The sequence below is a fragment of the Cervus elaphus genome, chromosome 2 (genome assembly GCF_910594005.1).
Source record: "Cervus elaphus chromosome 2, mCerEla1.1, whole genome shotgun sequence".
Taxonomy (NCBI): Eukaryota; Metazoa; Chordata; class Mammalia; order Artiodactyla; family Cervidae; genus Cervus; species Cervus elaphus.
This window is the reverse complement of record NC_057816.1, coordinates 40,691,232-40,815,796: the sequence shown is the minus strand read 5'-3', so window position 1 is coordinate 40,815,796 and position 124,565 is coordinate 40,691,232. Positions and strand designations below refer to the sequence as shown.

The window sequence follows — 124,565 nt, the reverse complement described above, 5'->3', positions numbered from 1 at the left end:
CCCGGGGATTGAACCCTGGTCTCCAGCATTGCGGGTGGATTCTTTAACATCTGAGCCACCAGGGAAGCCCCATTTCATATATAGTAATGTGTATTTGTTAATCCTAATGTATCACTACTGTGAGTGCTTATTTTTTATGAGGCTGTGACTCATACGCGGCTTCCACAATTTGCCAGTTTAAGAGGTGTCCATGAAAATTATTTCTAGGGAGATAAATTTACACATTTAAAAGTCATTTCCATCTGTGTTATTATATCTGTGGTGATAATACGGATCCAGGAGTTTATTCGGTGAGCGGGGGTTTCTGGAAGCAGAGTGAGAGACCACACATAGGCTTGGGAGGGAAGCAGGCATTCTCAGCCTGGCTGGGTGCCTTTGGGTAAGTCCTCGCACCTAGCCTGGACCTCTCACCCGTAGAAAGAGTCTAGAGGACCTACTGTTACAGTCTTTGAGTCTTCAGCATTGTGATCCTGATGCAAGAATGACCCACATTTTTATCTTACCCCCAGCATGTGGTCCTGGAAGAGCAAAGAATGTGGACTCTGGAGTCAGACTGGTTTGGGCTCAATTTAGAGTCCATTTAGTTGCTGGGTGAGCATGGGCAAGTGATGTGACTTCTGTGCCTTGCTTTTCTGTTCTATACAGTGGGGCTTATTTCAGGCGGTAGTCAGGACTCAGGGGAATAATCAGTACAAAGCAGACAGTGCTGGGCTAGCATAAAATAAATTCTGAATTGATATTACCTGTTGTCATTACTACTACTGCAAATGCTTCATGTTTCAACTTGTTGAATGAGTTGAATGAATCAATCGAACTGTTTAAAAGTTTTTTCCAGGCTTTCCAAGAATAAACCATCTCAGGACATATGTTCAACCCTAAGTCTTTTGTCATAGGTTTGCTTTGTAGGCAGCGAAGAGTTTCCTGGTCCAGTCATCCTAATCCAGTCATCCCTTAGTATCTGTAGAGGGTTGGTTCCAGGACCCCTGCAGATACCAAAGTCCAAGGGTGCTCAAGTTCCTTGTATAAAATGGCATAGTCTTCGCATATAACCTATGAAATCTTCCAACACTTTAAATCATCTCTGAGCATGAGTGCTCAGTTGCTTCTGTCATCTGACTCCTTGTGACCCCATGGACTGTAGCCAGGATCTTCCCGACCCAGGGATGGAAACTGCATCTCCTGCATCTCTTGCATTGCAGGTGGATTCTTTACCTGCTGAACCACCAGGGAAGCCCAGGTTGCTTGTAATACCTAATATAATGTAAATGCTATGTACACAGTTGCTGATATATGGCAAATTCAAGTTTTGCTTCATGGAGCTCTATGGATTTTTTTTTTTTTCAAAACTTTTGGATCCATGGTTAGTTGAATTTTTGGAACCCATGATACGGAGGGCTAACGGTACTGAATTTGGGAAGAGTTACAGGTTCAGATGGGAGCCAGGTTTGTAGTTTTTTTGTCTCCCCTTCCAGTCTCCCCATATGGCACCATCAGTTCATTTATTCAACCAGCATCTTCAACACGAATATTGTCAGGTCTATGAACCTGTCAGTGTTTTAATGGCAAAGCCAGATTTTTCTCTCATGAAGGTTGGATTTAAAATCTTTATGATAAAAAATAAAACCACAACTAGTTCCCATAATTTAAAAAAATGATAACAAAAAGAGCCAATAAAAATAATCTTTACGGCACTTAAAGTAAATGTACTTGTGTAGCACTTAAAACTTTAAAAAAAAAATTCCTGTTTCTGTTAAAAGTATCGATTGTTGTCTTTGTTATTGTTCAGTCACTAAGTCATGTCTGACTCTTTGCAGCCCCAGGGACTGCGGCACACCAGGCTTCCCTGTCCTTCACTATCTCCCAGAGTTTGCTCACACTCATGTCCGTTGAGTCAGTTACTCATTTTAAGTATTAATTCTTGGAAATGTAAGTAATCAGTATACTAGGAATATAAATATGTGAAAGCATGATATATAAAGCCTTAAAATATAAAGTAGCCGTAAGCTAAACTGTCATGTTGGTACATATGGTAGCCTAAAAAGAAAAGAAAAAAAAGCTACACAGCAAAGGAAAGCTTTACTCTAATCCTACTTAAAAGAATATAGCAATCTAAAGCTATTAGAAAGAAAAACAGGCTTTGGCGCTAGCAATTTCCTGTATAATGTGGGCACTATTCAAAACTGAAAAATTAGAAACATTTTGAAATAACTTTGTGCTTCTCATTTTCTCTGGTCAAATTCAGAAAGTCTCTGGAGGCCAGCTCTGGGCTTCTCTGATGTACTCTAACTTGTATACTGGATCTCATGAGCAGGAACAAAAGAGAAAGAAGTGTTTTTTCTTCCTTTAACTCAAGAGAAGCAGCAGAGCTGCTGGCCTTGAAATAGACTGAAACAGCTTTTTGATATTCTCTTTTCAATGGGAATCTTATTAAAATTTCTTTCAAATCTCTATAGCTTTAAAAGGCATTTTTGGAAAATCCTATTGTTTTCAACTCATGTTTGTATTTCAACTTATGTTTGTATTTATCCATGAATATTGGATTCTTTCTTTTTCTGTCTTATAAGGAGTAATCTTTTATGTGGTTAAGTATGGGGTCTGGATATTCAAATTCAGTGTCTTTTCATGAGGTTTCTCCTCATTCCTAGCAAATTCTACTCATCTTTTAAGCTCAAATATCAACTCTACTCTGAAGGCTTCTAAACCCTTCATTGCTAGAATTGTAAATTCCTACTCTGTGTCTTCAGAGAATTGTATTGAAATTATATCTTACATTGTAACTATATATTTACTTGTTCAATCTCAAGCAGTCCAGAGCATCTCATGAGTGGGACCACTGTCTTATTCTTTTAGACCCTACGGTTTTCCTCTATCTTCTAAGAGAGCCTGGCTCAGGATAAAGGCTCAATGAATTTTTACTTAATAAAATGATTGAATGAATGAATAAGTAAAGTTCTAATTAGCTTAAAACATAAGGTCTGAAATAATTTAGTTTGCCATCATAGCCACTAGGAGCAAGGCATACTGTATGTGAAATTTTAACCACTGGGGCTCTAATATTTTCCAGGATGTAAATCCAAATTTCTGTTTGATGCCCATTCACCATTCTTTCCTTTTGGCTCACTTAAGACAACAGATTCAATTTCTGCCTGGTGTGCTGGTTACATTTCAGTGCTCATGCCATGGCGACATGTTGGTCTTCTTAGGCACCATCTGTCTAAGACTTGGGACTGTCCCGCTGACTTTCTGTGGAACCCTTTGGGTTGTGTTCTGCATCACACTGGATGCCCTCAGGACTGTGGAATCTGCTTCTCAAACTGTATTTCCTCCCACATTCTGGAAGATGTTAATAGACATGGGGAAAAAAAGTAATCAAATTATGCATATTAGCATTTCAAATGCTCTGAAAAGTCCTGAGTGAAGAAACCTGCTTAAGCTCCTTTCTCTCTTTACCCCATCTTGTTTGACCGAAACATGTCATAGAGCCTGTAACATGTCATAGAACAGTGGGGTTCTGTAGGATGCGGTTTGATGATAACCGCCCATAAGCTTACCCCACTTCTAAGAGCAAACCACTTCTGTTCTTGACACGTGGTTTGTGCTTTTTTTGCATCATTGCCTTTGCTTATATTTGAAACTCTTTCCTTCATATCCACTTGTCTCAATTCTAATTTTTTTTTAAAAAAATTGAAGTATAGCTGGTTTACAATATTGTGTTTGTTTTAGGTGTACAGTTTAGTGATTCGGAATTTTTGCAGATTATACTCCACTATAGGTTAAACAAGATAATGGGTGTAACCCCTGTGCTACCCAGTAACTCCTCATTGCTTATCTATTTTATGTACAGTAGTTTGTATCTCTTAATCCCTTCACCCTCCCCCTCCCTTTCTCCTTCAGTAACCACTGGTTTGCTTTCTAAATCCACCTCTATACATTTTTAAAAGGCCTAACGCTATGTCACATCCTCTACAACATATTTTCTTTAGTTGGCCTTTGATTTCCCAGGACAATTTGTACAACTCTTTCATGGATCTAATAATTTTATATATTTCATTTTCAGTTTACCTTCCCTCTCCCCTACCATTGCTGAATCTCTGGCCTGCATGTCTTTGGTTGGCTATTTCAGTTGCTGTCTTGACAGAGACCTACTTTGCCCTTGCTTGGTTTGGATGAAGAAATTTTATGGGAGTGCCCACTTCTGGCAGTGAGAACAGGGTGGATGGGCCAAGCCAGGACAGAGCGCACCCAGGGTCTAGCAGCAGGGGGACGCCGTGGCTGTTGTTGGGCCCAAGGGAGAGGAGACCGAGCAGAACCTGGTTGCATGCACGTGTCCTGGAGCCCTGGGTCACTGGGACGGCAGCTGCAAGCCCTGCGGGAATCTGGTTCCTGGGAGGAAGGGAACGAGCAGGAGTGAAACACCCTGACCTCCTCTTTTCCTGCCCTGAGCTCTGGAGCTGCCAAAGTCAGCTCACAAGGGAACCGACCGTGCTGTCTGCAAGGCTTAACCTCCTGGGCACAGGGCAGGGCACCGAAGGGTGGAGATTTGCTGGGAGATTGGCAGAGAATCCCAGGTGCCCAATAGTAAGGAATCTGCCTGCCGTGCCGGAGAAGCAGGTGATACAGGTTCCATCCTTGGGTCGAGAAGATCCCCTGGCATAGGAAATGGCAACCCACTCCAGTCTCGGTGCCTGGAAAATCTGATGGACGGAGGAGCCGGGAGGGCTACCATCCAGGGGGTTACAAAGAGTTGGACACGATTGAGCACACACAAATAAAGACAGAAAATAACCAGAATCTTGGGAGAGCCTAGTTTCCTCATTTGCAAAATAGGGTGGTGACAATACCCTCCTGCCAGGGTTATAGTGAGGATTAATTTAGGAGTTGCATCAAAATACTTCTTAACATATGTGGTGCCTGATTCTTTCTGCTCATTAGCTACAACTTCTTATTTACAATAACAGCTCCTTGGATAGCTCCTGGTGTGTAAAAGCTAATTGAGGAAGGTATCGTGTGTTGGTTTATTTTCAAGCCCTTGCACATCCAGCCCCAAACACTGTTGTAGCAAAGCCCAAAATAGATGGCCTTTTGTAGGCAGTGGGGAGCCCTTTTGAACAGGGGAGACTGGCTGTTTGGGCTGACATCATCAGCCAGTGTGACCTTGAGAACAGACACCAGGGAGCTAAATTTGAGACTTGTTTTCCGTTTTCAGCAGATTTCTTGGGTCACTGTGCAGACACAGTCCGAGGCCCCTAGTTTTCCTTCCACTCGGTAGAGAGGAGACTTGCTGAAGAGCAGACCAGCTCAGCAGGACCAGAGCCCCATAGTCATCCCTGGGAATGGAGGTGGTTTCTCACGTTGTGAAAGCAAAGTTAGGGCGGCCAGCCCTTAACAGAGGAGGGATTGTCTCTGCAGAAGCCGTTCGCTTCCTGCTCTTTGAGAGCAGTAACCTGCTTTATTTCAGACACAGGGTCACCTGGCTCCTGCTGCCTTTGGTACACAGATTAGGGAAACCACAGGCATGGCCATTCATGTTCTTTCCCCTTCAAAGTGCCGCATGCCGTGGAAAGCCAACTGGTTCTCCACCTGATATTGGGAAGGTCCTCGCATAGGCGCAGGGGTGGGGTGGGGTGGGGTGGGACTTACCCTCATGAAGGCAGGTGGATGTTGGAGCCGGGGGCTGCAGCGGGTGCTCTTGGAGGACGGGTGGGTTCGGGGTGGCAGCTCGGGGAGCCTGGCTCCCTGACAAAGCGGTGAAGGTCATGCTGGGAGGAGACTCCAGTACTGAGACCGGCAGCTGGACGCCCTTCAAGGAGGAGTGACTTTATCCGGGTTTCCAGCAAACTAAAATTAGTGGGGAGAGCACTGAGCCCCGAGGTCTTGTGGGATCTGTGAGCAGCTGTTCACGTTATCGTCCTTGTCCCTGAAAAATCAAGACATAAGCCAGAACTGGTAAGGAATGGCTGTCCACCTCTTGCTGTCCTCATGGTCCCAGTATGCATCCTCTGACTTTTCCCAGAGTACACGGATGCTTTATTTTTTTAACTCAAGGCTGACTGAGGCCCTGTTTGGACAAATACATGCAGCCCTTGACACATACACAGTGGGTTCACTCCATCAAACGGGGGTGATAGGTAACAGAGTAGTTTGGGGATTATGCTCTCAATAAAAATTAGCTCCTCCTTTAAAACTTTGCCATCCTCCAGTTGGATTTTGACACACATCTTTAGATCGTTATTCTTTTTTATAAAAATTTTAAGAAAAGTACAGCATTTCCCGGTTGTTGCAATCAACAATATTAAGATGTTGGACATAGTCACGTAGTGAATTGCAAGAAACTGATTTGAAAGTTGTGTGTGTTAGTCCCTCAGTCATGTCTGATTCTTTGAGACCCCATGGACTATAGCACGCTAGGCTCCTCTGTTCATGGATTCTCCAGGCAAGAATCCTGGAGTGGGTTGCCATTCCCTTCTCCAGGGCATCTTCCCGATCCAGGGATCGAACCCAGGTCTCCCGCATTGCAGGCAGATTCTTTAGATCTGAACTACCAGGGAAACCCTGTTTGAAAGTTGACCGGTATTACATATTATTATTTGTAATTCTGGCAAAAATAAGACAAAGCAGAATAAAAACAAAAGATAGCTCCTTCTTGTAATGTGACACCATCCCAAGGTAACATGATATTTTTTGTTTTAATGTTGAAATGAAGAAGGTAGTTGACTTCAAACCAGGAAGGCCCAGAATGGCCCAGTCCTGTGCTTAATGGTTGTGACCTCATGGCTGTGTAAACAGCATCTTGGTAAAGTGAGGTTATCCAAACTATCTTCTCTTTTAGGACAAGAGATGGCAATGTCTCTCTCTTTTTTCCTCTATTTTTTTTTTAACAATGCAATAAATTGAACTATTAAATCCTTAAAACCCTTTCTGCAGGAAAATTAAAAGCAAATAAATGACAAGTCTTTGATTTGTTAGACTGCTCTTTGAAAGGTTGATTGCTGACTTCAAGGCAAATTCCAGTCGTGGTAGCAGCCCTCCAACCTCAGTTCCAGTTGTAGTTTTATTATCAACACTTTCATCCCCTGTTCCATAATCCCAAAGCTTTAGGGAACTGAAGTTCATTCAAAGGTTGAGTATTCTTGATCTGAGCTTGTTAGGAATCACCCTTTGTATTTGCTCTAAGACCTTACTGACTAGAGTAGGGAGCATGAGTGAGCCAATAAAGTTGTTTTGTGTAAATTCATAGTTTTAAAAGTTTTTTTTTCTTGGTAAAAGTATTTATAGTATTGGTATAAAGTTCATCTTTACAATAATGACTATTATCTACCAGGTATCAGACACTTCCCACTACTTACTGCATTGGACTGAATAGCCCTGAGCAGCAGGGACACATATCCCTGTTTTTACTGATAAGAATCCATGGCTCTAAATAGTTGAGTAAAATTCCCAATTTGAAGGGTTGGAGTGGGGATTCAACCACAGGACTCTCTACCCCAAATCCTTATATCATCAAGTTTCCCATATTGTTTCTGTTAGGATGACCTCATGTATTAGTAATGGAAACCCCTGACTTATGCTGGTTTAAATGACAACAAGGAAGTTGAGGACCACACATGTCAAGAAATGGAGGGATAGGGTGGTTTCAGGTGAGGAGCACTGAAGCTCTGCAGTTACCATGAACAGTTAAATCCAGAAAGAAAGAAAAAGAAGAACTTCTCTTCTTGTATCGCCCTCTTAGAAGCAGGACAATGATACTGCTCACCAGACCCCTCTTCATATCACAGTGGTGGAAATTCAATGGTCATAAGTCCTTTACTAAATCTGTCACTGGCAAGGGATGATGTTATCTATTAGCTTAAGGTCAGAAGCACAGAATAATTGAAAGGACTGGGGCTAGGTGTCAGAAACCTTGGGTTTTAGTCCTAGTTCTCTCATCTACTTGGTTATAGAGACTTGCTAGTTGGTTAGCCTCTCAGACCTTACCTCTTCCTTACTGGTAAACAGGGCTGATGGGTCTTGCCCTGCTGATCTCACAGGGTTGTAAACCTGGGATGAAGTAAAGTCTGTAGAAGTATTTTGTGAGCTGTGACACGTGACGTAAATGCATGTTATGGCTTCTGTTAACATGATTCCGAGAGAACTTTTGGTCATAAGATATTTTTTCAGTTATGTGTGGTTTTTGATCATCATCATGGAGATAGTTTACAGTTCCTGGGTTGGGAAGATCCCCTGGAGGAGGGCATGGCAACCCATTCCAGCATTCTTGCCTGGAGAATCCCATGGACAGAGGAGCCTGGAGGACTACACGCCATGGGGTGGCAAAGAGTCGGACACAACTGAGCACACACACGACGATGGTTTAGAATTTTTAACGTTTTGTCAAAACTTTACCTGAATTTTACTTTTGTGTTGGAAAATTAGTAGTGCAAAATTGGGGGAGGGGGAGGTGTGAGATTTAGTACTTAAGAAAGACCATTTCCACGCATCCCTATGTGCTCCTCTAGTGTCTGTTTATATATGGGTAGCTTATTTAGGAATTATTTTTTTATACTTATTCAAAAGCAAGTTTCCTGAGAATCTATTAAACAACCTTTCTCATCCCTCCCTTTATACCAATTCAGTAAACGTATGGGTTATTGCTATGGGGGTAGGGGATGGGATCCACTAATAAGAGAACCAAAAACAGACCCTGTCTGAACCTGCTAGTGATGACCCACTAATTCACCCCAGAACGATCTCTAGAGAGCAGACTGGAGAGAAAAGCATTGGTCGCTTAGTCATATCTGACTCTTTGTGACTCGATAGACTGTAGCCCACCAATCTCCTCTGTCCATGGGCTATTCCAGGCAAGAATACTAGAGTGATTTGCCATTCCCTTCTCCAGGGGATCTTCCTGACCCAGGAATCGAACCTGGGTTGCCTGCATTGCAGGCAGATTCTTTGCCTTCGTAGCCACTAGGGAAGCCCCAGATAGAACATATCCACAAATAGCTGTAACAAAATATAGAAAGATAAGAGGAATTGATCAGTTAAAGTCCTGAGTTGTGAAGAGATAAAGGGCTGTAAGAATTAAGAAGGGTTTCCCTGGTGTCTTAGACGGTAAAGAATTCACCTGCAATGCAGGAGATGCAGGTTTATCCTTGGGTCAGGAAGAGCTTCTGCAGAAGGAAATGGCCACCCGCTCCAGTATCTTTGCCTGGAGAATCCCATGGACAGAGGAGCCTGGTGGGCTACAGTCCATAGGGTCGCAAAAGAGTCAGACACGACTTAGCGACTAAACACAACAACCACAGACATAAGTAAATGTCCACACTCCAACAGATTAATTGAACCCAAGGAGAGGTCCATGGGAACCTCCAGTTTATAGGTAAATTGGACAGAAGTTGTGGGTAACTTGAGGAACTCCTGCTTCCAGCTGACATCTGAAATGGGAGAGCAGTCTTGTGGGACCAAGACCTTGCTCTGTGGAACCTGGCACTATTTCCAGGTAGGTGGTGTCAGAACTGAAGGGCATTGTAGGACCCAGCCAGTGTTGTGGAAAATTCCTTGGTGTGGGGAAAGCTCCTCCACACCGTTGGTGACCAGAAGGGTCAGAAGTGAAGTGTTCTGTGTGAGAGTAAAGGATGGGTGGGGAGGGGTGAAGTCTGTAGGTTTTTTAATTCAGGGGGCAGTGGCGAGTCCGTGAAAGCCGTGGAGCAGCCGACTGAGTGCCTTCATCATATCTGTGCTTTATGAGGATTAAGCGGCAGCTTCTGGGAAGCTTCATAGGAGGGGACAAAATAGAGGCTGAGACGAATCTCAGAGTTTGTAAATTGGAGGCCGTGAGAATCTGAACTGGATTATGGGCACTGGCATGGAGATCAGCCAATGGATACTTTGGACTGAGAAAGCAGAGATCTTGGTGATTGATATAAAGACCAGTTGGGAAACAGGGAGCCAGGAGTTTTTCATTTGTTTTGTTCATTCATTTGTTTTGTGTTTGGGTGGTGTCTCGCATCGTGCGGGGTCTTACTTCCCTGACCGGGGATAGAACTCGTGCTCCCTTCAGGGGACGCCCCGGGTCCTGACCACTGGACCTCCAGGGACGTCCCAGGAGGCTTTCATTTGTAAATAACAAGAGGGCAAGGCAAACGTCTAAATAAAGAAGCGCATTTACCTGCTCCCTTAATTGAGAAGTCCTGAAACAGGTTTAGCTCAGCAGATGTTGGACCCCAGAGCTCGAATGATATCATCGGGGCTTCTCTACCAATTATTTCTTCTTCTGTGCTGGTTGCTAAGGCAACCTTCAGACACTACTAATTTATATTTTCTGAGGATTAAATCCAGTGGATGAGAGAACTTGTCTCCTCCTCGATTCCAACAAAGATCCCAGGTCTGCTTTCCATTGCACATTCCTGAAGCAGTCCCTCTGGTTGCAGGAGATTATGCTGACTGGCTTAGACCTATATGTGGTCTTTTATTTTCTATTATAATTTTGATGATTTGTCCACAAAGGCAACCTAACTTTAAGCCACTAGGAGACATAGTCCTGTGACCAAAATCAGATCTCATTCTGAGGAATTCTAACCAAAAGACAATATTTCAGAACAGCGAAGGCTGCTTCTCATTCCATTTCATCAACTGCAATTACTTTTGAGGCAAGTTTCTTGAGGACCTGGCACATATTTGAACTTACAGAATGGATAAAGCCTAGACCATTTCTAGGGCAGTCTTCACAGTGGGCAGTTCAGTTGCTACGTAAGTGCCCAAAAGATTTCACCTCTGCAAAAAAGGTGAGCATTGTCTGAGAGGGCTCAACAAAGGAGTGACTATTGACCTAGGTGTTGAAGCAAGTATAAGCTTTGCTTCAGTACCATCTAGACAGGACATTGAATACCAACCAGATGTTGACAAATCATTTGAATTCCATTTGAAATGGGGTAATGGCTCTAAAAATAGCATGAGCCATCTGCCTGTGTTGAGCAGTCTTCTCTTTACATAGGATGTGTGATGTCTAACCCATGTTTTTATTTTTTTATTTTTATTTATTTTTTTAAACCATGTTTTTAAATGAAACTTTTGCAAAGTGTTTAAGTACACTAGGAAAGTTAACCCTTTTCAGAGAGCCCAGTGGAAATTCCTTTGGTGAAGAAAAGAATCATTCTGTAAACTGAGTCCGTCCATCTGAAAGTGCTTCTCTTTTCCCTTAATTTGATGGGTATACATCCATTGTCACCTACTGGATCTGTTGTAAAACCAGGTACGTACACCTAAACTGCATTAAGGAAAAATGTTAAACTCCATTATAAGTCTTTTAAATTGGAAATCAGTTTTTTTATGAAGGAGAAAAAACATCAGTTTGCGAAGTGTCAAAGGCGCAATGCAGCCTGAACCAGGTTTTTGCCCTCAGTCACACTGCCAGTAGAACATTTTCAAACGTAATGGCTGAGCTGCTCTTTCAGCTTTCCAGAATGATCTTCACCCCACTAATGCAAATGGCTCTTACATCTAGTTTGGAATGAGATCAAAAGGATGAAAATTAGCAAGTACAATCTGGGTGGAACAGTTGAATTTTGATTCTGCAGAGCAGACCAGAGCACTTGTCTAGCACGAGCTGGCCATCCGGCAGGCAGTCAAGGGACCCTGCCATCCCCAGGCCCTCCGCGCTGAGGGCTACGGCTGGAGTGAGGCAGCTGGCCTTGCAAAGCTCAGCTTTAATGATGGCCTTGGCCCTTATTAAGCTCTTAAGAGTCATCCTGAAGCAAGCCAGGGGCTAGCAGCAATACCGAGAGGAGATCCAGGTTGGGAGAGAATCGCTTTTACCTTAGTTACGCATCTTTCTTCTTCTTCTTCTTTTTTTTAAGATTTTCTTTTTATTTATTTATTACTTATTTAGCTGGGTCAGATCCCAGTTGCAGCCTTCCCTATCTTTCATCGTGGCATACAGGCTCTTTAGTTGCAACCGTCCCTCCCTTGCATGAGTGCTCAGTCATGTCCGACTCTTTGCAACCCCATGGACTGTAGCCCGCCAGGCTCCTCTGTCCATGGGATTCTCCAGGCAAGAACACTGGAGTGGGTTGCCATATTCTTTAGGGGACCTTCCTGACCCAGGGCGCCAACGCACGTCTCCTGCTTTGGCAGGTGGATTCTTTACCACTGCGCCGCCTGGGAAGCCCCGAGCTGCAGCACTGGGCCAGTTGCTCTGTGGCAGGTGGGATGTTATTTCTTGGATCTGCATCCCCTGCAGTGACAAGGTGGACTCTTAACCACTGGACTGTCAGGGAGGTCTCCATATTGCAGCTTTCTAACTGGGGACTGGAAGCCTGGAGGCAGCTGGAGGGGAAAGAAGATAATTTGAGATGTCTATATCCCCTTCTTCTGAGTGCTCCCCACCGCACCCCCAGAAATAAAAGGAAAGGCCAGCGAAGGGAACTTGCACTTGGTGATCTGCACCTAGCTAAGTCCTGACACAGTATACACTCAGCAGTGGCAGTCTGTTGAATAAAAGAGCGGATGAATGGATGATGGGATGAATGATTAGTAGACTAAGAGAAGTCACTTTTCTGGGAGGGGCTACACTTCATTCAGCTTTCCTTAGGAACCAGGATGCAGATTGTCCTTTTGGTTACTGATCGCTGGAGACAAGGAGTTATGCAGAAAAGGAACTCATCTTAAATCTTTATAGAATCTAGACAACTCCTTTCCAAACTTATTTGGAAATGTCTCAAACTCTATTCCCATAGGGGGGGAAAAAAATTCTGGGAGAAGAATTAGAGGCCAAACCCGGGAAACAAAACAAAACAGCCCAGTCCTCTGTTGAATATATAGCACTTGAAAAAAAATTTAAAGTTAGAGAAATTGTCAGTGATTTAACAATAGAAGACTAGAGAAATTGTTTAAGGCCTGATACCAAAATGACTTTCCTTCCCCGCACGACCTCTCTCCCTCTCTGCCATCTGTGTCTATACTTGTTAAAGGTGAGGCTTTGAAGGATGTTAGATGTTGGAGGAAAACTCAACAGCTTGGAATACTCAGGCTGATATCAGACCTCCACAAATCCACGGATGGGTGATCAAGAGATAATCAGAATGAAGCCTTCTCTTCTTTTCCCATCACCAAATTTCTTTATTTTTGTAGAAGTTCAGGCTCATAGCTTCTAGGCTGAACATCAGGAATCAAAAAATTCTGAAGAAAGGAAAAACAGGAGGAAAAAGACAGCGAATGAGTCCAACCCATAGTGAAAGACCTCAATTGAAAGCATGGGAAAGAACATTCCAGAGCAACTCTTGGTACCCAACCAAGAGTTGGGTGTGTGTGAGAAATTGTGATTGAAATTGAAAAAGAATTTCTGAAGGTCTCATCCAGTCTGGTTCAGATAGAGGAGGGACTCCCATTGTTTTGGAAATGGGTGACTCAGTGATTACATCCATGGGACCTCTCTGTCTTTGCTCTGAAACCTCGTTTGCTTTAGCAGCTAATAAACTGGAGGCCTGGACCTGGGATCCATGGACTTCTCTCCCATTGAGTCATCAGGGCCCCTCATCAGGTGTTGGGAGCTTATGAGCTCTGCTCTTCATATCCAACAAGCCAGCTGGTGACTTAGTTGGCCTTCTCCATTTCACTACCCCAGGAGCAATGCCAGCGTCACTTGTCCCCAGCGAGCAATGCTTCCCTTCTCCTGTCCTTGTCATCCTCAAAGATGCACGTGCGAGCTCTTTCCGTTTTAACAGTTTTAGTGCTAAGCAATCCTGCGGTGTTTCTCAGTGTTCAGGAGATCTGCGTAAGAATGATCAGGATTATATGTTTCAGTTCAGTCCAGTCACTCAGTCGTGTTTGACTCTTTGCGACCCCATGAATCGCAGCACGCATATGTTTAAAACTCCCCAAAACTGTTCCACTAATGTTCTGTTTCTTGACCTTGGTGCAGGGTGCATAGATGCCCTCAGTTTGTGAAAATTCAGCAAGCTGTTCACTTACGTACACTTTTCTGGTTGTCCATTATATTCCAGTAAAAATGTTTTTAAGAACCACCTGAACCAAATGAATCAGAATCGCAGGTTTGGGGCCTGAGAATATGCCTGCTTACCAAACTTCTCAAGTAACTTGCCTCAGGGCCTTTATACTAAGCAGGAATAAACAAAAGGTTCTAAATATTCAAAACCATTGTGCCAGTACTTGCGGTGGTATTTGTGGGCCTACTTCATTACTCATTTCGTAAGTGCATTTTTTTAGGCCCAGGATCACAATAGTTTAGTGATGGGCAGTTTAGTCCAGTGGTTAAGACTCCCCTGGTTAGGGAACTAAGATCCCACAGGGTGCATGGCTAAAATATAAGTAAAAAATAAAAATAGGACTTCCCTGGTGATCTAGTGGTTAAAACTCTGCACTCCCAATGCAGGGGGCATGCGTTCAATCACTGGTCAAGGAAGATCTTGCATGTTGTACGGTATGGCCAAATAATTAATTAATTGAAAAATAAAAAACCAGTAGTTCAGTAATGGACCAGGTCCCTGTCCCCCCTGCTACTGAGGGATCACTGATCTCATCTAGACAGCATCCCTGGAGGAGCTCCAGGCCTGGATAATGAGCCCAGAGTTGGGATGCAGGCTGGTTAGTGCTACAAGAGCAGAAAGCATGGGGTGCCTGGGACCTCTCAGAGAGCCACCAACCATAACCTCCTAGTTGGTAGCCATACCCAGGCTTCTGGCTTCTGCTTCCAGTCCTAGGTGGATGCTCCCTGACATACTCCCCTCCCACAGGGCCCTGTGCTTCCCCTGTCCTGGGGGATGGCCCCTCCTCCTGGGACTACAGGCCAGGCAGGGAGGAACAGTAGATGCTAGGAGTGGCCTTGTGCATGGAGTGTAGAGCCAGAGTCCCTTGGTTCAAATCCCAGCCCAGGTGTTTACTAGCTATGGGACTGATTACTGTAGTGCTTCACTAATGCTATCACTTATTGCTAGGTGTGGTTACAGGAGATATTGTAGAGAGTAAATAAATTCGTATCTACGTAGTACTTAGATCAGTGCCTGGTATATAGTTAATGCTGTATGTTGTTCAGTCTGTAAGTCGTGTCTGACTGTGACCCCATGGACTGCAGCACGCTGGGCTTCCCTGTCTTTCACTGTTTCCCAGAGTTTGCTCAAATTCGTGTGCATTGAGTTGGTGATGCCATCCAACCACCTCTTCCTCTGTTGTCCTCTTCTCCTCCTGCCCTCAGTCTTTCTCAGCGTCAGGGTCTTTTCCAGTGAGTCAGCTCTTCACATCAAGTGGCCAAAGTATTTAATGCAGTGTAAGTCTTGACTATTAGGTTGTCATTGTTATTGTTGTTGTTATTTACCCTACCCTTGGATCTCAAGTAGATAAATTACATTGCTGAGAACTTCCAGACAGGCTGCCTTCTGGAATGATCCCCTTGAGGCAGTCCCTCCCAGCCTGGAAAGCAACTAAGTCAAATAGAAAAATACTTAATTCAAGCAAAACAAAAGCACAATGATGATTCAGCATGAGGAGGAAGGGGAAAATACTGGTCACAGCCTTGAGAGGTCCCTTCCCACAGGCTGTATCACCATGCTGGGGTGGGAGCAGCTTTTTCATGCCCATCTATGCAACTGTTAATGTTACTCTGGAAGATATTCATAACAACAAAGCATTGGAATCATGCTGTGTGTTTGCTCCAAGACCTTCAGTGGATTCCCATGAGGACTGTTTTCTCCCTCACACCTGAAGAAAGTTCCTAAAGTACCTTTTAATATTGCCTATATTTCATTGATGGGAAAACTAAGACGTATCCAGAGTCGTTAAGCTGTTGGCTCCAGGTCACACAGGTAGTGAGAGGCTTTGCATTTCTGGCTCCTAACTCCAAGGCAGGTGTGCCCCATGAGAAAACCAGACAAGTAATCTAATCCCTGGCAATGTATGAAACCAGACATGGAGAAGTTCAGGTTAGGGCAGAGCTAAGGACCAAGACTCTCCCTGTAGTGTAGGATACCCAGGTTCAATCCCTGAGTTGGGAAGATCCCCTGGAGAAGGAAATGGCAACCCACTCCAGTATCCTTGCCTGGAAAATCTCACTCCAGTATCCTTGCCTGGAAAATCTCACTCCAGTATCCTTGCCTGGAAAATCTCATGGACAGAGGAGCCTGGTGGGCTGCAGTCCATGGGGTCGCAAAGAGTCGGGCACGACTGAGCGACTAACACTAAGGACCCAGAAGCAACATGGCAATATAACTCAGCAATTAAGAATATCAGCTTGGGAACTGGACAAGTCTGGGTTTGGATCCTGGCTCTATCAGTTTTACAGACTGAATGTTTGTACTCCCCCCAACCCAAGTTCATATGTGGAAGCCCTGAACTCCAATATGGCTTTATTTGGAGATGGGGCCTCTAAGGAAGTAATTAAGGTTAAATGAGATCATAAAGATGGGGCTCTGATCTCATGGGATTAGCATCTTTGGAAGATGAGACACCAGAAAGCTCAGTCTCTGTGTCCATGTGCAGTGACCTGGAGAAAGGCCATGTGGGGTGATAATAAGATGGCAGCTGTCCCCCAGCCCAGAAGAGAGGCCTCACCAGAAACCAAATCAGCTCACCTTGACATTGGACTTCTGGCCCACAGAACTGTGAGAAAATGAATTCAAGTTGACTGTCAAGCCACCCCGTCTATGGTCTTTTGTTGTGGCTGCCCAAGCTGACTAATGCAGCTGGCACTAGCTATGTGTGTGTGCTTGTGTGTGCTCTGTCGTGTCCAACTCTTTGTGACTCCATGGACTGTAGCCTGCCAGGCTTCTCTGTTCATGGAATTTTCCAGGCAAGAACGGCCACTGGAGTGGGTTGCCATTTCCTACCCCAGGGGATCTTCCTGGCCCAGAGATCGAACCCGCATCTCTCGCATCTCCTGCATTGGAGGTGGATTCTTTACCGCTAGTGCCACCTGGGAAGCTTCGATAAAGCTGGTAGTAGTTAGGTAACTGAGCAAATAACTCTCCTGAGCTTCCTTTTCCTTATCTGACACGTGAAAATAATAGTTACCATGCCTCATTAGATTGTTATGGTCATTAAATGAGATACTGTAACGCATTTTAAGAATATAGCCAAAGGACCCACACATAAAAGTTTTAAAAAATCTCATTCACACTGTATACTTAATACATGATGATTGAGTACCTGCTTTCTGCTAGGCATTGTTCCAGGTGCTGGAAATCCAGAAATGACCAAAAGAAATAAAGTCCCTGCATTGCTGAAGCTCACACTCTAGTTGGGGAAACAGATGACAAATGAGGAAACAAATAATGAAGATAGTGGTGGGTTGTAATAAATGTCATGTAGGAATTCAGTAATAAGGAAGTAATCTGAAGAAGCCACCTACCATACAGTTCTCAGGGAAGGTCTCTCTGAGGAAGATTTTTGAGACTGAAAGAGTGAGAATGTGGTAATCAGCTGAGGAGCTGGTGGACAAGCATTGCAAGCAAAGGGAACAAGTGCAAAAGCCAGGAAGTGGAAAGGGCAGAGTGCTCCAAAGAAAGAAAGACAAATAAATAGGCTGTGCTCTGTAATAAAATGCCCTGAGACTGGGGACACGGTCAGAAGCTAGAGTTTGCAGCACTTCATGGCTTTTTCTGTGAGCAATGAACAGCTGATTCAACTGAGGGAATGACATGTTCTGATACAGGTTTTTGGAGTCATCACTGGCTGGTGTGCAGAGAATGGATTGTGAGGGTTATCAGCAGAAGCAGTGAAGCTCGTTAGGGGACTGTTATACCAGTTCAGCGGAGGCATAATAGTGACTTAGGTTAGAGGTGGAGAGGAGAGTTTGGGTGCTAGATGACGACGGAAGAATTGGCAAGCGTTTGTGACGGATTTGAAGTGGGAGAGGGGAACGGGAGGAACCAAGGATGACTGGTAGGTTTTTGCTTATTGTTAGTGGTGGGGGGGAGACTGGGGAAAGAATAGGTTTGGAGTCTCAGCAATAGCCAGCGGTTGGCAGATCACACTTTGAGAACTGCTGATGTGGAGGATGTTGGGGACAACAGGAGTGTAGTCCTTCAAAGGGCCAGGGGGAATGAGGTGGAGCACCCAGGTAAAGGGGTTGAGCAATGACAGGAAAGTGACTGTTGTTTCATTTTCATAATTGAGGAGGAAAGAAGATTTGGTACACATTTTTAAAGTTTTTTTTTAAATTGAAGTATAGTTGACTTGATGCCAATTTTACATTCATTTTTATATTAGTTTCCATTATGGTTTCTCCCAGGATACTGAATATAGTTCCCTGTGCTATACAATAGGATGTTTAATATTTACCAATTCTATATGCAGTAGTTGGTAGCTACTAACCCCAAACTTCCAGTCCATGCCGCCCCCACCCCCTCCCCCTTGGCAACCACAACTCTATGTCCGTGAGTCTGTTTCTTTATGTAGAGAGGGTCATTTGTGCCATGTTTTAGATTCCACATATAAGTGGTGTGTGCCTGCTGAGTCACTTCAGTTGTGTCCGACTCTGTGACCCCATGGACCATGGTCTGCCAGGCTCCTCTGTCCGTGGGATTCTCCAGGCAAGAATACTGGAATGGATTGCCATTTCCTACTATCATATAGTATTTGTTCTTCTCTTTCCAGCTTATTGGGTTGGCCGAAAAGTTTGTTTGGGTTTTCCGTAACATCTTATGGAAAAACTTGAATGAACTTTTTGGCCAACCCAATACTTTACTTAATAGGATAATCCCTAGTTGCATTTATGTTGCTGCAAATGTCATTATTTCATTCTTTTTTATGGCTGAGTGCTATTCCATTGTATATATGTACCACATCTTCTTTATCCATTCCTCTGTTGATGGACATTTAGGCTTTTTCCCTTGTCTTGGCTATTGTGAATGGTGCTGCTCTGGACATAGGGGTGCATATATCTTTTTGAATTAAAGTTTTGTCCGATAAATACCCAGGAGTGGGACTGCTGGATCATATGGTAATTCTGTTTTTAGTGTTCTGCGGAATCTCCATACTGTTTTCCATAGTGACTACCTCAGCTTACATTTCTGCCAACAGTGTAGTTCCCTTGTCTCCACACCCTCTTTAGCATTTATTATTTGTAGACTTTTTAATGATGGTCATTCTGACCAGAGTGAGGTGGTATCTCATTGTAGTTTTGATTCATATTTCTCTTAATGATTAGCTATGTTGAACACTTTTTCATGCGCCTATTGGCCACCCATATGTCTTCTTTGGAAAGATGTCTGTTTAGGTGTTCTCATTTTTTTGATTGGATTGTTTTTTGTTGTTGTTGTTGAACTATTAATATATAAGTTATTTGTATATTGAAAGTTAAGTCCTTGTCAGTTACATCATTTTGCAAATATTTTTTTTCCATTCCATAGATGGTCTTTTTTTAAAAAATGGTTTCAGTATACATTTTATTGAAAGTGATTTGAGGCAGTTCTTCTCTAATAACATGTATTTTCTCAGTGAAGCATAAATCAAGGTCTTCAGTTGAGAGGGGAAAGTGATAAAAGTGGATATGGGAAGTTTAAAGAGAAAGAAAAAGGTATGAGCTAGTTGACTTGAAGAGTGGGAAATGGATTTGCTGGAGAAACCCAGCTCATTTGAGGTTTGTTAACATGAATTTAAAGACAGTTTAAGCTGATTGACTTCGTTTTGTTCTTTTTTTCCCCCAGGAATATTCAACTGCTTGGGCGTGGGCCCAAAAAAGGCAGAGAAGTTGGTTCACTGACCGCTGAGGTTTTTCTAGGTGAGTATGAGAGAGAGGAGGAGCAGAGCTGAGCAAAGACTGTTGCCAGGGAGTGGCTGTTTGAACTGGGTAAGAAGGTGATGGAGAGAAGGCTAGTGGAGAGAAAGTGATGGAGTCTGTAGGCTACACAGGTTTGATAAGGTGGTTGTCAGGGAGTGGGCTGTTTGGAATCAGGGAGGAACTGCCATCATGACAAGGTCTAGGGCGTGACCGGGGGAGTGGATGTTCGTGGTTGAGAAGGTGGACAAAAACAAGACACAGAGAGGCCAGGGATGTGAATAGTCCATTTATAGGCGTGTTGAAGGCATCCAGAAGATAGCAGAAGTAGAGCAGGACCAGAGCCCGTAACCAACGCCTTCAGCTAGGGGAGGGGCTGACAGTTGACAACTACAAGGCAGTCATGGGAGCTGAAGGCCGGAGCTGCAGCTTTTGAGAGAGGGAGTAAGAGAAGTGGGCTGCACTGTGGCATGAGCAGAGATGAGGCTCTCCCCAGCTTCGAGCCTTGAGGTACACTCGGTATGAGAGGCAACAGGGCCTTGAGTGCCTGTGGGGGAAGAAGTGTCTCAGCGAAAAGCCAGGTTTTAACAAAGCCAGGAGAAGAGGGAACCGTCAGAGCCGTGAGGACATGGAGTTCGTTGGTCACAGGTCTCCTCCCAGAGAGCTCTAGAAAAGGGTTTGGGAGGAAAGTGAGGGATGAAGGATTGGGTTAGATGATGAAAAATATGTAGCTTGAGTCTTACACTTTTGTGAGCACTTGAGGTGACCCAAAGACCCTTCTCCCTGTGAACCTCGATGGGGCAGCAAGAGAGAGGGTCACGGAGCACCCCTCTTTCAGGTCAGCCTGGTATTATTAGGTGCAGTTATCATCACCCAGCTCATCTCCCTGCCTCTGGGCATAGCTAAATATAGACTGTCCTACTTTTTGAAGTTCCCCAAGAGAAAGTAATTTTATAATCTCTCTCAGTAAATCGTGCCATGGTTTAACAATCAGTAACAATTACACTGCCTGACACACAGTAGGTGCCCAGTAAATATTGTTTGAATTAACTGAATGAAGTCACAGTATCCAGATTTTCCTTTTACATGCTTTAATTTGTTCACACTGTAGTGCTTGCCCCTTGTACTACTTTGGCAAAATGAATCCACAGTTAATGTTCCCATTTTATAGTTTCCATTGTCGCAAATAAGCTGTTCTCTATCATCTTTCATTTAGATGCTGATCGTATTATTTAGTGGTGCCATATCTGTATCCTGGATCTCCTCAGCTAGTTTTAAATCCACTCAGTATATGTGGACCAGTTTGCTAATTCTCTTCTCCGTAGTATCTACTCCAGTGGAGGAAGAGTCAGTATTTGATAGGTGCTTTTTGAAAAAATGATGCATTCTGTAATTAATTCTTAAAATAATACATCCTAATTTGAAAATTTGCTCATCTTCCTAGATAGCCACTGACATATCCCATGACCTAGCACTTAATGTAGCATTCAGATTGCCTGGGAACAAATTGTAGCTGTGTCTCTTACTAGGTGTGTGACCCTGGGCAAAACGCTTGATATTTCTGTACCTCAGTGTCTTTGTCTATAAAATGAAGACTGTTAAATTATCACATATTTGTTTTGATGAATAAATTAATATGTGTAAAATGCCTAGAGCGATGCCTGGTACTTAGTAAGCACTTAGAAAACGTTGTTATTACTAGGCATGTAGTCCATACACATGGAGTTCTTTCTTTTTAAATATGTATATATTTGTTTATTTGACCCTGTTGGGTCTTAGTTCAGTGTGCATGATCTTCCATCTTCATTGTGGCATGCAGGATCTTTTAGTTGTGGCATGTGGGATCTAGTTCCCTGACCAGCGATCAAATCCCATGCATGTGGGATCTATTCTCTCACCACCGACCAAATCCCATGCACTGGGAATGTGGGATCCTAGCCACAGAACCACAAGGGAAGTCTCTACGTGGAATACTTTAATAAATGGTAAATAATTCAATCTGGATCACCAAAAAACACCAGTTGCTCTCTTCAATAGACTCTATTGTGACTAAACAGTTAGGCACACCCTCTACAAATAAGGTGGGTTTGTCAGTGGCTCAGATGGTAAAGAATCTGCCTGTAATCAGGAGACCTGGGTTCGATCCCTGGGTTGGGAAGATCCCCTGGAGGAGGGCATGGCAGCCCACTCCTGTATTCTTGCCTGGAGAATCCCCATGGACAGAGGAGCCTGGGGGGCTACAGTCCTCAGGGGTGCAGACAGTCAGACACAACTGAGCGACTAACACTACGAATAAAATCTGATTTAATGTTTCCCTTTTCAGGTAATTAAAGCAGGACCATATGAGTGAAGTTAGCTTAGAAAAAGCAATGCTCTCACTTTATGAAAAGGAGAAATGTGGAAAAAAAAAACCAAACTCTAGTAACCTAACTTGTAGTATCCTGAAATAAGGTCGGGGATTGCTGATACAATGGTGGAGTCAGTAGCACAAGCCTGAGGGCTCTGAGAAAAATGTTTGTTTTTTTCGAATTACAGAAACTGAAAATGCTGCACTCAGTCAAGTTCTATAGATGAAGAAGTAGCCAAAATAACGAACACACCATCACACAGGTTATTGTTTGCTTCCGTTCACAAGGACCCAGAGCTGAGGAGTACAAAGAATTATGGGATAATGAAAACACCATCATAACTTTTGATGGAAAGGCTGGAAGCCCTTAGCAAACAGGAACTTTGCAGAATCTGCAGAGCAAGATGCACATTCTCAGAGGTATTAAAAGTGGGTATTTGCATTAATGTGTATAAAGTAAAGAAAAACTATGGTAGCTCTAGAGGTCAGAATCAGAGAGGTGATTTATGAGCTAGGTGGAAGGTAGGTCCTCTTTCATCAAGTAGTAGCACTAATGAAACAGTTATGAAATTTGGAAGATAAACCTAGAGACCTTAAGGAAAAAACAATCAACAGAGTTCAATAAGGTTTCTTTTCTTTTTTGAAAGAAAGTATGTCACACCAAAGAAATCAACTTATTTTATTTTTTTACACTTTGAAAACATCTTATTTAATTTTTTCATGTCAGTTATATATCAGTAAAGTATTATGAGACTAAAATGAAGTAACACATATAAAGTTCTAAAAGGGTCAGGCACATAAAAGAAATTCATTTTAAAATACTAGGTTCCTAAGTAAAGATAGATATTATCATGCATTTCATTTTTATAGTATTAGATACAGAATCTGTAAGCAACAAGGGGTGACAGAGGATGAGATGGTTGGATGGCATCACCAACTCAGTGGACATGAGTTGAAGTAAACTCAGGGAGATAGTGAAGGACAGGGAAGCCCGGCATGCTGCAGCCCACGGGGTCTCAAAGAATCAGACACAACTTCAGTTCAGTCGCTCAGTCGTGTCCGACTCTTTGCGACCCCATGAACTGCAGCACGCCAGGCCTGCCTGTCCATTACCAACTCAGACATGACATGACTAATTGGCTGAAAAACAAGTGACCTTTAGGAACATTTCAATTTAAAAGTAACGTCCTTTGGTTTTCTGGGTGATGAAACTAAATGTGATGTTTAATTCCTTTCTTGACAATTGGTGTGTTATATTTGAAACACTAAAGTAAATAAAAGTTTACTTATACAAAGACATGTTGATTACAAATTGACCAAAAGATCTTAAACAAAAGGGACTGTGAGCTGGTTTGCCTGTGTTGGGGGAGGTGGGAGTCAGAGGCTTCAGGCGCTGGTGTTAGAATCCATTTCATTCCAGAGCTGGGTGTGGGATCTGGAGAAGTCAGAGTGACACCAATGTAATTTGCAGCCGACCCAGCACTGGGGAGGTGCGGCACGTATAATCAAGGCAGAGGAACAACCGAAATCTGACTCAGAGGTGCTAGAAATACTGCCTTGCAGTAATTTTAGAAAAGAGACGACACAACATTTAACTCCTCAGCGCTGACTGGAACTAACTGTAGTGGGTGGAAAGAACCTTAACATGTTCCTGCCCTCAGGAATCCCGAGCTTAAATATAATTGTGTCCCTCGGGGGCTGTGAACTCAAGCATTTCAACTCCCTGGGCTTCAATTTTCTCATGTTTAAAGTTCAGATAATAAAGTGAAAGTCGCTTAGTCATGTCCGACTCTTTGCAACCCCGTGGACTATCCAGTCCACGGAATTCTCCAGGCCAGAATACTGGAGCGGGTAGCCATTCCCTTCTCCAGGGGATCTTCCCAACCCAAGGATCAAACCCAGGTCTACCGCTTTGCAGGCAGATTCTTTACCAGCTGAGCCACAAAACCTTCCTCAAGTTGTTGCTGTGAGTATGAGCTGCTTTCTGCAGGGTTGCAGGGATGTCTGCTGTGATGATGGCAAAGGTGGTATTTATGGAAAACACCATAAGACATCGCAGTAAATTTAAATCAGGCAGACCTGAATTCTCTGAAAGTCACCTCATACTTTTCTTCGTTGCAGCTGTTGGACTTTAGCGTTTGTTTTACTGAGACACCTATAAAAAGAAATACATCTATTTACCTCATAGTGTTCTTGTAAGAATTAAATTCAGTAACTAGTATGCATGGGGCCTGACACAACAAGGTTATGCATTTCTCTGATTTCTCCTTTTGCTGTCTCTCTTCTGCCTGTAGCCAGAGAAAGGTCTCTACTTTTCATGTAATTTAAGTTGGCCCACACAGATAATTCAGGATAATCTATTTGAAGATCCTTAACCTTAACTGTCGGAGAAGGCAGAGGCACCCCACTCCAGTACTCTTGCCTGGAGAATCCCAGGGACAGAGGAGCCTGGTGGGCTGCAGTCCATGGGGTCTCTAAGAGTCGGATGCGACTGAGCGACTTCACTTTCACTTTTCACTGTCATGCATTGGAGAAGGAAATGGCAACCCACTCCAGTGTTCTTGCCTGGAGAATCCCAGGGACGGGGGAGCCTGGTGGGCTGCCGTCTATGGGGTCGCACAGAGTCGGACACGACTGATGAGACTTAGCAGCAGCAGCAACCTTAACTGTGGGCCCTGGTGCCTCAGACGGTAAAGAATTCTCCTGCCACACAGGAAACCTCAGGCTTGATCCCTGGGTCAGGAAGGTCCCCTGGAGAAGGAAATGGCAACTCACTCCAGTATTCTTGCCTGCAGAATTCCATGGAGTCTGGTGGGCTACAGTCCATAGGATGGCAAAGAGTCAGGCACAACTGAAGTGACTTAGCACACATCTGCGTTCAGAGCTCTGTTCCTATAGAGAACATATGTCTAGAAGAAAAAGGGCCCGAGTTGTAGGGCCTTGAGATACGTGGGCTTTTTGTGTGTGTGCAGCAGTGTTCCATGTAGTCATGTGAGGAGAAAATATCTAAAACATAAATTCTCTGTGGAGAATTGGTATTTGGAAAGCGTGGGTTACAAATATTCATGGGTAACAGGAGGCAGATTAAAATTTTAATGGGACATTGAATTGGGTCAAGAAATTGTGTTCTTGGAAGGAATCCAGTGTGGTCTGTCAAGGCACAGTATAGAACTATGACCTTGGACTACATAAAAACACAAACAGTTATTAGGCGGCATTCTGGGAGGTCTCTGGAGGATGTGATGGAGCTGAGGGTCAACCTTAGTTCACTTAATATCTACCCTAGTGATCTTGGAACGTGGGATCTTCATCCTTTTTAATGAAATTCATTGACGATAACAAAATGGCTGGAGTTACAGTCACCAGAAAGGACGGAAGAAATGTTGACAGGAAACATTTCCCATTAAACATGGGGGGAGAGGAGGAAGCAAGGAATGCAAAACATAGATAGTCACTAAGATACGGAGGTCTGGATGCAGCCACCATGATTTAAGAGGCCTGCAATAGACAGAAAGGGCAGAGGGGAAATTATATTGAAAGCGAAATGTGGTTGCTGGCCTGAGCGCTGTTCCCCAGATGTGCAGAATCGCAGATGTCACAGACTTTTGTGCTTTGGGGGCACAGCTGGAGGGAGGACCCAGGTCATACACTGGGCTGGCTTCCTGGGTCCGGGAGCACTCGGAATAGTTTGGGAGATGCCGAGACACAGCGGCAGGGGAGAAGGTGGGGAGGACAGATTAGAGAAGGGATGAATGGGTGTCATGAAGAGCAGCTGCACTTCCTCTTAACTTGCTCGCCCACCCTCTCTTCTGTTAAGTTATTCTGGGCTGGTCCAAAGAGTCAGTGGCCCCTGTGTTTCTCCCCGAAGGCTCTCTCAAGGACCTCCCATATGGTCGTGAAGTCACTGCACAAGGCAGGTTGGTTGGTAATGACTGGGTTACTTGACTCTCTTTCTCCAACCCATGAGCTCCAGTTGAGGAAGGGCACTTGAGGAAAACACAGGTTAGGAGACCATCTGCAGAAATGGCTGGGTTTTTTGTTTTTTTTTTAATTTTTCTTTTTGTGTGTGTGGATCATGGAAAATAATATGAAAATGAAGAGAAGTGTCTTTTAGGAAAACCATTTGATTTCTTGTGACTTGGATAAATGTTCATTTGTTTTTAGAGCGTTTTCCCCAGTTTTATTGAGGAATAATTGACATACATCACTGTATAAGATTGAAGCATAGAGCATGATGGTTTGTGAAATGATTGATCGTGAAATGATTACCACAGTAGGTTTAGCTAAGCACCGCCAAGCTCAGCAAGAGAATGCGTGACCAATGGGCGATGTTTACCAATGGCAGGGGGCACTGAAGTGGCAAGTGGTAAAGATTGGAGAGGAGTCAAGCATTTGCCACTGCTGTACCCAGAGGCTCTTAACCTGGAGGATATAGATCAGGAGATTCCCTGGGGGTTCCAAAGTGACCCAGGGGCCTCTTGAAGCCTCTGGAGTTGTATGCAAATATTTGTCTGATTGTGCATTTTTCTGGAAAGGGAAAAAACATAGCTTTTATCAGGTCTTTAAAGCTATCTAAGACCTCCTGCAGAAGATGAAGATCATTTCTGGGGGATTTCCCTGGCCATCCAGTGGCTGGGACTTTGTCTTCAAGTGCAGGGTGGACAGGTTCGATGCTCAGGGAGCTGGCACATGCCTCACGGCCAAGAAACCGAGATGCATAATTGAAACAATACTGCAACAAATTCAATAAAGACAGACAGACCCCAAACTGTCTTAATCCAGTACTCCCAATTTTTCACCAGTTTTTTTGAATTGGCATCCAAGTTCAGTCCTGGAAGTGAGAAAAGAAGGTAAGGAGAAAGACTCATTGGAGTCTAAGAGGATCGTCTAGGTGGAAGAAATGAGAAAAGGCTTATTAGTAGGATGAGGATGGAGAAAAGAATTATTGGACTAGGCACTTTGATGTTTAGTGACCTAGGAGGGGGAGGTTTAAAGAGGATTGTGGCATTGTAGCCAGATCACGGTGGGCAAAATTGATGGGTTTCTTTGAATATAGTCTAAAGAATACATTCGAATGTATAGGATTGGCCGAAAAGTTCATTCAAGGTTTTTCCACAAGATGTTCGGAAAACCCGAACAAACTTTTCGCCCAGCACAACACTCTAATTGTATTTCCTTGAATGTTTTCTTTTCGTTTCTTATGCTTTGTTTATTTGGCTGCACCAGGTCTTAGGTGCAGCACGGGGCATCCTTAGTTTCGGCCTGTGGGATCCAGTTCCCTAATCAAACCCAGGCCCCCTGCACTGGGAACATGAGGTCGTCATCACTAGACCACCAGGGAAGTCCCCAGATGTTTTCTAAATAATGGTATATGCATAGGGATAGATGTACAAGGATGTTAACTATGGTCTAGTTAAACTAGTAGTAGTACAAATTGGAAACCACCATTAAAGTATTTGGTTAGTTTGATTTAATGAATCCATTTGTGGAATAGTATTATATTAGTAAGGATTCTTTATTTTAAGTAACAGAAACCTGAATCAAACTAGTTCAAAGTTCGAGCAAAGAAAGATATAATGAATTTATTGGCTCATGCAATTGAAGAGTTCAGAAATTGTCTGGCTTTAGGCAGGTCTGGAACCAAATGCTCGTATTTGATGTCCTTTGGTCTTAAGATCTCTCACCCCCTGCTTACCCCGATGTCTCTCTCCTCTCCTCTGGAATGGCTTCATTCTTAGACAGGATCTGTCTCCATGATGGGAAGGACGGCCTCCCTTGGATCCAGCGTTTCTAGAGCTCACCATCTCCATGAGAGAGAAAACTTTCTTGTCCCAGCATCCAGACCAGGCCACTTCCCCCAAGAATCTTACAGGCGCTGTTTACAGCGCTTACCCATCCTTCAGCTGCTGCCCCCAAAGGCGTGGAGTACTGTGATTGGTCTGCCCAGAGCATGGTGCCTTCCATGACAAACCTACCAGAATCATGTGCTGATGGGGAGAAAGGTGACTTCCACAAAGAAGGAAGACGGAATGGACCGAAAAAGAGGTACCGTTATAACTGTGAGTTTGTTTCTTTAAGAGACAGTGAAGATCTCTACTTATGGGCATGGAGACTTTGTGTGATGAGACAAGACTGAGGTCTCATCAGAATGCTGCTGTTCCCTGTGCTGAAATCCCACCAATCACTGTGACCCCTCTCATGTCTTTGGGCTCCTGACTATTTAGGGTGGGCAGAATAATGTCCCCCTCCCCCAGAGAAGTCCACAGGCTAATCCTTAGAGCCTGTGAATATGTTACCTTACATGGCCAAAAGGATCTAGCAGGTGGGGTTAAGAATCTTGAGATGGAGATGATCCTGAATTATCTGGCTAAGCTCAGCGAAAAGACACTCCAAGTACTCTGTGAAATAAGCAAGTCACAGAACACAACATAGAATATGATTTTATCTTTGTTTTAAAATCTGTTTTTTTTTTAACCTTATGTACATACACATATGCATGGAAAGAAGTTTGGAAGTTGTACTCAGGGTAATAATAGAGTCATTGTTGGGGGGTTGTGATAATAGCTTTCTCCCCCCCTACACTTTTTCCTTGTGTGCAGTTTCTAACTATTCTGCTGTGAACGGAGATTCCTGATGTAATCCAAATCTATAAGTGGAAGAGGTGTGGGGAGGAAGCAGCCATTAGAGAGAAGGGTAGGATGGTGTTTTGAGTGAAGCATGTTGAGAAAAAGGATGTTTGTTTTCGTATTTATTTGTGTGGGAAACACTGGAATCTCTTTTTAAGCTGAGGTGATGAGCCTGGGGAGCTGAAGAAGGTGCAGGAACCAGGGGGAAATTCCTGGAGACGATCTCTAGGACTGGTGGGCGGAGGATACCTCATCCAATCCAGGGCGTGGGGGTCCCTGAGGGGCAGAGAAGAGGGAGGAGAGACTCAGAAGAAGCAGTAAGTTTGTGGGGGTTTTTTTGTGTGTAATTTTTGGCTGTGTTGGGTCTTCGTTGCTGCCTGAGTTGCGGAGTGCGGGGTCTGCTCTCTGTTGCGGAACACGGGCTTCTCATTGTGGCGCCTTCTCTTTTTACGGAGCACGGACTCTGAGACACGTGGGCTCAGAGTTGCGGCTTCCAGGCTTTAGAGCTCAGGCTGGGTAGTTGTGGCTCATGGACTTAGTTGCTCTGCAGCACGTAGGATCCTCCCAGGTCAGGGGATTTTTAAATAACTTTATAAATTACTTATTTATGGCTGTGTTGGGTCTCTGTTGCCCCACCAGCTTTTCTCTAGCTTTGGAGAGCGGGGCCACCCTCTGGTTGCGGTATGCTGGCTTCTCATCGCAATGGGCTCCTGGGTTGCAGAGCACAGGCTCTGGGGCACGCGGGCTCGTGAGCACAGGCTCAGCAGACGTGGCCCGCGGGCTTCGCTGGGCTTCCCAGGTGGCTCAGTGGTAAAGAGCCCACCTGCCAGTGCAGGGGCTGCAGGAGATGGGGGGGTCGGTCCCTGGGTTGGCAAGATCCCCTGGAGGAGGAAATGGAGGAGGAAATTTCTAGCATTCTTGCCTGGAGAATCCATGGACAGAGAAGCCTGGTGGGCTATGGTCCAGGTGGTTGCAAAGAGTTGGCGGGCTTAGTCGCTCCGTGGTGGTTGGGATCCTCCCAGATCAGGGATCCAACCCCTGTCTCTTCCATTGATAGGCAGATTCTTTACCACTGAGCCACCAGGCAAGCCCTGAAACAAGGAGGTTTTTCATGGAAGAAGAAGGAAGTCAAGGACCTGTCTTCTAAGCAAAGCAGGAGCTGTGGGCAGAGGGGCTGGAGGGGGTTGGGGGTTTAAGAAAAATGGGAACAGTTGGAAAATGCGCTGGAGGAGTGTGATAGGGAGTCGGCCAGGATCAAGGAGGCTGTCTGAGTGGCACCGAGGCCCCACTGAGATTAGATAATGGGGTCTGTAGTCGTGCTCATCAGAGCCTCGGCCTGACTTCTTCCTCTCCACCTGCAAAGAGAGAACAAGCCAGCAGGGAGGCTGATTATGGGTCCAGGAATCGCCACCGGGCCTCAGGGATTCCCCGCGAGCTGCCTGATTCGGTTCATTGATGAGGAACCCATGCCCCACCACCGGCTTGCCACGCGTCTCTCAGGCCTCGTGGAGGTGAAGCCAGTAACTCCACTGAGAAGGTGTGAGAGGCCAAAACAAGGGCCATGAGAGAGTGACACGGAACCTGAGACAGCAGGATCAGAGAAATAAAGAGAGTGCAGTCGCTAAGTCAGGTTAGCCAGGAGGTTGTTAGAATGAAGAATGATTGAGTGTTCAGTATTCTGAAGATGCCCAATAGGACAGTTTCAAACATCTCACCCACAGGCTTGGCAACGGGGAGGTCCCATGTGACCCTTGCCAAATACATTTTGATGGGCCAGTGGGAATTGAAGGCAGACCACAGAGGACTGAAAAGTAGGGGAGAAAGAGAATCTGAGAACTTTTTCTCAGTAGAGAAGAAAAAAAGGTAAAAGCAAGAACAGATCAGGATTTCAAGGGAGGATATGTGGGTTTAAGGAAGGAAAAGATTCTAACAGAGAGAGTGTAGGGAGGTGTGTGAGAGAGAGGTTCACATTTTAAGAAAGAAAAGAAAAGAAATGGCATAGAGCCTGGGAAATGGGAGGCGGTGGGTTGGGTGGGAGTGGGAAGAAGAGTTGATCTTGTCTAATTGGCTCCGTTTATAAAGCGTGCAGCATGATGATCTGCTGAAAACGAGAAGTGAGAAAAATGCAAGAGTTAGAAAGAGGAGGTCACATGAAAGGGCCGTTGGAGAGGAGCACAGGACCCGTGCAGGCTTCTGAAAGTACACGAGGCAGTGAATGGAAGATGCTCTGCTCAGGGCCTGGCCAGTAAGGGTGTTAGTCACTCAGTCATGTCCGACTCCGTGTGACCCCATGGACTGTAGCCCACCTGGCTCCTCTGTCCATGGAATTCTCTAGGCAGAAATACTGGATTGGGTTGCCATTCCCTTTTCCAGGAGATCTTCCCAACCCAGGGATCAAACCCGTGTCTCCTGCATAGCAGGCGGATTCTTTACCATCTGAGCCACTAGGGCCCTCCACAAATGATGGAAATTATCCATGTTCAAGGTGAATCTTGAAGGAACATATTCAGGGCCTAACTAATCTCAAAGGGACAAAGTTCTGAGTGGGGACAGTGATGGGTCTGAAGGTCAACCACCTATGGGGATCTGAAGGCAAATGTTTAAAGAAAAGATTTTCTTAGTTTTTACATTGCTCTTCCAGGCGGTGCTAGAGGTAAAGAACCTGCCTGCCAGTGCAGGAGAGCTAAGAGATAAGGGTTTGATCCCTAGGTCGGGAAGATCCCGTGGAGAAGAAAATGGCAGTCACTCCAATATTCTTGCCTGGAGAATTCCATGGACAGAGGAGTCTGGTGGGCTACAGTCCATAGGGTTACAAAGACCCGGACACAACTGAAATGACTTAGCACGCACACCAGCTTCTGGGTGTTGAGATTTGGAGAGAAGAACTCATTCTGCAAAGTAAGAAAAACTTGTGAATTCTGGGGCTATGTTATTTATATAATTTCAGAGGCAGAGACTGAGCTATTCTCTGCTATCAGAGACTGAGTCTCTTGTTCTAGTGACTGCAAATTAAGAAAGATTAAACTGATAAAGTGCAGTCTGAGATGATGTGGTTCACAACAACAAAAAAAAGATTCCATGACTGGAATCGCTTGGTTCAATCTTCTTCTCTTTTCTCCATTTTGCTAAATAAGTGTTTATTCAGTACCCTAATAGGCTCACAAAGTCAACAGGAACGAAGTTTGGCACAGATTCTGTTGGCATGCCCCTGATTTTGTTGGTGTGGGCTGTGTGGGCAGCATGTACAAGTTGTGTTTTGCTTTGTTTGCTTGAGGTTGAGGTTAAGAGTACCAGCTTTTCGGTTGCACCAATGGGGTTTGATCCCAGCTTACCCCTGACTTAAAACCATCAGGTTGCTCTCCAAGCCTCAGTTTTCTCATCTGTAAAATGTAGATAATATCAGTATCCATTTCCAAGGGTCCTTGTGAAGATTAAATGAGGTCAGGCATATAGAGCACTTAGCATACAGAATGCCTGACAAGTAGAAAGTGGTCAATAAATGTTCATCCTTCCTATTAATGTTAGCCTGACTTTCCTTATCTCTCACCTGCTAAGCTGCTCCATTGGCCCATGAGCCAGAGTCAGTTGGGGTCCCAGAAGATAAGGCAGTCATGGTGTTTTTACAATATCACAGATTGCCTAACTCTGTGGGATGATGGTTGGAGCCATTCAGACAGAATGCCTTGAGACAAAAACAGCTATGTGGGTCTCAGTTAGTAGCATCTGTATCATAGGAGAAAAAAGCACAGCCCCTTCTGGGTTAGAGGTAAGGGAGGCCACGTGTTACCAGCTGAACCCAACAAAAATCTTCCAAATCCCAAGTCCAAACCAGGCTGCAGGATTACTCTCTGGTAATTCCTGAGTAAGAATATGGCTCATGACATGGACCGGCCTCTGGAAGCAGACAGAAATAACTAACATTCATTCATTCATTTATTTACTCATTTATTTGTTTATTCAGTCATTCACTTTTCAGCACTTATTGGGCATCCACTATGTGGCAGAAACTGCTTTCATGCTGAGGTGCAGAGATAAATCTCATTATTCTGGAGACCCAGCACTTTAGAGCAGTTCTAAAGGCTGCTGCCATTGTGAATAATGTCTGTTTGGGACATTATACTCAGGACCCAACATATTTTATTTCCGTGCCCCTTGCCCTGTAGTCCTTTGCACATGTTGTTCCCTGTTCTCTTTCTGGACTAAACAGGTCTTCAGAACTCAGTTGAGCTGCCATTTATTCCAATAAAACTTCTTTGACCAACTGTACCCCCAAGTCCAAGTTAGGTGTCCTTCTTAAGTGTTTCCCAAGCATGCTGGATGCCTCCAGTGGTCTTCGCATACTATATCAATGAATCATCTCCTTATTGATCTATATCTACCTCTAGTGTGGAAGATCCATGAGGGCAAAGATGTGATCTTTTCCAAAGACCAAATCATTTGTCTGGTCTACCACTGTATTCCACCAGGCTAACTGGCACACAGAAATCTCTCAATAAATATATCTAGAATAAATACATGCTGATACTCACAAATGAATTAACTAAGCATTGTTACTTTTGTTTTACAAATTTGTTGTCAAATAATTTCCCCAAACCTAAACAGCATGATACCGGTAGAGATGGGAACTGAACAAATCCATAGTGTTAACTTCCAGTGAGGTACTCTTAGAAGATTCTGAGACTGCAGCCTGCTGTCTTTGAGTATTGGAGTTTTAGGAGAAAGTAAGAGAGGAGTTAAAAATGTATTAGCTCCAGATTCAGACTTTCCCCTAAAGATTCGGAAAAAAAATTTAACTGGACAGGGACTAACTGTTTAAAAGGTATCAGTGTTATTTAATGCTATACCTTTAAGTCACTTGGGCTGCCCTGGTGGCTCAGAGGGTAAAGTGTCTGCCTGCAATGTGGCAGACCCAGGTTCGATCCCTGGGTCAGGAAGATCCCCTGGAAAAGGCAGTGGCAGCCCACTCTGGTACTCTTGCCTGGAAAATTCCATGGACTGAGGAGCCTTGTAGGCTATAGTCCATGGGGTCGCAAAGAGTCAGACACGACTGAGCTTTCTTTCTCACTTAAGTCACTTACAATCATCTTCCGTGCTACCACTTGTGTATCTTCCATGCTGGTCTAAGGCAGTAGATTTTACTCCCCACTTTGGGGGCCCAGGGATTTTCTGGGGTGAAGAGTGGCTGTGTCAAGATGGGGAAGTAGCTCAGCAGGTGGGGCTCTGAGGCTGCACCCCCAAGTCAGAGCAGCTCTGCTCTTATTCAGGGCTGTGAACATTTCATTTTAAAAGAGCTACACTGCTAGAAAAGAAATACCTTGAAAACCACCAGCCTGCTGAGTAATAGGGTCCACTTGCTATATACCTGCTAGGGGCCAGGTCCTACACATACTTTAGACTTCTCTCTACAAAGTAGCCTTTGTTAATAGATGAGGCAGTTGACAGTCTGAGAGATTCAGAAAACTACCTAAAGTCATCTGGCTCATAAAAGACAGAATTGTCATTCCCACCTAGTCTGTCTGCTCTCTTTTCTGTTTTTATATCCTGCTTTGGAGTCCTTCCCATTCAACATATATTTATTGAGAATCTACTACTTCACAAGGACTTGTTAGGTTCTGAGGCAAGAAACTCACAATCTATTGGAAAAGAAAAGCATGTGAATAAATATCTACAGAGTGTTTTGGAATGCGATGCTCCAGTGAGACATGGGGTAAAGAGTAGTCACTTCTACCTGGTGGAGTGACCATCATTTGGGTTAGTGACCTGGTCATCATTTAGGTTTCTTAACGGTGGCAGAGCTGCAGTATCCGTGACAATAGGAGTGGTGGAGAGATGACATTGGAGAGTTGGGGAGGCCAAATTTTAATGGATTTTTGTGTGTCGTGCATACAAAGGCTCAGAGCCCTGTGTCTGGAAATTTCATCATTTAATTGATGTATAGTCCCCTAATCCTTAGTTGTTTCGAAAATTCCAGTCTTAGCTAAAAAGAAAAAAATCTGTGGATGAGATTTGTTACCATTTTAGAAGGAAAATGGAAAGATAATCTGAGGAAAGAAAAGTATTTGGAGGAGGGGCCCCTCTCCCCCAAGGAGTATGGACTTTAGATACTGGGGATCAGTGAAGGATTACAATGCTTAATGTATCATACTGTGGCTCTGAAGTCAACGAGGGCCTCCTTGACCTACACATCCGGCTAAACTTGCCCTACACTTCCAGTTTCACAGTCTATCTCTCCCAACACTTGTTCCCTGAGGACTTATTCTCTCATGGCCCATTCGTGTCTAGATTTTGTCTTCCTCCAGTCCTGTGTTGCACCAAGGATGACCCCAACCAGGCGTGAAAGTCAACGTGCAAAAGAATTCCCTCACACCAAAGCACACGAGCCTTGCAGATTTGACTAAAGATTTCTTAGAGGAGTTAGAGGAAAAATTTACAGCAGTCACACCAAAGTCCACTTTTAGACATTCCTGTTCTCTCCAAATTCCTCCTGCATGCAGTAACCGGCCTAAGGCACCCGTCCTCACTTCCTGGATCACTTGTTGAAACTTCGAGTTCTTCTATTAAGATGTTCCCTAGGCCCAGGAACAGAACTAGGCTAAGGTCCAGGGATTAAGATAGATTTCAGGCCCCAGGTGTTTAGAACAAGCTTTTCCACCCCATATCCAACAACCTTCAGGCCAAAATACAATGTTCTTCATGAAAGAAATTCTAAAAATCCTAAATATCATATGACATCCCTTATATGGGGAACCTAAAAAGAAATGATACAGATGAACTGGGCTTCCCAGGCGGCTCAATGGTGAAGAGTCCCCATGCCAATGCAGGAGACAGGAAATGCACACTTCTGGCTCGGGAGGATCCCCTGGAGGAGGAAATGGCAAATGAACTTATTTACAAAAGAGAAGGAGACTCACAGACTTAGAGAACAAACTTATGGTTGCAGGGGGAGGCGGGTGAGGATGGGAGAAAGGGATAGTTACGGAGTTTGGGATGGACCTGCACACACTGCTATAGTTAAAATGGATAACCAACAAGGACCGACTGCATAGCATATGGGACTCTGCTCAATGTTATTATGGCAGCCTGGATGGGAGGGGAGTTTGGAGGAGAATGGATACATGTATATGTATGGCTGAGTCCCTTTGCTGTCCACCAGAAACTCACAACATTGTTAATCGGCTATCCTCCGATACAAAATTAAAAAAAAAAAAAGAGGAATCCTAGTGTATAATTTCCCCTGTCTGGTTATAAAAGGATTAAGATAACAATAGACTCTTTGATCTGAAAGGATAAAGCCACACCAGTGTTTGTACTGAGATTGTACTGGGCAATCTCTCTTGAAGAATGAATCATCCTGTCAATCCTGGGCAGAAAATATGTGTCAGAACCAAGCCAAGATAGGTATTGGGAGAGAATCTTTTTTGATCTTGTCAATGGGAAGAGTCAAGATATTTAGGAGAGGATCCTAGGTGGTGGCCAGTATTACCCACGGGCAACAGGTGGGAGCTTTGAAGTGAGGGCTTAGGCAGAGGATCTGGGAAGGGATGTCAGCCCTTTGGATGGCTAGCTCACTGACATTCACGGAGCTTGTATGAAACAGGAAGAGGTGAAATCCCTGAGAACAATCCAGTTCAAGTGGAATCAGAGCCTGTGCTTTGAAAATTGCATCATTTACTTAGTTGATACTCTTGTGTTTTTCTTTTGCTCTTCCCTAACACTCGGTTGTTTTTGAAAGTCCATTTTAGCTGAAGAATCTGTGAAACTGACTTGTTGCCATTTTAAGAGGAAAGTAGAAAGATTTGAAGAAAGAAAGAAAGATGTTGGGGGAGCATCATTCTGTTGAGAGGGTTGGAGAGCTATTGGAGAACGGGGAAAGTGAACAAGTTGAGAAAATCTAAAGGGGAAGAGAATACTTAAAACCTAGAGGAACAGAAGAAGAGTTTCTAGGTCCAACTCCTATCCTCCCCCTCGAGGTACTCCTTCCAGGCCAAATTTTGAGGATATGAGTTTTCTTTTATTGGGAGAAGGTAACAGTAGATTTCTTTATCAAAATATGGTGCTAAGCTGGGCCACTCTACCTCCTGTTTCTGACCCATAGTAAAGATATACCTTTGTCAGTAAGGTTCCTGAAACTTGTGTACCCAACACCTACTTTCAACCCCAACCACATACCTGCTCCCTCAAGGTTTACTTGAGGATGGGGATGGGAGAGAGATGTTGAGATGTGTCCTCTAGCTCACAGACTAGAGCTAATAATTGTTGCTAGCATTGGAATTCTTTCCTGAGTGAAATTGTAATTGCAAGCCACAAATATAGTGCAGACAAAATTAGATTGCTCTGGTTGAATTGCAGCAGGGGATCGGGAGCCCATCTTTCTTGCTCCCCCACTCCCACCCACCCCATGCCAAGACTCCAAGTTTCCTCCTGGGAACTCTAGAGATGGAAGGAGTTCTTCATGAAGGCCACCCCACTAGATAGTTATCCCCAAAGCCCTCACCTCATGAGTCTGGCTATTGCATGGGGGTAAAAGTTCATCTCAGTTCGTTTGAACATGCCCACTTTTCCCTGGAGACCCTTGTACATGCTAGGGGAGGCACAGAGTGCCTTTGATCTGTGAGGTTACATGCCTGTGCTGACATCTGCTGAGATGTCCAACAGCTCTTCAGGTCCTCAGTCATCTATCCATCCAGGTTGCCTTTGAATCATACTTCATTCGCATCTGAGAGCTTCTTTTGTGTCTTTTGGCCTCTCGGGAATGATTCTGCATCTCCAGTGTCTCACAATGACACAGGAAACTAAGTCTCTCTACAACTTCCAAAGTCACTGCAGGTGGTGATTGCAGCCATGAAATTAAAAGACACTTGCTCCTTGGACGGGAAGCTATGACAAATCTAGACAACGTATTAAAAGACAGAGACATCACTTTGCCAACAAAATTCTGTATAGTCAAAGCTATGGTTTTCCCAGTAGTCATGTATGGATGTGAGAGTTGGACCATAAAGAAGGCTGAGAGCTGAAGAATTGATGCTTTCAAATTATGATGCTGGAGAAGACTTTTGGACAGCAAGGAGATCAAACCAGTCAATCCTAAAGGAAATCAACCCTGAACATTCGTTGGAAGAACTGATGCTCAAGCTGAAGCTCCAATACTTTGGCCACCTGATGGGAAGAGCCGACTCACTTGAAAAGACCCTGATGCTAGAAAATATTGAGGGCAGGAGGAGAAGGGGACGACAGAAGATGAAATTATTAGATAGCATCACTGACTCAATGGACTTGAGTTTGAGCAAACTCCGGGAGATGGTGAAGGACAGGGAAACCTGGCAAGCTGCAGTCCATGGGGTGGAAAAGAGTCAGACATGACTTTAGCAACTGAACAACAACATAACCTGCATATAACAGGCAATCATTTCTTCTCATACATCTTTCGAGGTTTCTGGCACAAGTTTTCTTTATTCCTGAAGCCTGCAAGCATTCTATTAGGGTGTTTGAGGCTTCAAAACAGAATACCCAACAGAGAGTAACTTAAAGCATAAGACGATATATTGTTTATTGGAACAAGAAGTCTGGAAGTGATGGGGAGTAAGAAGATTGACTTTTTCAGTAATGTAATGATGTCATCAAGGACCCAGGTGCTTTCCACATCCCCCCCACTGTGCCCCCCACCCCTCCATCCTCAGGCTTGTTCCATAGTTGGAGGTGGCAGTCACTGTCTCAGACATCACCTCCTTACACAACAATTCCAAAGACAGGAAAAAAGCCTCCCATATCTTTATTTTTTAAATTGGAAAGTGTAACAGACAGAACAGAGTGTCAAGTAAGGAGATGATTTTTTTCAAGCTATTGCAATAGGAAGAATGTTCATGAATGAGAAAGTTCTCTAAGAAAGGAAAAGGGAGCCTGGGATTTTAATGAGGGTAGGTCAGCAAAGGGGTCATCCACAGTCTTAAAAGAGTCATGAAGAAGACTAGAGATGGGTCTTCTTGCAGTGCATGGGAGAGCATTGCTGAAGCTATTTCTTGGAACACAAAAGAGAAGAGAGATTTCAGAGGACAAATGTGTGGGGGAATTTCTTAGCCAGCTCCGTTTTCTGAGAGCACAGGGCTCAGGTAAAGTTCAACACTGCCTGCCCTTTTGTTGAAAAATGAATGACTATCACTTGTCACTGAACAACTCAGAAGTAATTTATAAACCCCTGAACGGAGTGAAGCAGAGTCTGAGAAATAGTCTCTTGAGGACTTTTTGTTGCTTCTGTTCTTGCAAAACCAGTTCAACCATCTATGGAGAAGTGGTGGCAAAGGTAGGTTATTTTAGGGTCCTGGGGATCAGGCGTCTTAAAAGAAGTATGTTTAAAGGGCTTCCCCTGTGGCTCAGCTGATAAAGAATCCACCTGCACTGCAGGAGACCTGGGTTCAATCCCTGGGTTGGGAAGACCTCCTGGAGAAGGGAAAGGCTATCCACTCCAGTATTCTGACCTGGAGAATTCCATGGACTATACAGTCCATAGGGTTGTGAAGAGTCGGACATGACTGAGTGACTTTCACTTTAAAGTGAAAAAGGGAAAGAGTGATATAAAAGTTTGTATTAAAGAACCAGGAGTTGCACTCTAAGTGTAACCAGTCCAGTGGATTCCAACAGTCCAGTGGAGGAATACATCCAGTTATGCAGCACAGCTCCTTGAGTTTCTTGAAGTTCTTGAGCTAGAATGTCAGTGGTCTTGGTGAAATTGCTGTCCACAGTCAAGGTTACCTCTCATATGAGGGCATGCATGACCCAAGCATTTCACCAGCCTCCCTTAGTAGTCCAGAGAGTGGCTTGTCAAGAGAGAGTTCCAGCTCACACATGCTCTACCATGATGGATAGTGCTTCAGGCTTTATATCAAGCAATAGAGCTCTGGCTTCCAGGCCTTCTTTAGGTCCTGGGGCAAATGGCCAGCTGCAAGTCAACCAAGAGTCCCAGAAAGAATATGGACAGTCAAGCTACTGTTCTTAGGGATGCCACCAGGCAGAAGGCAGATAAATTGGAAAAGTTAGTTTGGAAGGTTATAGCTAGATATTGAAGGAATCTGGAAGAACTGAAAATTGGGGGAAAACTGACTATTTGGGTAAGGTAACAGGATCTGGTTCAATTTGCAGGTACCCAGGTACCAAAACTGGTTTTTCCACGGGGAAGAAGGAAGTCAGTTAATCTCTGCCTGACAGTCTTGTCAGGCATATCCATTGTCTGCAGTTTATAAAGAGGTATAAAATAGCTCAAATACAATGAAAATCTCATAAATAGACCCATTAAATGTAGCCAGCTCTGACTACAATTAAATCCCCTTTCAGGAACCTTCTACAACTTTCTATATCCATTGCACATCCTTTATTATAACTTCTCAAAGTGGCAAAACATAAACACATTTATTAACAGACCCAAATAGCATATAAAAATAAGAAGCAAATGTATACAATCTAAATTATACTTAGTGACACCATTTCCGTATTCTGTCTTTTCAGAAATGATCTTAGTATCTAATAAATATCTATTAATGAAGTCAACTTACTATCTGTCCAAGATTTTGAGAGTTGCCTAATGATCTGGGAAATTATCTTCAAGCTAACATACTAGAAAACATAATTACTATTGAAATAAAGTTGGTCAGAATAATGATTTGGTATGATTAAACATATTTGAATTTAAAAAATCTAAAATTCTATATATTTAGTAGAAGTAATGCTAACTTAGAGCTTCCTTAATGGCTCAGTGGTAAAGAATCCGCCAGCAAATGCAGGAGACTTGGGTTTGATCCCTCGGTTGGTAAGATTCCCTGGGAAAGGAAATGGCAACCCACTCCAGTGTTCTTGCCTGGGAAATCCCACGGACAGAAGAGCCTGGCGGGCTACAGTCCATGGGGTCTCAAAAGAGTCAGGCACTACTTAGTCAGTAAACAACAACAACAATGCTAACTTACCCTATCAGTAAATCTGGATAAGTTTAGGAAGAAGATATTCATGTAGAGTAAAAACATATTTGTATCATGCACAACTATAATTCAGAAAGCAGCTGTTTTATTAAACTGAAATTATTGAACTAGTCTTGTTTGCCAGACATTTACTTGCATCCTGAGTACTTGAATTTTAAAAAACTTTCTAAGTTTGTTTCTGTAAGAATATCTTTTTTTTTTTTTTTTACATTGAAAGTATTCCAGGCCCAATTTCCTTTATTTCTGGGATTTTTTTTAGGAACATTAGATTTATATATGAGGTTTTTTGTCTCTAAGCCAGTCAGAATACAAAGAGTTCCTTTAAGATATTTAATAATGTAATTTGGGCATGCCACCCAGAGATGGGAGAATACTACTCACTCAGATAATGAGAGGTTTTCTGAGGTCTTTCTGAATTACAGACATGTAAGCATGCATAGGGGCTTCCCTGGTACTCCGTGGTGAAGAATCCATCCCTGGGTTGGTAGGATCCCCCGGAGGAGGAAATGGCAACCCACTGCAGTATTTTTGCCTGGGAAACCCCGTGGACAGAGGAGCCTGGTGGGACTACAGACCACAGGGTACAGAAGAGTTGGACACGCCTGAGCAACTCAACAATAGCAACAAGAACAAGCATACAGAAAGGGAGCCACTTCCAACTTCAGTTCTCAATTTCAGCCGTGGGCTAAACGGGTCCTCCTTTTTATTCTCAGTCTTCTTTCTCATATTTGCACTTTGAAATCCTCCCTTTCCTCAAAGCTGATTCTAATGTGTCTTTCCCACAAAGCCTTGCCTGAGCCCGCTGCAGGGGGTAATTTCTTACATACCCTTATTCCTCTCTAACCACTTGAATCAGTCAACCTGGATACGGTTATCTATACATATTCCTCATTTTCTCTCTAAATCCAAACTCAGGGATGGCAGAGACCAGGTTATCTTTCCTTCAACAAGCACCCATTTTACCCCCGCTGTGTTTCAGGCACTGTACTAGGTACCTTTTAAACAGCAAGTTTCCAAAAGGTAGGGTCCCTGCTTTCATGGGGCTTCCAGTTTGGAACTGGATATACATTTGCGTTCTCTGCAACATTTGCAGTGGTTTGTGGAATACATTAATAAAGGAATAGCTTCAGGCTTCGATTCACCCTGGTTCTTGAAAGGGAAGTAACTTTTTTTTTTTTTTTATAGGACCCATTATGTACCCTGAGCTCGTGGGCACTTTGAATAAATCATTTACTTTGACCCTACTGATATCCAGAGTCTGAGCTGAGTGCTTTGTATACATATTTCTAATCTTTACAACAACCTTGTAAGGTAGATGGTTTTTTCAGTTTTGTATTTATTTGGCTGTGCTGGGTCTTCGTTTCTGCGAACGGGCTCTGCATTCCTTCTCTTGTTGTGAATTGTTGTGAAGCACAGGCTCTAGACACACGGCCTCCAGTAGTTGTGGCTTGGGGCTCCAGAGCGCGGGCTTCGATGTTGGGGCACATGGGCTTAGCTGTCTGAGGCATGTGGGATCTTCCCGGACCAGGGAATGACCCGGACCTGTGCCCCCTGCATTGGCAGGTGGATTCTCAACTATTGGACCACCAGGGAAGTCCCAGGTAGATGATTTTTGCAGAGGAAACAACTAAGGAAATACTAGTGAGGTTATCCCCCTTGCCCTGAGTCGTGATGATTGTAGGTGTCAGTATGGAATTGGAACCCATGTCTGTCTGACTCCAAAGCTCCGAGTCAGACTACTGAGCTTAGTTTATTGAACTGCCTTGAAGAAAGCTCAGGTTGTGTGTCCCAGAAGACAAGTCACAGGTTAAGTCCTGACTTAGGGAGCCTGTGCACATCAGGCCCTTAACGACAGGCTGGACCACACCAGTGACCGAGGGGCCTTCCAACCTTCAATCAGGTGAGTGCTGGTGGGCGCCTTGGCCGGCAAGTGGTGACGTGCTCTGTGCAGCTGAGGCTGAGGTTCCTGGGGGCGCGGAGGGCTCTCTCACCTGGAACTGTGCCCCACCAGGCAGTCAGGAGCCAGGAGCTACTGAGGAACAAGAGCTGTTCATGCCAGAAGCACACTCCTCCCACTGAGACCATGCATCACACTCCTTGTTTTCAGATGAGTGCTCCGAGCTGGCTTTTCATGGAAGAGATGCTGCCTGCAAATAAGCTCAGTGATAACCAGTACCAAATGCGTTGTCACCCCTCAGGTTCACAACAAGTGGCTGCAGTCAGTGATGTTGGGAAGGAGTGGGATAAGTGTTGGTGCCTTGACCTGAAGGATGAAGTAGCTGTCTCACTTCCTGCAGAAAACTAGGACCAGTAGTAAGAGCAAAGAGCTTTTAGGACACATTTCCTATGAGTTAGGGGCTTTACGGGCTTCCCAGGTGGCATAGTGGTAAAGAATCCGCCTACCAATGCAGGAGATGCATGCCTGGGTTGGGAAGATCCCCTGGAGAAAGAAACGGCAACCCACTCCAGTATTCTTGTCTGGAAAATTCCATGGACAGAGGAGCCTGGTGGGCTACAGTCCGTGTGGTGTCAGCCGAACACGACCGAGCACACTACACAGGGCTTTACAGATATAATCGTATTTATTCCCCACAGTCAACCTCATGAGGAGGGCACTGTTATTATCCTTCCCAAATTACCAATGAGGAATCAGGCACAGAGAGATTTAAGTCTCCTGTCCCATGTTACAAGTCAACAGAAGCAGCAGGATTTGAAACCAGATTGTTTGAATCCAAAGACTGTGCCCTTAACCACTACATTATATGGCACCTCCAGGCAAAAATAACACAGTCGATTATTACAATAATAGCCACACATGCACCACACCTCATGTGTCCACACCCCTTTGCAGTCTGTCATTACTAGCTCTTATCAGGAAGTGGAATCTCTTGCTCCACCCTCTTTTTTTTTCTTTTTCTATCTGACCTGGGCTAATCCCATGACTTGCTTTGACTAATAGTTATGGTTGAAGTGACACCATGGGAGTTCCAGAGCCTAGACCTCAGGAGGCTATGCAACGCTACTCTTACCTTCTTGGAATTTTGAGGCCATCATGTTAGGAGGAAGTCCAGGCTATCCCCCTGGAGGAAGAGAGGTCACCTGGAGAGGATGAAGGCTCTCCAGCCCACAGCCAGCACCAATTTGCAATTGAGTAAGACCCTTTTGGAAGTTCCAGCTACAGCTGACTCCCCTTGTCTGCAGCCATACCTGTGAGCCCAGGAGAGACCAGTGCAACCTTCCAGTCAATCCACTGAATCAGAAATAGTAAGCCGCCGTCTTAAGCCATTAAATTTTGAGGTGATTTGTAATGTAGCAATCGATAACTACAATACATAGGTTTTAAATTCATTGTCTATCTTGGGCTAGCTGCTTTTTAGTAAGGGTTACATGATAGAGAATTATATGGGTAGTTTGAGCTAGAGGAACAAAGACAGCATGTAATTAAACCCTTTTTATTTTATAGAGGAAGAAACCCAGCCCAGAGTGGAGAAGCGACTTGTCCCAAACCACAGTTTTTATAGCCTGAGTCAAGACTGAACCCGTCTTCAGAGTTCCTTGTCTAGAATTCTCTTTGCTACATGACGCTGCCCAACTACACTGTATTAAGTGAGTAAAAGAGCAATTTCCAACTAATTTTAAGAATAAACATGAAAAGCTGTTTATAGTACATAGCCTTAAATTTATAGTCTTAAACTGGGACATCCATGCAAAGAGATCCATATGCCAAGGACCCATAAGATGCCAGGAAAGAAGCAATGACTGGAAACAAGGCTGTGAATTCTCATAATTGAATGTATATATATTGTCTCTGGCAGGATCTGTGCCTTTACGGATATGCCAGCTTCTTGGTAGACCAGTTGTTCTCACCTTGGCTGCACATTGGGATCATCTGAGGAGTTTTAAAGATTGTCTGAGGCTGACCCAGACATCAAGAGTTTGAAAATTGGTTCTGTTGACTGAATCTGTTGAGCACCTGTGGCTGTGAACCCCTGCTCTGGATTGTGAATTCCTGGAGGGGCAAGATTTTTATCTTTGCACCCCCTGGAGTGCCATGCCAGAGAACAATTGTTGATTGAAACTGGGGACACAGTGCTGAAAGTCCCTACAGAGAGCAGCTATGGCAGAGTGGAAAGTACATGGGCTTTGACGTAAAAAAAAAATCTGTCTTTGCCTCTCAATTTTGCCTATTTAGTAGCTGTGTAACCTTGGATACAACAGGCTGTTTGAGGCATCTATAAAATGGATATAAAGATGATACTAACTTCCCAGGGATTTTATAAATTCCACTGAGGTTATTTAGCTTTCAAAAAGCTCCTTGATAACAATAAAGACCTTGTCAAGTATTGCTATTTCTATTCAGAAAGGAAATAGAGAAACTTTTTAAAGAAAATAAAATGGTAAAAGCAATGAAAGATGATTATAACAATTTAAGCAATACAGAGAGTTATTTTAAAAAATCAAATACAAATTACCTATAATTCCTCCATGAAAAGTGAAAGTGTGAGTCACTCAGTGTGTCTGACTCTTTGTGACCCACAGAGACTACAGCCCACCAGGCTCCTCTGTTCATGGGATTTTCCCAGCAAGAATAGTGGCGTGGGTTGCCATTCCCTTCTGCAGGGGATCTTCCTGACCCAGGGATTTGAACCTTTGTCTCCTGCTTTGCAGGCAGATTCTTTACCATCTTCCACCAGTAGCTTCATAATTCTTCCATAAGTACATGTAAACATTTTGTTATTTCACCTTTTAGGTGTTTTCATTGCCTGCACACACTCAAACACATCCACAAAAACATGATTGGAAAAAGACAAGAAGACATGGTGTTCATTTTCCTTGTTAATAACTTGAGTTCCTCATATCCATGAATAGTAGTTTTTTGTGATGTATTTCTAACCTAGTGATTTGATGAGCAAGTGATGGAGGTAATATGGTTATGATGAAATGGAAACAAGAGCAAAGCCAGGGTAAATTTGCAGAAAAATCACACATTTGGGGTGCCTAATGATTGTTGAAAATAATTTCCAAGGTTCCATTGTGGCTTACCCATTTTCTCCTCTGAAAAGACTGAGAAGTGTTTTAGTTGCTCAGTCGTGACTCTGTGTGACCCCGTGGACTGTAGCCCACCAGGCTCCTCTGTCCATGGAGTTATTCAAGTAAGAATACCAGAGTGGATTGCCATTGCTTTCCCCAGGAGATCTTCCTGACCCAAGGATTAACCCGTGTCTCTGCATTGCAGGCAGGTTCTTGACCATCTGAACCACTGGGCAAACCCTAAAAAGACTGATGCTTCCTACAAAAGCTTGGTAATTGGCATAAATAGTCTTTACCCAGGAGCCTGCCCTCTCTAGAAAGACCTGAGTCACAGCCTCCAGATCCTTTCGGCCAGCAACCTTTATTTACACATGGCTTCAAAGGTAGTGAGGAAAGGAATGGTAGGAAGAGCAGAAAGTGCTTATTCAAGTAACTATGAATTTGAGGAAAGCAAGTTTCATACCCGAGCCAACCTAAAGTTGATCCAAAAGTCAACAGCTAAAAGAGCCAGAACAAACACACAGGTCAAATCTCTGAGGGCTATACTGTCTAGCAAGAGATCCAGCTTCAGGAACGACACGAAGATGACTGACCCCTTTGTGGCTCAAGCCTCCTTTTTTTCTGGATGTAATTCCTAATAACATCAGAGCCTCTATGCGTCTGTCGGCTGGCAGCCTTGTCCATAAGGAGGCTGTGTTTACAGGATCAATGAGGAACAGAGGAAGGGCATCTGGGTATCTAAACAAGGGGCCTCTGTTAAGGATGCTCCATCATAGGCATGTAGTGTGAGTGGCTCCATCAAAATAAGGCTTTCGCCAGAGCAATGCCTTGTTCTGCCCAGGAACCGCTGCTCAGAACAGCCTTGGAATTTTTCTTTGCAAATTTTCTTTGGAGGCCCACAAGAAAAACCTATTTCTTTTTTTATTTTTTTGTACCCTCTGATTTTTTTTTTTTATGTGGATCTTGTTTAGAATAAAAGGAACTAAACTTGGAGTTGGAGAAACCTATGTGTTAGTTCCAATTAATCTACTAACTGGCTGAGTGTCCTTAGATAATCACATATCCTCTGTGTTTCTTAGTTTCCTTATCCATAATGAGAGGAGCATGATCATTACCTACTTCCCATCACTTATCACAAGGGAAGTTACCGTGAGGCAATGGTAGCCTCTAAGGTCACTATCAGGCAAACTGGTACACCCTACCCGAGATCATGGAACAAAATGGCTCACTAACCAAATTGGGTTTCAATCACGTGGATTATAGAATCAACGTAAAACACATAGTGGAAGCAAGAAGAAAGAGATGAGCACTCGGGTAGGGTGTGATCAGGGTGGAAGGACCACACCGCCGAACCCTGGGCGGGGGCAGTGTTCATCTGCCTTACCTCCCTTACCTCTCCCTCTGCTGCATCAACCTTCCCCCTCGGGGATCTTCCCCGCTGATGGTTGGGTTACAGGATGAGAGTTGGGGTTTGAGCTAAGGGGCTCACCAGTGGAAAGTGCCCTGCCCAAGAACACACAGACTGTTGGAGAGACACACAGGGTACGGCAGCCTAATAGCTGTAGCTTGCAGTTCACCTGCTGAGCAGGCCTGAGTTTCAGCCGTGAGGTTTTGCAGGGGACACACAAGTCAGAATGGGTGTCAATCCCTGTGTGGCTGAATTACGGCCTCATGGATATTGATTGCTCTTGTCTATGTAGCACACCCAGAATATTAGTACCTCACAGGACTCATGCATATTTATGTGTCACTCATATTTAATGCACGGGTGCCTCAAGAATATTTACTGCCTCCTAAAAAGTAGATATCTTTTTACCTATCTCTTTCTATCTATGGTTAAATATACACATGTCATAGTTTCTGTAATAACATATTTTATGAATTTCATTTGTCTAGTTTTTTCCATTTCTGTTTCAGAATTGAGTATTTTCAAACCAAACAATGAACATACATGTTGCAACGTTCTATCAGAGGGCTCAAGTGAGAAAGCAACTTGTTAACTGTAAAGTCCTCCATCGTTTTAAAGGATTATTATTCTTCCTGTTATTTTGATTATGGCCATTTATAAACATCAATTTTATCTTCAAAGGGTGAAGAGGAGGCAGTTTAACCCGTGAACTCTTCCAATAATTGGCTTTAATAGTTTTGGGGAAATCGTGTAACCTCCCTGAGATGGTTTTCTCATCTGTGAAATGGGAATAACAGTAGCAACTTCATAATGCTCTAGTGAAGATCCAATGAGATAATGTGTGGAAAGCACTTAGGAAATGGCTTGACCCACAGGAATGATGATGTTGTCTAACCTCTATTGAATCCTGACTCTATGCCAAACCCTCACTGATTACATGATTCTATAGGTATAATTATCATGCCCACCTTACAGATGAGGATTTTAAGATAGAAACAGAATCCGCATCCAGGCAATCTGACTACAAGCCCATGCCCTTGACCATTTTGTAACACTGATGCTACCACAACAAATATTCAATGCATGTTTTGTCATCACGTTAGTAATATTTCTCACTAGAGCAAATACTCAATATCACATGCCACTGGTGTTGATATTTTGAACTGACTCTCTCAACCACAATTCTACCTTCCATCTGGTTAGAGAAGTTGTCAAAGGATACATGACATTTTCCAGAATCCTTGGCATCTAGGATTATAATGTAAATTCTGCTTTGAGAGTAAATGCATTGGTGAGTAACATGAGAGGCAAAAGTGAGGTGAAGCCATCCTCCTGCGGCTAAGGCTGCTGGCAAACGAGGTGTGGTGGACAGACTCAGATGGCCCCGAGATTCTCCCTGCTGACATTCACACCCTTGTGAAATCCTTTCCCCTGAAATATGGCTGGTAGGACCTGTGACTTCCAGCAGCCCCAGGAATGGGTTTCATAGAAGACAATTTTTCTACAAACTAGAGTGGGGATGGTTTTGGGATGATTCAAGCTTATTACATTTATTGTACATTTTATTTCTATTATTACATCAGCTCCACCTCAGATCATCAAGCATTAGATCCCAGATGTCGGGGACCCCTGTAATAACCCATGGGATGTGGCATGGTGATAGATTACATGTACATGGTTATGTTGTATGAGACCGCATTGTCCATCTTGCTAGGAGATGCTCTTTCTCTTACTGGTTTTTGGGAAGCTAGTAACCATGTGGCAAGAGGTTGAGGATGCCCTCTGCTTAATAATAATTGGTAAGAAACCAAAGCCCTTTTCTGACAGCCTGCAGGAAGCTGAATGCCACCAACAGCCATGTGAGCTTGGAAGCAGTTCCTTCCCCGGGCAGAACTCAGATGAGACTGCAGCCCCAGTTGACACCGTGATGGCAGCTTCACGAGACGCTGAGTCAGAGGATCCGTGTAAGCTATGCCTGTGTTCCTGACCACAGTAACTATGAGATAGTAATGTGTGTTGCTTGCAGCCCCTAGGCTTATGGTGAAATTGTCATGTGGCAATAGAATACTAATGTGTGTGCGTGCTAAGTCACTTCTGTTGTGTCTGACTCTTTGTGACCCCATGGACTGTAGCCCACCAGGCTCCTCTGTCCTTGGGATTCTCCAGGCAAGAAAACTGGAGTGGGTTGCCATGCCCTCCTCCAGGGGATCTTCCCAACCCAGGGATGGAACCCACGTCTCTTATGTCTCCTGCACTGGCAGGCGGGTTCTTTACCACTCGCCCTGCCTGGGAAGCCCTAGATAACTAACATGTGAGGTTATAGCTGGGAGATGATTTGGCTGTTGTGTCAGCAACAGAGCCTCCTGAAGTGGGCAGGGCAGCTACCATGGTCTGGATGTACTTGAACTTGATAGTCCAGTGCTGGGCCAGTGAGGTCCATTCTTCCAGCTCCTTTGGCAATTTTACTCCCCTAATATTCCCACGTCTGGAGAAGGAAATGGCAACCCGCTCCAATGTTCTTGCCTGGAGAACCCCAGGGACGGCGGAGCCTGGTGGGCCGCCGTCTATGGGGTCGCACAGAGTCGGACACGACTGAAGCGACTTAGCAGCAGCAGCAGCAATATCCACGTTAAATCACTTTCTTCTTGAATTACTCAAAGTGGGTTCCATTTCCTATACTGAATCTTAGTTCCTGTCATCTCCTTGCTTCAAGATCATGGCCTGTGTGTCCCAATATTTTATTCTTTGGTGATCCAAAAACATTTTAGGAGAGAACAGAGTAGTTTGCTTTCAAAATGTCAAGGAAGAAAGGAAATAATCATTGTTGAGCAAGTCTAATCTACGCACAGCCACAGCAACCCTTTCTTAAAGAAAGGTAATATTTAAGTTCTTTAATTTTTATTATTCCTTTTTCTTAAGTTGGGTTACATTTCCTTTTATTTATTTTTTAAATTGGAGTATAACTGCTTTGCAGCACTTTGTTAGTTTCAGCTGTAGGACAAAGTGAATTAGCAATATATGTATACATGTGTCCCCTTCCTGTTGAGCACGCCTCCCCCATTCCACCGCGCTAGGTCATCCCAGAGCTGAGCTCCCTGTGTTACGCAGCTAAGGAAGGTAATATTAATCTCAATTTTTAGAGGAAAAAACTGAAGTTCAGACCCAAAATGACTACCTTTTAAGGAGAGCATCCGTGGGATATAATTCGAGGTCAAAGAGACACCCGATTGCACATTCTTTTCACTGACCCGTGTTGTTAAGAATATCCTGGGTCCCCGTGTATCCCTGCACTCATCCTGCGGAGCTCACGGTCCACTGGGACAGGTCGCTGGGAAAACAGACCACTGCAGAGCAGTGCATCCCGTCCCGTGACGGAGCCTCGCACAAAATGTGGCGAGGAGAGTGGGGAGGGGCGTCAAGTGACCTGCCTCGGGGGTCGGGAGGAGGGGCTCCCGGTGGCCTGGAATAGCCTTCGGCGCCGGGACCTCACGGATCGCTGACTCGAAGCTGTGGGAACTCCGCAGAGTGGTGCCGGGCAGGGACATGGGCGGAAAGGCTTCGGTGACTCGGGGAGACCTGGGGTGGCCTTGACCGGCCGGGCGCTGGGCCCGTCCACGTTCCTGAGCGCAGCGCGCTGCCCCTGGAGATGGTTTAAGCCCCAGCCTCGTTCTGCAAGGCTGACCGGCTGTCAAGCTCCAGCAGGCCACGGGCTTGTTTTCCTTAGTTGCTTGCTCTTTGGCACAAATGTATTTTCCACTAATTGCGGTTTGCAAAAATTAAGTTTAAAGCCTTTGATTGAGTCTAAAGATAGATCTGGCTCACTTTCATCAGAACTTACCCAGCTCTCCTGTCAGGAGAGAAAACAAAGTTTGCGAGTTTAAATCTCAGACAGCTTAGGTTAGTTCGGATGCCAAAACATCTCAGCTCTAAGAGCCCATGGGTGATTTTTTTTGAACTCTTCTGAGCTTCCTTTTCCGTATCAGAAGAACGGGTGAAGAGGGACTCGGGTTTGAGCATCTGACTCTTTCTGTGAGGATGGAAGGAAGGCCAGCGTCGCTGCCCCTGGCGTGCTGGCCCTTGCCGAGGTCTCTCGTGCCCCCCTGCCTGGCTCTGCCTGCTGCGGGCGGCCCCTGCATTTCCCACGTCCCGTGTCAGCTGGCTTCTCTCTGGGTGTAGTCAATCCGAGGTGCTGATGGGAGGTTGTAAGGTGGGGGCGAGGGAGACGAGGGGGTACTCCTCCTCGTCCATCTGTGGGTGAGACCTCCAGAGCAGCTGCAGCTTCTTGGCACCAGTCTCCTGCAGGCACACCCTCCGTGGTCGGGGTCGGCAGGGGAGCCCAGCACCTCGGCTCGGGGACAAGACTGCCCCCCTCCTCCTTTTCGTCGGAGACCCCCGGGCGTCACCTGCTGTGGTCTTCCTTCTTCTCCATGGCCGTCTCCTGGTATCAGATTCCCTGTTTCCTTTTTTAATGTTTTAATTGGAGGATAGTTGCTTCACAATGTTGTGTTGGATTCTGTTGTACAACAACATGAATCAGTCATAACTATATATATATAATAAGAATTATATATAAAGCATCAGCGTACCCACATGCCCAGGGTGGTCCCTGGCACACTAGGAATGATGAGATACAAGCACAGTCCTGAGATGCCGGCTCTGAAGTAAGTCTCCCTCTCTGGTACCCTAATGCCACTAACTACATATATATACACACACACACACGTATATCCCGTCCCTCTTGAGCCTCCCTCCCTTCCCCCATCCCACCCCGCTAGGTCATCACGGAGCCCCAGGCTGAGCTCCCTGTGTTATACGCAGCTTCCCACTAACTCTGCATCATACGCATGGTGCTGTATATATGTCGATGCCACGTCCTCTGTTTTAATACTTAGGAAGGTTCTGTTTTCTGCCTGAATTCCGACGGCTGCAGGGAGTGGCGTGCACTTGCCCGATGGGGTCTGTTTTCTCAATGAATGATTAGCCGAGATACCAGGTGAGAGGAGGGCAAGCAAAGCCTAAAGCACAGAGAAGACTGGTTATAGATGTTGGGGTGTCTTCACTCACCCTCTGGTGAGCAGGTGTTCGATGTATGTGGCTGTGGTAGGAGGATCGTTCCCTTTCTGCCTGTGGAGGGTACCGTGAGAAACATGCCTTTGAGCAGAATGGAAGGGTTGGGAGAGCTGCCACTTCTGTTGGCTGTTCACAGCCCCCCACCCTCCCCGGTCTGTGTCCTGGGGTCTGGTTCCCTGTGCTGGTGAGAGCTGGCCTGGCTTCTCAGCACCCAGGCTGTCACCACGGGGTTACTTGGAAGAACTGCTCCCCCTTACGAAGAACGGATTTTTCCAGCCCCACAATCTGGGGCAAGAGCTCCTCTTACCCTAAGAACAGACCGAGAATGTCTGAATATTTGCCTGAATGTCTGAATGTCAAGAATATTTGCCACAGCTATTCAATCAAGATCTTATTTTCACATTCCTGCTGCTGGCTTCCCAGCACCACACCAATCTGTTGTTTACATCCCAGAGCCATTTTATTTTCATTCCCAGCACAGCACGAGTCAGAGGCATCCAGAATGGGCCCCACCCAGAGTCAGGAAGAGTCCAACATAGGCTGTGCCGCTGGGAAGGAGATGGGACGGTCACTGGACTGAGCCCACTGGAGGGGGCACAGGGGGTGAACTCCCTGAATCAGAGCAACTACGTGCCCAGGATGGTGCCTGGCACACTGGGGATGACGGGCTGCAAGCACAGTCCTGAGATGCCGGCTCTGAAACCAGCCTCCCTCGCTGGAACCCTAATGCCACTAACTGCCCGAGCCCCTCTGTGCCGGGTTCTCATCCGCACCGCCGCTCATGCTCACAAGAACCCTGTGAGGCAGTTACCAAGTCCGGTTTGCACACGATGTCATCAAGGCTCAGAGAGGTTAAGCGATTTGTGCAATGCTGCACAGCTGGTCAGTGTCAGAACTGGGATTCAGAGCCACACCTTTCAGGTTCCAAACTCGTCATTATTTCAACAGTTTTATGCTGCCTTCCTGACATCTTCATGGTGGATGTAGATAGACCTAGAGACTGTCACACAGACTGAAGTAAGTCAGAAAGAGAAAAACAAATATCACATACTAACGTATATATGTGGAATCTAGAAAAGTGGTACAGATGCGTCTTATTTGCAAGGCAGGAATAGAGACTCAGAGAGAGAGAACAGACATGTGGAATGGGAAGGGAACTGGGAGGTGGGGATTGACATATACACTGCCACATGTAAAACAGACAGCTGGTGGGAACCTGCTGTGTGGCACAGGGGACTCAGCTCCATGATCTGGGATGACCTAGGGGGGGAGGGGGATGGGTGGGAGGGAGGTCCAAGAGGGAGGGGCTATATTTATACACAGAGCTGATTCACTCTATTGTGCACCAGAAACCAACATGCTTTTGTAAAACAACTATATCCCCATTAGGGAAAAAAAAAAAAGAATACTCTGTGCAACCACACCACATATTTTGCAGCTGCCCTCACCAAAAGCCTGGGTGGACCCCAGTTGGCAAAACATGAGGGAGAATGCCTGTGAACCCAGTGGAATCCACTGCAATCAGTCCCCAGGGTCTCTCCTTCAACTCTGAGGCTAAATAGCAGCTGTTACCTGGGAAACCGAAGCCATGTGCAGAGGGCAGCGGGTGTGGAGGGAAGGCTCACTTGGATACACCCCCCATCACCCTGAGATTAAAGGACATAAAAAGAGATGGTGGATGAGCTGCCCAGTGGCCGGCGTGAGAAGCAGGCTGTCGTTTGGGAGAGCAGTTTCCATTGTAGGGAGTAACCACTAAACCAAAAGGAGCCTAAACAACAAAGCAACAGCCAGAGATTACCTATTTGATGAGCGTTGTTCCCAATCTTATAGGTCTGTGATCTGAACATCCCAGGTATTACCAAGGCAATCACATTTACGTGAGGAACCTAAGTCTCTAGGTCACTGAGGCTCTACCTGTTTGAAGGTCGGAAGACCAGCCTTTGACAGAAACCCCTCCGAAACGTTTCTGAGAAGCCCCGGGCGTGCTCGGTGTATCCACGAATCCGCGTTGGGCGCTGCTTGCCGCGCCCTGCAGCCGCCGCCACCCTCGTGAGCTAGCCCTTCCCCCTTCGAGGTGCCCCATCCCATCCTGCCTGGTGGAGGATTCCACCTGTTCTTTCGAGTCCTCGCTTCCAAGTCTGCCTCCGAAACGTTTTCCAGGACTTTTCTAATCCTCTCAGTCACTCTGTGGCCTTGCATCCCCTCACCTGAGCACGTCTTGTTTTTGCTGTTTGTGTGTGGATGGCTGGCTTCCCAGGTGGTGCGCTGGCTGATGCAGAAGACCAAGGAGACTCAGGTTGGACCCCCGGGTCAGGAAGACCACCTGGAGGAGGAAATGGCAATCCACTCCAGTATTATTTGCCTGGAAAATCCCATGGAAAATCCCAATGGGGAGCCTGGCGGGCTGCAGTCCCTGTGAGGTTGTGTGAAGAGGTGGACACGACTTAGTGGCTGAGCATGCGCACACGTGTGGATGGCCAAGTTGTGTCTCACATAATATGGGGTGCAGGCTCTACACGGAGGTTCTTGATGAATGAGTGTGTCCAGATACGCATGACACAAACTCCAGAAATGTTCAATGTCGACCTATGTGCTGTTCAGCCTTGTATTTATCTAGAACCGCTCCCCAAGCACTTTTTGCCAGGCCCTGCAGATATAAAATGGACTGAATGGGGCCCTTGTCTCAAGACTTTGTGTGTTCCAGCTGGTTTAGATCCTTCCAGCTATTTGATTTTTTTTGAGGGGTGGGGGAATGAGGGGATATATTGGCACAGTGTTCATTTTTTTTTTTTTTTTGCCCCCAAGTAAATGATAAAGAGTTATCTAACTTTGTAAGCAAATAGCAAATTTCTGAGGAAGCGAAATCATCAATGAAACACAAATCCTTAGTAAACAGTACAATATTTATCCAATTATAGAGCACTTACTACACTCTGACGCTTCCCTAGTGGCTCAGCTGGTAGTAAAGAATCTGCCTGCAGTGCAAGAGATGCAGGTTCGATCCCTGGGTTGGTAAGATCCCCTGGAGAAGGGAATGGCAACCCATTCCAGAATCCTTGCCTGGAGAATTCATGGACAGAGGAGCCTGGTGGGCTACAGTCCATGGGATTTCAAAGAGTCGAACGCAACTGATCTTTCACTTCAGTTCACTTACTACACTCTGGGTCATTTAGAGCTTTCACTTCAATTCACTTCCTGCACTCTGGGCCATTTAGAAACAGCATCTCTCTTATTCCTCCATGCATCTCTTCAAGTGCATTATCATTTCTGCTTTAATGATGGAAAAAGAAAATGAAGCAAGTTCCTTGCTCCAGATCCTATCAGATATGATACAAGGTTTCAGCCAGGTTTGTGTAATAGGTCAGGCTATGTCCTCAGCTGCTGTTCTGTGTCACCATCCTGTCACCCGACGGTCCTTCTGTGTCCAGGGTCAGATAATGAAATGAACAGTGATGAGTCACCGAGGGCAGGCAGCAAACGTGAGAAGATGGATGAACTTGTTTTCAGTAAGTGAAGTCAGAGATCACAGAACAATTTTAGAATCTAATGCACAACACCCCAGGCTCCCAGAGAACCATGCTGAAAGCCAAGGTGTGTAATCGTCCTCAGGGGGGCTTTGGTGTCTGAACCTGCCTTCCCACCCATGTATTCTGGGGCTTTCTCTCCTTCAAGGGTGGTTCTCTAGAGGCAGTCTGGAGAATTCAGATTTAAAAATATTGTCTCCAGGGCTCCTCTGCCTGACTCATTGTGTGGTCTCTCACTGATGAGTCACCAATCTATGACTCAGTTTTCACGTCCTACTCAGGGCTCAGAGTTTGGCTGTTGGGCTCCTGGGGTTGGGTTTATGTGGAGGTGACATAAGGTTGGTGATGTGCTGGTAATCCAGGGATCCTGGGCTGTACTGCTTTCCTTTTGCTCGGGGGAGCATCTTCTAACTTGTCAGAGGTGTTCATGGATGGGCCAAGACCAAGGGTGCTGAAGTGGCCTCGCCAGTGAGGTCAGCCTCTGTTTCTGCTGCCGCTGTGTAGACGCTGACTGTATCCTCCACTCCATGGGTGGCCTTCTGTGGCCACAGTCTGTCAGAGGAAGACAACACCCTGTAGAGGAAGAAATCTCTGTGCGAAGAAACATGGATTCACTTCAACCCTGTCCTTTCTTAACTACGCTGCTCAGAAAACTTCAGTGTGTAGCTTCCTGTTCTAAATCCAGGCCACAACCCCACCCCAAAGTCCTCCATGTAATCTCTGGGATGGAAAAAACTCACCTGGGTTGTAAGTAAGGAAATCAGCCAATGGAGAGCATCTTGAAAGTAACTGGGCCTTTGAGAGGTCCCCTACTTCTGCATCCAAGCAGACCATTGCTTGGCTGAGCATCCTGGGAGATGCCATGTCCGGATGGGCTGCTGCAGTGATGGGACATTAACAAGATGCTGAAATGGGATTCTTGCCACTAGTTCATCTGAGACTTCATAAGATGAAATCAGGATCCAACAATGAGTTTGACAGCACACCCCAGGATGCAGATTTTCAAAGGGAAGGGCTCGTGTGTCTTCATTCTTCATCCACATAAAGGATAGGGGAAAGGGTCAGAGAGGGTGGAGAGGGGAGAGGGTGAGAGAAGAGACTCCTCTGGCTCAAGGAGTTTGCTTGAGCAAACCTTTCAGGGGAGGGTGCAGATGCTACTGGAGAATGCAGAGAGCTCTTCTTTGCAGTAGGGAGACACAGAGCACTGGGGCCCTAGCCAACCGTGACTAGCACCCGGCTTCTCCCAAGAAGTAGAGGATGGGAGAGGGGTGACTTGCGATGTAGATGCAAGAGCCAAGACAGAGTTCTGGGGGAGCTTAGACTGCACCCCCAGAGCTTTTCAGGGTAAGGGATGCAACTGTTTCCTGCACATGAGATGTGGGTCATGCCAAAAAATAAGCCTGTGGTTAGCTCCTCTTAGGTCTTGTCTGAGAGTGCCTGAGGGAGGAGGGAATAGGGCAGGAAGATGAGATGTGCGGCTCCCAGTGCCTCAAGTGGCTCCAGGAATGGAGTCACATTTGTCAAAGTCAAGGAAACTGTAGGACGGAGGCCTCCAAAAGGGATCTTGGGAGCATCCATGCCATGACCCCAAGAGACGAGTCCTGCCCTGGTCCAACCAGGGATTCTTCCTTTGGCCAAATCAAAGCTGTTCTATGTCTTTACCTTTCCTCTTGCTCATGGCTTTGACTTCAAACAGCAGAGCGAGAGAGAAAAAGAGAGAGAGAGGAATGGGGAAAAACCAGGACAGGAGGAGTCAGCCAAAAAGTTGCATTTCTAACGTGCTACAAGTCATGTTTGTCCAACAGACTAGTTACACAAACCATACTAGTTCAGTTCAGTTCAGCTCAGTCGCTCAGTCGTGTCCGACTCTTTGCGACCCCATGGACTGCAGCATGCCAGGCCTCCCTGCCCATCACCAACTCCCGGAGTTTACTCAAACTCATGTCCATTGAGTCCGTGATGCCATCCAACCACCTCATCCTCTGTCCTCCCCTTCTCCTCCCGCCTTTAATCTTTCCCAGCATCAGGGTCTTTTCCAATAAGTCAGCTCTTCCCATCAGGTGGCCAAAGTATTGGAGTTTCAGCTTCAACATCAGTCCTTCCAATGAACATTCAGGACTGATTGCCTTTAGGATGGACTGGTTGGATCTCCTTGCAGTCCAAGGGACTCTCAAGAGTCTTCTCCAACACCACAGTTCAAAAACATCAATTCTTTGAAACTCAGCTTTCTTTACATTCCAACTCTCACATACATAACTACTGGAAAAACCATAGCTTTGACCAGGCGGACCTTTGTTGGCAAAGTAATGTCTCCGCTTTTTAATATGCTATCTAGGTTGGTCATAACTTTTCTTCCAAGGAGGAAGTCTTTTTATTTCATGGCTGCAGTCACCATCTGCAGTGATTTTGGAGCCCCCAAAATAAAGTCTGCCACTGTTTCCACTGTTTCCCCATCTATTTGCCATGAAGTGATGGGACTGGATACCATGATCTTTGTTTTCTGAATGTTGAGCTTTAGGCCAATTTTTTCCCTCTCCTCCTTCACTTTCATCAAGAGCCTCTTTAGTTCTTCTTCACTTTCTGCCATAAGGCTGGTGTCATCTGCATATCTGAGGTTATTGATGTTTCTCCCAGCAATTTTGATTCCAGCTTGTGCTTCATCCAGCCTGGCATTTCGCATGATGTCCTCTGCATATAAGTTCAATAAGCATGGTGACAATATACTCCTTGACGTACTCCTTTTCCTATTTGGAACCAGTCTGTTGTTCCATGTCCAGTTCTAACTGTTGCTTCCTGACCTGCATACAGATTTCTCAAGAGGCAGGTCAGGTGGTCTGGTATTCCCATCTTTTTCAGAATTTTCCACAGTTTATTGTGATCCACACAGTCAAAGGCTTTGGCATAGTCAATAAAGCAGAAATAGATGTTTTTCTGGAACTCTTGCTTTTTCGATGATCCAAAGGATGTTGGCAATTTGATCTCTGGTTCCTCTGCCTTTTCTAAATCCAGCTTGAACGTCTGGAAGTTCATGGTTCACGTATTGCTGAAGCCTGGCTTGGAGAATTTTTTTTTATTTTCTTAATGATAAGCATCTTCACTTTTCTCTCAGAGCCTGCCCTCATCCATACCTTCCATTTATTCTCTCTGTGTCTCATCATATTTTGTAGAAGCCTCTGTGAGTGCACACTGCCATGCCCTGTTTACCAGTATCCGCCACATAAATGGGGCTTTCCAGGTGGCTCAGTGGTAAAGAATCTGCCAGCTAAGCAGAATACTCAGGTTCGATCCCTGGGTTGAGAAGATCCCCTGGAGAAGGAAATGGAACCCACTCCATTATTCTTGCCTGGGAAATCGCAAGGGTAGAGGCGCCTGGTGGAATACAATCTATGGGGTCACAGAGAGTTGGACATGACTTAGCAACTAAAGCAACAACAACCATCTAAAAAGGTGAGTTCTTTGTGGGCAGCAGCCGTATCTTCTTCATGGCAGTAGTTCCTGTGAAATAGCTTCACGATGCTGTATGGTTGGTTTGCCCTCGGTTCTTGTTCAGTGAATGATTAAATGAGTGTAAGCATGGCAAAAGGGAGATGCATTCATTTAGACCTTTTGGACCTTCTCAGAGCTCATCAGCTGGGCTGTGCCCATCATTTCTACTTACAGCTCCTACCAGCTTCCCTGAAGACCCGGTAAGTGTCCTCATTTGGATTTTTGAGGGCAATCCCAGTTGTCCCCATAAGATAGCACGTCCCCAAGGAGGGATGGAGAGGTTGAAGAGAGTCAGCTCTCCATCGCGGGAAATCAATGAAGGGAGCTGAGCCACTCCTGCCCGATTTCAACAGAACCCTCTGTTGTACAGCGAACAGTGGAGAAATTGTTCATCCACATCTCATTGCTCATGGAAATATTCTGACTGCAAAGTCAGCATCGGCTTTGATTTCCTGCCCTGGGAGGAGGCCGGGTCAAAAGGCACCAAGGGGGCCTGTGCAGAGTCAGAGGGCTCGTGAGGTGGGGTGAGAGGAGACCCCCATGCCTCGTCTGTGTTCGGCGGTGGAACTTCTAGTACTGGGGGTGGTCAAGCCAAGCCAGCCCCGTCCTTGCTCCTCTGAGAACTCCAGCCCCTCTTGGAACCACCACAGCCAGAAGTGCGTGGGTCAGAGCAGGCCTGAGGGTCCATGCCCGGGGCCTGCACTTGCTTCCTTGAAAGGAACTGCACTGGGAAGGTCTGGAGTGCTGGGCCTCTGAGGGGCCCAAAGGCTAGGGAACCAGAGGCAAACCCAGCCATCTGAGTCCTCTTAAAGAGGACACTAACTAAAATAACCTGGGAAAGGCACTTCCAGAGCAAAAGTGCGTCCAGTTGCTGTCTCAAAGCTAATTTTAAGAATGTCCTTTTCTCTTGAAATTTCATCACCATGACTCATCGCACTGCAGGCCAAGATTCTGAAGCTCTGAGTCAGCCTGGGCCCTGAGAGCTGAGGCTCAATGGGAGTTTTACCTAAATAAAGCCTGCAAGCGGGCCTGCTGTGATAGATGCCTTAGAAATTTGCTAATTCAGCAATGCACACGCCCTTGACCTCTGCTGTTCACACAGTTGACCGCAAGTTCCTGGGGCTGTTGGTGTGACCTGGCTTCTCTCAGGTGTGAGAGGTTGAACCTTCTTGCTTGAACCTTCAGTTCGTGTGTTTCTGTGTCTTCCCTGCTGAGGTGGGTCCTTTCCTGTAGTCTGCTCAGCCCCTCCGTAGGTGCCCTTTGGATGTGCTATGTGCTATGTTCCGTCGTGTCCGACTCTTCTCAACCCCATGGACCGTACCCACCAGGCTCCTCTGTCCGTGGGATTCCTCAGGCAAGAATACCAGAGTGAGTTGCCATTTCCTTCTCCAGGGGAATCTTTCCCACCCAGGGATCGAACCCACGTCTCCTGCGTCTCCTGCATTGGCAAGTGGATTCCTTGCCACTGCGCCACCTGGGAAGCACCTTTTTGATATTTGCAGCTAAAATGGTGTGATGATTAAGCACAAATTCCAGAAAGGATCCAGGCAGGGTGACCTTCTCTAAATGCCAGTCAAAGGGAATGGCATCTACATTGGGATTTTTTTTTTCTTTTATATTTATTAGTTGGAGGCTAATTACTTTACAATATTGTAGTGGTTTTTGCCATAGATTGACATGAACCAGACATGGATTTACATGTGTTCCCCATCCTGAACCCTCCTCCCACCTCCCTCCCCATCCCATCCCTCTGGGTCATCCCAGTGCACCAGCCCAACCACTTGTCTCACGCATCCAACCTGGACTGGCGATCTGTTTCACACTTGATAATATACATGTTTTGATGCTGTTCTCTCAGATTATCCCACCCTCACCTTCTCCCATAGAGTCCAAAAGTCTGTTCTATACATCTGTGTCTCTTTTTCCGTCTTGCATATAGCAACCTAGATGCCCATCAGCAGACGAATGGATGAGAAAGCTGTGGTACATATACACAATGGAATACATTGGGATTTTTGAAAGTCAGAGCTGGAAGGGGCCTCAGCTCATGTCATCATCTCCCTGTGATTATACAGACATCCACGTCACCCAGGACTCAGATCGACAGCTTTCCCAAGGTGACCCAGCCATTAGGAGGAGGATCCAGACGTGAAGCCAGGGTCTGCTCACATCTTAACCTCTTGACTCAACTGTTTCTGCTTTCGTTTACTCCATATCCAGATTAATCTCTAGGCTCTACGAAGCCTACATCTGGGTGTTGGGGGAGGAGGGGTCATAAAGGAAAGTGAGGAGGCCAAGTTCAAGGCTGACCACCTGCTTTGGTGCCCCTTGAGCTCCAGGTCAGGGACCTGAGATGATGGTGGCTGTAACCATGGCAACAGGAGGCCTGAAGAGTGACTCTGGAGGGGAAGCTGGGGCCATGGGAAGTGGCCCGGAGGCAGAGACCCAGGCTTTACTCAAGTATGTTGGCTGCAGAAGGTTAACCAAAGTAGACGTAGAAAGGATTGTCATAGGGTCCCAAAGACATCACAGGAACCCAAGCTGGGCAGCCATAACGCAGCCAAGACTCCTGGGGCCTGAGGTCGGGGCTCTGGCAGAAACCCAAGGGGCTCACCCTGGCTCTCTTCCCTTTGACTCTGTGTCCCTGCCCTGATCGCTCCATCTCTGTCTCTCTCTCTGGCTCTCTGATTTTATACTCCCTTTCTCTTGACATCTCTTCTTCTTCCTGTGCATCTATGCTGTTTTCCCCTCCCTCTGCCTGTAGTTCTCACTTTTGTTAACATGTGACCCAGAATGGCTGCTGCTGTATGAAGTGCCTCTTACCAGCCTTCAGCTCAGCTTCCGTGACTTGGTGGCTGTAATTTTCTAGATTCTAACATCTAACAGAGGAACCCAATGGGCCCAGATTGCATTTCTGAGGCTGGATGCATGAGTCATAGGATGCTGGCCGTCCCACGAATTAGCTGCTCTTGTGTCAGATATCCAGCCTCAAGCCATCAACTGTGGCCACGGGTGGTCAGCCAGCAGGGAGTGAGGGAGAATAGACGAGGGAAGGTTCCTGACCTGCAGAGGATCGTCTGTACATTCAAGCGAGCCACTTCCAAGACACGTGACTCTGGGCAAGTCTTACTTCTCCGGACCTTAGTTTTCCTTATCTATAAAATGAGGGGAATAATACCTACTTCCCAGGGTTGTTAAGTGAAAAGTGAAAGTGTTAGTCGCTCAGTCTGTCCAACTCTGTGTGACCCCAAGGACTGTAGCCCTCAGGCTTCTCTATCCATGGGATTTCCCAGCCAAGAATACTGGAGTGGGCTGCCATTCCCTTCTCCAGGGAATCTTCCCAACCCAGGGATTGGACCTGGGTCTCCTTCATCACAGGCAGATTCTTTACTATCTGAGCCACCAGGGAAGCCCAGGATTGTTAAGAAGACCAGATAAATATTATATGTAATCAAGCCATGCCAGGCCCATGGCAAATACCCAATAAATTATCACTATTATCCGCTGGAAGTGATTTAAAAGAGCCAGAGTCTTGGGTATGCACAGGACATTCTGCCCTATGTGGCCTTTTGAACTTCTCCCCCTTTTGTCTTTCTCCATTTGGAATCTTTTTCTCTTTCCCCTCTTGATGTTTGTTAATTTCTCCCTTGTTGTCAGTGCTGTAACCCAATGCTTGAGAATTTCACAACAGGATACACTGGAGCCAATGTTTTCCATTTGGATATGACTTCCATGTTCTTGCCTTGCTGTTGTCAATAGCTTTACAAGGGTGGAGGGTGTGGTTTACTGTACTGAATAAGGCTGTGATCTGTGTTTTTGAAAATTGCTCAGGCAAAGGAAGGAAGTTGTCTGTGATGACACTGCTGGCTTTTATAACATAAATATGAAGCTCTGTGTTGTTGTTTGGCAAAACTCCCAAAATTTCCCTCAAGAAGCTCAGGCCAAGTTGAGAGTCAACTCCAGAGTGCAGAGATATATTTAATAAAAAGCAAAAATTACTCCAGATGCCAGAAATTGTTATAAACAAATACCTTGCCAAACCTGCACAGCCTTCTTTCTCTCTCTCTCTGTTCCCTATATGTACACATTGCATAGTCATTGCCTGGAGCGTTGAATGGGTGAGCTGTGTTCCTAAGAATGTCAGAGTGTGAGGGCTGCTGTGGAGAGTGGGGGTAGGTTACTGGAGGTTGGGGGAGTTTGGGACAAATGAGGGAAAGGGTCAATAAATGGAGACCAAGTCCTAAAATGAAGATCATGGCATCTGGTGCCATCATTTCATGGCAAATAGATGGAGAAACAATGGAAACAGTGACAGACTATTTTCTTGAGCTATAAAATCACTGTGGATGGTGACTATAGCTATGAAATTAAAAGACCCTCGCTCCTTAGAAAAAAGGCTATGACAAACCTAGACAGCATATTAAAAAGCAGAGACATTACTTTGCTGACAAGTATTGTCAAAAAAACTATGATTTTTCCAGTAGTTATGCACGGATGTGACAGTTGGACAATGAAAAAGGCTGAGCGTCGAAGAACTGATGCTTTCAGCAATCTATGGATTCAATGCAATCCCTATCAAGCTACCAATGGTATTTTTCACAGAACTAGAACAAATAATTTCACAATTTGTATGGAAATACAAAAAACCTCGAATAGCCAAAGTAATCCTGAGGAAGAAGAATGGAACTGGAGGAATCAACCTGCCTGACTTCAGACTCTACTACAAAGCCACAGTCATCAAGACAGTATGGTACTGGCACAAAGACAGAAATATAGATCAATGGAACAGAATAGAAAGCCCAGAGATAAATCCACGAACCTATGGACACCTTATCTTTGACAAAGGAGGCAAGGATATACAATGGAAGAAAGACAACCTCTTTGACAAGTGGTGCTGGGAAAACTGGTCAACCACTTGTAAAAGAATGAAACTGGAACGCTTTCTAGCACCATACACAAAAGTGAACTCAAAATGGATTAAAGATCTAAATGTAAGACCAGAAACTATAAAACTCCTAGAGGAGAACATAGGCAAAACACTCTCCGACATAAATCACAGCAAGATCCTCTATGACCCACCTCCCAGAATATTGGAAATAAAAGCAAAACTAAACAAATGGGACCTAATGAAACTTAAAAGCTTTTGCACTACAAAGGAAACTATAAGTAAGGTGAGGAGACAGCCCTCAGATTGGGAGAAAATAATAGCAGATGAAGAAACAGACAAAGGATTAATCTCAAAAATATACAAGCAACTCCTGAAGCTCAATTCCAGAAAAATAAATGACCCAATTCAAAAATGGGCCAAAGAACTAAACAGACATTTCTCCAAAGAAGACATACAGATGGCTAACAAACACATGAAAAGATGCTCAACATCACTCATTATTAGAGAAATGCAAATCAAAACCACAATGAGGTACCATTACATGCCAGTCAGGATGGCTGCTATCCAAAAGTCTACAAGCAATACATGCTGGAGAGGGTGTGGAGAAAAGGGAACCCTCTTACACTGTTGGTGGGAATGCAAGCTAGTACAGCCGCTATGGAAAACAGTGTGGAGATTTCTTAGAAAACTGGAAATAGAACTGCCATATGACCCAGCAATCCCACTTCTGGCCATACACACTGAGGAAACCAGATCTGAAAGAGACACATGCACCCCAATGTTCATTGCAGCACTGTTTATAATAGCCAGGACATGGAAGCAACCTAGATGCCCATCAGCAGATGAATGGATAAGGAAGCTGTGGTACATATACACCATGGAATATTACTCAGCCGTTAAAAAGAATTCATTTGAACCAGTCCTAATGAGATGGATGAAACTGGAGCCCCTTATACAGAGTGAAGTAAGCCAGAAAGATAAAGAACATTACAGCATACTAACGCATATATATGGAATTTAGAAAGATGGTAACGATAACCCTATATGCAAAACAGAAAAAGAGACACAGAAATACAGAACAGACTATTGAACTATGTGGGAGAATGTGAGGGTGGGATATTTCAAAAGAACAGCATGTATACTATCTATGGTGAAACAGATCCCCAGCCCAGGTGGGATGCATGAGACAAGTGCTCGGGCCTGGTGCACTGGGAAGACCCAGAGGAATCGGGTGGAGAGGGAGGTGGGAGGGGGGATCGGGATGGGGAATACGTGTAAATCTATGGCTGATTCATATCAATGTATGACAAAACCCACTGAAATGTTGTGAAGTAATTAGCCTCCAACTAATAAAAAATTTAAAAAAAAAAAGAAGAACTGATGCTTTCAGATTGTGGTGCTAGAGAAGACTCTTGAGGGTCTCTTGAACAGCAAGGAGATCAAACCAATATCAGGTCTAAAGTAAATAAACCCTGAATATTCATTGGAAGGACTGATGCTGAAGCTGAAGTTCCAATACCTTAACCACCTGATGCTAAGAACCAATTCATCTGAAAAGACCCTGAGACTGAGGAAAATTGAGGGCAGGAGGAGAAGGGGACAACAAAGGGTGAGATGGTTGCTTGACATCACTGGTTCAATGGACATGAGTTTAAGCAAGCTCCGGGAAATAGGGAAGGGCAGAAGCCTGGTGTGCTGCAGCCCATGGGGTTGCAGAACAGTCAGACATGACTGAGCGACTGAATAACGACAAGTCCTAACAGCCGTGGTCAAGGCAGGCCTGTTCTAGGTTAGAGCAGGGAGATAGATGTGTCACAAAAACAGAGGGAGAATCTGTGGTGAAAAGCTCGGTCATTCCAAAGATTTCAGTAAAGCCTGCAGGATCCAGGCTGACTTCCTGGGCATGTGAGCTGCCAGGTTGCACGGGGTCCCCCCCTTAGAAGGGCCACATGCTGGCCTTAGTGCTTTAATGTTGATTTCTTGATATTCTTAAGAAGTTTTAAACCTAAGACCCTATATTTTAACTTTGCACCGGGCCTTGAAAATTGTGTTGCTGATCCTGGCCAGGGAGCATTGAACTGAAGACTCATCTCCAGAAATATAAGCTGGCCTGAACAACAAGAGAAGCATGAAGTAGTGACCCCTCCTGGTTATTAGGGCAGGGGCCGGGGGCAGTCATCAAGTGATTTTAGAACCTAATATTATAGAACCAGACAGAGGTTAGGGGCCCAGCTTGAATAGGCAAGGACTGTGGCAGGAACTGACACTGCAGGAGAACTGTGTCTTGGAGTGTACCTCGGGGGAATCGAGGCGCAGAGCCCTGGGCTTAGGAAAGCTGCGCTGGTATCAGGTGCGTATCCGCCAATCAGCTGTGGCCCCCAGCAGAGCCTCACGGCTACAGCCAATCAGCGGAGAGGAAGAGTAATACAGGCAAAGGAGGTCTCCCATACATGGAGCTACATGTAGATGCTAGCTTTGCCACCTACAGGTGTTGTGGCTTCAGGTAAGGAAGGCTCCTTACTTCTCTGAGCCTTAATTTCATCTATGGAATGATGAAAACAATACCTATTCACAGTTGATGAGAAGGTTAGATGAGATAGGGTATATAAAATTTCTCCTACTTCGCCTGCACCAGGTAAATAATCTACAGTTGCTCTTATAGCCTATTGTTAATTTAAGAGAGCCAGAGTTTAAAAAAAAAAAAGTAGGTTTTAATCCCACTGGCTGTGACCTTGGGCAAACCACTTTGCATGTCTGAATCTCAATTTCTTCATAAGTAAAGGGAAATAAAAAACCCAAATGCCTGAGACAGTGTCTTGCACATAGTAGGTACTCACTAAATGCGTATTAAATGTTCTACTGCACTGCAACACAAGATATGAGAGCTATTTGCAAAGCTGCAAAGGGCTTTGCCACTGTATTATCTTTTTGTTGACCTTAGCGAATCAGATTCATTACTTGGTGGGGTAGGAATCAAATAAGGTTGAGATCACCTCACTCTGAAAATAAAATAACTTTCTGAGTGCTTGCCTGCCTTGGGATTTGGGTCAGTCTTTTGTTACTGGCGTCAGCACATAGCTAACTAATCCAAATGTAACCAGACTGGGCTGGGAGTCTTTGCATTGCTTTTTTTCTTCCAAGTTTTTCTTTCTAGAATAAAAGGGAAATGGTATTATCACATGGGTTACCACAAATCAAAAAGTATAATTAATGACAAGACATTCAATCTGCATGCACCTACATCAAATGGATTCAGAGCATGTCATTCCTTTTCGTGACAGCTCATGAAGCATGAAGACTATTTAGAGAGGATGAAAAAGTCTCATTCATTAGCTTCTGGGATGCCAAGAGGGGAAATGACTTATATACAAAGGATACAAAGCACATATTTTTCTTGTTCTGAGTTTACATATTCCACATAGGATTACAGGAAACCCTGTGTCACCAGACTACGTGCCTTGGATGAGAAGAGTTCTGGGCTGCAAGGATAGAATAACAACCTGAACGCCGAGACACCAAAGGTCAACTTCACTGAACTGAAGTGACCTTGAGATTGAAACGGTTCTTAAGGCATTATATACCTTCTGCCTCAAATGATGGAATAATATGACCGACAATTGCGACTGAGACCAACCTGGGTAGATCTCCACCAAAAATCTGTGTTCCTCCTTTTATTATAGACAGCTGTAGCTTCTCTATCAAGGGCTAAGTTTCCCCGTCTTCTAGCAGTAAGTGTGACTGTGTCTACAAGTTCTCAACAATGGAATGTGTTGTAATTGATGTGTGAATGTATCTTCTTTGGAGAACTGTGCATATAAATCTTTCACCCATCACTATTTGGATTGTCATTTTCTTTTTGAATTTCTGGTTGAGTATGATAGTTCTTGATATATTTGATAATAGTTTTCTATATATATTATTTTTCTCTTATCAGATATATGATTTGCAAATATTTTCTCACATTTTGTGTATTGTCTTCTCACTTTCTTGATGGTATTTGTGAAGCACAAAGGTTTCAATTGATGAAGTCCATTTTTTTTCTGTTTTTTCTTTGTTGTTTGTGCTTTTGGTGCCATAACTAAGAAACCATAGCCTAATTCAGGGTCATGAAGATTTACACCTATGTTTTTTTTCCTAAGACTTTCATAGTTTTGATTCTTACATTTTCAACTTTGAATTATTTGAATTCATTTTTGTATATGTTGTGAGGTAGGAGTTTAATTGCTTCTAGAATCATTCAAACATTCTCAGAGAATTACAGCACCCCCTTTTATACCACACTGTCTATTTGTGTTTTTATGTGTTTTGACAGTCTGTATAATCAGTGTGTGTGTATGTATGTTTTGAAAGCTCAAGAAAAACATATCTTCCTTAGGGTAGCAAGTATTCTATGAACTTCTGTATCTATAGCAACTCAAAACAATAGTTTAACATTTGTATACTGTACTAGAACTAGTCAGTACCTTTTCTCATCTATTGTGCTATTTTATTTTCACTGAAATTCTAAGGTAGGTGATACTCCTGGACCTAGAAGCTAAGAAATGTTAACATGGCCAAGATCACAATATTACTAATAAGCAAATTATAGACATAAAACCAAGTTTCCAGATTATGTGCTCTTCCTGTTCCTTATATTTATTACTATGATGAAATGGAGTGCTTTAAAAATAGTTTCATTAATTCATTCATATATTCCAGAAATATTTAATGAGCCTCTGTTATTTGCTGGGCATTGTGCAAAACACTGACAAGAAATGATGAGCAGCAGTGACATAGTTCTTTCACTTGTGAGATGGACTTGATGGACAATCAAATGGTCACACAAACACATATATAGTTACAATTGTGATCAGTGGTAGAAGGTGGACTTGCATGCATCATTATGAGTAAATAATGAGGTGATCTGACTAGTGAGATAGGTCAGGTGCCGATTCCCTAGGAAGTAGTACTTCAGTGAGATCTGACGTTAATAGGAGCTAAGTAAAGAGCAGGTAAAGAGCATTCCACACAGGAATAATAGTCTATGCAAATGTCCTGTGGCAGCACCAGCCATCTGAGAAATCTAAGGATTTTGTCTGCTCCATTTAAAATGTATTAGTTAAAACAATATATCACAACTGAATGGGAAAAAGATATGGTGTACACAAAAAGACAAGTTAACCCTAACTTCTTTAAGACCTCATTTATCCATCTCTTTGCTTTTAAGCACCTACATCAGAAAATAAAGAGGAGAACAAAAAAGGAAATGATATCACTGTATACATCTAAATCCACGCAATTGATCAACAAGAGTGTTAGTTGAGTATTTCAAGGACATGAGGATGCTAGTCTCTTCTCTGAGATGGTCCTCAGAAGAATAAATGTCATCATTCCTTTGAGGGCTTGTGAGGCCTGTGAACTTGTGCGTGCGTGCTAAGTCGCTCAGTCACGCCCAACCCTTTGTGACCCCATGGACCGCAGCCTGCCAGACTCCTTTGTCCATGGAATTTTCCAGGCAAGAATACTGGAATGGGTTGCCATTTCCTCCTGTAGGGGATCTTCTGACTCAACAAACTCATGTCTCCTGCATCTTCCCCTTTGGCAGGAGTGCCACCTGGTAGAAGCCTTAACACCATCAGGGCAGTCCCCAAGGTCCTGTTTCTGGGCAGAGTAAGCTGCTTTGCTCCAGGGTTATCAGGCATGTTCCCATATGTATCCGTGCATTTATCAATTCAAGTTCTAGATTAAAGGCAGTGAATCACCTTGAGGATTATCTGTGATGTTGGAGCTTGCAGGAGTTTTAACAGCCAATTTGGAATCCAACACTATTGTTGAATTTAGAGGGAAAAAATATTCACATATAAGAAGCATATTGCACCCAAGGAGGATTAATCATTATTAAGAAGGAGGAGACCTATGATGACTGGCAGGGAAGGAATGTCTGGGAGAAATTGTGACCTGCTAATTTAATTAGTGTCTGCACTTCTATTTGATTTCCTTCCTTGTCTAGGAATTTTGTTTGGCGTTGTATGTGCTTAGTCATTTTGTCATGCGTCAGACACTAGGGATCCAAGCACTGATGGGAATTGGGCTCCATAGAAGCCTAAGAAACAGGTCCTGCCTTGTAAAGAGTAGCCAGCAGAGAATCTGATCCCAAGAAGTGCTTTAAAAACATCGATTGAAATGAATAGTACTTCGTAAAATTAAATGTGTTCATTGTTTGGGGAAGAGTGAAAAAGTAGTTATCCTGTAATATAACAGCTTCTTTTTCCCCTTAGAGATGCAGGGTTTTATACAGATTAAGGGTTCTAGATTTAGAGAAATTCACATGAAATCCAGGCTCAAATCCTGTCTCTGTCAACAGTCACCAGTGTGACCTTGGGCAAACTGCTTGACATCTATATGCCAGTTTCCTCATCTGTCCAACGAGATTAAGGCTAGTACTTACCTCAAAATGTTAAAAAAAATTTCCAAGTGCTAGTATATGTAAATCACTTAGTCAGATATTTGATACATGTGTTCAATATGAAGAGCATTTTGAATTGCAAAGGATTTAAAAGGTCTCAAGGCTCACAAAGAAATAAGAGATAGGAAGTTCTCCGTTTGAATGACTGAAGATCCGGATGTGATTTGTGGTGGACGTGAGGGTGGATAGGTGGATGGAGGGGTGGATAGATGGACGGATGGATGGGTGGGTGGGTGGATGGATGGATGGGTGGATGGATGGATGGGTGGGTGGATGGATGGATGGGTGGATGGATGGATGGGTGGATGGATGGATGGGTGGGTGGAGGGATGGATAGATGGATGGATGGGTGGATGGATGGATGGGCGGGTGGAGGGGTGGATAGATGGATGGATGGGTGGATGGATGGATGGGTGGGTGGATGGATGGGTGGGTGGAGGGATGGATAGATGGACGGATGGGTGGATGGATGGATGGGCGGGTGGAGGGGTGGATAGATGGATGGATGGGTGGATGGATGGATGGGTGGGTGGATGGACGGATGGGTGAATGGGTGAGTAGGTGGATGAATGAGTGGATGGCAGGATAATGGCAGCACAGGAGAGGGGTTAGCCCAGGGTCTCTTGTTCTATCTGGCCTCAGTAGAAGCTGTTTACATGTCCTACTGGATTTTATGTCATCTACAGGATTGGCAGGGTGTGGCAAAGTACCAGTGTGAGGCCCTGTCTTTCTTTCTACACAACCTACCATGCATGATTCTGATATAGGGAAGCATCAGCATACTACGGTTTAGGGGTTTGATGAGGGAAGGCCAGGTAGGGAAGCAGGATGGTCAGGGAAGACATTCACGGTGAGGGAAACATTCGAGTGTCTTGGAGCAGTGTTCATCAGCAAGGAGGCTACTGCAATAGGACAAGTTTGGACTTGTTCTTAAGTTCTTACTAGACCAGTAATCTTGAGAAAGTAAGGGCTTCCCAGGTGGTGCTAGAGGTAAAGAGCCTGCCTGCCAATTCAGGAGATGTAATAGATGCAGTTTCAATCCCTGGGTGGGGAAGACCCTCTGGAGGAGGGCATGACAGTCCACTCCAGCATTCTTGCCTGGAGAATCCCATGGACAGAGGAGCCTGGCAGGCTACAGTCCATGGGGTCACAACAAGTCAGACACAACTGAAGTGACTTGTTGTGAGACCTAGGGACGCCATCAAATAAGAGGGGATCTTTGAGGAAGAGTTGAGATCCTGCAGGTGGGGCTGTGAGCTTGCAGAATTTGGGTTCTATTGAGAATTTATTCATTCTCTCAGTTTGCTTGGGCTTGAGGACATTTTATTGTTCTTTTGGGTTATACTAAGTCTTAAGCATTCATAATTATTTCTTCCTTTTAAAGGTTCTGCTGTGAATTGTAATCATCTTATTTACCACTTTCAGTGAAAATTTGAGAAGGGAGGAAAGTAACATCTAAGTGTCAAGAAATACATATTTATCCTTGTCCAACTTGGGTCTAGTGATTGGGACCTGCAAATTAACTGACAATAAGCCAATTAACAGGAGAAGAGATAAGGTGTATTTACAGGGGGTTAATTGCAGGTGTGTTTTGGGGAGCTTCTGCTTCAGTTAGATATGAAACATTCAGATAAGATTTCTTTCTACATCTTTTTAGCTCAAATGTTTTCACTTTAAAATAATCTTTATACTAACTCTGAGGTCTGAGCTGTTCCCTACACGCCTTATCAGATACTGTGCTAGATTTAATCATATACAGTTACTTTTCACAGGTTATTCTATAAGATGTCTCTCTTTTATTTTTTTTTTCACAAACCAACCTAGAATTGGGGGTCACATAGGTCAAATGACTTACCCACTATTTATTAAAATAATGATGAATGATATTCAGTATGTGACATGCTCCCATGAGTTACACATTTCTTGCATGCTATGTATGACATGACCCCTCTCTCTTTTCTTTTCTTTTTTTAAAAAATATTCATTTGTTTGGCTGGACCAGGTCTTAGTTGGGGCATGTGGGATCTTTAGTTGAGGCATGCAGGATCTATTTCCCTGAGCAGGGATCCAACCCAGACCCCCTGCATTGAGAATGCAGAGGTTTGGCCACTGGACCACCAGGGAAGTCCCACGACCCCTGTATTTTGACTGAAGAAGGTGTATCAGTAAACAGTGTGTGACACTGATATTAGTATAAGCAGGTGCTTTTATCCTCTGTAATGTATTTTTAAAGACAAACTAGCAAGCATCATTTATCTGTATATTGTTTCTAACAGGTGACTTATGATGATTTCCACAGGCTGTCTCATCCACCTCTATGTCCCAACACCTCAGCCGGGTAAAGCCCTGCCCTAGGCCACTGCCCAGGTGTATAGTAGAATGCCGAGACCCATCAAATTGTCCACCCAGGGTATTGACCAGACTCCCAGGTGTTGTTTGGAAAACCTCCTCCACAACAGGTGGACTGGCGAGCATCCTTTGTCAGCTGATGCCGAGTTCACATTTCATGTCCAGGGGTGGGTGGACCCCCACAGTGGATGGCACAAGGCTACTTGATTAACGAATTCTCTCTGAGCAAATGTCCTTAAAGTCAGTTAGGTTTAAAAAAAAAACCCAACTCTCTGTACATTACTGCCCAGAGTACAAGAAAAGTACATTTAGTACATGTATCCAATTTATTTCTGCCAACGAGCCATCCTTAGGAAAAGAATGCACAGCCTGAAAATATGTGTTCTCAGCTCTGGGATTTCCCTTGCTAAGTCCCTTTATCCTCACAGGGAGTTGAAGGGCAGCAGAGAGCCCTCCTCCAATTTTCTCTTCAGTTTCTCACCCATCATTCTCTTAGTCTCTTTCTCCCTCCTGTCTTTTCTGGAAACATGGAAGAAATATATCCACTGCATGTAATACACACATCTCTTCTTGCCAGGTTAATGTGTCTGTTGGCCAACTAAAGGAAAACAACTTGAAGGTAAACACTGTATTTTTCATCTCTACCTTCAGTTTGCAGTAGTATTCAAGAATAAATTATGCTGAATAAATAAACCAAAATAGCCCTCTTTCCTCATTGTATAAACAATCTCTCATGGCAGGCAGGAGCTTATTTATAAGTCATATAGTAATAATAGCAGCCATATATTAAGAACTAACCATCTGAGAGTTTGTTATATATTGAGGAATCCTGGATTCCCAAGCCTCACACATGGCCAAATTCTAGTTACTCATGAGCCAGATCTATCAGAAGTGATGTGGCGGTTACGAGAAACATGGGGACTAAACCACAACATCTATTATCAAGCAACTTCAACTTTGACATGAAAGTCTGAAGAAACAAAATGCCCCATTATTTTATTTAATATAAAAATTGTATATATTTAAGATGTAAACATGATAACTTGATATACATATATATAATGAGGTATTTAAACACATAAATATGTACATATTGCTGCTGCTAAGTCGCTTCAGTCATATCCAGCTCTGTGCGACCCCGTAGACAGCAGCCCACCAGGCTCCCCTGTCCCTGGGATTCTCCAGGCAAGAACACTGGAGTGGGGTTTATATATACGCATATATATTAATGCATATACATACATACACTGGTCCCATGGTTACTGTTTTTCTGTGTGTGGTTAAAGCACCTAATATCTACTCTAAGCATATTTCCAGCATTCACCTGTGTTGTTAACTATAGTTAGCATGCTGTACGCTAGATTTCTAGAGGGACTCATCCGATAAAACTGTAACTGTGTGCTCTTCTCTGACCAGCGTCTCCCCATTCCCCCTCTCCCCTTCCCCACAGCTGGCAGCACCATTCTGCACTCTGCTTCTATGAGTTTGATCTTTTTTTTTTTAAAGATTCTGTCTATAAGTGAAATCACACAATATCTGTCTTCCTCTGTCTATTTTACTTAGTATCACATTTCACCCATGTTGTTGCAAATGGCAGGATTTCCTTCTTTCTCACAGCTGAATATGTGTGTGTGTGTGTGTGTGTGTGTGTGTGTGTGTGTGTGTGTACACGGCATCTTTATCCATTCATCCTCCGATACCCAAGAATATTTTTAAGAGTCCTGCTTCACTATGGATATCTGATTGCCTTGCTCTAAGAAGGTATATTGACTCTACAGTTCCTGTGATCTTCCTCACTTTCCTGCACCATGAATTGTTGACATATTGAACCAACAAAGAGGTTTTCATATCTAAATCAAGCACATTGCCTAGCAGGTCTTATTAATGGTTTTAACTCATCTGAAGTTCACAACAACCTTATGAGGCAGGTACTATCATCACCCCCATTTTACAAGTAAGGGAACTAAGAAGCAAAGAGGCATTAAATCCTTGCTCGAGGATACATATCTGTAATTTCAGAAGCTGTGCTTTTAACGCCCACCCATTACACTCCCCAGGTTGGGTGCACTTAATATGCGTTGCAAAAATAACTGCTAACTAGAGTGATTAAAGAAGATATTGTTCTTGTTATGTTTCTCAGGCAGACAGGGTTCTGCCCAAAATCTTTAAAGCATTTAGCTCTCATTGAAAGTAGCATCGACATATATACACTGCTGTGTGTAAATCAGATGGCCAGTGGGAAGCTGTTGTCCAGCGCAGGGGGCTCAGTGCTCTGTGATGGCCTGGAGGGGTGGGGCGGGGGGTGGGAGGGAGGGAGACTAGAGAGGGAGGGGACAGATGTATGCGTGTAGCGGATATACTTTGTTGTTCAGCAGAAAATAACACAGCATTTGTAAAGCAACTATACTCCAATGATAAAAAAATTTTTTAATAAAAAAATTTAAGTCTTATTTAGAAAGCCCAGTGGGAATAATAATGGATTCCTCAAAGAGAGACCAAGCTCTGACCACAACAGTTGGTCCCTTTATCTGCCCCATCCTTTTCCTCTCCCCTACCTTCTCTTCAGCCCCATTAGGCGCTCCAGCCCTTTGACTGCTCCTCAAGGCGTCAGTCTTGTTCAGATCAGACCGGAACCCCAGAGCGAGTCACTAACAGCACTCTTGCCATGCCCTCCGCTTCCAGCAGGCTTGTCATTCTCCAGTCCCCATCTTCATAAACCCCGAACTTCAGCCTAGTCCTGTGTTTCACCTTCTTGCCTCCCCACCCAGCTTTCTGAGTGCCCCTGGAGGGGAGCCCTGACCATGCTGGTGAAAGGAAGAAAGAAAGTGAAGTCGCTCAGTCGTGTCCGACTCTTTGTGACCCCATGTACTGTAGCCCACCAGGCTCCTCCATCCATGGAATTTTCTAGGCAAGCGTACTGGAGTGGGTTGCCATTTCCTTCTCCAGGGGGATCTGCCCAACCTAGGGATCAAACCCAGGTCTCCCGGGTTGTGGGCAAACGGTTTACCGTCTGAGCCACCAGGGAATCCAGACCATGTGGTGTACGCTGTGACAGATGTACAACCTCTGATGCAGCTGGAACCCAGGAGCACTCTGCAGTCTTCCCTGTGTCCCTGCTTTCTCTCGGGGACCATCCAAGCTCTGCTCCGGAGTTTCTAGTTCTGTTCTTACTTAGTTGAGGCACTTGGATAAATCACTTAAGAGCTTTATATTTTGCTCTCTTCATCTGTAAGAAGACTGATTTAGATCAGTATTCTTTTCCTTTTTTATTTTTGGCTGTGCTGGGTCTTTGTCGAGGCATGCAGCCTTCCCCTGTTGCAGGGCAGGGGCTTCTCCTGTTGGGGAGCACGGGTCCTCGGGCACGTGGGCTCAGGAGTTTGGGTTCCCAGGCTCCAGCGCACAGGCTCAATCATTATGTCTCAGGCTTAGATGCTCCTCAGCCATGTGGGATCTTCCCAGATCAGGGACCGAACCCGTGTCTCCTGCATGGGTAGATGGATTTTTTGCCACTCAGTCACTAGGGAAACCCTACCCTGGGTTTTAAAAGATAGCTTCCACCACCTCATCACTCAAAAACTAATGAAATTCAGTGTGTTACCAGCTAGTTTGAGCTCTGATGTGTTCCAGTTTCTCTTACAGAATTGCCCAAGGTCAGCTACTCTTCCTCTGCGGGTGGAGGGCCAGTCCTTGCCTCTTGCTGGTCTGAGATGCTGTTTCTTGCCGCCAGCACTCTGCACCATGTCGGTGCCAGCTAGGTCTTCACCTCTCATTTGGGGATTGGCTTCTCTCAAACCCACTCTCAGCCCCGGGAGCCGGTGAGGGTATATTCTCTGGCCCAGCCAGTACTCTGCACACTGCATCACCCTCCACTAGCCAGGGAAAAGGAAAATGTGACAGAAAGAGCAAATTTGGTCACTGGAAACGGAGATAAAAAAAGGATCTGGCCTTGCGCAGAAACAAGCTCCTGATACTTACTGTGCAAACTATTAACCTCTAGGGTGCAGAGTCCAATGTCATGTTTTCCTCAACTTTGACATCAATCATCATGTAAGTGGTTGGGGCTGGAGGGCGCAAAGGGTGTTACCTGGAAAATCCCAAAAGAAGGGATCACAATAGTAAGACGTTCATTTTTATTTGTGGTTCTTCTGTAGCTAAGTCATGTCTGGCTCTCTGCGAACCCATGGATTCTGGAGTGGACCCTGGAGGCAAACTCTACCATTCCTAGCCCATTTGTTCAGTTACCAAGTGAGTTGCTAACTCTTTGTGACCCCTTGGACTGCAGCACACCAGGCCTCCCTGTCCTTCACCATCTCCTGGAGGAGTTTGCTCAAACTCTTGACCATTGAGTTGGTGATGCCATCCAACCATCTCATCCTCTGTCGCTCTCTTCTCCTCCTGCCCTCCATCTTTTCCAGCATCAGGATCTTTCCCAGTGAGTTGGCTCTTTGCATCAGGTGGCCAAAGTTTTGGAGCTTCAGCTTCTGTATCAGTCCTTGTAATGAATCTTCACGGATGATTTCCTTTAGGATGGACTGGTTTGACCTCCTTGACCCCAGATCTTTTCAGTTCTCTTCCTTGCTCAGTAATAGGAAAGAAAAGTAATCTAAATGCTACACACATGCATTCATAGCATTGTTTCTTTCTTTTTCTTTCTTCTTCTTTGGCTGCACCCTTGGGAATTTTAGTTCCCCAGCCACGGATGGAACCCAGCTCCTCCACAGTGAAAGGGCAGAGTCCCAACCATTGGACCAGCAGGGAGTTCCCCATAGCATTGTTTCTTTTAAGATATGACAGTATATTCAGGACTTTTGTGCATCTTAATTGCTCACCTCTATTGAAAGCTGGTTCTTCGTCACATCTTTCCATGTTTTTTGATCTTTCACTACAGTTTTTTCTCCTCTGAAGGATCTATCACGGTCTATTGTAATTGTCCATCTACTTCAAGACTGTGAGTTCTGAGAACACCTTATGTTTGACATGGTCACAGGCTATCCCTGTATCCTGCATTGCCAGACACAATAGGGGGAGATGATTTCTTGGGATTTTCTAGACAAACAGGCATGTTGCCTGTGAATAAACACAGTTTTTAAAATCTTTTTTAAAACTGAAATATAGTTAGTTTGCAATGCTGCATTAGTTTCAGATGTACAGCAAAGCATCAGTTATATATACTTTCTCCAGACCTTTTTCCGTTATGGGTTATTACAAGATATTGAATGTATTCCCATGTGCTATATGTAGGCCCTTGTTGTTTATCTGTTTTATATATAGTCGTGTGCATGTGTTAATCCCAAACTCCTAATTTACCTCCCCCTTCACTGCCACCCTCTCCCCCAACTATCCCTTTTGGTAACCATAAGTTTGTTTTCTATGTCTGGAGTCTATTTTGAATAAAGATAGTTTTACTTCGTTATTTTCCATTTTTATGACTTTTTTTTTTTTTTTTTGCCTTTGACACTGGCTAGTACCTTTTGAACAATGCAGAATAAAGGTAGTAAGAGCAAACATACTTATTTTGTCTTTCATTGCAGGGAGAGAGCATATAGCATTTCATCATTAATGCTATACGTAGTTCCTTATATAGCATCAGTATCTTCCTTTTCCTGTTTTGCTAAGTAGTTTAAAAATAAATGGATTTATCAATAGCTGGTGAGAAGTTGCTCTGTAACACAGGGAGCCCAGCCCCGTACGCTGCGATGACCTAGAGGGGTGGGGTGGGGAAGGGGAGGGAGGTGATATGTGTATGATTATGGCTGATTTGTGTGTTGTATGGCAGAAACCAACACAACACTGTAAAGCAATTCTTCTCCAATTAAAAAATAAATGGGTGCTGAATTTTGTCAGCTGTCTTTTGGCATCCATTTCATTGGTCACATGGTTTTCTCCTTTATTTTCTTAATATATTAATTATGTTGACTGATTTTTGAATCTTGAACTACCCTTGAACTTCTAAGATAAACCCTATTTGATCATTATATATTACCATTTCAATATATTGCTGTGCTTTATCTGAGAATGTTTTGTTAGAGATTTTTCATATATGTTCATGAGGGATATAGATGTTCAGGTTTTTTTTAAATGTAACATCTTCTTGATATCTAGGCTTCCATGAATATGAGGGGAAAAAATAACATAAATAACTTAAAATTTACATAAGTTACTAACCATTTAATGGTGCTAAACTCTAGTAGGTCTGTTTAGCTGCAAGTAATGAGAAGCAACTGGAGCTAGCTTAAGCAGCTGGCTCTGATCCTGAGGTCAGACAGGAGATGGGTCCCTCAGTCTCTGCAAGGACCTGGAGCTGCAGACCACCAAGCCTCCCACCTCTCTGTCACTCTCCCTATTCCACAGCTTCATCCTTCCTACTTTTCAGACTTTTGCTCTCTCTGCTTTTCTGATGCTTATGGCAATTCCTAAGCTTATTAGTAATAAATAAGTACAGATATAAGGCCTAGAAAGGTTCAGAAACATTTTTAATGCATCACTAGTCAAGTTCAGTTCAGTTCAGTTGCTCAGTCATGTCCGACTCTTTGTGACCCCATGAACCACAGCACTCCAGGCCTCCCTGTCCATCACCAATTCCCAGAGTTTACCCAAACTCATGTCCATTGAGTCGGTGATGCCATCCAACCATCTAATCCTCTGTCGTCCCCTTCTCCTCCTGCCTTCAATCTTTCCCAATATCAGGGTCTTTTCAAATGAGTCAGCTCTTCACATCAGGTGGCCAAAATATTGGGGTTTCAGCTTCAACATCAGTCTTTTCAATGAACACCCAGGACTGATCTCCTTCAGGATGGACTGGTTGGATCTCCTTGTAGTCCAAGGGACTCTCAAGAGTCTTCTCCAACACCGCAGTTCAAAAGCATCAATTCTTCGGTGCTCAGCTTTCTTTATAGTCCAACTCTCACATCCATATATGACTCTTGGAAAAACCATAGCCTTGACTAGATGGACCTTTGTTGACAAAATAATGTCTCTGCTTTTTAATATGCTGTATGGGTTGGTCATAACTTTCCTTCCAAGGAGTAAGCATCTTTTAATTTCATGGCTGCAATCACCATCTACAGTGATTTTGGAGCCCAAAAATATAAAGTCAGCCACTGTTTCCACTGATTCCCCATCCCTGCTAGTCAAATCCATGCACAATTGTAAGGTAATAAATTAGTCTTAGTCTGAGAAAAAGGAAGAATGATAGAATCAATGGATCAAAGTGAAAATTTCATTAGTAATGATTATAGCTAAAACTGACTATGTACATGGACTTCCCTGGTGGCTCAGTTGTAAAGAATCCACCTGCCAATGCAGGAGGCCTGGGTTCCATCCCTGGGTCAGGAAGATCCCCTGGAGATAGAAATGGCAACCCACTCCCAGTGATCTGGGAAAATCCCATGGACAGAGGAGCCTGGTGAACTATGGTCCATGGAGGTCTCAAAAGGGTCAGATATGACTTAGTAACTAAATAGCAATCACAACACTAAGTGCATACTATATGCCAGAGCCCAGGTAAGCACTGTATTTGCTGTATCTTATGTGATCTTAACTATTTTCTTATGGATAGAAGGCCATGTTATCCACATAGTTTCAAGTTGAGGCTTAGGTGAAGTAACTTTACCTAATTCTCTCTGAATTATGAATTTCAATATTGCTGCATCTAAATATAGTGAAGTCTTCTGGGTGTGACACAGATCTTTTGAAAAAAGAAGAAAGCAGAATGTAAAAACTTCTAACCTTCATATTGTATGTGAGTTTAATTTATTGCACTTATGGCAATATAAGGATGTTGCTAGCAACATGCTACAGTAAGACTTATCAAATAGTGGTGCTGCATAGTCAAATGATAAGACCAGTATTTATTTATTTTTAATTAATTAATTTATTATAATTGGAGACTAATTACAATATTGTGGTGGTTTTTGCCATACATTGACATGAATCAGCCATGGGTGTACATGTGTCCCGCACCCCAAAACACTCTCCCACCTCCCTCCACAACCCATCCCTCTGGGTTGTCCCACAGGGACTGGCTTTGAGTGCCCTGTTTCACGCATCAAACTTGAACTGTTAATCTGTTTCACAGATGGTAATATACACGTTTCAATGCTATTCTCTCAAATCATCCCACCCTCGCCTTCTCCCACAGAGTCCAAAAGTCTGCTCTTTACATATGTGTTTCTTTTGCTGTCTCACATATAGGGTCATAATTACTATCTTTCTAAATTCCATATATATGCATTCATATACTGTATTGGTATTTTTCTTTCTGACCTACTTCACTCTGTATAATAGGCTCCAGTTTCATCCATCTCATTAGAACTGACTCAAATGCATTCTGTTTAATAGCTGAGTAATATTCCACTGTGTACGTGTACCACCACTTTTTTATCCATTCATCTGCTGATGGACATCTAGGTTGCTTCCATGTCCTAGCTATTGTAAATGGTGCCGTGATGAACATTGGGATACATGTGATGCTTTCAATTCTGGTTTCCTCGGTGTGTGTGCCCAACAGTGGGATTGCTGGGTCATATGGCAGTTCTATTTCCAGTTTTCTAAGGAATCTCCACACTGTTCTTCATAGTGGCTGTACTAGTTTGCATTCCCACCAACAGTGTAAGAGGGCTCCTTTTTCTCCACACCTTCTCCAGCATTTATTGCTTGTAGACTTTTTGATAGCAGCTATTCTGACTGGCATGAGATGGTACCTCATTGTGGTTTTGATTTGCATTTTTCTCATAATGAATGATGTTGAGCATCTTTTCATGTGTTTGTTAGCCATCTGTATGTCTTCTTTGGAGAAATGTCTGTTTAGTTCTTTGGCCCATTTTTTGATTGGGTCATTTATTTTTCTGGAATTGAGTTGCAGGAGTTGCTTGTATATTTTTGAGATTAATTCTTTGTCAGTTGCTTCATTTGCTATTATTTTATCCCATTCTGAAGGCTGTCTTTTCACCTTGCTTATGGTTTCCTTCAATGTGCAAAAGCTTTTAAGTTTGATTAGGTCCCATTTGTTTATTTTTGCTCCATTACTCTGGGAGGTGGATCATAGAGGATCCTGCTATGATTTATCTCAGAGAGTGTTCTGCCTATGCTTTCCTCTAGGAGTTTTATAGTTTCTGGTCTTATATTTAGATTAGTAAGATCACATCTTATCACGTGTGTTTCCATACAATTTGTGGAATTATTTGTTCTAGTTCTCTGAAAAATACCATTAGTAGCTTGATAGGGATTGCACTGAGTCTATAGATTGCTTTGGGTAGTATACTCATTTTCACTATATTGATTCTTCTGATCAATGAACATAGTATATTTCTCCATCTGTTTGTGTCATCTTTGACTTCTTTCATCAGTGTTTTATAGTTTTCTATATATAGGTCTTTTGTTTCTTTAGGTAGATTTATTCCTAAGTATTTTATTCTTTTCATTGCAGTGGTGAATGGGATTGTTTCCTTAATTTCTCTTTCTGTTTTCTCATTGTTAGTGTATAGGAGTGCAAGGGATTTCTGTGTGTTAATTTTATATCTTGCAACTTTACTATATTCATTGATTAGCTCTAGTAAAGACACTCTGGTGGTGTCTTTAGGGTTTTCTATGTAGAGGATCATGTCATTTGCAAACAGTGAGAGTTTTACTTCTTCTTCTCCAATCTGGATCACTTTTATTTCTTTTTCTTCTCTGATTGCTGTGGCTAAAACTTCCAAAACTATGTTGAATAGTAGTGGTGAGAGTGGGCACCCTTGTCTTGTTCCTGACTTTAGGGGAAAAGCTCTCAATTTTTTGCCATTGAGGATAATGTTTGCTGTGGGTTTATCATATATGACTTTTATTATTTTGAGGTATGTTCCTTCTATGCCTGCTTTCTGGAGAGTTTGTATCATAAATGGGTGTTGAATTTTGTCAAAGGCTAACTGTGCATCTATTGAGGTAATCATATGGTTTTTATCTTTCAATTTGCTAATGTGATGTATCACATTGATTGATTTGTGAATATTGAAGAATCCTTGCATCCCTGGGATAAAGTCCACTTGAAGACCAGTATTTATTATAGTAAAGAAGCTTTTGTATTCTCAGTAACCAACTGAGCACTTCTCTAGCAGAAGAATATCAGAAAGAAAGGAAAATAACTTTGGTGCTAAGAAGGAATTTTGTGGGAAAAAAAAACCATAAAAAATTTTTATGAGAAAAAAACGCTTTTTTCTCATAAAATTACTACATTATTAAGAATTTGTAAATACTAAATGCTAGGTGCTCTGATACATGCTTTATTTTCATTGGCTTATTTGCTAGTCACAGCAACCCCCAACTAGGTATCATTAGCCCCATTTTAGAGATTGAAAAACTGAGTTTCAGGAACTTTCCCAGGAATCACAGCAAGTAAGCAGCCAGTCCATATTCTGTTAATACCTTGTGTGGTGGCAGAAATTACAACACTGATGGATTCTCCACTTTGGATTGGTTGTGGCCCATTCATTATGGTTATTTTAAAAAAATAAGACAAACTAAAACATTGTCTGGAAATGTCTCAGAATTTCTTGCTGTGTTCCAGAGTAAGACAAGATGGTGAATCCAGAAGTTCTGAGATGCTCTCATTAGCTGTCAGCTCTAGACATTGCTACATTTCCCTGACTAGAGAAAAATACCAGCTTCTACAGCAGAGAGGTGCAGGGCTTATAGCCTTTCCCAGTTTTCTGAAAGTGCTAAAGACTGGAATGTCAATAGTCCTTCTGTGTGACATAGAGCAGGGCAAATACAAGCATCCACCGGCTGGAAAGTTGGCTGCACATGCTTATCTGTTAACGCAAACACAGCAAAGCAAACATGGCACAGAGACAAGGAGCAGGGGCTGCTGAGGCTGGCGAGAGTCTGCTGATCACACCCGGATGTTCATCCGCCCAGACATCTGGTGCCCTGGACAGAGCCAGGGTGGAACCCGGGAGGCCCTCCTCGGCCTCCTTCCATCACTCACATCACTCACTGCACTGATTTTGACCTACAATTTGAGAGGCAAAAGTCATTTGCAGAGGCTTTCGGGGGTGGGGGAGGGTGTGGTGGGGGGCGGGGTGCATATCACGAGTTGGCATCCAAAATGAAAACACCTTGAATGTTGATATTGATCCCAAGTGGGTTTTTTTTGTTTTTTTTTAGAGACAAATGTCAAATCAAAGTGCTTCTAACTGCTGAGGTCCACAGGCAATGCTCAGAGTAGCTTGCTCTGGACTAAAAAAACCTTGGACAAATGGACCCCTTGGGGGGTCCCCTTTGCCCAGGGGACTTCCTAAAATGAAGGCTTCTATATCATATGAAAGCTCTTAGTGGGAGGAAATCCTCTCCTCTCCTTCACCAGTACACATCATCCCCATGGTCTTCACACCCACTCAAGCTAATAAATATGTGAATACACAGATGACTTCTTCAGTGATTGTTAGTTAATTGACAGTAAAATCTTGAGGGTAGCAATTTGATCATTAAGGGTTAGAACCCTCATTCCTTATGGTTTTCTATTTACTAAAATAGAAAAGTCATCATCCATGAATAGGTCAGATACACTTGTAGGCAAGTCTGGAAAAAGTCCTTGAGATGAATGGCCAATGTTACAAAAAGGTAAATTCTGTAGGGTACTGTGAGACAAAGGTCAAAGCTTTGACTATAATTTTTCCAGTAGTCAGGTATGGATGTTACCATTAGACCATAAAGAAGGCTAAGCACTGAAGAAGCGATGCTTTTGAACTGTGGTGTTGGAGAAGACTCTTGAGAGTCCCCTGGACAGCAAAGAGATCAAACCAGTCGATCCCAAAGAAAAACAATCCTGATTATTCATTGGAAGGACTGATGCTGAAGCTGAAACTCCAATACTTTTGCCATCTGATGAGGAGAGCCGACTCATTGGAAAAGACCTTGATGCTGGAAAAGGGTTAGGGTTAGGGTTAGGGCAGGAGGAGAAGGGGACGACAGGATGAGATGGTTGGATGGCATCACCAAATCAATGGACATGAGTTTGAGTAAGCTCTGGGAGATGGTGAAAGACAGGGAGGCCTGGCGTGCTGCAGTCCATGGGGCCGCAAAGAATCGGACACGACTGAGTGACTGGACAACAACAACTGTGAGACAAGGTGAAGATTAATACACAGAGCACTATCTCACAGTTCTGCTTGTCTGTCTGTCTGTCTTGAGAAGTAATGTGTCTCTGGGAAAGGCAGAGACAATGTGTGAACATTCTCAAGGGAGTCAAGCTGATGATAAGATTTCAGGCTTCCTTCCAGGTCAGGAAAACTGAAATCCAGTGTTTCTAAAGCATTCCAAAATCATCCTTGAACTTCCTTTATGTTGCAGGCACTGCTGGGTGCTGATGGCATAAACATGAAGACCAGTTCTCTTCAGAAACATAGGGATGGCTGGGGAGATACACACACAAACAGACTATTTAGACTGGGTGAGGAGCTGCTGTATCAGAGTTACGTGCAGGGCACCATGGGAGCCCAATGCAGGCAAGGGAGGGAGTCAAGAAATGCTTCTGAGCGATGCTGTTTGAGCTGAATCCTAAAAGACTGAGTAGGAGAGGGCCACGTGGAGATGTGGAATTGAGGGCACAACAGAGAGTGTGGTCTTGTCAGATCCTGCAGTGGCAGTTGGGAAGGATCAGGAAACGAAGCCAGAGAGACAGGGGCCTGGTAACAGAGGGACACAATCATCCCCATCGGCAGATGAGGGAAGTGATGTTTAGGGAGAGAAGGTCCAGTGCCCACGATTTCAAGTCAGACAGTCCTAAATTCAAGTCTCAGGTTTGCACCTTTCACACAGAGTGAACATCTGAGCTGTTTATCTTCTGTGTCTTGGTTGCCTGATCTGCAAACTAGAAATAATGACAGTACCCAGCTAATAGGGTGCTGGGCAGATTAAATGAGGCATGCAAAACCTGTAATGTCATTTCAGCACATTGTAAGCACTTGATAATGATAGATAATGATAGAAATTAACTTTCTGAAAATGTATAACTTTGCTCAAGATTGCACAGTAAATGTCAGAATGTGGATCTGAACCCATCGACAGTGAACACCTGGGGAGATGGTAGGAGGGACCTGCCCTGGGTGCTGGCAAGGTGGGGTGTGTGTGCAAGCTCGACAGAGAATTTTACAACTACCATCAAATTGAATAAGCCATTCGTCTGCTTTTCATTATTGTCAAGCATAGGGCATTCCAAACATTGTCAGTGATAAAATACCCCCTCTTCCAATATTTTCTCTTGTTCTAAGAATTTCTAAACAATCGCCGCGTGGTTACTGTTGAATTTTAATAATACTTATGAACACCACAGGGGCCTCCAACACACACTGTAAACTAGAATCTGATCCTTGCCTGGATCCCAAATTTAGCAGAGCATAGTTTTCAAGTGATTGCTCCAGCCACTTCGTTTCCCTGTTTTAAATGTTAGACATTAAACATTAAACGTTAAACATTCCAAATGATCACACAGGGTGACAGAATTGAAGTGACTCAGGTTCTGTGTCTTTGTCTTTCAATCTTCGCGCTAACATTGTTCATTCTGAAGCTATTGTTTCAACAAGGGAATGTGTACTCCCCCAGGGATTGGAACCATCAACTCCGCCCAAAGTGTGCTTGAATGATTGTCAACTATTAAAAAACTTTGTAGACAAAATGTTTATTAGAGAATAAGGAATTAAAATGGGCTAATCTAAAGCTATTAACTGCAAATCATTTTTTTTTCATACCGAAGAGGGTGTTTAAGTTACCTGCTGAAGGTTTTAAATACCAAAAAGAACTCAGCTCTGCAAGTCTGTCAGGCTTTAACACCTCTGCCAGTGTTTCTCATCTTCTACATTGACTGCTACAGGGCTCTGACCATCCATCCCTCTGTCTCCTGCTTTCTTCTGGAACCTAGACACTCCTATCAGCGGGGTTAGTTACTCAGGTTCAATTGTGTCCCTCTGAGGCTGTAATTAAATGCAAAATTATCAATTGAGATAGGCAACACCTTAGCACTGAGTGGCCTCTGGGGTGGAGAGCTCCAGATGAGGCATCACCTTCGGGGGTGGGAGGCAGAGGGAGCTGGGCTGCAGAATGAGGGCGCTGATCCCCTGGGGGTAACATGGAGAAGATGGCCCAGGGGGGAGGACAGGCCAGATGAGTGACCTGGCTCTCAGGGAGGCAGCCTCAACCATGAAGTTTTTCCAATTTACAGTGTCACCCAAAGAAGAGGAGTCTACATGTGCTCTTGGTTTTCTGCTGGGTTGGAGGAAAAAAAAAAAAAATCCCCAAAGCCTTGGAACTGATTACAGCAGATGATGGGTGCTCTTGTAAACACACCAGGAGAAGATAAGGGCTGCATGCTTTTGAAAAGAGAATTCTAGTCAAGTGACCAAAAGCCTACACGTGACAAGATGGTAGCCTCTGGGTCTATACACCCTCCTTGTTAGAAGCCTAGTCTTCCAGCTCATTGGAAGTTTTGATGAAAGATCACTGCAGAGTTCACAAAACATGATCTACAGAATGACGCTGGGCCCTTGAGATGGCCAGTTGCCACCAGCTCTTTTCATTATCTCATGATGTGAATGTTAAGTCAGTTAGTCACCTTCTGTTTATTGGGAATTTATTTTGCCTCAGGCGCTTTGACCCTGGAGATACAGTTATGAATGAGAAGAACACAGTCCCTAGCCTCACTGGGATTAGAGACTAGCAGTGCTGACAGACCTTAACTTATACATACACATTAAATAATTTCAAGTGAGTGAAGTGCTGTGAAGGAAAGGTACAAGGTGCCATGGGGTGGGGAGTGTGGTGGGCTGAGGGTCAGCACCTTATCTGACCCCCTTATGAGTAGATAGGGTAAAAATAGGATGGACTGGAAGAATTCAACAGTGGCAAATCTTAGTGGGAAAGCAAGAATAATGGAAGGCTAGGAGTAACATGGTGAGAGTTCACTAGAAATCGCTGATGTCTGCCAGTGGTGGTTATGGGAAGCTCTCTGGCACACTCAGACTAAGATATATTTAGGAGTGACTTACACTCACACGGCTTTATCTTGAGGAAATCAACATTTCTGGATAGAAATACGTTTCCAGATTGCACATAGGCAGTTAATACACACAGCAGTAGATAGGGTAGAAAAACCAACTCTGGCCAAAATTCCCTCAAAAGGACTAGATAAAATTAGTGCTCACTTAGGGACCCTAGGACAAGCCAAACACACTTGTAGTGAAGAAAGACACAGTGAGGAAAAAGACTTAACAAAAGGAAGATTTTTCAAGAAGGAAGGGAAAGGATGCAGCCCAGGTCAACAATTTAACATTTGAAAAATGGATACCACAGACTCAACAAATAGTTAGACAACATGTTAGATGACAGACATGTGCAAGAGCATGCACCAGAACTCAAGAAGAGCTATTCAGTAGACTCATTCAAATGGAAACAGAGGTAGCCATGCAAAGTTGGCCAGAATTCTGGCTGCAAAAGCAGAGGGAATAAATCTATGAGAAATCTCTGGTTTCCCTAATCTGTGGCCAATTAGAAATGGTGAAAGCACTTTACATAGGTGCTCTTTCACTGCCAAGATTCCTCCTAAATAGAAATAAGAGATATTCAGCTGTACAGTTGGCATGGACTATAGAAAGTTGATTCAATTCAACCGAGTGTTGTCCCTGGATGGAAGATGGCCTTTACTCCAGATAAGAGTTTTATTTCCAGAAACAGCTGGATCCATTGTCCACCTGGATCTTATTACTTTTCATGGTCTGGAATGGTTTTATTTATTATTTTGCTTTTTATTGTGAAAGTCTCCCTAGTCTAGTATTTACAGGTTATGAAGACCAAGACCTTGATTATGTAGTTCACAGATACAGTCCCAGCTCTTACAGTCCTTGGATCAGAGGAGGCAGTGATGTAAGCATTTAAGGAATAAGTGGATGATGCAACGTGAAGATTGGGATGTTTTGAACACACAGCTTTGGCCAGGCAATGAGGGAGGCACATTCCAGGTCAGTGATCACAGTAGAGGCCAATCTACTTTGCTCCAACCGGAGAAACCTCTCACATTGAAGAAGACCCACACTGCAATTCTAAGACTGAACAGGAGATGAATAAAACATGTTGAAAGCTTCACTCTTCCAGGATATAAGCTGAACCTTATAGATAACCAAAGAAAAATGAGTTTAATTTTCAACGTGTTGAGTGTGGGTTTATCTATTCTCCCTCCAGGTGGCATTACTAAAGTCAGCCGTTGGACATACAAGTCTGGAGTTCAGGAGAGAAGTTGAGACTGGAATTAAACTTAGAGAAGATACATATTCATTTAGCTGAACTGTAAAGTGTGGGAAGGTAGCAGGGTAAGATAGGGCTGGAAAGGTTGTTTGGGAATAGCATGCCAAAGGATTTAAAAGAGAAAGATGAATTCTGAGCCTTGAGGAGGAAGATAATGATGATGACTAGTTTATCTGCTCAACCAGAATAGCTAGGGTCAGCACTTAGGGGTGGGGACCAGTGCCTAAGCCTTGTGCCTTCAGAGGTGGTACACCCAAGCATAAGGGCTCCCAGATGGATCCATTCACCCCAGCTCCCTTCCAATGAGCCTCTGCCCGCAAAGGAAAACAAAGGGAGCAACAACAGGTGAAGATGATGACATAGTGACCAAATGGACTCCCAGCAGGGTGTGTCTTCTGCTTGGAAGGAACTGAATGTGAAATTAATCATGTGAAGACAGAGAAAGTGATCTTAAGGGGAATATTGTGATATTTTGATGTAAGAAGAATTGCATATTTGATCTTTCTCTCTGATTGTTGACATAAAGCTCCGAAAGCCCTTGGAATTTTCTGAGCCACAGGGGTGAGAAGAGCATCTTCTGTTCTTTGTAAGAAGCCTGGTTCAAGCCTACCTGAATGTATGCTAAGGAGATGACTCTAGGGAGTGGGAGCTGGTTGCCAGGGAAGCCAGCCAGGTGGTTGGAGGGTTAGAACTTTCATCCCTACGCCTCTTTACACCCACCTCTGGGGAAAAGAGAGAGGCTGGGGATTCATTTAATCAGCAGTGACCAAGGACTGAATCAATCATGTCTGTGTAACTGAACCTCCATAAATACACTAAATGAAGAGGTTTGGAGAGTTTCCGGGTTAGGGAACACATAGGGCACTGGGAGGGTGATGTCAACATGCAACCCCAAAGCCGAGAGTTATATTTTACTCAGCAGAAATTTTTAGGACTTAAGCCCAGTAGGCAGCATCTCAAGTATCCCTGAGAGAACTGCTCAGAGGAGGTGAGGGGAGGAGCCAGGTTATATAGAAGTTTTGCAACAAAGGACGGATAGTCTGATGGTCAGAAGTTTTTTTGTAGGACTTCCCTGGTGTCCAGTGGTTAAGACTCTGTGATCTCAATGCTGGGGGCCCAGGTTCAAGTCCTGGTCGGGGAACTGAATCCTACATACCTCAATGGAGAGTTTGCATGCTGCAGTAAGAGCAAACTTCTTTCATGAGATGTAACAGGCAAATAAATATTTTTTTGTTTGTTTCTTTAAATTAAAGAAAACCAGATATCCCCAGTTAAGGAATTCAGTGCTTTTCTATGTATGTGTGTGCTCAGCCATGTCTGACTCTTTGTGACCCCATGGACTGTAGCCCACCAGGCTCCTCTGTCCATGGGATTCTCCAGGCAAGAATACTGCAGTGGGTTGCCATTTCCCTTCTCCAGGGATCTTCCTGACCCAGGAATCAAACCCATGTCTAAGATTCTTGCCACTGAGCCACCTGGGAAGCCCTTTTCTGTGTATGGGGAGAGGCAAGAGTCTGGGCTTGTTGAAATCATGCCTTTGATATGCACCCCACCTATTTGGGGCCAGTGTCCTATGGTTGTTTTTTGTTTTATGTTCTGAGCTTCCCTGGGGCTCAGTGTAGGGAGTGGCTGCAATCTGACGGCTGTTAGAGGGCAGGTGTTCTTTCCTTCCGGGCTCCCTCAGGGCTCACCAGCTCACCATCCTCTGTGGCTGCAGATCTGGTGACTGTGACAGCCTTGTTTACTGATACGGCAGGAAGTACCCCATTTCTCCATGGTATGCCCAGAAAGAGTATAATAAAAGCTCTGCACTTCTGTCCACACACCTTGCCTTATGCATCTCTTCCATTTGGCTGTCTAAGCTGTCTCCTTTATGATAAACTGGTAATAATAATTCAGCTGTTCCCCAAGTTGAGCTCTATGAAGTCATTCTAGCAAATTATCAAACCCAAGGAGGGAGTTTCAGGAACTCTCCACTTGTAGCCAGTTGGTCAGAAGTATGAGAAGTCCAGGCTTGTGATGAGCCTCTGAAGTGTAGGCAGCCTTATGACACTGAGCCCTTAGCCTTTGGAGTCTGCCCTAACTCCTGAAAGTTAGTGCCTGAATTAAATCCAATCACTGGATGCTCAGTTGGTGTCCAGAGAGTTAGAAGAATTGGTTGCTGGTGTGGAAACCACCCCCCACCTTTGGTGTCAGAGTGTGTTGTGAGTAGAGAAATAGTTTTTCTCTTAGGTGTATAGACTTGTTCTCTCAATTAGGGGTAAGGAAGTATGAGGCCCTGTTACCATTTTGTATCTGAAAAATCCCACGGACCGGCGGGCTACAGTCCAAAAGGTCGAAAAGAATAGGACACGACTGAGCGGCTAGGCATGCGCCATTTTGTATGCTTCCTACTGTGACCAAACACCAAGGGGTGTGAATAAATCAAGCCTTAGAGTTTAGGGACTTCTTTGCTTCAGCCAAGGCTGTTTTGAGGCAACCAAGCTACCCAAAATCCTCTGCGGTACTAGTAGCATCTGCAGGGCAGCAGCGGTAAAGGGCCGGCTGCTTACATGACTCTTTCTGAAGCTCCTGCTGCATGCCAAACCCTGGCTAAAAGCTTCATATACAGGGTCCCATTTAGATCCTATAGCAAATATTTTCTGGTCACAGAGCCAGTAGATACACATCAAATTACACTTAGGACTCCACGATTCTAAATGGGGGGCTATAAATTTCAACGTTATGGAGGCATTTTTTTTTTTTTCATTAAAAAACCTCTGTGCTTAAATCCAGGTGGCAAAACCTAACTTTGCTGCTGATTTGTTGTTTGATCCATAACCCTAGAATTTGCTTAAGTGCTCCCGAAGGCTATTGAACAAAGAAATATGCACTTGAAAGCATCAGTGAAATAATTAATTGCAACTTTAAAGATGCTTGAATGTTATTTCATGATTTTTGGCCTGTTTCCTCTTTGTGTGTGGTGTAGGGCAGGACGGTATGTTTTTCCTTTTCAGTTACTTAGGAGTGTTAAAGAATCTTTCTTTGATTCAATATTTTACACCACTGGAAAACTGGTCCTTAGTTTAGTAACACTTGGACCTCGGCAGGCCGTGCTTTTGCTTGCCTAGCAAGCAACCTCATCTCTGTGTGTAACAGCATAGTTTTGAGTGAAAGTCGCTCAGTCATGTCCGACTCTTTGCAACCCCATGGACTATACATTCCATGGAATTCTCCAGGCCAGAATACTGGAGTGGGTAGCCTTTCCCTTCTCCAGAGGATCTTCCCAACCCAGAGAGCAAACCCAGGTCTCCCTCATTGCAGGCGGATTCTTTACCAGCTGGGCCACAAGGGAATCCCGTGACAGCATAGTTAGGCGAGAAGAATCCCATTACTTTGCCACCTTAAGTCTCATGACAGGACAAAGGCATCTCTGTTGCAGGTTTCTGCTATTCTAGAAAGATCTAGAGGTTCTTAAGCCAGAGTCCAGGAGAATCAGTGATATATGTTTGTCATGTATGTGCGTTTTTCTAGAATGGGTCCATAGCTTTCAACTGAGTCCCAAAGATGTTCTTGACCTTACCAAAATTAAGATCACTGATAGCAAAATTTCTTGAGACACAACTAACTAAATACATGGAACAACAGGGAGATTCTTTATAGCTGGATGTATTACAGTACTGTTGTACCTTGGTATTCACGGCGAACTGATTTTAAGACCCCACTGACAGCAATATCTGTGTATCCTCAAGTCCCTTATATAGAATGATGTCATACAGCCAGCCCTTCATATGCTCAGGCCCACACATACACAGTTCAACCAACTATAGATAATTCTATTGTAAAATAGTGGCATCTGATGCAGAACCATGGATTCAGAGGGCTGATTGTAATTCTTCATAAATGTAGTGTTGTAAAAGTATATAAAAGATGTTATATGGTCCATGTTTGTGATTCACATGCTTTTTTTTCTGAGATTCTCCAAGTTCAGGCTTTTGTCATCAATATTCTATGCCTTTGGGGGCTTCCCTGGTAGTTCCGTGGTTAGGAATCTTCCTGCCAATGCAGGAGATATGGGTTCAAATGCTGGTCCAGAAAGATCCCACCTGCCACGGAGCAATGCAGCCTGTGTGCTATGACTACTGAGCCGGTGCTCTAAAAAGCCTGTGTTCCTCAAAGAGATGCCGCCACTTGCCACAGCGAGAGAAAGTACACGCACAGCAGTGAAGATACACCATAGCCAAAAATAAATATTCTCTGCCCTTACTATTATATGAGAATTCTGTCTTTTGTTGCTGATATATAATGTAGAGGTGGTATTTTGATTTTTCTCTCCCAATAGAGAGAATGATCTTGCTCTAATACAGTCACTCACTCTCACTTGGCAGTTGCCCTGGACTATGAGAAAGCATTTATCAGATAGTCGATGAGGCTAAATGGGTGTGTGCATTAAAAGCATATTGGTATATACACAATAGCTAATGTTGAAAAAAATGCTTCTTATTTAACATTCAGTATGTAATCCATGTAAGTTTCAAAAGCCCAGTGACTCTTTCCATGGTTTCATATTCAAAGAAATTTGGTCCTACATCTATAATAATCAAAAAGAAATTTAATTTTTATTAAAGTCTCTCAGCATTAAATGCAAAATAATCAACAGCAAAAATTGTTTGATTTGATTTGATTTTTTTGGCATCTCATGTCCTTTTATCATCTCTCACACATGGAACTTGCCCCAAAATACTTCTCCTGTGCCACTCCAAGCTCTAAAATTTCCCTCAATTCAGTGCATTTAAGCTTTGATAGCTCCATTCCTGGCTCTATCTTAAATCTATGTTCCATAAATCAATTTAATCTCTCTGGTTTCTTTATTTTGCCTGTTTTGTCATAACTCCAACTTGTCTCTCTTTCCCCTTCCACCAAAAAGCTGGTCCAGCAGGCAAGAGTCCTTTCTGGGGAGGTAGGGGAGTAAAAGAAGAAAGAAAATTTGTATTTGCAATTTAAATCATTTCTTTTGTCTCTGACACCAGTATGAAGAAAATCACTGCACTCATCTGAGGTCTAAACATAACTTCAATTTGGGATTGTAGTCTTCTTAATTAACTTGACCAATTAAACTGTTCACACTTGATTAATTTGATAAAAAGAGCTGTTCATACATATTAGCTAATACTTTAGCTGTTTTTTAGCCTCAGCAAGTTCATTTGCTGTATGTAATACACACACACACACACACACACACACATTTTCACCCATCTGATGTTTAGCTTTTCATTTTAATTGAACTGCCTTTCACTCTAAATGCCCTGGTTGAAAGTTCTGTCTGGGAAGGAAGAGCTTTAAACCCAGGCAAATGGAAAATTGATTTGCATAAAAGCATTTCTTCATGAGTGAAAGTCTGGCTTATTTCAAATCCTGCAAGAGCTTAGCTGCTCTTTTCTTTCACCGTTAAAACCTGGAAAACAAACCCCCAGGGGAAACATGCTGATGAGACATGTGAATGAGGCTTCTTGGTGACTCTAAGTGTCAGCCTTTCTTATTGTTCATGCAGCGAAGGAACTCTTTAAGCATCTGACGGCAGGCCTGGATGTTCACACACGGGTTTCACATGTGCCAGATGAGAGTTCTGGAAGCCAGAAATTCTTTCCGGCAAGATAAACTTCCCACCCCCAATGGGAAACTTGTAATGCAGCCCGCCTGGGTCTCAGAAGTTTGGGTTTTGGTCCAAGTTTGGGTTTGATTCATTCCTGGAACCTGCCTGGGTTTCAAAAGCACAGGTCCATCAAATCTCTCTGTAAATTTCCATCAGCCATGAAAACTACTTGAAGTTGAGAAATCAACAAGTGACTTTGGATGGCTGCATTACAAGTTTCCTGTCTGGGGTGGGAAGTTTATCTTGCCGGAAAGAACTGTCACCCATCCTAAAGAAATCCACAATCAATCAGTTAACTGTGACGTGGAGCATCCAGAGGAGAGCCTGGGGCCATGCAAGAAGCGCCAGACTGGGAGCTGGGAGTGCCCTTCCATGCCCTGTTGGCAGTGACCTGTGCAACTTTGGCCTTGAGGATGCCTTCCAGGTCTAATATTCTCAGATGTGAACACTTCATAATCCATGATTTGAAAACAATGTACACATGAAACTGTGTTCGAAGCTGAGCAATGAAGACCATTCTGGATCTAGGCCTTGGGTTGGTTATTTGTAAAATGAATGGGAGCAGAAAGTAAAGTGAAGGGAAAGTAAGTCGCTCAGTTGCGTCCAACTCTTTGCGACCCCGTGGACTATACAGTCCATGGAATTCTCCAGGTCAGAATACTGGAGTGGGTAGCCTTTCCCTTCTCCAAGGGATCTTCCCAACCCAGGGATCAAACCCAGGTCTCCCGAGTTGCAGGCAGATTCATTACCACCTGAGCCCTTTACCCGAGAGCAAAAAACCATCTCCCAAGTCCAGCTTCAATGTGTGGCTGTTTTTATAAAAACAAAACACTGTGAGAAAAGCCCTGTGTAAAGAAACATTAAAAAAAAAAAAAAAAAAAACAACCCTGTCCACAAGAGGGTTCCCTTCTAACTAGTGAGAGAAAATATATCTTCTGTTAAATGGAAACTTCCATATATATTTGTGTGTGTGTTGGTATAGTATCTATACCAATCAAACCATTTGTGAACATGAATTTTACAGTCTCGTATATGTCATTACTCACGAGTATCTGATTGTTTGGAACAGGCAGTTGGAAATACTAGAAATGTATAAGAAAGGCAGGTAGCGCAGTGATAAAGAATTCCCCTGCCAGCCTTCCCCAGGGGCTCAGGGGAAATGAATCTGCCGGCCAATGCAGGAGACGCGGGTTTGATCCCTGGTCCAGGAGGATTCCACAAGCTGCGGAGCAGCTGAGCCTGGGGGCCACAACTATTGAGCCTGTGCTCTAGGGCCCAGGAGCTGCAACTACTGAAGCCCACGCGCCCTGGAGCCCTGCTCCACAGCAAGAGAACCAGCGCAGTGAGAAGCCCAGACACCACAGCTGGAGAGCAGGCCCACTCACCACAACCAGAGAGACCCTGGGCTGCAACCACGACCCAGCACCTCCAAAAATAAGTAAGTAAATAAACAGTCTTTAAAAAGAGTCTGCCTGCCAAGGCAGAAGACAAGAGATGCAGGTTTCATCCTTGGGTCAGGAAGATGCCCTGGAGGAGGAAATGGCAGCACACTCCAGTGTTCTTGCCGGGATAATCCCATGGACAGAGGAGTCTGGTGGGCTACAGTCTGTATGGTCGCTAAGGGCTGGACACAACTGAGCGACTGAGTACACACACACACAAGTGTGTAACATGGGAAATAATGTGAAAGATGGTAACCCTGCATTTTTTTGCCTGGGTCCCAGCCCTACTGTGCATTCATTCTCTTGAATGTTTTCAGGAGAATCCCAGGTCCCTTGTTTCCAGTAGCTCCCAGCACTGTGATCAATCTCCCTGGTTTTAGTTCAGATCAGTTCAGTTGCTCAGTCGTGTCCAACTCTTTGCAACCCCATGAATTGCAGCACGCCAGGCCTCCCTGTGCATCACCAACTCCCGGAGTTTACTCAAACTCATGTCCATCGAGTCGGTGATGCCATCCAGCCATCTCATCCTCTGTTGTCCCCTTCTCCTCCTGCCCCCAATACCTCCCAGCATCAGGGTCTTTTCCAATGAGTCAGTCCTTCCCATCAGGTGGCCCAAGTATTGGAGTTTCAGCTTCAGCCTCAGTCCTTCCAATGAACACCCAGGACTGATCTCCTTTAGGATGGACTGGTTGGATCTCCTTGCAGTCCAAGGGGCTCTCAAGAGTCTTCTCCAGCACCACAGTTCAAAAACATCAATTCTTTGGCGCTCAGCTTTCTTCACAGTCCAACTCTCACATCCATACATGACCACTGGAAAAACCATAGCCTTGACCAGACAGACCTTTGTTGGCAAGGTAATGTCTCTGCTTTTTAACATGCTCTCTAGGTTGGTCATAACTTTCCTTCCAAGGAATAAGCGTCTTTTAATTTCATGGCTGCAGTCACCATCTGCAGTGATTTTGAAGCCCCAAAAAATAAAGTCTGACACTGTTTCCACTGTTTCTCCATCTATTCCCCATGAAGTGATGGGACCAGATGCCATGACCTTAGTTTTCTGAATGTTGAGCTTTAAGCCAACTTTTTCACTCTCCTCTTTCACTTTCATCAAGAGGCTCTTTAGTTCCTCTTCACTTTCTGCCATAAGGGTGGTGTCATCTGCATACCTGAGGTTATTGATATTTTCCCGGCAATCTTGATTCCAGCTTGTGCTTCTTCCAGCCCAGTGTTTCTCATGATGCACTCTCCATATAAGTTAAATAAGCAGGGTGACAATATATAGCCTTGACGTACTCCTTTTCCTATTTGGATCCAGTCTGTTGGTCCATGTCCAGTTCTAAGGGTTGCTTCCTGACCTGCATATAGGTTTCTCAAGAGGCAGGTCAGGTGGTCTGGTATGCCCATCTCTTTCAGAATTTTCCACAGTTTATTGTGATCCACACAGTCAAAGGCTTTGGCATAGTCAATACAGCAGAAATAGATGTTTTTCTGGAACTCTCTTGCTTTTTTGATGATCCAGCAGATGTTGGCAATTTGATCTCTGGTTCCTCTGCCTTTTCTAAATCCAGCTTGAACATCTGGAAGTTCATGGTACATGTATAGCTGAAGCCTGGCTTGGAGAATTTTGAGCATTACTTTACTAGGGTGTGAGATGAGTGCAATTGTGTGGTAGTTTGAGCATTCTTTGGGATTGCCTTTCTTTAGGATTGGAATGAAAACTGACCTTTTCCAGTCCTGTGGCCACTGCTGAGTTTTCCAAATTTGCTGGCATATTGAGTGCAGCACTTTCACAGCATCATCTTTCAGGATTTGAAGTAACTCAACTGGAATTCCATCACCTCCACTAGCTTTGTTCATAGTGATGCTTTCTAAGGCCCACCTGACTTAACATTCCAGATGTGTGGCTCTAGGTGAGTGATCACACCATCGTGATTATCTGGGTCGTGAAGATGTTTTTTTGTACAGTTCTTCTGTGTGTTCTTGCCACCTCTTCTTAATATCTTCTGGTTCTGGTAGGTCCATACCATTTCTGTCCTTTATCGAACCCATCTTTGCATGAAATGTTCCCTTGGTATCGCTAATTTTCTTGAAGACATCTCTAGTCTTTCCCATTCTGTTGTTTTCCTCTATTTCTTTGCACTGATAGCTGAGGAAGGCTTTCTTATCTCTCCTTGCTATTCTTTGGAACTCTGCATTCAAATGGGAATATCTTCCCTTTTCTTTTTTGCTTTTCGCTTCTCTTCTTTTCACAGCTATTTGTAAGGCCTCCTCAGACAACCATTTTGCCTTTTTGCATTTCTTTTCCATTGGGATGGTCTTGATCCCTGTCTCCTGTACAGTGTCATGAACCTCCGTCCATAGTTCATCAGGCACTCTGTCTATCAGATCTAGTCCCTTAAATCTATTTCTCATTTCCACTGTATAGTCATAAGGGATTTAATTTAGGTCATAACTGAATGGTCTAGTGGTTTTCCCTACTTTCTTCAATTTAAGTCTGAATTTGGCAATAAGGAGCTCATGATCTGAGCCACAGTCAGCTCCCAGTCTTGGTTTAGGAAAAAGTAAAATGCCATGGCAGTGGTTCTGTCTTTATAAGATGTCACTCCTGCTGCTTGTCTTAAAGTTACTTTGGTCCTTTTGCCTTGTACATCATTCATTTATTCATCAGAGATGGTAGACACTTTGTTCAGCGTTCAGGTGCAAAGGGAAGTACATCTTAGCTTAAATGTCACTTCCTCGGGGAGGCCAAATTACCCAATCCCTCTGCATAGGGTCCCATAGTTCCTATATCTCTTTTGAAGTCCATCAATTTTGTTGGTTGTATCAAGAGTTTGTTCTTTCTTATTGCTGAGCAGTGTTGCATGGTAAGGATGCTCCAGACTGTGTTCCACCATTCACTCTTTGAAAAGCACTTGGGTTATTTTTAGTTTTTTGCTATTATGAATAAAGTTGCCGCGAATGTGTGTGTGCAGGTTTTTGTGTGAACATGGGTTTTCATTTCTCTAGAATAAAAAGTCCAAGAGTACAATCACTAGGTTGTATGGCAGGTACATGTTTAGTTTTGTAAACAGCTGACAGACTGCTTTTGAGAGTGGCTGTACCTTTGTTCATTCCCACCATGGCTGTGTGAGACCCAGGATCTCTGCATCCTTGCCAGCATTTGGTGTTTTCATGTCTTTTGTTTCAGCTGTTTTCATAGGTTTGTAGTGATATCTCACTGTAGTTTAACTGACTTTTCTCCAAGGGCTAATAATGTTGAAAAATCTTTTCATGTGCTTTTCTTTTGCCGTCTGTCGTTTCCTCTGTGGGCTTCCCTGGTAGCTCAGCTGGTAAAGAATCTGCCTGCAATGCGGGAGACCTGGGTTCGATCCCTGGGTTGGGAAGATCCCCTGGAGAAGGGAAAGGTTACGCACTCCAGGATTCTGGCCTGGAGAATGCCATGGGCTGTATAGTCCATGGGGTCACAAAGAGTCGGACACGACTGAGTGACTTTCAGTTCACTTTCCTTTGTAGTGAAATATCTGTCTATGTCTTTTTCCACTGTATAACTGGGTTGTTTGGATCTCTTTACTGCTGGCTTTTGAAACTTTATGTATATATATGTATATGTGTATATATATATATACACACACACACACATATATATATATGTATATAAGACCTCTATTGGAGAGGTGATTTGCAAATATTTTATTCCAATCTCTAACCATCTTCTCACCCTCTATTAAGAAGACCTTTCACTGAACAAGGTTTTTAATTTTGATAAAGTCCAATTTGGCAATATTTACTTCTATGAATTATGCTTTTGATGACATTTCTAATACTTCCTCACCTAGTCCTAGGTCTTGAAGATGTCCTCCTGTGTTTTTTCCTATAAATTTTATATTTTGATATTTTACATTTAAGTCCGTGGTCCGTTTTTTAATTAGTGGTTGTATATGGTGTAAAGTTTAAGTCTAGATTTATTTCTTTTTTTGCCTAAGGATGTCTGGTTGTTACCAAACAATTTGTTGAAAAGATGATCATTCTTCCTCCACTGAGTTGTTTTGAACTAGCAATTAATATTTTTTAAAATAAGTAAAGTATTATATATTTGATTTACAATGTGGTATTAGCCTCAGATGTACAGCAAAGTGATTCAGCTATATATATATATGAATCTTTTTAGACTCATTTCAAATTAGAGGTTGTTACAATATATTGAATATTGTTTCCTGTGCAATACAGTAGGTCTATATATGTATGGACCTCAAGCTCTGTTAACCTCAAGCTCCTAATTTATCCCTCTCCCTTTCCTCATATTTAAAAACTGACTTTCATGACAACTGTGGTTCACGGCCTCAGAGCTGAAAATCTGCAGAGGGAGACAGTTCCTTAAGAGAAAAGCTGGAACGAGGTGTGCACAACGTGCTAGGGAAGCAAGAAGTCTGTGCCCCAGAGCCTACGTGCGTCTGTTTCCTTGTACCCACAGCCCCCTGTGACTGGCCCCGGGGCCCTGAGGTATGCTTACAGACCTTCCCAGACTGGAACGGTCAGGTCCAGCCAGCTGCACTGGAGCAGAAGTCCCTGAGCTCTGCCCCAAGTTTTCATCCTGGATCTCAGCTCCCTCCCCCTGCAGCCTGACTCAGCTCACATTCCGAATCTCTTCTTCAATCGTGGCCGTTCACTGTTACCTGACACACTGTACTCCAGTGTATGAAACCCATTGTCTCTCCCCAGTTTTGTTTGGGGTTGCCTACTGACTTTATTTTTCTGGCCTCCAAAATCACTGCAGATGATGATTGCAGCCATGAAATTAAAAGACACTCCTTGGAAGGAAAGTTATGACCAACCTAGACAGCATATTAAAAAACAGAGACATTACTTTGTCAACAAAGGTCTATCTAGTCAAGGCTATGGTTTTTCCAGTGGTCATGTATGGATGTGAGAGTTGGACTATAAAGAAAGCTGAGTGCCAAGGAATTGATGCTTTTGAACTGTGGTGTTGGAGAAGATTCTTGAGAGTCCTTTGGACTGCAAGGAGATCCAACCAGTCCATCCTAAAGGAGATCAGTCCTGGGTGTTCATTGGAGGGACTGAGGTTAAAGCTGAAACTCCAATACTTTGGCCACCTCATGCGAAGAGTTGACTCATTTGAAAAGACCCTGATTCTGGGAAAGATTGAGGGCAGGAGGAGAAGGGGCCGACAGAGGATGAGATGGTTGGATGGCATCACCGACTCAATGGACATGGGTTTGGGTGGACTCCGGGAGTTGGTGATGCACAGGGAGGCCTGGTGTGCTGCAGACCATGGGGTTGCAAAGAGTTGGACACGACTGAGCGACTGAACTGAACTGAACTGAACCCAGACCAAGGATATCAGGATAGAGTAGAGCAGAGAACTGTAAATTCTTCAGTGATCTGCTGCTGCGCAGGTAACCAGTCAGATATACTCTGACTCCTGTTTAAGGGGATGTGGACAGAGAGAGGAGAGGGGTGTTTCTTGATAGACTGACAGCTATTTGAGCTCACTGGCCCTCAGTGTATAAGCAATAAACGAATAACAACAATAATAGCAATAACAATAATCCATTGTGTGGCCTAAACTACCTGGAGTGTTAGTCTCTTATTAAATACCTTAGCCACAGAACTGCTCCAGTCTCCCCAGAGGGTTTGTTAGGAGCTGGTCACATTTAGCTATCTCTGTTTCACTATTTTGGGCTTCCCAGGTGGCACTAGTGGTAAAGAACCCACCTGCCAATGCAGGAGACCTAAAGAGACGTGAGTTTGATCCCTGGGTTAGGATAATCCCATGGAGGAGGGCATGGCCATCCACTCCAGTACATTTAGGGCTTGATCTGTGAATCAGAGTCTTTAAGGAAACAACTAGTAGGGGCCCTGGAATGGGGAAGCTTTCCTTTTATGTCCACAGTGACTGCTAAAAGCCAAGGGATAATTTTTTTTCTTGCTTGGAAATGTGATTAATCAATTAAGGGCTGGAACACTGGCCTCTTTCATCACTCAAATGCCCAGGATGCTAATCACCCAGAGTCATCCTATTTCCATGGCCAACCTGGCATATAGTCAGGATTTAAAAGGAAAAATTCTAAACATGGCCTGTTAGTACTGGAGAACTTTTCCTTTTTATAAGATCTATTAGTGAAGTTCTCCTGCCTTGGGATATGTGCTAATTAGTCATAAACCAAAGAGATAATCCTTGTTAAGGTAGCACTAGCTGCTACAACACATAAACTCCAGAATATTAGTAGCTTAGCAAAGTGTAAATGTGCTTCTTGCTCACTTAAATTCAAAGAGGTTTTCCATCTTAGTGGTTGGTTCTATTCCAAGTAGCAATTAAAGATCCCAAGATTCCTCCAGCTTGGAGCTCCTCCGTATTCAATATGTGGGCTCCAAGATCATGGACTTGGGAGAAAAAGCACAGTTAGGTGTTTTTATGGGCCAGGCCTGCAAGTAGTTCAGATCACTTCTATTAGCATTCCATTGGTTAGAGCTGGGTCTTATGGCCACACTAACTTCAAGGGTGCCTGGGAGATGTAATAAAACTCTGTGCCCAGGAGGAAGAGGAAGCAGGTTTTCCATAGTCCCTGAAATCACTGCATGTCAGTGATCTAAAAATAGGTGATTTGCAAAATATTTGGAAACCTTCCAAGGCATGTGGTCCTATATAGCCTAGTTTGTTGAACATAATGATGATAATGATGATGAGAGTGACTGTTGATGCAGCAAAGCGATCTGGAGAAGCCAATGATCTCACCACCAAAACTTTGTCGGATGTCTTGCCTCTTTACATCTGTATATGACTTGGTGCATAAGTTGATGAAATCCTTCCTTTACCATTGAAATGAATTGACGGTAAGTAGTCATCAGCATGACCCTCATGTCTTTGCCCAGAATTAACATACTGTCCAATTGCTATACAGAGTTAAGCAATTCTTTGCCTAGAGAGGAAATATAGTATAGTGGCTATAAACATTGCCTGGAATGTTACTTGGGTTCAAATTTTGTCATATGCTGGCTGTATTAATTAAAACTCTTTAATTGAAAGTAACAAATATAAGCCTGAGCTAGTTTATGCTAAAAAAAAAAAAGGTTTATTATAAGGACATAGGGGTATCTTATGGAAATTATGGGAAGAAATATAGCTAGAGCTCAAGAAGGGAAGGAAATTAAGAACTGGAAGGCTATCGTCTATCTCTCTACTTCTCATCTCTGCTCCTCTCTTGTAGCAGCTTCATCCTTGTTTTCTGTGCCTCCTGGGATTCTCTAAACATCTCGTTGGAATCTGCTTCCCCATGGCTGTCAAGTCTATGTGTTCCAGCCACAAGCAAGGTCTTGTAGTCTCTGAATTCCAATTTCAAATTTCTAGGAGAAAGAATGTCATTAGCTCAGCTTTGGGTCACATGTTCACTCAATTCAGTTCAGCTGCTCAGTCATGTCTGACTCTTTGTGACCCCATGAATCGCAGCACACCAGGCCTCCATGTCCATCATCAGCTCCCAGAGTTTGCTCAAACTCACGTCCATCGAGTCGGTGATGCCATCCAACCATCTCATCCTCTGTCGTCTCCTTCTCCTCCTGCCCTCAGTCTTTCCCAGCATCAGGGTCTTTTCTAATGAGTCAGTTCTTCCATCAGGTGGCCAAAGTATTGGAGCTTCAGCTTCAGCATCAGTCCTTCCAGTGATTATTCAGGACTGATTTCCTTTACAAATGACTGATTTACTCTCCTTGTAGTCCAAGGGGCTCTTAACAGTCTTCTCCAACACCACAGTTCCAAAGCTTTCTTTATGGTCCAACTCTCACATCCATACAAGACTATTGGAAAAACCATAGCTCTGACTCTTCGGACCTTTGTAGGCAAAGTAATGTCTCTGCTTTTTAATATGCTGTCTAGGTTGGTCATAGCCTTTATTCCAAGGAGCAAGGGTCTTTTAATTTCATGGCTGCAGTCATCATCTGCGGTGATTTTGGAGCCCAAGAAAATTATGTCTGTTGCTGTTTCCATCGTTTCCCCGTCTATTTGCTGTGAAGTCATGGCAGCGGATGGTCCCATCCGTTGGCACCATGTGTTCCCTGGTGGTGCCAATAAAAAATGACAAGGGAGGCAAGATTCTGCCCCAAAATAGCTTCCAGAGGCCAGCTCCTGTAGATGTGGGCTCAGTTCCACAAGGGGAGAGAGAGAGGCTCAGAGAGAGACAGAGAAAACTCTGCTAACAAATGGTTACCTCAACCTCGGATTTCTCATCTGTAAGATGGAGATAACACCACCTAACCCAAAGCATTATTCAAAAGATTGAGGACTGTATGTAAATTGTAGCATAGTACCTTTCACAAAGAAAGTCTTCAGTAAATAATGAATGGGTGGATGTAAAGTAGCAATACATCACTCCTTTTACCAGAGGCTGCAAGCATTAAGGCATACATTTGAATAAATAGAAGTTCTGATATGCAGGTTACTGAGTTTCCATTTTATGCAACTATATTTTCCATTCTGCATCCCGGAAACCTGAGATTGTTATGCATAAACAATGAAAATGTTAGGAATCTTGAACCCTAATACAGATCTGTGGACTTGCCAAATTCCACATCTAAGCTTTTAAACAAGAATTTATGGAAGCGCGAATGAACTTGTTACAATAGGAAACTATTATTGCTAACTTACATGATTTACAGTGCAATGATCAAGCAAATGGAGGTTTTATAAAAACAATTCATTCCCAGGCTTCCAACCTGTCACTTAGTTGCAAGTTCATGCCCAGGGGCTGTCTTTACCACTATCTTTATTACTCTGGTCTTCCATGAAGTCAAAACAGAGTTAGCAGTTGAACTCCCCCAAACCCTGGGCTGCACTTAATTTGGCTAAGGCTGTGGAGGGCCTAGGCCCCTGTCTCCCAGCCACCGCCACACACAGGCTTCCCTGACTCTCTCCTGAGTCAGAGAGACGGCTCCCATCAGTGATCCTCTTTCCACTCCCCGCCGCGAACCTTCCCAGGCTGCCCTCAACAGATAAAAGTAACCCTCAGTCTCCTCAGCTTGGCATCCCTGGGCCTTTACCGTCTGAGTCCAGAATATTTTCTTACAGGGTTTCTTCACTCAATTCCAACAGCCTCCTTTCCATTTTCTAAACACTCTTCAAAGTTTGGACTGGATCTGTTCATGCCTAACTTCTCATGGGAATATACTACTTACTTGTTGATGTTTGTTTAGTTGTTAAGTCATGCCTGACTCTTTACAACCCCATGGACTGCAGCCCGGCAGGCTCCCCTGTCCATGGGATTTCCCAGAAAAGAATACTGGAGTGGGTTGCCATTCCCTTCTCCAGAGGATCTTCCCCACCCAGGGATGGAACCTGCATCTCCTATGTTGGTAGGTGGATTCTTTACTGCTGAGTCACCAAGGAAGTTTATTCCACCTACTACTGTCTGTTTATTGAAGTCTCATCCATCTCATTTGGAGAAGGAAATGGCAACCCACTCCAGTATTCTTGCCTGGAGAATCCCATGGACAGAGGAGCCTGGCGGGCTACAGTCCACGGGGTTGCAAAGAGTTGGACAGACTGAGTGACTTCACTTTCTTTCATCCATCTCAGCTCAAGCCCCATCCTCTTCACAAGCCTTTCCATAACCTCTTCAGGTAGCAATTCCTCTCATCTGTCCAGACACTCATTATTAACTGTGGCAAAACATATGTTTGTATTGTTGGATAAACTACTAAAAAGTTACTGCAAAAATTAAAATTTCATTTTACATTCATTGGTAGATTGTTATTTCAGTAAAATTCTGCATGCTAATAACAAAATCTTGGCATGTTTTGTTGGAGGATAGAAGTCAATGAGACTTCAGACTACAGATTCTAAAGGTGAATTGCAAATGAAAGTTAGATTGGGGTTGGACTTCTCATTTGCAACATCTAGTAGCTAGTAGAACAAAGTTCACAGATAGCTTAGACAAAAGGATTATATCCTACAATTGTGATTGTTAAGTTGTGCTTCTGCTCAGTGACTAAGCTGTGTTGGACTCTTTTTGATTCCATGGACTGTAGCCTGCTAGGTTCCTCTGCCCATGAGATTTCCCAGGCAAGAATACTAGAGTGGGTTGCCATTTCCTTCTCTGGGAGATCTTCCCAACCCAGGAATGGAACCCAAGTCTCCTGCATTGGCAGGTAGATTCTTTACCAAGGTGTCACCTAGAAAGCCCACGGTTGTTAAGAACAAGTTTCTTAGTCATGCAATGATTAAGAAGGTATATCACCTGTTTAATCTGTATTAATCCAAATCCTGGTTGGAACTGACAGAAACTCAGCTGATCTATTTCTGTTCCATTGGGAGACTTCAGTCATAGATCAGTGACGTCATCTGGGTTCCGTTTCACCATCTCTTGATTTCATCATCTCTATATGTTGGTGGCAGGAAGCCACCAACAGCTTGACTCACGTTCTATAAGTTTAGAGATCCTCAAAGAGGAGTGGCGCTCTCTAATGTGTCTTGAAGAAAGAGCCCAGGATTTGGGTCACATGCCTTTTCCAGGGAAGTTGAAGGGTTAGGTGGAGTGGGCCTTACCTATATCAATGAAATGGATTTGTCACAAGGAAGCAGAGCTCTATAACTATAAAAAGGGAAAAGGGATGTTGGATCAGCAGAAATTTCAGTGGTCCACCACATGCAATTGTGTACAACGTATGTCCAATTACTAAGGAAATTACTCTAGAAATATTCAAATGACTATCAAATGACACCAGAAATGAGGAAAGAATAAGCAAAAAGAAATAAGTAACTTATCTGTTAAAATTTTGTAATAGCTAATTCTTGGTAGGGTTTGGTAAAATGTAATTTATTTCTGCTTCATTGACTACACTAAAGTCTTTGACTGTGGATCACAACAAACTGAAAAATTCTTAAAGAGATGGGAATAACAGACTATTTTACCTGCTTCTTGAGAAACCTGTATGCAGGTCAAGAAGCAATAGTTAGCACCGGACATGGAAAAATGGACTGGTTCCAAATTATTGGAAAGGAGTACGTCAAGGCTGTATGTTGTCACCCTGCTTATTTAACTTATATGCAGAGTACATCATGAGAAATGCTGGGCTGGATGAAGTATGAGCTGGAATCAAGATTGCTGGGAGAAATATCAATAACCTCAGATATGCAGATGACACCACCCTTATGGCAGAAAGTGAAGAGGAACTAAAGAGCCTCTTGATGAAAGTGAGAGAGGAGAGTGAAAAAGCTGGCTTAAAGCTCAACATTAAAAAAAACAAAGATCATGGCATCCAATCCCGTTACTTCATGACAAATAAATGGGAAACAATGGAAAACAGTGACAGACTACTTTCTTGGGCTCCAAAATCACTGCAGATGGTGACGACAGCCATGAAATTAAAAGATGCTTGTTCCTTGGAAGAAAAGCTATGACCAACCTAGACAGCATGTTAAAAAGCAGAGACATTACTTTGCCTACAAAGGTTTGTCTAATCAAAGCTATGGTTTTTCCAGTAGTCATGTATGGATGGGAGAGTTGGACTATAAAGAAAGCTGATCGCCAAAGAATTGATGCTTTTGAACTGTGGTGTTGGAGAAGACTCTTGAGAGTCCGTTAGACTGCAAGGAGATCCAACCAGTCCATCCTAAAGGAAATCAGTCCTGAATGTTCATTGGAAGGACTGATGCTGAAACTGAAACTCCAATACTTTGACCACCTGATGCGGAGAGCTGGCTCATTGGAAAAGACCCTGATGCTGGGAAAGATTGAAGGTGGGAGGAGGAGGGGATGACAGAGGATGAGATGGTTGGATGGCATCACCGACTCGATGGACATGAGTTTGAGCATGCTCTGGGAGATGGTGACAAACAGGGAAGACCGGTGTGCTGCAGTCCGTGGGGTCACAAAGAGTCAGACGTGATGGAGAGACTGAACAACAGCAATAACAATGGGGAGCGACAAGAAGGAACTTGATACGGAAAATACAGCTATAAAGAAAAACTTGTTTGTGGCTTTGAAATAAATTGTAATTTATCTCAAGAACTTTTGACAGTGAGATGGAGAGCTTATAACATGGGGAAATGAGAAGCATATGCCAGGTTTCATCTTGGTGAGAGCAAGGGAATAAGGGCTTCCCTGTGGCTCAGATGGTAAAGAGTCTGCCTGCAATGTGGGAGACCCAGGTTTGATCTCTGGGTTGGGAAGATCCCCTGGAGAAGAGAAAGACTACCCACTCCAGTATTCTTGCCTGGAGAACCCCATGGACAGAGGAGCCTTGTCCATGGGGTCGCAAAGACCGAGCAACTAACACTTTCACTTTTCGGGGAATAAGAGTAGGGAAGCCAGAGCATATAAGCTGTCTACTTTTGATTCGGACAATAATATATATTTTTATCAATTAAAAAATTAGGTTTAATATGACTAAAAATAGAAAGTTAACCATTATCAAAAACCTACAACTCCCATATTAAATAACAGAAAAGATGAAAAAAAGGTTTTTAAAACTTAAACTAACAGAATGAAGAAAACAGAGAAGCAATGAAAACAAGGTATAATAAATAGCGTCGGTAAAATATAATGGAAAGAATAAAACTAAACATCAGTTATAATTATAAATTTAACAAATGAAAGTATCCCATCAAAAGTCAAAGGGTCACATATTGGGAGACAAGTTAAAATTCTGTCCATTTAGCTATTTATAAGAAACAGAAGAAAACAAAGATGTCCTCCAAATGACTTTTTAAATAGTTAACTAATTTGGCATGGGAAATAACCCATCGAAACAGGTATTTGTTACAAACAGTTGATAACTGAGCATCTATGAATACCAGCTTCCTATTACCCTTGTCAGAGAAACACTGAAAAATGTACCAGAGATAAGAAAACTAAACAACAGTAAACAGTCAAAATTAATATCAGATAAAGTGGAATTTGGAGTAAAATATTCAATAAGACAGAACACGATACTTTGAATGGTGAAAGCAATGTATCACTGCTATAAATTCTTATGTACCAAACAAAATAGGAGTGCACTGTTCAAGTTAAAAAAGCTTTTAGAAATGGAAACATCTGATAAAACCACAGTCAAAACCATATCTCGGTTCTTTTCAGTTTGAACATTCAAGTAAATATATTTGTAGACATATGTTTTTATTTATCATGGATAAACACAGAGTATGATTGCTTGTTCATATAATAAGCATATGTTTAATTTTATAAGAAACTGTCAAACTGTTTCCCAAAGTGGTTGTCTTTGTTGTATCCCCCACAGCAATGAATGAGCTCTGTCACGCCTCTTCACCAACATTTGGTATTGTCAGTGGTTTTTATTTTAGCCATTCTAGTGAGTGTAGTAATAACATGAGGTTTTTATAAAGCTTGAGTAAGATAATATCTTAAAGCATTTAGTTCCACAGCTGGCAAAATAAGCACTCAATAAATATTAGCTATTAGAAGTATCATGTGGCAGAAAAGGGATTAATAGACATACAGTAAAAGAATGACTGTAAATTGCTAGAGATAATTATTAAGAAAAAGATTCATGAAACTTTGGATCAATGAAACAAATAGTTTACAGAAAAGGAATTATAACTAGACAATAAAAATGTAAAATAAAAAAAATGTAAAAGATTCTCACCCTCACTAGTGGTCAGGAAAGAAAAAATTAACACAATGATGAAGCACTGTTGTTTCCTATTTGATTAACAAAAATAATGAGACTGATAGCATCAGTGTTTTGTGAGTGTGCAAAAAAGGACGTATGTATGTATACCAGTGATGAAAATATAAATTGCTATAACTTTGCAGAAAGTAATTGGGCAGCATCTATTAATGTTTTTAATGTGGATATATTTTAAATTGGCACTTCCACGTCTATGGTTTTTGTCATTCAATGATGAAAACATGAGAAAATGTTAACATATTAATAGTTTAGTATATAAACAATGAAAAATCTTTTAGTTACCCATTAAAGGTAGCATGCAATAAATTATATTCAACCTTACAAGGTACTACTATGCAAATATGAAAGGAAAAAGATAGGTCTACATATATTGTCTGGGGAATTTTATATAATATATAATTAAGCAAGTCACAGAGCAATATTTACGGTATTAATGATCTCCATGGACTACAAACTCAGATATGCAAAAAATGCATAATTGTCTTTCTTTTTCTATACTGAACTTAACCTAATGTCTTAAGTCCCTATTCTGCCTGATGAGATGATGAAAACTGAATTACAGTCAGTGGAAGGCTTCTACCCCCTCTCCTCTTCATTTTTTCTCCTGGGAGTGGGAGTGGATTTAAGGAGATCACTCTTAGTAGTGTATGCTTGGGGCAGGCACAGGACAATGGTCCTTGGGCATTGTCCGCTACTGTGCCTTCCCTCTCTAAAGGGAAGTTTAGACTACCAGGTCGCTCGGGCCTGTCAGCAATGAGTGCTGCCCACACGGATCGCAGCCCAAGGCCGAACACGCTGCTGCGTCCCGAATAGCACGGAGGGGCACGCAGATTCTGCGCGTGTGCCGCAGTCCTGGTCAACCCGCTTTCCCTTTGCAGCACTCGCTCATGCCAAGCAGTGAGATGTGAAAAGTGTGAGCAGGAAACAGGCAGAAAGCAGCAACTGAGCAGAGGCTTGACAGTCTTAGGGAGACAGCATTCAAAAAGCAGAGTCAAGTTTCGCAAGCGAGCACTGTGGGCTACACGTTTGTGATCTGCGCCCCCCCTCCCACCCAAATGTGTATGTTGAAACCCTAATCCCCTATGTGGTGATATTCAGAGCTGGTGTTTGGGAGGTGATTAGGACATGAGGGTGGAGGCTTTGTGATGGGATTAGATGCCTCTCCTATAGGAGAGGCATGGGAGAGTTTTCTCTCTCTCTGCAGTGAGAGGATACAACGAGCAGATGGCCATCTGTGAACCAGGAAGAAAGCTTTCACCAAGAACCCAGCCATTCTAGCACCCTGATCTTGGGCTTCCCAGCTCCAGAACCATGAGAAATAATGTTTGTTGCTTAAGCCACCCAGTCAATGGTACATTTGTTACAGCATCTCAAACTGACTAAGACACCAAAGCGTGCAGCACTCAAGAGGCTGAGAACCTCGAAGGAAGGGAAGTGCAAAGAAGTGAACCCTTGAGTCATTCACCAGGTCCTAACTGTTTCCACTGTTGGCTCAGACGGTAAAGCATCTGCCTGCAATGCGGGAGACCCAGGTTCGATCCCTGGGTCGGGAAGATCCCCTGGAGAAGGAAATGGCAACCCACTCCAGTACTTTTGCCTGGGAAACCCCATGGATGAAGTAGCCTGATAGGCTACAGTCCTTGGGGTCGCAAAGAGTCGTACACGACTGAGCAACTTCACTTCACTTCACTTCAAGTGGTCCCAAACAGAAAGCAGCTGATAGGAGGCTGAGAAGCCTAGATAAGCCCCGCCTAGTGTCTTATCACCTGAAAGACAAGAATTAGAGTTCAAGGACCTCCAAAGAAGAGGGACACTGAAAGATAGCCCAGCTCTTCAGTTGGGGCTCCTTAGGCTATACTCTAGATATAGCAATGAACTAGAAACAGCACAGTTGTTTTTAAAAGAATAAAATTAGGAGCCCCTAGTTTTTCTTTCTTTTAGACTCTTAACCCAAGAATGTGTGTCTTTTCTATTGTGGTCAAATTCATTTTGAAAGTGTTCTCCTAAGTCTGTTGTTTAGACTTGAAAGCCAAGAACTGTATTCTTTCAATTCTTTTCATTTCTGTTGTAATAACTTTACCCTGTGGATAGCCAGTGTCAAAGGAAAGTTTGAACAGAAGAAGGGTACCATGTTTAAAGAGGAAAAAATTGGCTGTGCAAAAATATAAATCCATATACATTAGTTAGTTAGTTCAGTCACTCAGTCGTGTCTGACTCTTTGCGACCCCATGAATCGCAGCACACCAGGCCTCCCTGTCCATCACCAACTCCCGGAGTTTACTCAAACTCATGCCCATCGAGTCGGTGATGCCATCCAGCCATCTCATCCTCTGTCATCCCCTTCTCCTCCTGCCCCCAATCCCTCCCAGCACCATATACATTAGATTGAGACAATAAAACCTACTATGCAAAGCTATTGGTTGGAATAGAGATATTGAATATCACGTACCTAGCACACAGTAGGACTACAGTTCATTATACCCTTATAATTCTCCCTTTAAAGGTTATTTCTAGGAGACTGAAGCTAAGAAGTGTTCCTTCCAAGTTTAGTCAAGTGTGCATTTTGAAAGACAGGACATGGTAGTTGATTCTAAACTTTCCCTTGCATAGCTCCTGTTTGACATTGTGGATAGTCAGCTATGATCGGTGTGTTCCTGGAGCGGAGCTTTTGAAGTTACAGTCATGTTGAATGCAACTGAAGTTCGGTAAAAGAATCAGAGAGGCTTAGGTTCCTCATTCTCACTTTAGCCTCCCCAGAACCGTAGGAGTTTTAGGCATTAAAGCTGAAAGTTTAAAAGCTCTTTTCAGAATTAAGGAAAGCTATGAAGAAAGCAAAAGCGTGTCACACCAGCTAAAATAAAAGGTCAAGTTTCTTTCAACTGCAGTATTCCCAACCCTGCATTAACACTGCTCTGCTCACCGGTAGCTTAGATTGCTTGTTGATGACAATGTTGGAATTTTTAGGATGCAGTCAGTTGATGACATGTCTTTATAGCCATAGGTCTGGTGGTTTCAGCAGTCCTCTGGGACATATCCAGAACAGGCATGACCTTGGACACTAAGTATAGCCCAACGGCTGGAGGTAGGCCACTAACTGCTGACTTCACTTCTCCCTCATTATTATAATTAGTGCTGCAACCGTGACAGTGACTCATGTGATTATGCAATTCATAATACTCAATTAAAATGACATTATTGAGTGTTACACAGCAACTCCCCAAGCAAAGAGCCCTGATTGAATAGATGAGCTTTTTTTCTTAAGAAATATTGTTTACTTGGGAGATGACCCTGTTCAAAAGGTGGCATTCATAGAAGGGAAAAGGGTCTTTGGGGATCAAGGTTTGGGAAATCACCCACTTGTGCAGACCGTGACCTTGAGTGATGGGAGTTTGGAGAAGAAAGATGTACTAAGCAAAGCTTGGAGAATAAGGAAGTGTTTGAACCAGGCTTTGCAAAATATCTGTGATTTAGACAGTGATGAGTAAGGAGTGTTGCATAGGAGGTAACATGAACACAAGCAACAAAAGTGGAAGATGAGATCTCTGCTAGTGCAATTCAGAGCTTCAGTCCTCAGTTACCTGGTAGCAGAGACCAGAACTGATGCTCCCTGGTACCTCTGACCTGGAGAAGAAACTCCATGAAACACATTTTCCAGTATACCTGTTTTTGACTAATTTACATGGCTAATTATTATTGCCAAAGCAAAGCAAAATATGTATTTCCTATTCTGCCTCTTATGCCTGTTCCTATGGTATCTACTACTTTGGCCTGTTAATAAAAGTTATACCTACAACAAAGCCAATTACAAAAAATAGAAATAACATATAACTTGTTTATATATCATTTCTACATCACACACAAACATGTATTTGTTAGCTTTCAAACACTCCTGTCACCAAAGACTGATGTTTATACTTGCTGCAAGAAATAAACAAGCTGTAATTCCATTATGATTGATAAACTTGGGTTAAATATATCCAGTGTTAAGACTTGGTTTTAATCCTGAGCTTTAGTTTCTTCCTAGGCTTTTGTAATATTCTAAAAACCAAGTAACTGTTTTAATCTTATAAAGAGGACACTGTTTTCTATGATTTTTAGGCATAGAAAACATGCCCTGCATTCCACTGGGGCAACCAACGAAGTCAAGAGTCATTTTAAGCTCATCTTTTCTGTTTTACCATGGCTTGGGCTTGTTGAGACTCACCACGTACTAGCCCTGTGAGTCAGACAGGGTCATGAGCAAATCTGCCTCGAGCTCCCCAAGGAACCACGCTGTCCGGAAAAGGCTCCATGGGGCAGGATCCCAGGCACTGTCGGGACGTCCAGGGCAGAGGCACCGGGAATTTTCATCTGTCTGTGTGATGCTTCCCTACTGACAATAGTGAGTCAAGATGGTCCATGCCTGGCATAGATTACTGAATGAAATTGTGCTGTGAGTCATGTGTATAGGAATGCTTAATCCAAATCATTATTTCCTGTACTCAATAATCCATCTTTTAAAAAAATGTTTATTTATTCACTTATATTTGTCTGTGCCAGGTCTTAGTTGTGGCATGTGGGATCTTCCACCTTCCTTGAGGTGTGTGGGATCTTTAGCAGGCATACAGGATCTAGCTCCCTGATCAAGGATTGAACCCAGGCCCCCTGCACTGGGAATGCAGAGTCTCAGCCACTGGACCACTGGGGATGTCCCTGACTGATCCATCTTAATGCCCTGGTATCATGATGTAGTATTAATGTAATTAAGCCCAAGTTAGATAAGAGCATTCACTTTTCTTCCCAGTGATTAATAAATTAAAGAATGCTAGGGTGACATTTCTATGCAGGGGGAGACCCAGACGGGGTAGTTACAGAACTCCAGCTTTCTAGTTCAAGTGCGTCATCTAATTAAGGAGCATTCTTTGTTTCGGCTGACGTTCTCTATCAGAGGAATGGTGTTTGGTCCGAGAACTGCATGCTAGATGCCTGTGCTCCAGAGCTGCTTCATCTCTTAACTCTGTGACTGCCCTTCTCTTTTGTTCGTTCTTTGTCTTACTAAACTCTGTCTGCTTTCCCATTGCAACCTCAACTATCACTTAAGAAAAAAAGAATAGGTTGATTATACCAAAACTCAAAGAACAGTGGTAACTGGACAACTGATATTTCTAGTTAATTCAGGATTAAATGGATCCGTTTGGGTTTTCACATTTTATTGAAATGAATTCAACCAGGTGTTTTCGTTTTACCTTAACTTTTTGAAAGTCATTAGACTGAACATGAATTCTAACTTTGCAGACCAGTAACTATTGAGGCAGAAGCAGGAGGTTATTGGGCAGAATGTGATTGAGTTCAGGTTTATCATGGAATTTTTCCCTTATTGATTTTTATATGTTCTTATTTTATTGGTGCTTCTCTTCATCTAAGTTCAGTGTTGCAAAAATAAAGGTAGGCTTCTGAGTGTTGACCTTATAACTGACTGAATACTAGACCAGCCGTCTCCACTGACTAACCACAGAAGTATACCCTGTCCCGAAGTTCCTGTTAATGAAAACCCCAGAATGCTGGTTTACCAATTTGTACGTGATGCAAAACGATGAGCAAGACCTAACACTTGAGTAACAAAGTCAACATCATAAAGATTGCAACAAGCTAAAGACAGCTGAAATGAGCAAAATTACAGTTAAAAGGCATGAAAGAATGGATGGTATTAAGGTTAGAAATTTTCTGTCATTTCAAAAAAACCAGTTGTTCAAGTAGACAATTGCCTCTTTAGCTGTTCATTTGACCTTGGGATTTCCATTAACAACTACTCAATCTAGCCAGCACTGTGGCAGAGCTCCTATAAATGTCAAGTGATATGAGGTTGCATTGGGCTTCCCAGGTGGCGCTAGAGCTAAAGAACCCACTTGCCAATGCAGGAGACTTACAGAGATGCAGGTTTGATCCCTGGGTTAGGAAGATTCCCCGGGAGGAGGGCATGGCAACCCACTCCAGTATTCTTGCCTGGAGAACCCCAGGGACAGAGGAGCCTGCAGGCTACAGTCCACAGGGTTGCAAAGAGTCAGACACGACTAAAGTTACTTAGCACGCAGGCTCCAGGCTGCATTATTAGAAATTTGATGGATGGGGTAGATGATAGTCTCACTGTACTTTCCTGATCAGTCCACATCTGGAGTTGGTGGTCAGGTAGGTGGGTGAGAAATTTGTTAGTAGGAGAACTGTTTGTCCTCACACTTCTTGCCTCAGAGATTGACATTAAGTGTAATTTTATAGTTTGGGTTTCCATGGATATTTGTCCCAAACAACTGGTTCGTTCTTAATGTGATACTTACTGAGAACAGATATTAGCACACTTCACCTCTAAATTGTACTTTTCTTATTAAAAAAAAAAAAGACTCAGAGACCTTATAATAGAAAAGCATAAACTATTAACTAATATTAGTGTAAACACTTTATGGAATATGCTGATTTCAGTGGAATCCAACAGGAAATACCGATTTTCTCCCTTCTCATCAGAGCCTTTGGTTATATTTGGTCAGGTCCCCTTTTCAAAACCCTTGAGAAATCTCAGGTGGGTCTCAAAACTTCAAAGTTACTTTGCAGTAATGGAAGTTTGTGTGCATGCTAAGTCACTTCAGTCATGTCTGACCCTTTGCAACCCTCTAGACTGCAGCCTGCCAGGCTCCTCTGTCCATGGATTCTCCAGGCAAGAATACTGGAGTGGGTTGCCAAGCCCTCTCCTCCAGGGGGTCTTCCCAACTCAGGGATCGAACCCTTGTCTTTTACATCTACCTGCATTGGCAGGTGGGTTCTTTACTGCTAACACCACCTGGGAAGCCCAGTGGACATTTAGTAAGGTACAATTTCAAATTTCAACCTCACATTCACTTCAAAGATTCTTCTCCCAGCTTGGGCCTGTTTCACATGCAGTGGAAGATCTCTAGGGAAGAAAAAGGTGTATATAGTCTATGCTTCCCTCCCCTTCCACCTCACCTTGAAATTTCTGGTCCCTACCTGCTTGGAGGAGGAAAGGCGGACAAGAAATGTAGTGGGTTGAGTAATTGCCTCAAAAATATGTCCATGTCTTGATCCCCAGATCCTGTGATTATGAACTTATTTGGGATTTTTCCAGGTGTCATAAAGTTAAGGATCTTTTAAAAATTGTTTATTTGTTTGCGTGTTTTATTTGACTGTGCGGGTCCCTGTCGCTGCAGTGAGCAGGGGCTTCGCTTGTTGCAGAGCCCGGGTTCTGAGCGCAGGGGCTTCAGTGCTTGCTGCAAGCGAGCTCAGCAGTTGTGATTCACGGGCTTCGTGGGGATCGAGCCCACGTCTCCTGCATTGACAGATGGATTCTTAACCACTGGACCACGAGGGAAGTCCCTAAGTTAAGGATCTTGAGATGGAATTGTCGTGGGTTATGCAGGTTTAGGGTTATGCATCCCTAAACTCAATGACTGATCCTTATCAGAAAACACAGCAGCTGTAGCAGCCGCATGACCACAGCCAGACTGTAGTGATGTAGCCACACGCCAGGGAACACCTGGAGCCTTCTGAAGCTGGAAGTGGCAAGGAACAGATTGTTCCCTTACAGCCTTTGGACCGTAGCCCTGCTGACACCTTGATTTCAGATGTCTGGCCTCCAGAATTGTGAAAGAATCCAGTCCCCTTGCTTTAAGCCACCAAGTTTATAGTATTGTGTTATGGCGGTCCGAAGACCCTAATACAGGAGCAAGCGCTCACATTTAGCGTGTGTTCTTTGTAGCTCTCTCAAGGCTACTGAAGCGGTCTGTGTGGCATGTGTCCCAAAGCTGGCAGCATAAGCAGACGCGGGAGCAGGTTTTCTTGGACGCCCTTGTGGCGAACTGCCTTAGGTCAGCTCCTGGCTGACCTCCGTGACTCCCTGCCCAGTTCCTGGGTTAGTGGGGAACACCACGGCCTCTTTCTGCCCCAGTCCCCTCCCATGAACCAGCCACCCTCAGGGGCCTTACACCCTCAAGTGACTCAGGCCCAGCTACTTCTTGTCCTGTCTCCTTGGCCTTCAAGAATTTCATCCTGTGAACCCATTTGCAGGGCAGGAATAGAGAGGCAGAGAACGGACATTTGGACACGGGGTGGGGTAGTGGCGGGGGGAAGGGGAGGGCAGGATGAATTGGGAGAATAGCACTGATGTTTATGTTTATATACATACTGCTGCCGCTGCTAAGTCGCTTCAGTCGTGTCCAACTCTGTGCGACCCCATAGATGGCAGCCCACCAGCTCCGCCATCCCTGGGATTCTCCAGGCAAGAACGCTGGAGTGGGTTGCCATTTCCTTCTCCATTATATATACTACCGTGTGGAAAATAGGTAACTAGTGGAAGGCTGCTATATAACACAGGCTCAGCTCGGTGCTCTGTGATGACCTAGGTGGGTAAGATGTGGATGGATGGGAGGCTCAAGACGGGGGGATATATATATATATACGTCCAGCAGATTCACTTCATTGTACAGCAGAAACTAACAAAACATTGTTAAGCAATTATACTCCAAAAAAATAAACAAGTAATCTCATCCTAGCCAGTGTGAAGAATGGAGGTCACGCCACCACGCAGCTGATCTCTCTCCTCTCTCACCATCACGGACTGCTTTAGGCCGCCTCTGGCTACAGAATGTCCCATCTCCCTAGGGCCATGTCTCAGGGTCACTCATGAGCCACTGAGACAGGCTGCTCACTAAGCCTCTGGCCAGAGGTGGAGATGCTAGCCTGCCATCTCGAAGCAGCGCTCATCTCCAGGTGTGCTCCCCTGGGAGCCTTCTTTCTTGCCAACCATCAACAAGAGTGCTGGGCTTTCGTCTTCTGCCAGTGGGGGTGATGGCTGGAGGATCCATTTGGACTCTTGGAGCGCTCCTGGAGGCCGTGTCTAATGGTTTCTTGGTTTCTTTACAGAATATGGGGAACTACCTATTGTCCTTAGGTCAGGGCTTTAGCTGAAATCTTGACATAATAACAAAAATCCCACTCAATATCCTGTTGTACAGTATATTGGCTAGTAAGCAAGACCAGAGAAATGTAAACATACTGTTCCAATTTGATATCCTCTCGACTCATTCTCATCCATTATCAATCAATTATTAGTCTCTCCAGAATTTTCATTTTCTTGGCTTGGTTAGAGCTAGCCGGAACTTGAGATTAGATCAAAAATTTCCCGACTTGGAGTCTAATTGCCTTGAACTTTCTCTCTGTGAGAGCTCCAGTGCTCAGCATGTGGATTATTTATCCATCGTCTCTCACTTTCTTCTTCTAAAGGAGAAATTTCCTTTCTGAAACCTGAGGCTTGATAAAAGTGGAAAAAGAAGGCTGCTGAGTATGAGCATTCTTTTTTCATCATAAGGAATGGTTTTCTTCCTCAAATGAGAGCATTTTCTTTATTTCATTAGATGTCCCAGGCAGGGATGTTAAGTGTCTTCTTGCATCCAGAAATCTCTTCTCAGTGAGCAAAATGTCTTGACACCATCACTGATTTATTGTAAAACCTGGATGATCCCTAAGGTCCCTGCCAATGTGAGAGTTCTGTCATTTCATGTACTCTGTAGTTACCAGGAGTTTTAGAAAGCTCCCAACTCAACCTTGGTAATTCTCTTGATTTGTAAAGAAATTCCAGTTCCTCCCTTCACTTCTGTTACACACATCTTGTTAAAGCAAACATTTAAAAAACAAATAAGTGGCAAGGCGTCTGGATTGGGTAAGAGCTTAGATTTGAGGGCAATTCTATTGAATTTACATACCTCCTATTGGAGGTTAGTCCTCTGTATGCCAGCAAATGTCTTAAATGTGACAGGATGCTATGGACATTTGAATCACTGTCTGGATACATAGCTGATTTGCATGTGGCCTTGGAGCCTTGTGAAGAAACACTTGAGCCTGATTATAACTGAGGGCTTCCCTGGTGGCTCAGATGGTAAAGAATCTTCCGGCAATGCAAGAGACCAAGGTTTGATCCCTGGGTTGGGAAGATCCCCTGGAGAAGGAAATGGCAACTCACTCCAGTATTCTTGCCTGAAGAATTCCATGGACAGAGGAGCCTGGTGGGCTACAGTCTATGGGGTCACAAAAGAGTTGGACATGGCTTAGCAACTAGACAACAATTAATATGTATTACAACTGATATATATATGCGTATGTGTGTGTGTGCACGCGCATTAAACCAAGTGGACCTACTGAAGCTTCAATACAGATAGAGAAAATGCCATTCTTCTAGAAAAACTGTTAAAGACAGTTTCCAGGATAGGCTGGAATTAGGAGCCTGGATAGGATGAAGCAGAGGGTCAGACAGAGTCCAGGTAGGTTTGTCCTGAAATCCACTTTGCCCTGTCTCCCCCCAGGACCATCTGTGCGCTGAGATGAGGAGAGAGTGTGTTAACTGAGTCTGCCAGGGATCTCTGCTCTTCCAAGGAGACGGTACATCTGAAAGCACCATGGCGAGAGGTGTCCTAGACCTTCATCTCAATCTTCCCCTGCCACCACAAAGAGAGCCAGGCTCTAGAAGAGTCTCCAGCCGAAGAGAAAAGGTGGGAGACCACAGACATGCCTGGACAGGTAGAAACAGAGGGGTCTGAAGTGGCATCAGCCAGGAAAGCCACCCCAGAAGTTACAGTGGTCAGAGTCCCTCGGCAGGGTCTGAGCAGAGTTGCAGCCTCGTGGGGACACAAACCCGCGGCCGCAGCCCCAGAGCAGAAGGGGAGCAGCCAAAAGGGAGAGCCTCGGTGTGGTTCAGATTCTGAAACCTGCCTCGCTGCTGGACGGAATCCTAGGTAAGCACAAAGCTGGGGTGAGCTGAGGTCCTGGCATTTGATAGGTAGAGGGAGACAGAGCTAGCAAACTATAGGCCAGTGATGCGAGTGACCTTACCTGCAACATGAGAGGGGGGCCCAGGGAATGTTCACACGACACCGATTTTAACAGTATTTAAAAGGTTCATACTCTGTGTATGTGTTTTCTACGATAATTAAAATACAGCTAAAACTCATTGAACATTCAGCCCCTCCTCTGGGCCTCATCCACCTTGGAGATGTACCAATATTTCACAGCGACTCACTGAAAGCTGGATCTTTGAAAATTCAGTCAGGTGCAATTTAACCGATGTTTATTCAGCAATTATGATGTACCCAGAATTGTTCTGTGGGAAGGCAGAGGAAGCATTGAAAGAGCAATAATTACTATTTATTGCAGATTTCCTGTGGACCAGGTATTTAATCCTCACAGCCACTTTATGACTTAGATACTATGATTATCATCCTCATTTTAAAGATAAGGAAATTGAGGTTCAGCAAGATCAAGTAAATCTCCCAAGATCACACAGCTAGTGAGTGACAAAGTGGGGGCTCAATCCCAAATGTATTTGACTCCAAAGAGAAGGCTCTCAGTACTGCCCAAAGAACGGGATATTCATAGCAGCAAAAATCTGAAACGGTGACCAAAGTTTCTATCCCTTATTTTACTGTGCAAATTAAAGTATTACATAACAGGTTGATGGAGCTCAAATCTCAAAACCTCCTTTGAAACAGCGGGGTTAAGCCTGCAAAAGCATAAAACGATGTGTAACTAATTCTGATGCCTGAAAAGCAAAAAAGGTGCCTCTCCCGTCCATATCACCCAGATAACGACTGGATCATTCTCCACTTGGACCTTTGCAAGCCAATCTTAGATTTGAAACCAAGCCCAATTTAAGCTGAGAAGAACTAAATGCACCTGCTCTGAGAAGCAGCCTAGTCCTGATAACGAGTGGCCTATGGAGAACAACTGGTGTGACTTGGAGGGGGGAAACCCTGACCCTTTGGTCAGAACGCACATCTGGTTTCCCAGCCCCCTGAATGCTTGCTCTGTAGGCTGCCCGATGACACAGCTAACACCAGGGCAAGAAGAAACCATCCCAGCGCTAACCTGTGCATCCACAAAGGAAACAAATTACATCTCTTTGGGGAAAGAAAGGCTCAGTGAATTCCGCAGGGGGATTTGAGGCTGAATAAGAGCCGAGGGGAGGGGCTGAGCGGTTAAAGCTGGTGGGAAGAGAGAACAAAAGCCAATTGAACCGATAAGGAGCCGAAGAGAAGCTTATCACTCCTCTGGAGGAATTGATGAGGCCTGTCACTCTCACCAATTATGTGCCTAAAGAAAACATCTAGGGAAAACCCGTGAAATGTGGGGCCGCTGGGTTCGGCCGCTCTTGCGTTGTGAAGGTGGCGGAGGCCGCCGGGTTCCGAGCCCCTGTGGGCGTTTTTCGCCGGCCCTGCGGAGAGATTTCTTCACCACCACAACCAAGGAAGGATATGATATGAGGCGAGTGGACATAACTCCGTTAGAACAAAGGAAATTAACTTTTGATACACATGCATTGGTTCTGGACTTGGAAGCTCATGGATTTGACAAAGCACAAGCAGAAACAATTGTATCAGCATTAACCACTTTATCAAATGTCAGCCTTGATACTATCTATAAGGAGATGGTCACTCAAGCTCAGCAGGAAAAAACAGTACAACAGCTAATGGCTCATTTGGACTCCATCAGAAAAGACATGGTCATCCTAGAGAAAAGTGAATTTGCAAATCTGCGAGCAGAGAACCAGAAAATGAAAATTGAATTAGAACAAGTTAAACAACAACTGATAAATGAAACTAGTCGAATCAGAGCAGATAACAAATTGGATATCAACCTAGAAAGGAGTAGAGTAACAGATATGTTTACAGATCAAGAAAAGAAACTTATGGAAGCAACCACAGAATTTACCAGAAATGTAAGCTACTGGGTAACAGTTCCTCTGTTTTCGTACAGCTGTCATGCCTTATGTAGCTACCCTCACGGGTATCACTTTGTAAGTCTGGACTTGAACAAGCTGGCCCTATGCAGCCCGTCATTTCCTCATAACTACTACAGGATACCAAAACCAGAGGTATTATTTCAGAGACTGGTAACAAAATTGACACTGAAATTGCTTCTTTAAAAACTCTGATGGAATCCAATAAGCTTGAGACAATTCGTTATCTTGCAGCCTCAGTGTTTACTTGCCTGGCAATAGTATTGGGATTTTATCGACTCTGGAAATAACAGTGAAACTGCTGTAGTTATGCATGCTCCTACTCCTGCTGCTTTGACTGTTGGAACACTGCCTGGATGGATTTACTCTGAACATTGAAAGTTATAGTAGGAACTGAATACACGATTATTTAAAGTACATATGGACTAAAAGGAAATATTTTAGAATGGAAGGTATATTTTGTCTTTTTCATGTATGTCTTTATTATGTTGAAAGAGGCCATTCAAAACTTGATAGATTTGAGATAGGGCTTTTGTCTTTATGCTTTTGATAGCTCATAGAAACTGAACTAGACTTTTCTTATGTTTACTTGAAGGACTGTAAATCATAGGATTTCTTTCATATCTGTTGCAAATCTGAAAGCTATTCCCAAGCCCACATGCTTGTTAACTGTATTCAACTCTGTGATAGCTACTGCACAATTACCTTTTTATATAAAATATATACAATAACAAAGTTGTTTGGATTTTAAAAACAACTTATCATATAGCTAGAGTTAGGTTTTTTTGGTAATGAACTAAAACAATAAATTTTAAAATAATAAAAAAAAAAAAAAAGAAAAGAAAACATCTACTTGGAAAACACTGAAAGCAAAAATAACTGGAACGCCCCTGAGACCCCCAGGATTCCTCCAGAAAGTTGCTGATGTTTATTCCCCTGAGAAATAAGATGGTCAGCAGGGGAAACCACGAATTCCTCCCCATCCCAGAAGTGTGTCAGGACGGTTGCAAAGTCAATGAGGAAGCAGGAGGCTAGCTCATTACGGTTTAACAAGCGCGCAGGTGAAAAAGGGAAGGAGCTGAGCTGGCCAAGCGGGGGGCCGGCGGGGGCTGGCGGGGGCCGGGGCGATGCCCGAGAGGGTCAGATGGGCGGTCACAGCGCAGACAAAGAGCCCGCCCGGCCCTGCCGCGCCGCCCTGACCTCGCAGGTTTCGTCCCCCTTCTCAGCTGCTCAGCCCAGCAGCGGCTGCCCTGAGCTTCTGTTTCCGCATCCTGCCTTTTCCCAATAGTTGCCTTTTTGTCTAACTTGTGTGTGAGGAGAGAAGAGGCCGAGGGGCCAGGAGCAGAAGCGGAGGATGGCCGTGGTGGCTCTCAGAGGACGGAGGGATTGAGCAGAAGGTTCAGCAGGGGCAGAAGACAGATTTTCCAAAACAGCCTCTGGGAAAGCCAGAGGCCTAGAGGAGACGCAAGAAGTGCTGGGTATTCGTGCTCTTTCTGGTCGCTGATCGAGAACATTTTTCTTTTGGCATTCCTGTTACAGGACGGAAGTGAGGGCGCGTATGAAATGGATTATAAATTGTCTGTGCCCAAACCAAACCGTAGAAGTAAAGGCTGGCCCATCGGTTAGGCCGGGAAGGGGAACAAGCCTGTTCAGGATTAGGGCGGAACTAAATGAGAATCAGGCGGGGAGTCTGGTGAGAAAGAAAGGCAGTATGTTATTTCCTTCTCTCTGGAAGCAATTATGTTTGGTACAACAGCTGCTTGAATAGAAGGTTGAATGGGTTTATAAATAAAGATTTCGAAATGTTTTTGTGATAACAGTATGCAGGCATCACTGGATCTGGCGGCCACCTCTGTTGGAAATGTGGTTACTTCAAAGATGTTCCTCTCTTGTTAAAATTAGCCATCACTAAATTATGGCAATGCAACAGAGGAATAGAGAAACAGAATGCAGTG

At 43.9% G+C, this 124,565-nt stretch overlaps 1 protein-coding gene and 1 long non-coding RNA gene across 5 annotated transcripts; both read left to right on the top strand.

The window, feature by feature from the left end:
• Positions 1–17,517: 17,517 nt before the first annotated feature.
• On the top strand, positions 17,518–120,344 carry LOC122676793. Of its 3 annotated transcripts, none has more exons than XR_006335642.1 (5): positions 17,518–17,868; positions 19,635–19,708; positions 44,105–44,247; positions 48,908–49,044; positions 120,182–120,344. It is a non-coding gene; the product is annotated as an uncharacterized LOC122676793 (long non-coding RNA). The 3 variants fall into 3 exon arrangements; XR_006335640.1 differs by lacking the exon at positions 120,182–120,344 and adding an exon at positions 72,770–72,854; XR_006335641.1 differs by lacking the exon at positions 120,182–120,344 and adding an exon at positions 58,842–59,634.
• A 1,619-nt stretch (positions 120,345–121,963) lies between these two features.
• On the top strand, positions 121,964–123,308 carry LOC122676767 (coiled-coil domain-containing protein 90B, mitochondrial-like). 2 transcript variants are annotated; one of them, XM_043876355.1, is made up of 3 exons: positions 121,988–122,095; positions 122,320–122,589; positions 122,730–123,308. In XM_043876355.1, exons 2-3 carry the CDS (start codon positions 122,341–122,343, stop codon positions 122,898–122,900), a joined length of 420 nt encoding a protein of 139 aa, XP_043732290.1. In that variant the 5' UTR covers positions 121,988–122,095; positions 122,320–122,340; the 3' UTR covers positions 122,901–123,308. The 2 variants fall into 2 exon arrangements, with proteins under 2 accessions (XP_043732288.1, XP_043732290.1); XM_043876353.1 differs by having other exon boundaries at positions 121,964–122,589.
• Positions 123,309–124,565: the final 1,257 nt, after the last annotated feature.

Coding starts and splice junctions, on each gene's coding strand:
- LOC122676767 (XM_043876353.1), top strand. CDS start 121,996: ATGTGGGGCCGCTGGGTTCGGCCGCTCTTGCGTTGTGAAGGTGGCGGA. Junction 122,590..122,729: donor CCACAGAATTTACCAGAAAT/GTAAGCTACTGG, acceptor TAACTACTACAG/GATACCAAAACCAGAGGTAT.